This window comes from Fringilla coelebs (assembly GCF_963513975.1).
Source record: "Fringilla coelebs genome assembly, chromosome: 4".
NCBI lineage: Eukaryota > Metazoa > Chordata > Aves > Passeriformes > Fringillidae > Fringilla > Fringilla coelebs.
In genome coordinates this window covers 48,134,007-48,248,197 of record NC_140032.1, presented here as the reverse complement: position 1 = coordinate 48,248,197, position 114,191 = coordinate 48,134,007, and the positions used below count along the sequence as shown (strand labels likewise).

Sequence of the window (114,191 nt, the reverse complement as noted above, 5' to 3'; positions counted from 1 at the left end):
GCCATGAACAACTCTTGCAGATCTTTGCACTGACAGTTCTCAGCAGGAAAAGGATGACAAATCATTGGAGTCGGTGACCTCTTTCATTGGCACAGCTGGATTTGGCAGAGGATGTCTAAAGAGGATGTCTACAAGCAGCCAAGTCACATATGGATTTGTATATTGCTCACTGATGGATGCCTGATGGCAGTGAAAGACTGCGTCATCCAACTGAAAGGAATCATTGTGTATTTCAGTAACTAGAATTAGGTTTATCAGGTTATCTCAATGTGAATAAGAACAGAGGCTCCTATCCCAAAGACACTAAGTACCTTGGGTCACACTGTGGACCCTTGTTTTGTAGCAGTGAACTCACTTCAGTAACCCAATTGCTTTAAAGAGACTGATCTTCTGTATTTATGCAAAATTTTGATTTAGTCATAATACTCATTACTGTTCATTACTGTTAGGAAGATTTTAAGTTTACACCCTGTTTTTCCCCGAATAAATTGTTTGTCTGAGCTGTTTTGGCTAAGCTGTTTGTTTCCTTTTTAACCATGCTTTTTGTTAGGCTCCCCTGTGAAGCGTGTTAGGTTCGCTTGCCACACTTCACTTCTCTGGACCTCTGCCTCTTTCTGCTTAGAAAGTGATTTGCCTATCAAGAGGCCAGGACACCATGACTGACTAGTTTTGTCAGATCTGTCCATTTCTTCCTTCCTAGGCATCTGTACTGAGTTAATTTTAAGCTCTGTGAACCAAGGATTTTCAGCCTACCCTAACTTCCATTAAACTTGTTTGTGAGTATGAACTGAAGCTTAATTTTTTTTAAAACTCTTATCTTTGTTACTCCAAGGCAAGTCCTCCATCACGAAACAAAAATCACCAAATAGTATTCTCTCTGGTTCATTTTTTCATTCATTCTTTTACAAATGAGCACAAACAGAAACATAGAGGAAAAGAAAAAAAGGCTCCAGTTCAGCTATAAAAATACTGTCTGAAAATATAAAATTTTAGTGTGAAGCTGCAAATCTATAATGATTCAAAACAGAGACCTAGAAGGAAAATCTTTCCGGTTGCTCATGATGGTCCATTTTTAGGTTCCATTTCTCTCTTGATTTGTGAATTGCCAGACATAAGGTTCTCAAAGAATTCCACAGAAAATATTTCATCTTGGTAATTTCTATGCCCTCTTATTTTATGTTGAAACACACCAATAATGAAAAATCATCTTCCTGTTCTTTTACCTATGCCTCGCTCTCTTGCTTGTCTTTCCTCATTAGCTTTGATATCACAGTGCCATCTACTTGATCAACAGAGTCAGGTTATTTTCCTTAGAAAATTACACGGCTGTAACACTGAAGAAATCAAAGGGCTGCTCCGTTTCCTGGCAAGTTCTCTCTCCTTCTCACCTCCCAGCCCTTTCAAACCAGCACTGCCCTTAGATGTCCCCCTTTGGGAGCTGGCCCAGCTCCAAGCCTATCAGACTTACACAAAGCCCTGGCTGGATAGTGACAGATCCACGGTGCTGCAAGGACAATTCCAGCCCTGCTGACCCTTTTCTCAGCATCCCTTCTCCTCTCTGGCAGGTGTTTCAATTTGAGAGATGGGTCCCCTCTGTAGGCAGAAAACACGTCAGCCTTTTGTGTGTGTAAACTGGAGCAGAGGCTTTGTTTGGAGTAAGAAAGCATCACAGCAGTCGGAGGAGACAGACTGCGTATCTTGAAAGGTTGAGCCATCCCTTCCTAGAAATATCCACAGCCTAGCCTGAGGCCCAGCAGGCATGTACTTTATGAATTTTTCCTACAAATATTTAGACAAGAAACACTGCAGACAGGGCTAAAAGAAATTATCACTGTGCACTTACTTCTAAAGACCTGTTTCTCTACAGGAATCACCAGTCTGGCAAGATCAACAGTAGGAGTGAAGGTGAGACTGCCACACTAAATAACTTTTCACCTGCAAGACAGGCTTTTTTATCTTTTTGTACTATTGAAAGGTGTTTGAAGTTTTTTCCTATGTATATTTCAAAGTAATTTTGATTCATTCATTGTGAAAAATCAGCGTGTAGACTCCGGTTTTACCTGTCCCCAAGCCTTATCTTTTTATTGCTTTTTTCCTCACCTGTCATGCTGTTCTTATCTTACCAGTAATGTTGCAAACAGGTAGACTGTACATACCAGCCACTTCCCTGTGCTCAAAGTCCTTGATGGGCCTTACACAGGATTGTTCTTATCAAAGCCTCCACGTTTTGTCCCTCAGAAGACATCTTTCCTATGACATGTGCATACAGGCTGAGTGACAAGGTACAGGCTTGCTTTTATTTGCACAGAGGCTTCTCTGTATGGAGATGGGGAGCTACAGAGATGTCTGCACTCTTTGCTGTCATGCTTCACCTGTGGGGAAGGTAGGGCAGCTTTCTGCAGCAGTACCATGGTACCTTTCTGCTTCTCCACTGCCTGTCAAATGTGATCTTTTTACATAGGTGAAACTGGGGAAGTCACTCTGCAGCTGCGGACTGAGACTTTCTTTTCCTTGGTGTCTGTGCTGGCCATTGCAGTGAGCAAACTTGGAAATGCCAATCCCATGCCATTGCCACAGGACTCCAGCATTGGTCTGTGCATTGTGCATCCACTCAAAGGGAACAGGCACAGCAGTCAACCCACACCAGTGGTTTTGGTGTAACTTCTGGGATCCTGAGTTATAAAGAAATCTTCTGTAACAGCTGTGAGGTATGACAAGAAAACAAATAACTGTTTGCTTACTTAATGGCCATTAGTCTTTATGGTGCTTCTGGTTCATTTATAGCTCAGGACTGAGATAAAGGTTGGCATTGACCATACAACAATCAGCTCTTGTATGTGGCCAATACAGTTGCTGGGGAACACAATGCCAATATTTTCTGTGTTGACACCAGCACCTGTTCTGTTTCTTAAGCAGGGTGGCTTCTGTGTAAATAACTCCTTTGAGTGTTTGCATCAACTGGATTCCAGTTTGCTCTGTGGAATTGAGCATAACAGAGTAGTAAAAGAGATTTCTGCATTCATTGTAAAAAGAGCATCTTGTCCACATAGATACCATATATTCCTCTTGTCTTATGGATTAGTGACTTTGGTACTGTTTTCCCATCAGTTGCTAATGGGGCCAGAAGAGAGCAGGAATAATCTGAAATTGAGAGAGGATTGCTCATACTGTTGTGAGTGGCAATGAAAGCTTCACACACAGTTCTGACCCATGCTTTCTGTGGCATTTTGTTATAGTCAGTAAAGGTCAGCAAACAGTAAGAAGAGTTTATAGGGGGTCTTGCTCAAATGCACATCTGACTGTTTTTATGTAATCCTTCTGCTGATTGCACAGGCATAGCCCACTGGTGTAAATGCATGATGGGAATTAATGTGATGGATAAACCCGGTTGTCTCTCAAATCTCCCTCCAAAGGGGATGGGGAAGCCACCAGTCTTGAACATGTCCCACTCATTTGAATATCACAGAAGATATGATATTTTCAGCTTTTCCTATGTTGGGTGGCACAGAGGAGATATTTTAACATTGCAATAAGTTCTCATCTACATTCTAAACTGTGGTGTAGGCCTGCTTTGGGCTCCTGGCTTTCTCCAAAATAATGCTGCTGGCTAAAGCCATGTAAACCATTCCAAGTGCAACAGCAGCAACAACTACAGCTGGCTTTCCCCATAACAATTTTGTTGCTGAATGAACACATACTTTTTACCCCTTGTGACTGAGTTGAAGAGGAAGAGGAAGACAACTTTTGCATGTGGGGAGATTGCTGTTGTAATAAACACCTGAGCAAACCATACCTACAGGATTTACCATATCCTGTCTTGGCTGTAACTCTGCACATGTGCCAGAACTTACAATGCAAAAAATTCTATTAAGTTTGTTCTTCCACTTTCACCCGGCCAAAATACATTCCCCAGTTCGTCCCCAAACCATTTTAATTTAAATAAATATAATGAAATCTCATCTAAAATGATGTGACCTCTGTTTTCTGAGAAGCATGGCACTGAAATCCTGGCAGGGAGAGATACCTTCTCTGGGTAATTCTGGCCTAAGCAGCCATCAGCCCTACCCACAGCTGCTCATATGTGCCCTGCGTCATCCCCTGCCTCATGCTGCCACAACTGCTTCCTTAGCTGGATGAGGAACTAATCAGAAGCACAGATCCAGATGGAAAATAGCCCAGGGAAAAGGGGCGAGGGAAGGAGTTTTCTGCCAGATCAGTTCCTCCATCTAATCTCAAATGTGTGTGTTTACACCCTGCAGCCACAATGGGAACAAATTCATCTGGGGAAGGGGGGCAGTCAGGGTGGTGACTGTTTAAACCAGTTTTACCACCCTCGATGAATACCAAGCTATTGCTTCAAATAAAAGCTCCTCCCAAAGTCCCCAGTGTAAGGAAATTGTCTGATTGATTTCCCTAACTCCCACTTTAGTCTGTGTACTACTTGTTGCTAGAGCTTTGATGCTTGTCACAAGTGTGTCACCAGTCTGTCCCTGCCTACGCCTCTCCCTGCTGTCACCACTGCTTTGCCTTTCAAGGAACTTTTGTGGTCTGACTTGCAGAATAAAGAGTTTCTTAGGAAATATCAAAGAGGAGGCAGGACGTAACACATGAATTGCCTATGTAATATGTGACTTCTCTGTGTGAGCACAAAGTCTTCCCAGTATTCCCCTCACCACTTTATTCCTCTGCCAGGCTGTGTTTGGGCTGGACACTTTGTGCAGCACTGGCATGGTGCTGCAATTTGACGTAGTTTATTGCTTAACAGTTTCATAACCTCCTATTTTCACTACTGGATAGAAATGAAGGGCTTTGATGAGGAGATTGCATTAGGACCCGTTTTGTAGAGAAAAACAAAACTTGGAAATGAGGTTACACTACTACGTCTCATCCCAGCTTGTTTTTTACTAGACAGTCCTTCAGGGACATAGCGTGGCAGAGCTAAAGCCAAACGCTCTGCCAGCCTCTGTCAGAGGGATATTCGTTGTGTCCCCTGGCAGATGCTGTGGCAATAATTGTGCGTGAGACTGACACCGATTAGGCTGCACCCCGGGGCTCCCACCAGGCATTTCCTACAGCAGTGAGGGCTGCAGGGTTGGGTATCACAGCAGCAGCAGTGATTGCTACTGATGGCTGTTGGGGCTCTTCCCAGGATAAGTCCGGTCCAAGCTTAGATGCCAACAACTCCTGCTGTTTTGACATGAGCTTGATTAGACTGGCGCTACAGAGGATCACTAGAGAGTACATGTATGCCAGGGGCCATTGCTAACAGACAGGATAATAAGATCTCTTCCAGGGGCTAATCCAGAGGTATTATGAACAGGTATTTTGGTGTCCACTCCCCTAGCTATCACAGCCTGGTGGTTGGCTGTGGTATCCTTCACAGGTCCTTGGCAGGCTTTCGCCTTGGCTTTGGCCCCTCTGTTTGTAGTGTAGAGCGGGACAGAGCCTAGTTTGAGACAAGCAACAGCTCCACGCTGCTTCCTACCTCCCGGAGGGGCTTTTGTGTCCTTCTCAGCCCTTTCCTTCATTGTCCTGGGGGATTGGTCGCCTCTCAAACCTGCAGATCCAGAGTTTCCAGCCCAAATGCTACACCCGTCAGTGGGGTCAGGAGACTGGCAGATACAACTTGATACGCAAGGAGCCGAGATCCTGACCAGGCTGCCGGAGCGAGGGCCGAGTGGGTGGCGGGCCTCCCCTTTGCACTGGCCTTGTTCTCTGCTTCCACCTGCCCGGCAGCGCAGAGAGGGAAGGGGTCTGCCGTGCCACGCTCGGGCACCTCCCTGCCAGAGCCGGGAGGAGGCAATTCCCGCCCCTCTGTGTCGGCACCCCCGGCCCTGCGGCGGGGTGAGGAGCGTGCCCTGCAGCAGGGAGAGGGCCCGGGAATGGCTGCGGTTTGGGGCTGGCTCCGAAAGCGGCCCCGCCAGGCGCGCTTGCACAAGGGGCAGGTGAATGCAAACGCTGCCCGGGGCGGCAGCTTCCCGGGGGTGGAGCTGCTCCGGCACAGGTGGCAGGGCTGAGCCCGGGGCCCTGCGGAGCCTGGCGAGCCCTGCTGCAAACCCAAGCCCAAAGCAACCAGCCTTCACCCGGGCAGGGAGGTCACCTCCCTGAATATCGAGCTATTGTCCCCCTCCACCAGCAGCGCGCAAGGCTGACCGTGGAGAGAATGGACTGTCCGGGGAAGGAAGGCACCGGGGGAAGGAAGAGGAATTTGACCCTGCTTAGGAACAAGCTGTACATGGGCCAGAGAAGAAGGACGGAGCCCGTGGTGGAGAGCACCACCACCTCCGGGGACCACGGCAACTTGAGGAGGAGTCAGTCCGACAGGACAGAGTACAGCCAGAAATTGCAAGGTACTGGGGAAGCTGGTTTGGTGCTCTGCGGCCAGGGATGCTCTGAGCTGGGGTGGTGTCTCCATGCCCTCCAGGCTGCAGCCTTCAGATAAAGAAGGCAATGGCAGGCTCTGCCCCCCCCCCCCCACCAGCTGGAATGAGCGATGGCCCCCCCTCAGCCTTGCCCCCCACCTCCAGATTGTGACATGTTTCCCCTAATTTTTCTAAATGGTGTTTTGTAGACGGGACACAAAATATAATTGAAGGTTTTGGCGAGTGTCTGCAAAACTCGTATGCTACCAAAATCTTTCTCATCCACCAGAATTCATTTGCAACACAAACAGTAATGTGAAAATGGTATGGCTCCATCCTATCTGTCTTTGGCTGTCATATTAAGCAGGGTATGTGCCAAGTCATTAGAAGCATCAAGGACTTTTTTTTTTCTCAATTAAAAATATTGCGGTCTATAAACTGTTGCATAGATTGTACAAGCCTGAACTAAAGTATGTCCAAATACATGTTCGGATGGATATACTGATGCAAATTATACCATTCTGTGATTATGGAGAGAGAGCTGCTTTTCAAATAACCAAATTGCATATGAACCACAAATTGTAGTAAAGTATGTCAGTACTGGGTTTGTCAATCAAAAATTAAATGTGATGCCACAAACTGAGAGAAAGCATGAAGAATGTGAATAGCAGTTTCTGGGAGTGCTCTGGAGCACCAACTGATGAATTTCTGTGGGTTTCCAGGGTCTTGAACAACAGGGTTTGAGTATTATTATACCATAAGTGTGTATTACTAATAGTGCTATAACTGCTTAGTGGCAGTCATTCTTGCAACCATAATCCTTTATGAGGAAATAAAATAGAAAAATACTTTGGATTGCTGTATTGTGGTTTTGATGCACTTAATTAGGAAGTAGCATTGCTTCAGAGAGACAATAAAAGCAGAAAATAAAATAATAAGCCTGAAAATAATAGGTTTTCTATGGGGACTGCATATGCTGAGAACAGAGAGGTTCATCAATTGTGCTATTCCCTCCTCATGATAGCTAATCAATGAGAAAGTGAAAAATACTCAGGTCAGGCCCACGATTCAGGAATCTGGCAGGGGTGTTTCAGGGCAAAAACACGGATCGCTGTGGCAAGCTTATGGCACTCGTCCCATCAAAAGAGCAGATTTTAACTCCTAAATGGAGTTGGCCTCACCTGGTCAAGGTTATCAGGGACGTATCCAGCAAAAAGGTGTGAAATCTTTCTCTCCTGTGTCAGCCGCATTCAAGCCATGAATATCTCCTTTTTAAAATCTGAAGCCGAGGCGGTGGGGAAGCCCAGGAAGTCATGGCAGAGCCTGAGGTTGTGTTTATGGCAGCAGTCCAAGGAGACAGTAAATCCAGCTTTACAGCTCCTGCCACATGCTGAGAGTGCCACGGCCACGTCTTGCAAAGCACGGGCTGGTATCAGCTCGCTCTGTTTGCTTGCGTTTGTTTGAGAAAAACAGTGATGGGTTAAAAAGGTACCTGCAGGCTTTGCATTGGATTAGAAATTGCCTGTCCTCAGAGTGAAAATACAAAGGAAGTAGAAATTCCTATAAAGTATATTTGCAGTCACCACAGAATTGCAGTTGTGTGCCAAGGCCTGACCTGGATCAAATTTTTTTGAGGAAGATGTGCCTGAATGTGATAACGATCACGGATCCCGGACCTAGTGTGCTGCCTGCCAACACTGACGCTGTGCTGTGCTTGTACACCTTTGTGCTCTGCGTTTTTCTCGTAGCACTAGGATGCAAAGCAGCTTACAGCAAGGAAGTGGTTTTGTTAGCACAAAGCTTTTGAGTTTTCCATTCTTGTTAAGAAAACCAGCAGCTCTGTTGGTGGCAGCTTGTTTGGTGTGTGTGTCACCTGGTCGGGACTTTCTGATCACCCTAGAGTGGTAAATGCTTTGTAAAAAGATACAAATGGTAATTTGCACTTGCTTCCAATACGATTTGTGGGAAAAGCTTTGTGTTTAGTTGCCTCTCCCTTCTATTGGCTTCTGTTAATATGCTCTCTAACACATAATCTGCAGCCCTGGGGTAGCTATTAGCGCAGACAAGGATGTGTAGGACACAGAGATGCAAGCCTGCAGAAGGAAATCTCCCATAAGTGGGGCGAGTTCCCACCGGGGCTGCAGGACCCTGCTCTGTGCTAGTGGCAGGCAGCCTAGCTTAGGACCACGGTGTCTTTGCACACCCCGGCGCCTGCATCAGCGTTGCAGTACATTTGTGCAGAGTGAAGCGCCGGCCAGGCACCGCTCAAGGGCCCTTCCAGCCCCCTGCATTCTCTAAAGCTTTCCCTGAGTTGGAACCGGGCTGTTGCCCTCCGCAGCGATTCCTAGCAGCTCTGAAGTATATGCTCAAAATGCAGCTCGGTATGGTGGAAATAGAGGCCCCCAAATAAAAGCCTGTGAAGAAAACAAAATAGAAAGCCCAAGAGAGCAAGCAGTCAGGCATAAAAACTCCTAAGAATTCAATTTCTGCGCTTGGATTTCTTTTAAGTTTTGTTTTATACAGTAGACCAATGTTTTATATGAAGAGTGAGAAGGAGCCTTTCTCACTCTAGATCTCCAGAGTAATCGAAGTGGTTTGTTCTGCCAGTCTACAAACAGCAGTGCACAATAGCATTGCCAAGGGTGAAAACTTCTGCAAGTATTTTTCGCTTTAAAATTAAGGATTCGTTAAGACACAAGAAAGCATTTTCATGGTTAATGACTAAAGTAGATGCATCTATTCAATAGCTTATCTGGTGTGAATGGTCGTGCAACATTTCCTGACTTTACTCCTTTTAAAAAGGAAATAAGATGCAAAGTAACTATTATATTCTCAAGAAGCTTGGCAAGCATTCATGCCTGTACTTCAGCTCATCCTGTGAGATAACCAAATGCCTCCCATCCCATTTTAGATAGAGGAAAATAAGGTGATTGCCATCAAATGCCAGGTTCATGATAAAACCATGCAGTCATTTAGAACTCAGATTACACTTGCATACTTGGAAGAGTCCAGGAATACCTTGATCAGGCCATATATATTTCTTCCATCAACTGGACATTGCTTTGCTGAAGAGGGAAGAGTGGGTTTGAGGAAGAGATATTCACTAGCATCTGTGGTGGAGATGCAGAAATAATATCAAGGATCATTATAAGAGCTAAGGCAGAGCTCCTGTGACATTTCTATGCATTGCTCTGCTCTACATTCACTAGAAAATTCAGCAAGTATGTTCTTTCAAGAGGAATGAAGAAGTTGCAAAACAAAAAGTGATATTTAGCATCTCTATTTTCAAATGTATTATCTATAGCTGGTTAGCTGGTATGAGTTATCTTTTCTAAAGTGAAAATCCATCAGTGGCAGCTTTAGAAGTAACTATATTAATATTTATGTATTGTATGAATGTTGGGATCAGTCTTTGAATTAACCCAAAACTTCCAGTCTGTGAGTACCTGTGCATTTCGATAAAAGGGGTTTGTTTGATGCAGTTATTGGGACACAAATGTTTGCAAGATCAGGGCAGATTAGTGTACAGTGTGTCATGGGGATAGATGCTATTAACTAAAAGGGGCACATCATGAAAAGGCATCTGAAGCATAGTTCACTGTCTGTTAAGTTTTGGGCAGGTTGCTGGTTTTTTTGTTAATAATTATATGCCAAACTTGTGCTTGCTGTGAAAAATGAGCTACAGAAAGTGGTGAGTTTCCTGAAGGAATCAGAGATCACGTTTTCAGTGCTCAGCAAAACAATTAATGCCTCAAAAAAGCACCTTGTCTTAAAATTTTTACATATTAACTCCCTTACAATTTTGGCTGTGAATGGGTCTACTGCCCTGGTAAATGATTTGCACACACTTCAATTTGAAATGCATCAGGGACGTACCTGTATTAGATAGTGATTGAAATCACACAGCTACCACAATACACTGCCTCAGAGCTCATGTCTGAACCCTGAATGCCGTGTGCTTTCTCTGTCTGATGTAGTTATGAGAAATAACACCAGATATTCTGCACCAGATGATGCAGAAACCAGCAAAATTATACAAATTCTTGGAAAGCTACCATCCCTTGGTGTACAAGAGCCCAGCCAGAGGCAACTCATCCACCTTTGCTCCATCTCAAGCAGGGCACTGTTCTCCATCCCAGCCTCCCCCCTGCCTGCAGAGCACACCACTCCTTCCTGCACGGGCTGCCCATGCTGTCAGCTTCTTGCACCTCCCACCAGGTATAAAGATCCCCTGTGCCACTCCCCAGTTCCTTATTTGCTTTGTGCTAGCTTTCTACGGACTACAATGCCGATAATATCTTATTTCACTGCAGAATGTATTGATCCGTGGAGCGGCTGGCTCGCTAAAGTACAGTAAGGAGTAAAATTTCAGGTTATTTCCTGACGTGCAGGAGATGGCTCGATGAAAATTCTCCCTCCTGTGCCCTGGGATGAGAAGTCACGATCTAACAAATACTTCTAATTTCTCCCATGCAAATTTAGTCTCGGAGGATCTGATTCTATTAACTTGTGCTGCAATAAAGCTGGAGTTATTCCTTGAACTTATTGCGGCGTCTGTCAGGGAAGTGAGCTCATCTTTTCAGAGCAGAATCCATTTTGTGCCGCAGTGTTTGCACAGCACTTAGCACAACCAAGCCCTGCTGTGGGGCTGAGGACTCTTAGGAGCTACCACAGGAGAACTGGGAACTGCAGTCGAAGGGAAGGCTGGGACACAAGGAGGGTTATGGATCCTCCTCTGAGCATATTAGCAAACATTTTATTAATTGGGATACTTTGCTTTGTGGGCCACGGTTCATACAGCTTATCCATGCCAAATCTTGAGGTGCTTGTGTCCTGGAGGAAGCAGTTCAGGTACAGCCCTTCCTCAGCTCCTGCTCTATTAACATATTAGCTCAGTGCCACAGGGGTGGTGTATTTATACCAGTATGTGACACCCTGGGAAGGTTTATTTGTAAGTATTGGAGCTAACAATGAGGGCATTCTTCTGTCACCTGATGATAAGCTTTCTTCCCTTCCACCACGGTCACATGGGAGCTCTCTGTAGTCCTGTCAGCACACACATAATTAGAGCGGTCTGCTGTCAAGGAATTGAAGAAAGAACCTGCACGTTGAATGTAAATATTCTTTGTACCTTATGGAACAGAAAAATGATCAAAGATTGAATGACCTAATTGCGCGGAAGTCTCTGATGCAGATTTTATAAGCAAACCTGTTGCCCAGGAATACGGGTGCAAGGTCATTCTGGTCCTGCAGTCTTTTCTTCCTGGGTTCAGAAAAGGGGCTTTTTGCATGTGTTACTCACAGTCTGTGCACAGCAAACCCGCTCCTGAACAATGCTGCTGTCATGGGTCTCTCAGTAAAAGAAAAAAGAGGTTTTCCTCAAGCCCCTCCCAATATTTTTCTATTTTCAATGCCCTTGGTCTTCAGTGGCCCAATTTGCACCATGTTTGCTCCGTATTGTTGCACTGTAAGAACTCTGGTGGGAGCTGTAAGGACACCCAGTGTGGTCCCTCACAAAGGGAGGTGCATCTGGAGTAAACCTCTGGTGTGTTATCTAACGTGGTGTGCTTCATCTGCACATAGAGTCGCACTCTGTCTTTCCCCACTGCTTGTCCTGTTTCAAGTTCCCTCACTTCCATGGATCTCAGTGTCTCAGTGCCCTGCAGCCTTCCCAGCTCCTGCAGTGGATGCAGGCGTGTAGAGAACAGAGCCAGAGCGACAGCATGAGGAAGGAGAGGAAAGCTGCCACAGCAGCAGTCTCTGGACTTGGCTGCCTGCATTTCATTCCCAAATCCAGCTGATAAAAGTCGGTGTACATTCCCCTGTGTAATTGCTAGGTTATCTGAGGGTAAAGGCTATCTGAGGACTTGCTTTCACAGAGGAATAATTTATTCAGGGTGATACAAAACTCGTGTTTAACCTGTGAAAACACAGTAACTCTGTAATTTGTTTGTTATACCTTGATAACTTATGCCTTCACCAGTCCCTTGTGCCAGGCAAAATCCTTGTATCTGCACAGTGCGAGTGCAGAACTCATGTTCCTTTGGCATCTTTCAAATGCTGCCTAGGTAACAAAAAGGTCTGTAACTCACTCCGTGCACCAGCATCACTCTACTTGTTCCTATATTCTGTGCTATTTCCTTTGGTTCCACATGGGAAGCACTGGATGGGGAGAAATCTGGGTGCCCACACCAAGACCAAACAAAATATCCAGTCAGAGCATCTTACCCGGGAGGAAGGATGGATAGAACAGACCTCTTGGAGCTGCTCACTCTCTAGGCATGAAAACCAGGGAGATTTATGCACAGAGATCTGCAGGAGATTTATGCAGAGATCAGCTGCTACGGCTGCTCCTCCAGTCACTTGCTGTGGGTCCCTGTAGCAAGCAAGTAAAATGTAAGGAATGTTTCTCCATTACCTCTTCAAAGATTAAGGTTTGAAAATTAAAGTATTAAGTTACCTTTAACAAAAACTTTAGAAACTGCTTTATTTTAGAAAATGAGGCATCCTGTTGAAAGTTATTCCTAGAGCTTTTAGTTGATACATTAAACGAGCAGCAGATTTTTGTTTCACCAGAGCAGCCAGCAGCAAACTTTTGATACATTAGGCGAGGGAGCAGCAAAATTTTTGATACAGCAAGGAGCCAACCAATGAACTTCATGAAGTGGATGTGACCATTGCCGCTCTCAAAACCCTCTGGAAAAGCAAACTCCTAAGCTGTCACTGGGGGTTGCGCTGCAAAAATCTACACAGCGCTGGAACTTTTGCTGTCTGTGCTGTCCTTCGCTGTCCTGGCTGTTCCAATGAGGCTGCCCATGCTCCCCATCCCGCTCTGGTCCTGCTGCTGTGGCGCTGCTCCCTCGCTGGGTCCCTGGGCTGCTCTGGGAGACACTTCATCGGAGACAGACCCGCTGAACCCACGCGGATCTCCAGCTATAAGCCAGCGCTGGACCCATGGTGGTGGTAACCCCTTTCCTGTGCTTCTTGTAATTATTCTGACATTCTCCTACTCTTCTGGTTTTCTCTCTTTCTTCCCTCTTTTATGAAGAGCGCATTATCGTTCTGGATCCCAACATTTAACCTCGTTTGTCTTTTAATCTTCCTTACAGGTATGTTTAGAGCCTGGTTCCTTTCTGCAGTTGTGGATTGAGGCAAACCTGCCTCTCCTCCCTTTAAGCAGATTGAACAGTTCCCCAACACCTTCCCAGGGCATAGAAGAGAGCTTCTACATTTGCACATTTCAAACTCTGTTCCTTCATGCTCTCACCACATTGTGGGATGTCTCCATCTGGGGGACATCTTTAGACTTCACACTTGCAAGAAATTGTTTTTGTAAGATATATGGCTTCTTTGTCCTTGTCATCACATAATGAACCTCTTGTTTCATGCAACTAGAGCCGTGTACTTCAATACACGGTTGAAAAACCTAAGTCATCTCCAAAGGAATGTCCTCCAGAAAGGCAATTCCTGCAGATAGCTGACATCACAAAAGCATTAATTACAAACATTGCCTTCTACTTTTTATTTTTATGTCTAGTAAAAGTACCAGTTAGTTTTTTTGTAAACTGGGCTTAAGATGCAATGGTTTAACCATCTATTCAACAGACTATTTTTTCATTTTTCTATACCTGGTATCTCTGAGGACAAATGAGTCAAATTCTTACTGTAGCAGTTAATCCTCAGCGATGTCTTTTCCTGCTAATCCTCTCTTCAACTGTTTCAGGGCTGGTACACATTACCAGGTAGAAATGAGTCTGATTATATTCCAGATATGCTCTCACTGTTTGTGCATTCATTAAACTTGCACTTACTCCACAAGGATTTCAGCAAACTACTAATGTTCTCAGACTGGTCAAAAGCAATCAGCTGAACATGCAATCATACGTTTTGGCTGTAATCATCACTTCAAGACCTTGCTGTTGCATTCTATAGAGACAGATATGCCTGAAATGAAAAAGTGAACATATTGAGTGAAAATGGAAAATTATATTACATTTAACTAAAGGAAACATTTATTTAAAAAACATGTTTTCTATAAGGAAACATAATCTAAATTATATTTCTCGTGATTACTTCTTCCTGTTGAGAATAATTTTTCTTTCCCGGAATTATTCTCTATCATGCAATAATGATAATAGATGAGCCCTGACATAATTCAAGAATCAAATTTGATCAGGGCTATCTAATGACACAAACTGAAAGAACAGCCTCTCAAGGGACTGTGACTTCCAGCCTGAAGTGAAATACAGTGGCTTTATTTTGCTCATAAAATGGCCTTCCCTGCCACCAATATAAAAGATTAGAAAGTTTTTTTATACAGCATCTTGTGTTTACCTTAAAATTCCATCTGATATCATAACATCTGTGTCTGAGACAAAACTAAACTTCTGAATTCTTCCTCTCTGTGCTTTCTCAGGAGTTGCCCTGAACTCTTCACACACAGTTACATGCATGCAAACAGTTTCATACCCAATCTCAAGAAAAATCCTGATTTTGGTACAGAAGTGAAATAGAAATGGCTTGTTCATATGGTTCCTTGTGAATTGATAAATGCGGTTACATACTGCAAGATTTTAGAATAAAAAGTGCCTGCTGCTTTAGCCTGTCAGCAGCAGAAAAGGTGGTCCTGTTCTGCAGCCCTAGCAGTAAATTTCTCCGAGGGAGTTGTGAAGTGATACTGGTACCAGTTTTGCTCCCCTCCTCACTAAGAGCAGAGTCTATGATATTCATCACACAGCACCTTTAGTGCATGAGCTCTGCAGCAGCACGAACTCATCAGTGCAAGGTTAAGCCTAAAATTCTTTTGATAGCAAAGGCCTTGCAGAGGGGAGACATTCTCTTCATGTTTCCATTTCATTGTCTCTGTACAAACTCGAGGACAAAATGTTCATGCCTGTGTTATACACAAACTTCAAGGCTAAAAAGTCCAAGCTGAAAAGTGTATCTAAATACAAAAAAGATTGAGAAAACAGCTCCCCTACTCCTCTGCCTTCCATTCCCCCACCCAGATTTGTTTAGGTTCTTGGTCCTCACTGTTTAAAACTAGTGGTGTAGAGACAGACATACTGTCCCAAAAGCAGCTATTTAAAACTATCTGTGGTCACATCAGTCTCACTTGAAAACCTGTTGGGAGAGTCATTAATAAAAAACCTGTCCTTTCTGAGTATCAGTGGTCAGCATAATTGTAGAAGATATGGGCGAAGATGATATATTTGATTAATTGTATTTTACATCTCTTGTTGGAGGATGGCTCAAAGCCCTCTGTCCTGAATGCTGCTTGGCTCCCACAAGTCCAGCTGTGGGCTGTGTTGTGTTCTACCCCCTTGGCTGGTGTTGTATGGGTGAGTTGTGCTGTTAGACACTCACTGGAGGGCTCACGACCTTACCCTTAACAATCAATTCAAAAAACTGCAATATCATCAGTGAGCAAAGCGCCTGATAACTGCTTTTTTTTACCTCCTTCAGTACAGTCTGCACAAGTAGCTGACTTGAAGGTGTCTGTCAGTGGAGATTCCCATCCTTTGCTGCTGAGCAATAAAAGCCAGGGCTGTCAAAGCTCAGCCTGAGTGATGCAGACTTGAGCACACTAATGATATGTCCATCTTTGTTGGTACTCTGCACCATCTTGTGGCTAGCAGAAAAACACCAGAATAGCCTCTGAAATCTTCCACTTGGGTCTTTTTTGGTTTTGTTTTTGGGTTTTGTGTGTGTGTTTCTTAATGAAAAATATGGATTGTCAGTGCCCTTTTTACAGCTGAGATGGATCTCTTCAGGCTGGCTTACAGACCAGCAAGTGGGAAGACCATCATTACAGATAAGTAGGTTGTGTGCAGGTCCTGCAATGTACATAAATTACCCATCTGTAGAAGAGTCACTTGCATTTTCCTGCATTTGAAACACATCAGGTATCCTAGGTGTTAAGTACTGAAAAACAGTGAGGAATGTCCTAATCCCAATGATCTCTGTTATTCATAGAAATGGTTGTTATTGATGATTAAAGGTTTTCTCATATTCTTCTTGAATTCCTTTGTCTCTTTCAAAAAATTGTTTTTAAACAGAGCTGGAGGATTCATCATCATTGTTGGTAACATTGTCTTCACTTGAAAGTTTGTCAGCCAGTACTTGCAGTCCTCAATTTCCCATGAATAGACTCAATGTTACATTGTACAGAACAAAGGTTATTATTGTGAAGCTTTTTTATGGTAAACAGCCTTTTTCTTTCACAGGAGCACATTTTTTTCCATCCTCCAAATCATAATAGATGTCAGACCACTACTGTTTTCAAAGGAATAGAAGGGCATCAGCTATCCTGGAATTTCAGTGTGACAAGAATTAGACACTCCTGTGCTCCACAGAAAATTTCTGCCCGATCCCAAACATCTAAACCAGAGGAGCCGGTGATGGGTTATCCCCTTAATGCCAATTGGACGAGTTGCTTGGGCATACCCCTGTCCACTTTTAGAAGAAGGAGATGGGATGACACCCAGTCTGATTTGGGTTTGCATTTCTTATGCTTCTTTTCCTGCTCGTCATGGCCGTTTGTCCACCATCCATGGTCAGGCAGGGCAAGCTGGGCGAGCATGTGGAATTATGACTCTCCTCACAAATCTCTTCCTTTTTTTACCAGAAAAAATGGCTCCACAGGTGGTGTCCTCAACCCCTGCCACCCCACCACAGGAGGATGAAGAAGAAGAAGAAGAAGTCAGGCAACGCATGATGGCCAGGAGGGTGAAAATCATCGCAGAACTCCTGCAGACGGAGAAAGACTATATCAGTGACCTGGATCTCTGCATCAAGGAAGTGATTCAGCCCCTGAGAAACATGCAGGTGAGTGCCAGGGGCGGAGGATGAGGCGGTGATGCCAAGGTCTCAGCTCAGCCACGTTCCGCTTGCGGACAATCTCCGTGCAAGCACAAGTGTCAGCAGGAGAGTGACGTGGTGTTGGGAGCGGGTCTGGAGCCAGCGCTCCGGGACGTGGTGTGTCAGGGCTCTCAGATATGCTCCTGACCCCTTGTGCTGAACTTGCATAAAGCCTGCATTTAGGTACTTGTCCAGAGGCCAGCTTGGATATTATATCCCTGCCTATGGGCTGCAGCAGCAGCTTCCAGCTCTCCCTTCTGCTCTGTAGTTATAACCCTTGTTACGTGCCACAGCAGATGTTTACAGGTACTTCAAAATGAAGTTTTTTCCCACAGTAGAGACTGGAATGGCATGAACCTCTGCATCAAGGTTAAATTCAATTGTTAAGGTAACTTTATCCATCCTTTCAGACAGTTGTAGTGGATAAACACCATGCTTGACAGGCCAGTGAGGACTTGGGATATTTGTATTCCACACAAAAGAGGTACATTTAAGAAAGAAGGCTCATAAACTACCTTTCTTGGAAAAGACCTTATTAGGCCAATGATACCTATTTTCTTTTTCAGCTGAGACTTCAAAGAGCACCTTTTCCTCAACAGTATTTCAATTTGTAGAAAAATGGTGCTGGAAATAGAGGAGATTGTCCAGAGAAAGATTTGTGTTTGTGAGGCCTGAAACATAGCATCCACACAGGCTGCACAAATGATATCTGCTGCAGAAATAGAATAAAATAATTTTAAACAGACCTTAATCCACATAATCTCTGTGTAGGGTTTTGTATTAAACTGGTGACAAAATACAGGTGCAGAGGCCAAAGTGTCTTTAGGTGACATTGGCAGTGCCTCTTAACATGTGCTGCTAAAATTCCTGCAGGACATTTTTGCTTTTCTAAAACTCTGTCAGAATTTGCTCCAACCCATTCTCAGAAGAGCTGGCATCTGCTGACATAACTTTAAGGAGTTCTTGACTTCTTCTCCTCCCTCACTCGTTCCTCCACTTAGAAGTAGTCTCCACTTGACTTCCTCCCCTGGCTGGCCAGCACCAAGCAAGAGTATTCCCTGGTTGAACTTGCTGAGATTTTGACAAATGTGCCATATTCTGTCACTCTTTTTCACCCAACTGAAAACATTCTTTTTCATTCTGTCTTTTGTCGCTGTGTTAATGTGTGGAAATGTCCATGCATGACAGAGTTCCAAATACTATGTAGACGCGGCAGGGAGGAGGTCAGAAGTCCTGTGCTAGATGTATACAGGAAAAGTAATTTAGAGATTATAACTGTCTTAATCTAATAACCTCTGCATTTTTGAAAGGCTTTCAGGAATGTTATATGTTTTTAATGCTAGCTCTCCAATAAACTACCATATTGAAAGTTTATAATGTGTTTAGAAAATTGGTCTAGGCAATGAATCTGTTTCATATTTCCAAATGGATAAAACATGTTTTAGCCCCTATAATGCTTATAAAGAAATTAACTGCATCAGTACTGAAAGTGTATTTCTGATTTGGTTACAATTGCACGCAATTTGATCCTCCTGGCATCTGGTAAGCTGCTATGTAAATCAGCAATTCTCTTCCAAGTGGAGAGGTAGGCTCAGAGAGTACTGATATGGGTGATGAAATTGGTCTTGTCTTTGTTCTCAGTATGAGCACATTACCACTGGTTATCTCCAGTGATCCCCAAATAGTAACTACTGCCCTGCTGTGCAATGAGAATATGTGTCCTGGAAATCTTTTACTTCCTGTAAGATGAGGAGGGACACAGAACCAAATTTTCTGTTGATAGAAATGGGTACAATTCACTGAAATCCATGTGGTGTGTGCCCAGGCTCTGTAAGTTCTTTAGGTTGTATTAATATCCCAAATTAGAAATGTGTTTCTTTTAGTGGAAGTTATATGATCTTGGCTTCGGATTTATAGGACAACTAACTTAAAATGGCACCAGCTATCTAGAAGTGTCTGTACCTGGTAGCTGGCCCCAAAGTGCCAAGCTCTCAGTTTATGTAGTGGCCTCTGATAGTGAGTGGTAATCAGGGAATCAAACCCACTGCCAACTATTGTTTTCCCCAGTGGGAAAGTAAACAAACATTTCAAAGCCAGCTAAGGATCTTTTCTTTATTCAGATAATATTTATTTCCTTCCTAGGTAAACAGTTTCAGATTAGGGATAGTTCAAAATAATGTTAAAAACACTTGATAATATACACTTTGTCAACTGCATTAACCATATTATACTAATGTGAAAATTGTGTATGGGTCCTTGAAGTCACAAGGAGGATGTTTATACGAGGTTTTGCAGAAGTGGTGCTTCCTGGAGTGTTGAATACTCAGGGCATAGCAAGAGAAGCTGTGTAATACACAATGTCCTTCTTTATCCTTTGTCAGTAGCTGCTTAATATTTGTATTCCATTAGATTGCTCGCTTTGACGTGGATGGCTTGTTTAGCAACGTTGAATTGGTCCATCAGCTATCAACCAAACTGCTGTCATTGTTGGAAGAAGCCACAACAGATGTGGAACCACCCATGCAAATAATCGGTATGTTTACTGTCCTCTTGAGTTCTACAAAGCTATGTGAAAGAATAAACATAACACTCTCCTGTCCTCTGCTCTCATCAGACTTAGCTAGTACCCCTCTCAGAGGCTGGCGGGCTAGAAGCTGTTCAAAATGACACAGGAAAAATGACATGTGAAACCTGTCCACTTGCTGTACTGTACTTGTATGATTATGATTCTGAAGGAAGGAAGGAAGGAAGGAAGGAAGGAAGGAAGGAAGGAAGGAAGGAAGGAAGGAAGGAAGGAAGGAAGGAAGGAAGGAAGGAAGGAAGGAAGGAAGGAAGGAAGGAAGGAAGGAAGGAAGGAAGGAAGGAAGGAAGGAAGGAAGGAAGGAAGGAAGGAAGGAAGGAAGGAAGGAGAAAATGGGTTTAGAATGAGTAAAACCTGTTGCAATGAGTTATACAAATTACTGCTAAGATCTGTTTCATCTAGTTTGATATTGCCTACCTAAATCCACTTGTGCTGACTCAAACTCTTATTTTGCATACTCAGAGTTGTGCCATTCAGGAAAATGTTTAAAAATGTTTGGAATAACAAGCATGTCTAACCCCAACCCACCCCAAATGCTCTAAACATACGTCTACTGGTGATAGAGTTCCTGTAAGGGGTGGTTAAATGTGCTTGACAGGGACATGGACAATAGAGAAAGATGTAGTGAATCTGAAGTTTGTGGGATTCTGTGTGGGAATGTCGGTAGGAATCACAGGTATTTTCAGCAAACAGGTTGGCCCTGGATATGTCACAACAGTCACAAGTCCTGCAGGTCAGGTCATGAAATTAAGGCTGTGATTCATGTGACATTCTGGCACAGCTGGAGAGATTTAATAAGTTACCAGCACACATCAGCTCTCCCATGACTGCTTTGTCAGTGCAGAGGCACCCTAGGGTGAGCTACCTTAAGGTATCAGGTGAGAACTCTGAATTTGCTTCAGTGCAAAGTCAGACAGTCTAGTTTAAAAAATTAAACAGTTCTGTTTAAAAAAATTCCAGCTGTGATTCAGAGGTCAAGAGAGGTTCTTTCTTTCCTAGCCTGACCACATACCACAGGTAACACCTTATAAAAAGTCTCCCTCTTCTCTCAAATAATTGGGTAAAAATATCAGTCGCCACTTTACTAAGAAACAGGATATTAAAGCATAAGAGGCTTGGGAAAAGTATTAATTCTAGCACGTCTCAATCTGGTTTGCCAAGGCAACAGCTTAACGTAGTTTGATGCGTCTGTGTTGTTTGGCAGTATTTCAGTAAAAGTGCATCATGATGAGTCATACTCTTAATAAGCAATGTTCTATTCTAGCAGGAAGTGCCTTTCTCACAGCCAAGAGAATCATTCTATTAGTTCCCTGCCACATTCAGAAGTAAAGACAATTTCATCCACCTATTAGGGTGTATTTCTCCAGAATGAGACAAAGAGCCATGAAAATGCATGGGATCATTGATCACAGAGTTGGCTAACTTATGACAGGAAAAAGGTTGTCAAGGAAGGTGTGAGACATTCTTCTGAAGGCTGAGACAAAAATAGGGAGAATAATTGCATCACTATAAGCAGTAAGTTAGTACATTTATTGTCCTCTGAAAGTACATCAAAGTAATTATTTTGTTTTCAGGATCTTCAGTGTAAAAGTTTCTGAAGTTTCCAGTCTATAGAAAAAGCACACTCATCATATTCTGTCATGTTTATGTATTTAAAAATCTTGTATTGAAGTATCTTACTTTGGAAGGCAACCCAGTCATGGTGAGGTTCAAAAGAACTGATAAGTCACTGCTTTGAAAACAAAACAATGTGGTTGTTCATAGTCATGCCTTGTTTTAGTTGTGTTCTCCACGTTTTATGCTATGTCCACATTGACAAGTGGTAATCTCCAATAGGAGCAGAGTTGCAGAGTGAGAGTTTCTGCTAAGGAGATGGTATCCACACTACACATCTTAAGACATCTTATTTCAGCTTGGCTGTAGCCTGTGCCTGTGGGTTGAGATGCCCTTTATGGTTGGACTGCATAAGATGTGCCCTTGGAGTGTGTCTTCTGGTAATTATCATCCTCAAAGGGATCCAGTTTGTATCACTGTGACTGCTCCACCACACAGCCAAGGCATGGGAGATGAGGACTAATGAGTGATTGGTTTCAAAACCCATCTCCTAATCTGAGCTAAAATAGGTTAAATACCTTTTGTAGTTCTTCTGTGATTTTTTTTCTCCTCTCTGTTCTGGATACATATTCTTCATATTCCTCTGTATATGGAGGAATATGAAGACTTAGCTTTAGCTATTAGACTCCTTCCTCCATCTCCTACTGCTGACTGTACTGGAAGCACCACTGAGAGCAACAGGGAGAAACTGCTTTGTTACTCAAGTCTTCCTCCTAGGAATTTCTCTTTGAGACTGATGACCAACTCCAGAAGAGGCATCAAGGAGCTTTGCATCTCTCAGAATATTTTTAAAGCTGTGCCAAATACAATGTGGTTTTGGTTCATAAAGCAAGCTCCCACAGTCATATGCCCAAAACTCATCTGATTTGGTCCATACAGCTCAGAACCAAGACAGGTTTTAGGTTTTAGAAGTCCACCTGGTGTTAAAAGGCCCTGTTCATGAACTCACTACTTGTTTTTTCTCATCACTGAGCATCAATAGCAGCATCTGTCCCTGTGGCCCAATACTTCAGTGAACAGAACTTTCCCAGCTCTTTCCTTCTGGAGAAGCTAATTTTCAGCCTGTAGTATACACTGAAATGAGCTGTAAGGCCACATTGCATTTTTCCTACTGAAAATTTGACCTCACTTGAGGGCTTAGGATGACACAGACCATGCTGAGCACTTGGAGTTCTGCTTAATGTTAGTGCAAATTGTGAGAGCTCCTGATCTCTAGAATCGGGTGCCAAGCCTGCAGGATCAGGGTTAAGGCTTGTTAAGGTTTCCCCTTAGGTTGTTGGCTAATGAAGACCTGCATAGAGTTCATGGGAAAGCCAGGATGTAACGTGCATTGTTAGCCACCAGCATTAGCAGTAAACACAAGGCAGAGAAGACAGCTAAAGAGCATTTAACTATAGGATGCCAGTGCTTTTCTGACTGTGCCCTTACAGTAACTAAAATGTACTGTGGTGGTCTTAGCTCCTCATTGTTTTCCCCTTATTTGCACCCTGAAACCAACGTGCATTAGACAGCCCAGTTAACCTTCGCTGCTAGGGCAGAAAACCCAGGGCTGTGTTACTGTGGTAACTGAATCATTTTTCACTTTAAGATGGAGCAGTTCAATGCAATGTATTATGGAACAGCATACTCTGGTCAGGATGAAACATGCAGGATGCCTGACAGCTCAGCGCTTGCCCTGTGAATGAATAGAGAGCTCACAATTAATGCAGTGTTCAGCTTTTAACTTTAATAGCCATTGCTGTAATTCAACATGTTAAAAAATAAATGTTTATAAACATCTATTTGGACTGGTTGCCACATAGATATAATTTTCAGTAAATGCCCAACAGGAGTTTTCAGCATTGCTGTTGTTTATTATACGCTTTTCCAAAGATGCTGATCAGGGGCTGCTGCATAACTGTGTAAGAACTGAACTAATATCTCAGCAGAAGAGATGAAGCGTGCTCTCCCTGCTCACATTTCTTACATACACAGAACTGGACAGAAGAATTTTAGGCTGAGAGAATTAGGCTTCAGAAGTAAATGGGAAATGAGTGTAGGACTACTTTGGTGCCTCTAAAATTCCCAACTGTTCTTTTTATGAAAATGGTGGTGTGGAGGACTGGAGATGGAGGTCTTCTCCCTCTTCAGCTGTATATAAACCTAGATATTATATAAAAAAGGCTGTAATCCATGGTGGTTTTATTTAATTAGGGGAGGGTTGGAGGTTTTTCTTCTGTCATGTGGAGGAAATTCTCTATTCTAGGTCATAACAATTGCCATTTCAAGGTTTTGCAAAACAGAAAATTGAAATGGCTAATGGAAAATAGAGTCATTATTCCTGTTATTACCCATTTAAGTTCATATTCATGAAAAAAAAGTCAAAAGGAACGCTAACAGGCTTACATTCATCCCTCCTGCCAGCCCATGACACTAAAATGGTCTCCCTTTATTAGTTAAGCTCTCCTGTGTGTTTTCCAACGAAGGGGCATTAGGCTGGGGCAGTGAATTAGGAGGTTGTGTTTGAAGGGGTGTGAGGCATAGAGATTTCATACTTTTCCCCTGAGGGAATTTTTGTGCATTAACACTGATATAATGGTGCCTGGCTATGACAAAGATGAGCAGCTGAGAAATACATGTAATAAATAATGCACATAAACACACAAGATCATTTCTAAGGGAAGTAAAGTGGAAGCCAGCCTTTTTAGCTCACAGCTAATGTGGTGGAATAATAAAAATCCTTCTGAGATGCTGTTGTCTGACTTGACATGCTTTGTTTTTCTCCTTAACAGGGGAAGTGTTCTTGCAGATTAAAGGCCCACTAGAAGACACATATAAAATCTATTGCTATCACCATGATGATGCACACACCATGCTGGAATACTATGAAAAGGATGAAGAACTGAAGCAGCATTTAAGAGACTGTGTACAGTCCTTAAAGTAAGATCTTTTCAAATGGTGATTTCCGTCCATAGTCAGTTGCCTGGCAGGGAACATTTTAAATGGATGTAGATGAAAGGTCCCCTGTAAATCTGGAGTTTTATAAGGCTTGCTGGGAGCTCTGGCTTATGCTGCTTTCATGAAAAGATGACAAGCCAGGGGCCATGATTAGATTTTTTTCTCTCTAAGATGGCCAAAAATAGCACAAGAAAGGTTGCTCTTTCCTTAGTTTCAGTGCCCCATACTGGCAAAAAGGAAAATAAAGAAAATTGCTGCATCATATCATGGGCTATTAGGAACACCTTTTCCAGCTCCCAGGAAACTTGCTGCCCCCTGTCTTCAGCAAGTCTGCTCCTAGAATTGGAGCAGGCTGTTATGGAGCTACTCAGGTGTACTGGCAGTTCTGGGCTGCTGCTACAAGGCCCCAGGATCTGGAGCTGCTGTGTAGCTCCCACCTCCTCATGATGGGGGTATCTGAGAGGAAACAGTGGTGGAGCAAACTGCCAATTCCCACCAGAGAGAGGTGCTTTGTGCCATTGGCTCCAATGCCAGCCCCTCGGGAAAATGTGTAGAGAACTGGGGATGTTGCCAAGTGATGGATCCATCTGTCTTCCAGCACAGCTTCCTCCTGCAGCTAGATGCAGGGACCAGCCCAGCCACTCCATGGAGAGTGCTTCTCTTCCCACCCATAAATCCCCTTGCCCCTCACTTTCCCAAAAGCATCACACAGAGCCATCAGGAGGGATCATGCCCCAGATGCAGACCAGAGGTCTGGCTCCAGCTCCAGGAAAGGCCCATGCTGCACACTTGTAGGAGAGATGTAAAGTTATCACAAATAAAGGAGTGTACGTCAGCAACAGATATTTCAACCACACCCTAATTTGTGATTGGTCTGCAGAGATCTGTTTAGACTTAGGAGATGGGAAGTATGTCCAAGTGAAATTTGGAAAGAGTGGTAAAGGAAAATATTAATAACATTAAAAGAGAAATGTTTGCTTTGAAGACAGGTTTTGTTGAAAATGAAGCTTATCTTGTGCAATGTATTTGGCTCTTAAATATATAACAAAGTATATGTGCAGGGTTCTCAAGTTTTAGCTATCCTGGAAGTTGAAAGAAATAAATTTTCATATAAACTCAGGCCTTCAGGCTAATGGATGACCAGGTATTTCCCCTAAGTAGGTGTTTCGGTGCTGATGCCTACAATAATCTTTCCTGACTAATCAAGAGAAGCCACTACTGTTGTTCTTTAATCCATGCTGCTGAGGCAAGGGGACATGGAAGGAAATAAAGATAAAAAATAATGTCCGTGTACATCCTAGGGTGGATGTTGCCACTTGTATTGCAGAGCCAGCAAGAGGTGCTCCTGCTCCAAAATCACAGCTGGGCTTTGTGAAGAGAAAGGATATTTTGTGCTGAGCCACTGTAGCCTTTGCTAGCAGGAAGTGACAAGGACTTCCTTACAATGAAGGCTTGTTTAGCCTTATTCTTTTCTGATCAGCCTTTAAACAGGACCCAACCATAAAAGCACTGGTGTGTGTATATTATGATGTGATTTTTCCCAGTGCCTAAAGATTGCAGTCAATTCAACTAGTAAGACCTGAAAGTGCACGATGAGATTCAGAACTGTGGTCATCTAAAACTTTTTATACCCAGTGGAGAAAATTTGCCCTAGGAAGAAAACTGTGCAGGATTGTTACCAAATAAGTTACAGGCTGTTTTCCACTGTGAGATGTAACAAATGTGGGGGCTGGTGCTGACTATCTTTGAAAAATGTTTACTTGTTAAAGAGTTTTCTTTTCCCTTGGAAAGAATATTGTTCCACTTTAGAAAATCTTAAATGAGCTGACATTAGTAGGGGCTTCTGTGCCTCCGCTGAGTAATATCTGACATGTGAAAAACAAGTTCTATATCAGGAGCAATTTGAGAGTGGCACTCTGCACATCTGTACAGACAAATCAGATTTAATTAGCTATGTTGAGATTCCTGTTCCTTTTGACTGAAGAGGAAAAAAATCCATCCCAAAATGTAGGTGTCTGCATTGGAGACATGTGCAAATCTAATTTCTGTAGAGTCCCGTGTTTCAGCAGTGATTATGCAAGCTGGGGATGTTGTTTGCTAGCCTAGCCAAAGAAATGCAGCTGGTAAAAATGAAAGGATGCTGGCAACTACCTGCTCAGCTTTCAGCCTGAAGTAGCTCGGTCAACTATTACAGGGGCAGAGGGACGTCACAAGCACACAAAATGCTGACAGTGCAGAAGCAATGAAAGCAGCAGCTTCCAGATGCTCATCTAGGCACTGGTGGGCCAGGAGATAAGAGTGCAGGCAGTCAAAAAAGTGTGGCTGAGGATGTGATGTCAGGAAAGCCTGATGCAGAGATGGAGACATTTGGGTCTCTTGCATTTGGGTTTATTCACACCATAAGAAAACATTCTATGCGCAAGTTTGCAAACTACAATTTTAAGTCCCTGATGCTGGATGGTATATGCATCAACACCATCCTACTCCAGAGAGGTTTCAGTTGATGTGTGGTCTACAAAAAACTTCACAGCTTCATTGACTCTACACCGTAAAAGACTGAAATGTATTCTTTTTTTTAAAAAAAATACATTTCTGTTTAAAGAGAGTAGACAGATGTATGTAAAGTGTAAGAATGACATTTAGTTTTACTTTTTGTAAATGGCTTGATGTTACCTACAATTGTTAGTGGGGTGATCCAAACTTCCTTCTCTAACAGTGTGAGGACAAGGCACAGACAAAGCCAGGTTTCTGACAATCCTTTCTCATTTGGAGCTGTCCATTCAAAAATTACAGGGTCAGATTCACCACTACCCTCTGGCTGCTTTGTGCAGTTCTGCTGACACACAGCAGCCATAAACCTAAGATAGCTTGCCAGTTATGGCTACCATGTGTCACTGAAGTGTATCTGAGAATCTCCTGGTCTGTATCAATCCTTTTGGGAGGAATCTAATGCATGTTTTGTTTTCTTCTCTTTTGCAGAAAGAGATATGAAGAAGAGTAAGTACTATGCCTTTTTTTACATGTAAAATAATCTTTAAAGTATCTTTGATTTATCTTTAGTATGTTAAAAGCTGTGCAGCTGGAAATTTTAAGAACACAAGCCTTTTGTGTCAGTATATCCTGGAGAATTTTCCAGGACATATGCAGAATACTGAGTGTTTGTCTACAGCATAGTGTCAGTCTTTGAAATCCAGTTTCCTGCTACAATTCAGGCAGGGCTGCAGGTAAAGCTATTCCTAAGCTGACAACCCCTTCAGTAGCCCCATTTGAGAAGCCCACCTTAGGATCTTCCCCCATCAGTAGTTGGGAAAACATCAGAAAAGAGCAAGCTCATTGCAACTTAGCCAGAAAAGTCCCCTAACACTGATGAGTTGCGGTTAAGGGACTTCTGTGCTGAATGTGACATCTTTGAAAAGCTGTAAAGGAGAATTTATCACAGCTGCAGTTTCTGGACATCCAGCATGTTGGCTGCATTGAAATGCAGCACTGCCTGTAGTTACCTGCAGTGAAAGGTCAGAGGAGGGGTTGTCTGAAATGATGAGAAATATTGCAACCCCAGACAAAGTGTTAGGAGAAAGGAGGAGCAAGTGTGGTCTATACTGGCCGGAGAGGAACAGACCTCAGGTCAAGTCAGAGAATTTGTTAATCAGTCAATTGCATATTACAACTATGATCTGCATAAAATACACTTTGAAAGACTTGCATGTTGAAACTCTACTTTTGGGGCTTTCAAGCTTTTGTCTGTGATAGGAAATAGTTTCTCTACATTTTGTTTTGATAAGGGATATTCCTGTGTACCCCTGTCCCAGAAGGAGAGTGGCTCCAAGAGATACGAAATATCCAGAAGGTCACAATATGATCATGTGAGACAGCAACACGTACAGAAATCACACAAGACTGGCTGCTCTGCCTTGTGTGGCCCTAATAGATATGAATGTCTGGTTTTCTCCTTCAAACAGTTTCCAGTGGAGTGTAGGAGACAACTCACTTTCTGAGTTTAAAAGGACTCTTACAAAGCTGTGCAGAATGCAATGAGCAGGTTTAGCTGTGGGACCCTCCCTGAGCTTGGCAACTTCACAGGCAGGGCACTCAAACCTGCAAATCAGAGGTTTCAGAAATTGCAACAGCCCTTGGGCAGGACTGCACCCAAAAATCTGATTACTCTTGAACTGGAAAATACAGAATAACTCCCCCCAAATGATCTGTGATGTTGCTGTTCCCAGACTGATTTTCATTCAAGCATGATCAAGAAAACAATTACATAAATACCAGACAGTGCTGCCCTTTGCTAGCAGCTCAATAGGTTAAATTCTGCTTGGCTTAACAACTGTGCAGCCTCAGTGAATTCCCTGGGCTTGCTTGAGAGACTTATGGCACAGTGAATTATTTGCCCTACATATCTTGTAGTAAAATAAAGGCATGCATAGCAGACCATGAAGCCCAAGATTCTGAGCCCTGCTGCAGCCTGATTTCTGCTCACCATCTCAGAACTGCCAGTTCATCACAGCAGCCTCAGCCTGGCTGGACCATGCTGGCTGTCCTGTTTGCCACTGGACCAAGCTGCTTTGCAGTGAGAGCAAATGAAACTAAATCCTGCCTCCCCTGCCCTTGTATGGCTCACCACCACGGGCTTTTTAAACAAGTGGGAATGTGTCTGTGCTAGTGACTTTGTTTTCGGGAGGCAGGAGGGAGGCTGTGCCGTGGAGCTCAGTTTGCCAGCTGCATTTACTGCAGTGCTAGGGTAATAATTTGCTGCGAGATTAGTACAGTTACCTGTGACTTAGAGTACTTGCTAAATTCAAAATAACATGGGGGAAGGCTGAAGTAACATCACAAATGGATTATCGACTTAATTTTCTGCACAATAGATGTCACAAGGCGTTACTCTCCTGCTTGAGTGGTGTGGCAAGGCCACGTCCTGCCCAGCAGCCTGTGGGTCCTAACAGGGTGCACTGCAAATGGGACTGTCCAGGGAGAGTGGCTATCTCAGCTGATCTTGCTGGGGAGAATTAGATGAGTCAAACTTTGTGGCATTTAGTGCCCCAGGGAGTCATTATAACAAACCTGCTATCTCTCACACCATATTGCAAGACTGTGTCATGCAGATACCGAACAGAGGGCTGTTTATCACTTGGGCAGCTGTCCAAAGTGCAGCTATATAAAGAGAAGACACTTGAAGATTTTTCCATTCATGAGGCAGCTTTTATAGATTTGCATTCATAGGGCTTTTCAGAGAAAACAATAACAATTTAAGATTTTTTTTTTCCATTATTGCTGCCAGAAGCTGAAAGAAGGAAAAACAGCTCTCTATTTAATGTAAGATACAGGGGAAATGAGGGGGATTGAAATGATGAGAATGTTTCAGGACATGAGGAAGCCTTAAAAGGCATCTACTGTTGATTTTTTTTCATGCAGAACTTTTTTACAGATAATGCCTGTTTGAGAGAGATGGTTTAAATATGCAGATGTCTCTTCTCAAAGGCATTCAAATTGTTTGTTAATTAGTCAGCAAGTAAGGATTGGCTCTTGTACTTTTTACACATATAAAAGTAGGAATGAAGGGGTTTTTTTCTTTTACGCTTTCTGTTGCACAAAACAATAGATGTCAGCCTGCAAAACCATGTGGCTGTTCCCTATTTTTTGTACTTTCCTTCTACATTGTGTTATTTCATCCTTCCATATGCAGAAATCCTTCTTTGTCTACCCTTAACTCTTGCATAATTAATGTCAGAAAACCTTTTCTGCTCCAAAAGAGCCTTTCTGGGCAGGCAAATGGAAAGCTTGCTCTGCCTTATTGCCTTCCACACTGTCACCAGGAGCTCCTGTTCAGTTTCAATGGGGAGGTGCCAGGTAGCTGGTGCTGGAGCTGTGCCTGGTTTGCTCAGGATTGTGCTGTCATGGGAGGGGGAGGCCGTGGACATGTCTGCCCTCCTGCTGGAACCTCAGCAGTGGCTGGCCCTGGTCTTGGCCACCTGGTCTTACCCGTTCTGGGGAGACCCCATGTTTCTTCCCAACCCCATGGTAGGTAATGAAGGCACATGTGGCTCAGTCCTTTCCCATTTCCTTTGAGGCTGTTGTGGCAGCCCACAAACTGCACAGCCTCTCCCATTCCAGCCTGGAGAGTGTAAGCAAAGTCTGCAGCAGGGCTGGAGCGTGAGTTCAGCTGGCCCAAGAGCTCAGGGGGGCCTTCATGGCCTAAGCCACTTGAATGCCTGAGGATGCTGCTCTGCTGCCCCTTCCCATCCAGTGGGGATTGAGCCTAGAGCCACAGAGCATCCCTCTGCCCATGCTGGAAGCTGGGACTGTCCTGCTCTCATCCTTCTGCCACCCTGGCCAGTTGCCTGCTTTGCCTTTATGTAAAGGAGTCTTCCAGCAGGTTGGATCAAGCCTGTGTGAATATCCTGTATGTTCAACATTTCCCAGGCCAAATTTGGTACCCTTTGGAAGCCGAGGCATCATTAGAAATAACTGACTGGCAGCCAGCAAAGTAAAACCCCAGGTGAAAGGCTGTAAAGCTTGAGGGCCTCTGTGCCAAGTCAGGGGTGTTGTGAGAAGGGATGCACTGTGAACAGGCATCCAGTTACCCACAGCATGGAAATGTTGCAGTTTTAAGCTTGAGGGCCCAGAGCAGGATGTAACAGCCCTGCTCTCACACGCATTTCTCAAACTTCCTGTTATTTGTTCTTCCACCTACATCTCCCTTCCTGGCTGTTGTGATGTGTGAGTTATAGCACATGCACCTTTAGACTGAGTGGGATGGTTTCAGGGCTGATGTCTGCTAAGTTCTGAAAACAGAAAATTCAGAGACCTGGGGTGTATTTCCCATTGAGGGGGCGACAGCAGGGTTTCGTTTACAACACCCCTGTTCCCCCACAGATGTATCTAATTTTTTGACTTGAGTGGTAATTGCAATTCAAGGAATTTCTAATTTTGTGACAATTATTTTGGTGTAAATCACAGAGGAAAGCCAAATCTAATGGACCTGGGATCCCTGTTGATCAAACCAGTGCAACGGCTGATGAAATATCCCTTGTTACTCCGGGAGCTCTTGAACTCAACTCCTGCTTCTCACCCTGACCATGGGGCACTACAACATGCCCTTTTTGCTATGAAAACCATTAATGTGAACATCAATGAACTTAAAAGGAGGAAAGATTTAGGTAAGAAAAGAGCACAGAAAATTCTTTCTTTGTAGGTTTGGGCTGGCTATTTCAAGACCTATTTCAGTTCAGATATTTCAATATATAAATTTTAGCTGGTGCCATCCAAGTTGTGTAATATATTGAGTTTCAAGAGGATAACAATGCCTTAGTGTCCCTTGTCCTTAGCCAACTATGTTACATGACTGATAACTCCAGTATGAAAACAGAGAAAGAATTAATGTTATAGTGTCTGTAATGCAGTTGCAAACACTGATAATAATTAAGATGCAGTAATAGCAACATTTTTTTTAGATTTGCCAGGTTGAAGCCCTACCTTCACTCTTCCCAAGGTTACTGTTGATAATGGGGTTTTCCTCTTGAGCATTTTCATACGAGACTAGCCCAAATGACATCAAAGTGTCTTCTCTCAAATGGTTTCATATTTGTGTGCCTGTCCTGGTGAAAAGTCCTGTGAATACAGACTATTGATGTAATGAAATTCTCTGTCTGCAGTGATGAAGTATAAGAAGAATGATGATGATGAAACCCTTAAAGAAAAGTTTTCTCGACTGAATATTCACTCCATTAGCAAGAAATCCAAGAGGGTCACCAGCCATCTGAAAATACTGACTAGGGGAGAACCTCAGGTACTTACTCATCCAACTGCAGATTTGCATTGACAGCTTCAGTTCTGCTTTTGCACAGGGTGTTTTTCAAAACGTGTTGGAAATGGAGTTTGTGGTGCTGCTTTTTTTCCTACCTAATTTGTAACGTCATTTTCTGACTGTCACAGAAGACAGGAAAGATCTTTGTGATTGAAATAGAAAATAATGTAATGTGTTCTCCACCTTTTCTTTTTTTACACAAGAGTTTATCAAACTTCTGGTCTTCAGCAGAGAGGAAGTGAGAGGTAGTTTTGTGAAACTCAGCCCTCAGTCAGCATTTTGCAGATACCCTGGCAATAATTATTGCTCTGGCTGAGAATGTATTCAGTCCATCTTGCTCATGTTGTAGCATTGAGGTTTGGAATACACCAAGGAAGATGAGCAATACCTCTAATTAGGAAAGAGCCACAGGGTTTGCCTCTACATGTGCAAAGACCTGGAATCCTCAAAACTACAAAGACAAAGAACTCTGTGATGAGTCTGATGGGTGTTGGGCGGCCAAAAGTAAAATCCTCCTTCATAATTTCAAAGTTGTAATTCAAAACCTAGCAGGATAAACATTTTCAGGAAAGCTTAAATTGAAATCTCAAAGAAAATCAATTACAAATGACCTTGAAAGTGATATGCAGTGCACCTCCCTGCATGAGATGGCTGATTATAGAAGGTCACTTGCCTTTCTAGATGTGACTTTACGGGATACATGCCTTTTTTTCCTGGTTTCTTTTTTATCAGTATTTCTGCTCTTTCTCTGATTCAAATCACCCACATATTTTTTTTTTCTGTTCATTTATTTATGCAGTGGAAATTTTTGTATTCAGAATGTGACAGACACCAGCAAGGCTATAAAATCAGAGAAAAAGGGAATTAAATTTGATTAAGAGGATATGTAATTTTTCTTTTCCCTTTTTTTCTTTTCTTTAGAAACTTCTGGTTTATGTTTTTTTGGTTTTGTTTCTAATTAAGCTTTAAACATTTGAGGATCATTTTAGTATCAGAACGCATCTGTTAGAGATTCAGCCGCCTCTCCCGCTTAATTAGACTGAGAAAGTTCCCAACTCAAGTCTTGAAACGCCCCCACGGCAAAACCACTAAAACGTGACTTGAGATTTCTGAAGCCCCTGCAGGAAAAGACGGGCAGAAATACCGCGTTTTCAGGGCGGCATCAAGAAGTTTCCCGAGGCCATCGGCAGCTGCCGGCGCTTCCAGAGGAGAGGCTGGCACGGCTCTGGGATAACAGCTCCACCTACAGCCGGCGTGCGGGAGAGCGCCCGGCACCGCGCCGGATGCCCCGCTCCGCGACAGCCATCCCACCTTTAACTCCCAAAGAGCCATCCCACCTTCAACTCCCGAATAGCCATCCCACCTTCAACTCCCAAATAGCCATCCCACCTTCAACTCCAGAACAGCCATCCCACCTTTAACTCCGGAACAGCCATCCCACCTTTAACTCCGGAACAGCCATCCCACCTTGAACTCCCAAAGAGCCATCCCACCTTCAACTCCGCAACAGCCATCCCACCTTCAACTCCGCAACAGCCATCCCACCTTCAACTCCAGAACAGCCATCCCACCTTCTCCTCCGGAACAGCCATCCCACCTTCAACTCCCAAATAGCCATCCCACCTTCTCCTCCGGAACAGCCATCCCACCTTCTCCTCCGGAACAGCCATCCCACCTTTAACTCCAAAATATCCATCCCACCTTTTCCTCCCAAATACCCATCCCAACTTTTCCCCCCCAACCTTTCCTCAGGTAGGACAACAGCACACAGAAAGATGAAGCGTTCTGTGGACCTTGTAGTAAAGCAACTCCCTGCTCCCACAAGGATTAAAAATGGAATTCTCTGCCGTGTTGCCCAGTGGTTTTGACTTTTCTTGAATTAGAGCTGGAGCTTGGGAGAATTAGGGGCTGATCTGTTTTCAAAAGGAGGAGTTCAGGGATTTTTCTAGCAGCGCTCTGGATATTTCTTTCATTTGCCAGGCTCCTTTGGGCTGCCAAAATAACAGTGCAAATGTCTATTTTAGGTGAAAGATGGAACTTTTAATAAGGAAGAAAAGTTGTTTCAAAGTCTAGAGAAGACTGTGAAATTGTGTGTGAAGAACATTTCGCTCTATTCCCAACATCTCCAGGTGGGTACAGGCCTTTTTGCAATCTGGTCACAAACCTGTCCATAACCAGTTTGGGCTGGCTGGGCAACACCAAATTATTTATTAGCAGGGCTGTCTACATCAGAATATTAAATACATAAGCTGTGCTGCCATTGCATTACTGAGCTGATGGCAAAGAAGTTTTGAAGCCCCCACTTCTGCATTTTCCCCCTGACAGAGGCAGGTTCTGTGGAGACCCACAGGTGCAAAGAAGGTTCTCTCTGGTGGCACAGTCAGGACTTTCAATCTCTGTGTGAAGCTGTCACCCTCATCTGCTGCAGTGAAGGACCAACTGAGATTGAACCAATCTTCCCATTAAAGATTGCAGAACTGAGCTGCAGCCACATGAATTAAAGCATCCTAAAATATATATTTTGGATGGAAGGACTCCTTCCCTTTCCCTGTGTTTAGGTTGTGTTGAGGGTGAGCACTAGATGTGCAGAGTGCTTAAGTTCTCCAAAATGTCTTTGCTTCAACCTTCCTCTCCAGAGATGAAGGTTGGCTTGTGATTTATCAGCCTGCCCCTCCCATGGATTACTTGCCAGCTTTTTAGATGGCATGAGGCCTGTCCAAGTGTAAGTGTGCCCTAGCCAGGCAGGGAGGTTGTTTGAGAGATAGGCAAGATCAGTAGCCAGCTGGGAAAGGAAACAGGGAAAGGCCAGGGAGCTCAGCCAAGGAGGGCTGCTGCCTGCAGTGGTGCTGACAGCTCCTTATCCAAATAGATCCACACTTCATTGAGATTTAAATTCTGAGTAACTGAAATACACCACTGTAGTCCTACTTAGTCCCCCAAAAGAGATTTTTGAGGATGCAAGGTAAACTGGCTTCTTGCTGAGGAGTAGCTGAATTCCAGTGGGATATTCATTAGTTTAGGGCCTAATTCTTTCAGTTGAACATTAACAGCTTGATTCTTAAGTAGTTTACACTGAAAATAGACAAAGCAGAGAAAAATATGATCACAGTAAACAACCTCACAATGACTGGAAACTGCACAGCAACTGCACAGGTGTTGGAGATGGAAAATATTTCTGATTCCAGAAGTATTATTGAATAGCTGCATGAGTGAATGCAGCATATTAAAACAGATTGTAAGAGTTTCATCTTCCTACCATCTTTTCATTTAGGATTCTATACATCTGGCTGCCCAGAATATAATTGAGCTTCAGGAAATCCTGCAAGATAAAGATGACAAAGTCAATGACTGCCAGGAAAAACAGACCAACACTGCAAATCTGTGTGAAGACTTTGTAAGTTAATGCAATGTCCAGTTACACAGCTATCTGTATGTCTGAGAAAACACCTATATGTGAGGAAGACTAGGAAAGAAAAGAGTAAAACAAATAGCTTAGGAATCTGTTGGGAAAGATAAGTGGGAGTTTTGGTTGAATTTATGTAGGAATTAAGATAAAATACAATATAAATGAATTGTATTTTCCTTAGAAGAACGAAAGAAAACCTGTCAAGCTAAATTCCTGGGTTTATACTAAGATCTTTGTGTTAAAATTTGTATCACCTGAACAATTCTGTATTTGTTTTACCTGAACTTCAGAAAAGAGCAGCAGATTGTTGCCTTGCTACTTTTGTTACCAGCACTTGCAGTTTAAGTGACTTTTGTGATTGATATTGTGCTTATCTACTGTTAACTCCTGGAATCACAGATCTGTAAAAATCTCAGATTTATTAACTGGAAAAAAGCCTCTCAGATCATCAAGTCCAGATATTAACACAGAGCTGTCAAATCCTTCATATAGGGAAACCATGAAAAATCCAAATATAGCTCATAGTAATTAATAAAGCAATTTTAAAAATAGTAATAGTTTTTCAACTAGTCTTCTGCTTTCAGAATTAAAGTGAGCTCTAATGCCTGGCTCTAATAAGATATTTAAATATCTTTTCAAAATGGGATAGGCTGCTTATTCAAACAGCTGCTCAAGCTGGAAGAATTCAGAGGTAGAGGTGCCTTTGTCAATAACGTATACCTTCCTCTCATTAGATTTTTGTAAAATTTTCAAGGCAGAAATTCCCAGTAGCCTCTTTTTAAGAAATCAGGTCCAGCAGTTTGGAAGAATTGTTTTCTTAATGCATCAAAAATTGGTTCACTAAACACAGCCCAGTTTTTCAGGTGGAAATAAAATAGGAGCTATTTAGCCAGCGTACATCATCTTGGCCTTGGAGAGCAACTCTGGGGCTAAAATGGATCTCTCCTCAACTCTGCTATGTTTTTGAGAATGCAGAGGCAGCTGCTTTTTTATTCTCACATCTAACCCAACAACTTAATTCACACAGAATGTCCAAGGGCTTTAATGTGATGATGAATTTCACTCACTACAAGCCTGTGCTGTATTTGAACAAATGACTTACAAAAATAAATTTTATTTCATGCAATATTAATCCCTTGAGACAATTATAGACTAATGGAAAAGTCTGAGGAAGACTGGTTTTTTTACCAGGTGTCTAATTTTGTTGATTACTAGAGATAAAACCAACAAGCATAACCTAATTTAATCAAATCAAGTGATTGTTTGTGTTTGCTTAAACAGGAATTGAGTTACAGCTGTTTCCAGGAGAGGGGAAAAAAAAAAAAAAAAAGAAAAGGCAGCTTTGAGAGAATTCAAGGCTGCCACTTAATAAGACCTCATTGGCTTTAGACTGTATATTGATGTGGGCCTTCCAGCTAAGGAAATCCCAGTTTTATTTGACCACTTGACCAATCCTTGCTGTTTTTCCCCAGTGGCAGCTCCCTAGGGGCAGCACTTGAGGCTGCATGCTCCAAGGGACCAACTGCCATTTGCAGACACTGAAAATTGAAAAACTAACATCTAAAGAATTAACATTTCCAGTTATGAAGGAGATTCTAAATCATGCTGGACCCTGCTTGAATCTGCCTCTGGCAGCAAAGCTTTGTGGAGAGTGATTGACAGATAGCTTGATGTGCTGCCATCAGGCTCAGCCCCTTATGGCATCTGATGGACTGTGTGAATAAGGTAATGAGTAGGTCTGCTTTACACTTTCCAGATTGCTCAGCTGGACAAGCTTGTCTTGACTCCTCTCTCAGCACTGCAAGCCCTGTTTCCAGGCCCCCAGAACCTCATCCAGAAGCGCTATGACAAGTTGTTGGACTACAACAGCTACATTCAGAGGTCAGCTGGAGAAGTCCTGGAGAAGGCAAAGAAAGAATATGAGGCTCTAAATGCACAGCTAGTGGAAGAACTTCAGGTATTCAACAGAGCAGCCAAAAAGATTGTGTTGAACTGTCTACACTGCTTCATCACCCTCCTCAGGAATATTATGCTTGCAGCACTTGAATCAAACTCTGCTGTCATGGTGCCTGTTCCAGTAAGTACATTAGAAACAGGTGTAGCTGTGCCTTAATTTCTCTTTTCTTCTTTCTATATGCTCTGACTAAAGTTCTGTAGGACACATATCTAGAAAGCTACACTGATTTACTGATTTCGTGACTTTGTTTGTTCTGCTGAGCACAGTTAGATTTGGGTTTTTTTTTTCCTTTGCAAGCTCAGTACAGATTAAGTTCTTAGAATCAAAATGGTTTGGTTGGAAGGGATCTTAAAGACCATCTAGTTCCAATTTCCCTGCCATTAACAGGGACACCTTCTCCTAGACCAGGTTGCTTAAAGCCCCATCCAACCCGACCTTTAAAGCTTCCAAGGATTAGGAACCCACAGCTTCCCAATGCAGAAACCATTTCAATGCAGAAACCATTTCAGTGCCTCACCAGGGCCACAGTAAACCAATGTAAACCTGCCCTCTTTCAGTTTAAAGGCACTCCCCCTTGTCCTAGCTTTCCTGTGGGCCCCCTTTACATACTGAAGGGCACAGTAAGGTCCCTCTGGAGTGAATTTTGAGAAATTTCTGTTCTGAACTTTTGTCAGACCTGGGTATTTCATTGAGAATGATCCTAATGGGACTGTTCCTGCTGTTGCAGTGACAGTAATGGCAAGAGTATTACAGGGAGGCAAAAATAAGGCAGCTGCTAGCATATCTTAGCATGGACCCTGACTAGCCCAGAAGACACAGGAAATTATAAGAAAGTACATTAATACCTCCTTTGCTGCTAGACTGCAGAGTCACGGATGACTGCAAAAGAGAAACAAGTTGGGAGATCCAATGAAATAGTTTTTATGAAAATCAAGGTGCTTTAAACCCCAAATATGATGCAGAAACTCCTGCAGATATCTCTCAGCAGTAATGAACAGCCTCGCCTGGAGGACTTGAACCCCCTGAGAAACACAGCTGCAACAATGCCTTCCACACATATAAATCCACTCACCTGAACAGAAGCAAGGCTGCTTGGGAGACACAATCTAGTAAGGCAGTTGTGGAGTATTCCTTTCCATCAAGGCTGGAACAGAGCACATTATAGTAAGAGGCAGCTGAAAAATTAAGCAGACAAGGTCAGGATCAAAACATAGAGCTATGGTCTTTAATGGGAAAATTAAGGATTTTTCTGATGAAGAAATTTCATCCCTGTAATTTGATGTTTTCATGTGTTGAAAGCTCTTGCATTGTGAGGGTCTGGCTACAAAATTACCTTCTTTTTCTTTTTTTCCTGTTTACATCAGCAAATGCAGTTGGTATTAGGCATATACGAAAATCACTTATTCAGTGCCACAGACAGAGAGTCAGTTACCCAACAATTTTTAACCTGTTTGCAACTCCCAGTTGCACAAGCACACAGCTGTGGGATAAACTACTCCAAACCTTGTAGCACATTGGCCACTCTGATAGCTGCTGAGATGCCCATTTGCATGTGAAAGAAGGTGGCTCAGTAGCATAAATGCAAGGCTCTTAATTTTCATCACCATTTAGAATATTTTTAATGATTTAACTTCAATTTCTGTCTTTTAAATGTAATAGTGTCTATTTGGGACTTTCTTTAAACAAAGACCTTTCTTCTCTTTACGTCTCATATGCAGAGATTGCACTGCTTACGGGCTCTGCAGAAAATAGTCATAACTTGTCAGATTTCCTCACTCCTAGCACTCAGCAAATTAAATTAAATCTGCTCTCTCCAAACTGCCTACCATTTTGTACATGAGATCTAACCCACATTTGTGTTTGCAGCTGTCCTCCTCAAGCATCTGTGAAGTGCAGAATCAATTGCTGGAGGAGGTTCACAAGCTGAATTTTGTAAAAGAAAACATCAGTACAATCTTTATTGAGGGAAAATTGAGCCTGGAAAAAAAGAAAACTGTTCCTTCTCCGGTGAGTACCATACATCCAAATTGTGTATGAAGCATCCTCTTTTGATCACTTTTGAAACAAATCCATTTTTATGCTACCTAAAGGTTTGGGCTTTGTCTCTCCACTGTGACTCTGAATCAGGTTGTTGGAGTAAAGTTTTCATTGACCAGTAACCTCTGAAGATTTTTCACTTTTTTCATGTTAATATCTTGAAAATCCAGTTGAATTACCTCAAATTGCCCTTAGGCCTTTAAGCACATTGTAAGGCTAAGGTATATTTTTGGTTACTTCTTTTGCTAAATACTCTTACAGTGCATCTTAGTCTTCTAATTCAGAAAATTTTTTTCCTTGTGCTCAGCTGTGGTTATGAGCACTGGTGTTCACACATATATGCACAAATATACACACCCACAGTAGAAGATTCAGAAAATCCACCAGGAATTCTGTGTTCCCAATCTCATCAGATGTTTCTGGAAGTTTTGGGAGTTTAGTTTACAGTAAAATAAGGACTTGGATGCAGGTTTACAGGAGAAGCTGGGGCAGTTGTTTCAGCATCAGTGAAGGCACAGGGGCTCTTGCTTCTGTGGTATGATAAGATCCCATTGATGTGCAGCATCCTCGTCCCTGCTGTCTAACCAAACCCTGAAATGAATATGCTTCCAGCATGTAATGGCATCTTGTCCTCATTTAGAGAGGTAATTTCACACAAAAAGCAGCCATTTTGGGTACCACTGATTTTTTTTTTTTTTTGCCTAATGCCTTATCATGCAAGTTGTTATGTGGCCTTAGCACACCTCAGCCCATTTTTGGATTATGCTTTTTCTGTGATATTACATCGGAATACAAAGGTCATGGCTACGGAAAACCAATTAAGCAGGAGAGAGTTCACATATAGAACACCACCTCTTTGAGAGCAGAGGACAGACTAAGAGGTCTTTAATTAGTGAAATTCCTGCATTTCTTTGAAATCTGCCCTTTATTGCTCACTGTTAATATAGCAGTGGGACAGGTTCTTCCTGCATATGCAGAGGAGATTTGGTCCCGCTGTAACTCCTTGGTCTGTGTGTGAAAACGCTGGGTCAGTTGCCACATGCAGCATTTTTATCCAGTTTTATCTGGAAATGGCCCTGGCATTACTGAGGATGAATAGCATTTGTTTGTTTGCAGCTGGAGTCCCCACGGCAAACAGAGGAGCACAGGTCCAAGCTGCTGTCCACGTACAGCACGGAGTCGCTGTACCAGGCGAAGCGCAAGTGCAACGCCGCGCAGGAATTCGATATTGACTTGCATGAAGGAGAACTGGTGGCTGTTGTGGAGCAAAAGGACCCCTTTGGAAGCACAAGCAGATGGCTTGTTGACACAGGAAGTAAGTTCTCTGCACAAATATCCCAATAACAGCTTCCCTTTGGGATATTGATTTCTTTTCATTCTGGCCCCATCTGTTGGCTTCTGTCATACTGACAGCTGCATAAAATGGTTGGTTTTGAAATTATTTTAGCAGCGTTTTGCTGTTTATTTATTTTCTGCCTCTTTATTCTGGTTTCTAGTCCTCACAGGGTATGTGTATTCCTCCTTCCTGAAGCCATACAATCCAGCCAAAGCACAGAAGGATGTAGCAGAAAATGGCTTTGGTGATGATGATTTTGATGACATCAGCCTCTTTGTCTCTTCACGGCCCCCTGCTGACAGCAGCACAAGCAGTCCAGGGTACCAGAACCGTGACAGCAGCTCACCTTTCCACTTCTGTGAGAATCCTGCATTTAATGGCACAGGGACTGGTGCTCTTCAGGGTATGGATGATCAGCAGGTAGGTATGATACACACTGTGCCTGTCTTCTTGTTGTTCCTATTTAAAATCTAAAATGATACTGTTAGTAATTTAAATGGCTTCCTTTCACACCAGAAAAGAGTGGCACCAATCTGTCAGTGTGACATAGGAATTTATTATTCTCTGCTCTTATATAGCTGTGAGGTAGGAAAAGAGAATCAGTTAAACTGTGAATTACAGTCCTGTGTCACAGAAAACACACTTGCATTGTCCTACCCCATGTATGTCTCAAGGTTCTCATACGGAGCAGGAACTTGCAAAATAGCTCAGTTTGGGGGATTTTTCAACTTACTGGTGACAAGAAAGCTGTGACAAGAATGCTGATGAGCAAGGCACAGAAGTGACCCATGTGCCACATTTGAGCACAGGAGCTTTAGGAGAGGTGATTCTCCATGAGGAAACCTTGCTGAAAAATTATTCTTGCAATCCATGGCCACTTGGTGGGAGCTGAAAACCTTACCTTGCCAGCAAGGCAATGAGGTCTTGGAGATTGGTTTGTTTGTCATGCAGAATCCCCAAATGCTTCAATTTCACTTTTTATTCTGGCGCTGTCTATAAATTTTAGGCCATGTAGTTGAACGCTGGTTTATACATGTTATTACATTTCTGTATACAGAACTGCTACTGATACACAGCTCCACAGTAACATGTGGCTACACTTTTCAATTCTGATTTTTGTTTATGTGGCTTTCCTTTTTCAGGTCTTCTATGCTGTTTTTGCATTTCAAGCTAGAAGTGATCAAGAACTCAGCCTTCAGGAGTACCAGAGGGTGAGGATACTTCGCTTTTCTGACCTGAGTGGCAATAAGGAATGGTGGCTAGCTGAAGCAAAAGGTCAGAAGGGATATGTACCATCTAATTATCTAGGGAAGATGACATATGCTTAGGAGGGGAAGGGCCTGTTGAGCCAGACTCTCTGAAGCAGACAGAATAATCATCCATTAGGTTTGCTGCCAGCAAAGCAAGCTCACAAGTGATTGACAGAAGCCATGGTATCCAGCACACAGATGATACTGAGAACCTCTATTCTCCAAAAGCCATCACCTTGTCAAGACCTGAGGGAGGAAACATTTAACAGGAAGACTGATTCTGATTAACATGCTGAAGAGCTCGCTTTTCTATTACCCCATAATTTTCTCTTCTGTCAAAGCGTCGTACATCAAGACTCAACCTACAAGTACAAATCACAGATGAAATTACATTTTTCTTCCATGATATTTAGCAAATAATATTCAAGATGAAGAGAATTAGCCTTGAAAAAGGACAAATTCAGTCATCAGGGATACTGTAGGTTGAGTTGTTCCTGAACTGTTATCTCAGTGAACACAGACACATCTTAAAACTTGAGCTTTTTTGATTGTCTGTTTTTATCCTCAGCTGCTTTTGTGAAGAACCTTTTTTCCCAGTAGAGATTATTGGATTGGGAAAAGAAAATGGGCTTTAATTTTGAGGAAACATTTTAACATTTAAGACATACCAGGTGTGGTGGTACCAGTGACTAGTCCTAGGGAAGAAGGTATGTTTAGTTAAATATGGAAATGCAGGAAGGAAAAGAGGGGACACTAGAAACAGGTACTGTGACATGAAGAAGTTATAATTTTCAAATGAATTACACAACTGCTTCATATGGTAGAAACAGTTTGTAGCAATATGGAAGTGCCCCAGGTTTGAAATCCACATATGTCTCCACACTAACTGCGTTAGTGCAAGATCTGTGTAGTGAAATGGAACCTGTGTTATTAGTCTTGGGAAATTTACTGATTAAAAAAAAGAAAAGAAAAAAAAAAGAAAAGTCAAGTGGTGCCTTTCAGTGACTATTTAGTGCGTCTCTGATTCCTTTAGTCAGACACAGGGATCATAATATCTAGTCAGTAAGTTTCTTTAGGTTCACATTCCTAGGTCAGGCTGGTGCCCTGCACTTAAGATAGACTGAATGGTGACAGCAAACAGAAAACCCCTCCTTGTGATTCTTATGGGTATCTAAGTGCTCGACACAAGGTATTTCACCACAGCAATGCCAAGGTCCTCTAGTGATTAGCAAAGACCTGGTGCAAAGCACTGCAAAAAGGAAACAAAAAAGTGATTATGCCTGCTGCAAAGAGTGTAACTGAAAGTAAACTCCTCTCAGGTATTTTCTGGTTTGCTTAATTGCTTGTGCTGATGACAAAAATGACAACACTGTTACAATCAAGGGTGGGAGGGGGGCCAGCTAGTGTTGCTGATCGAGGGTAAACAGAAATTGTTCTAAAGCTTCTGAGTTTCTGCTTACCATAGTTTGAAGAGTGAGGTTTGAAGATGAAATGATTCAAAATGCTTAGTGAGATGTAATAGAAAATAAACTGTCAGCCAAGAAAGGATAAGAAAAGTTAGGGCAGTTGCTACACACATTAGTTTCTGCTATGCTAATGAAGCTGGTTTCATTTTCTTTAATGTCCTCGATTTTCAAATTATTTTCATAGAAGGGTAGAAAAAGTTCTCAGTCTTGCTCAGAGACTGAATGTAGCAGGGGATCACAGAGATTAAACCTGAAATTTGTGCTGGATTAAATCATATGATAGAGAAACTTTTGGAGTTCTCAGAGATAGATATCCAGAATCTGGTGTGGGAATCTCTGTGTACTGTTGCTATCCAGTGAGCATTATTCTGTCTTATTGTACATTACCTCAGGCACTTAAATCTTGCTGTTCCCATAGCAAGCAAAAAGGGTTCTCAATCACTTAATAAATGGATTTAGCTGCTTTTATGGAAAGCTTCACCTTTAGTTAAATGAAGAAAATGGAAATGCAGAGGGAGTATCAGCGTAGAAGAATGGACTGAAGACTCATCGCTACCCTTTTACTGCTTCGGCATTTGTATTTTGAGATTATGGGGAAGATACACACAAGCAAGTTTTCAGCTCTGTCTTAAAATTTAGAATATTTTATTTGGAGAAGATCTATACTTTGCAATAGTTGAAACAGTTTTAGAAATGGCTGAATTGTACTTAATAGGCTTAATGGAGTCATGTAAGCACAATGATGAAGTTTTTGTATTTCTGATAGTGAAATTAATCAAGGGAAAGAGGAAAAAAAAGATTTCTGAAGTCTTAGCACTGAGAACTCAGCTTGAGTCACAGGAGAGCTCAGATTTTGAGTGTTAGGTACATTCCCCATGAAGAATCAGACTCTGTGAAGGTGTCTCAAAGAGTACTCAAATGTTGCTCTCCAAAATATTCGCTAGGTATCCTGATCCTGAAGTAACAAGGAATGAAGGATGAATATACTGGAGTTGACCACCTGAATTTCTGGGGGAATCTAGGAACGCCTAGTAGGCCAAATGAAATCCCTGTAGGATTAGGACCCAGAATAATTTTTATATTGTGGTATCCTTATATTAGTTTATTATAGCCTCCTAACTTGAGATCCAGTAAAAGTATGTAATTAGGTATCCAGGTGGATTGCCATTTCAGAAATTCAAACTGTCAGCCATTATCATTTGATACCATGAATATATTGCAAACTTTTATTTTTGTTTAAAACAGATGAATGCAAACAGCAATTGCAGAAAAGTAAGAGACGCTCCTTGAAGCTAAAGCCTTCCAAATTAAGGATTTACAACAATTCATATTAGACTTGCTCAGTCACATTTTTGTTAAGACAGTGCTTTAAATACTAGAAACTGAGCTGTGTTAGGGCTCCAGAAATTTGTAAGAATATACAATGGTTTTGCCACTGGATTTTTTTAATATAGGGAAGGTTACAGTATTCTAAGAGCTTTCTTATTCTCATTAATGACAAAATGAATCAAGTTTGATTGAAGCAGGGACAGGCTGCAGTTTACGGAATTGTTCTTACCTTTGTTCCAATGTGTGTTTTACTTGAGCTGTTATGACAATAAATATGTACAAGTACTTCCAAGATTGGGTCCACTCAAACTGAAGTGCTTCTCCATTCGGGGAATATTTTTATGTGTTGGCATTGATAACCTGGAACCCAGAAAGTCTCCAAGCCAGTAAACAGCAGAGTCCCAGGCTCTGACCTCTGGCACCTCTGTGCTTCACCATCTTCCCTTTGCCTGGGCGATCTTGGAGCAGGGGTTCAGCTTTTCAAGGCAAACACAGATTGAAGAATTATTCCTTCCTCATCTTTGGAAGCTTCACTGAGTAATTACCTCCTTCAAACACTCAAGTATACTTTTGCTGTCATTTTAAGATAGCTTTTAAAAATGAAGATAGATGAAGTGGACCTACCACCTGCACTAGGAAACACAGCCATAATAATCTTTGTTCCCACAGATCTGTTACTGATAATTCCTATTACAATATTGGTTGTTGGGAAATAGTAAAAAAAAAAAAAAAATCTTCTTTTAAATTATTGTAATAATAAAAATCTATTTTTGTAAAGATGTTTCTTCTTATTTATTTTTTTAAAACATGTTTTCTAGAAGCAAAGAGCTTTATATGCTATCCAAGATCTGACTGCAAAGTTAGCAGAGGAAATAGTTGCCTCAGATAAAATGCTGCATTCTTAGGATGCATCCTACCTTATTTATCAATACATTAGAACTTTTCAAGCACTATCAAAAACACTAAGAAAGTTTAAAAATACACTTCAAGGTTCCAGATGTCAGCATAGCTCTGTTCTTTTCCAGCTGCTCCTGAGATTGTGACCACTATGAGCTGTAGTAGATAAAAGTTTGTAAATCACAGAGCCTTGTGTTAGACCTTCCTTTTTAGGCACAGGTACCACCAGCATTCCCTAGTCCAGCCAGAAGGAGCACTCATGGAACCAGAGGAACTTATAATTTCACATTACTGAGGGGATCAGAATTTAGGTATCTATGAAAATACCATCTTATTTGAGTGGAAATAAAATACTACCACACCAATTTCTAAAACATTTAAGAAAAGTCAGGTAGCTATTTTTACCGTAAATCACAGAGCAATTTGGTTTGGGGATAGAAAAATCACAGGACTATTTTCCAGTTATTTTTACTAAATAGGAGGTATGCTTCTCAAATTTCAGACGGGCATTCCTTCTTCCTGCCCTACACTACATTCCTCAACCTGACACACAGCTTCAGTCAAACAAGCCTGTAGAACAGACTCCTTTCCTGAAAATACAGTTGTTAATTCCATCCTAACTATAACATCAAAGCAGAAAGCAACTGTTCCCTTCAATCTTCTCTGTTTTTCAGCAGTGCCTATCTAACATATTCAAGCTAAACACTTGATTTAAAAGACCTGGTCTGTGCCATAAATCCTTTCTGATATAATACTTCAAAGAATCACAATCCTAACTGACATTTTTATACCAACAGAAGACGACTTTGTATTTCATTTAGGAAGCTAGGAAAGTTACAGTGGAAGAATGTCTTTTGCTGATGCAAACTGTACCTGTATTGCAGATTTTGCTAATGCAGTGCTATCGATGAGTGTAGCCAGACTTGGCCTTATTAGAGGGAAAAGTGAGGCACAAAAAGCACAACATCACTTAGTTCATTCTGAATGGAGGGACCCTACAGTCAATCCATGGCAGATGCAAAGACATCAGGGCACAGTCGGATCAGATCTCAGGAGTATTCTAAATGGCATTAGCTACTACAATTTGAAAACAAGGATCATTCTTCTTCTGCCTATGTTCACCTCATTGGTGGTACCTAAAGTAATGGGCACAGTTGAGATATAAGCTCCTGCACTCTCACAAGCAAAGCTTTATGTATGTTCAGAGGCCTCAGAGAGAGGCACCTAGCACCTTGAACACTCCTCTGGGAGCAGGTTTTGCTACTGGAATGAACACTTCACATAGGAGCACTTGGTCACTTAAAGAATCTATCTTCACAATACTTCTTAGTGTAGGCAACAGTCTTCTGATTAATTAGGAAGAAAATATGCCTTCTGTTTGCTAATGGAAACAGCACCAGTGTCTTTTCCTACTATGCTGCCATTAAAAACCCTCTGTGCTGGAAAGGAGGAAGGATGTACTGATCAAAAAGCAGTAAAAATTCTGGATTCCTCCTCCTCATGCTGTTATTTTTACACAGCCCTGGAAACAGCAGGCACTACGATAAAACCTTTCTCTTTTTTTCCCTCCACAGGAAATAATAGCTGAAAAAACATGCAAATTTTCCAGGCAGTTGAGGCAATCCTGAGTAAATGAAACTATTCCTTTGGCTATTTAAGGAACTTTAGCCTAAATCTTAATTGTGGAGAAAGGAAATGAGGTATAGGAAAAAGCTAACATTTATCAAGCTTTACACACACTTAAAATACAGGATGGCAAAGAAAAACAGTAGCTTTCACCTACCTGTGCCAGTCTGTGTGCTGAGTTGACCATGGACAGATGTCAGGTGCCTACACCAGCTGCTCTGTCACTCACTCCCCTCCTCAGCTGGGTAGGGGGCACAGAAAATAAGATGGAAGGGTCATAGGTCAAGATAAGGGGAGTGAGATATCACTCACTAATTACCATCATGGGCAAGACTTGGCTTTGGGAAGATTAATGTGACTTATTACCCATCAAATCAGAGTACAATAAGGAGAAAATAAAACTGGCCATGCAAACCCAATTCAGTCCAAGATCCTTTCATGTTTAGAGATGCTCCCCTCATCACAGAAGGAATGGAGGGAAATTGCCACAGGCTGGTCACAGAGAGCAAGACTCAAGGTCATTTTCCAGTGCCCACCTTGAGCCAATTCTAAGCTGAACACAATCTGAAGCAGCTGGGATGAAGAGAGGGAGCACAAACCATGAAGAACAGCTCAGGGGTAACAGTGGAGAGCTGGAGTACCTGATACTTCTCTAGTACAGGATGGTTCTCTACATTTTAAGAAAACTTGAAGACAGTTTTGATTCTCTTCTGTTCTTTTTAGTTGAAGTTTCTCACTGTATAAAACCAAAACAGGCCAATTTAGTAAACTGCCAAACCAAAGATCTCAATCTAAATACACTGTTGTTGAACAGTTAAATTTTGAAATTGAAGTATTTTTTCCTCTAACAAGCTTTATAATTTGAGGCAATAAACTCTGCACAATGTTGAACATCTGAAGCATTTTAAGTATTGGAATATGGGGCAAAAGAAGAGTGGCAATGACTTCCCAGATTAATAATCCTTTTATTATTAACATTTAAGAATGATGGTTTCAGCAAGTTCAATTTATTAAGTATCAACACAAATGGGGGGGGTTTTAATATTAAAAAATACCCAACATCTTCAATTTCAAGTTTCAGTGCTTTGAGCTACAAAACCAGGAGCATGTAATAATGAATTCCTCTAACATATTCAATTCACAGATTTGGAAAGGCAGAAGGAATACCAGAATTATTAAAGTTTCACCTTCTGTATTACATAAGGTTTGGGCTTCCCTGATTTAACCTCTTTCAGTCCAGTACCTGGAGGATTTCCTTAAGCAAAACACCGACGCCGCTGTCTCACAGAACACAGCCAACAACATCAGCTAGCAGCCAGACTACTTCTTGAGCTTCTTTTGAGCAGCCTTCTTCTTGACCATTTGTAGCCGTTTCATGGCGTTGAGCTGGGACTCCTGCGAGGTGGGGCCCTTCAGAGACGCCGGCTGGTTGCCGGTGTCAGCCGCGGCTTTGCCGCCGCCGCCGCCCGCGCTGCTGCCCGCGGAGCCGCCGCCGCCGTTGCCGCCGCCGGCCGGGCCGCCGGTGCTGGGGGCGGCGCTGCTGGGGCTGGGCAGCCCCGCCTTGCTCACGTTGTCGCTGCTCACCGAGCGGCTCAGCGTCGTCTTGCCCAGGGTCAGCGGCGGGGGAGGCTTCAGCTGAACGGGGTTAGCGCTGTTGTTGGCAGAAGCTATTTTGGCCCCCAGTCCCGTCTTTGAAGTCGCCAGCCCTGACAAACCCACGGGTTTCTGGTTATTTGAAGAAGCTGCAGGTTTCCCGCCGGAACTCTGTGCTGTCGATCCCAGTTTGGCAGCTGATGGGTTGGCAGAGGAGGTTTTGGCCGCAAAAGCAGCCCATCCTGTAAGGCCACTCGTTGCTGAAGAGGAAACGCTTGTACTGGCAGAGTTCCCCGAAACTGCTGCTGAAGTCTAAAATAAATAAGCATCCTTATTATAGCAGCATCTATTTGTGTAACACATCGCAGCAGGAATATACGGAGCCTCTGATTCAGTTCTTTTCCCAGGAACACCCAGTGGACAATATTTCATTACTGGTCACCACAGTTGAAAAGTACTAACAAGAACAGGAAAGGATGCCAGGTGCAGCCAACTTTCAATCTCCCAGGCACACAGAACATAGTATCCCTTCTCCTCTTCCTTCTGTACACTTAGGCTACTACCACACAGCACTGTGATCCCTCCATAAACAATAAAAGCCCAAATTTGTGAACTATATAAAAGGTGGTGGCTTGGCTTCTTTTTTATTTGTTTACTGCTGTTACCAGGTGTCACTTTTCAACAAGCTGACAGATGCTCTGACAAAAATCAGACACTGAGCAATTAAGTACTGCACTTATTTTAATAAACTGTCAAAGTAGCAGTATCTAAATTGTTTCCTTTCTTCTTGGTTCTTAGCAATTTGTACCATGGATGGAATTAAAAAAAAAAGTACTATCCTACAGTCTTTTCCCATTCAGGTACTGCAAAAGATAAACCTTCTGCAAACATGGGGTCCCTTTGCCTCTGAAGCACTGTGCTATCCACACTAACCAAATTCCCATACCTTAAACCCTACAATCCCCAGGCTTCAGGTATGGATGATATGTTGATTTAAATCAGAGTTAGATCAAATGGCAGAGTCAAAACGAAAACTAAACCTCTCTATTAAAGTAATACTCCTTTTATAGTATACCCAGACAACTTCCAAACAGTAAAGTTGATGGAAGAAATCAGGCCCCAGGTCTTACAACCTGTTTAGGCACATAAATAACTCTATTGAGGTGAAAAAAGTCATTCACAAGCCAAAGTGCTAGAGCAATACCCATCCTAGTATTCACGATGGTTTGCATCCAGGCAGAGCAATGGCAAACATAACTTTGAGTACATGAATAATTGCTTTGATTTTCAGATAAAGCTGTGTTTTCCTAAGAAAGGGTCATGCTTTATTAGACTACTCTGTTATTTATTACACTGCTTCTGGTTTACCATCTTTGACCAATTTGACCTTTTGACAATATTTTAACTTGGAAAAACAGAAATATGAGGCAACACAGAATCAAAGAAGAGAATCACAGAATGGTTTGGGCAGGAAAGGACCTTAAAGATCATCTTGTTCCTACCCTCCTACCATGGGCAGGAATGCCAGCCCCTAGATCAGATTATATTTAAGAAGCTCCTAAATTAAATCTCACAGAGTCAGCAACACTTTCCCTACAATGGAATCACAGAACCATCTAGGCTAGATAAGACCTTCAAGATCATCAAATTCAAGTGTAAACCCAGCACTGTCAGGGCCACTGTTGCCATGAGAAAAAGCCTTCCAAGTGTCAAAATACACATAAGTTACTTGGCTCAAGAGAGGAAATAATGCATTTTATATGATCCATAAATCACAGAATGGTTCAGGTTGTGGAAAGGACTTTGAAGATCATCTAGTTCCAACCCCCTCTGCTATAGGCAGGGATGCCTTCCACTAGACCAGGTGGCTCAGAGCCCCACCCAGCCTGGTCTTGAACACTTCCAGGGATGGGGCATTCACACATGAAGTGAGTTTTCCCCCCCAACCCATTCTTTCAGTGTTCCTGCAAACCCACTATGCTCTGGTACTACTCAGTCCACATAGTGTACTGAGTGAAAAGATTGGTCTAATTGAAAAAACCCTATTATCTGTGCAGTGAAACAAACTCTTCCTCTAGTAAATTCAATTGAAAACTACATTACCTTGACTTCTGTTCTCTTGAATGCCAGAAAAGCTGGTGGGGTCTCAGGTTTTAACTTGATTTCTGGTTTCTTGACCAATGGATCCTTCAAAGCTGGTGCAACTGAAACCACTGCAGGAGCTGGTTTTTGAGGTGGTTTTTGTGTCTTCTGAGCCTGTGTAAATGGTAGAAAAAACCACCCTGAATAAGTTACAGTCCACATAACATGGACTGTTTTGACTGTTAACAAAAAGCATGAGCATTTTAAGATTGCAATCTAGCATTTACAATTTCAGGTTTAATGGTCCCTGAGAAATGAGGCAACAGGGGATGTGGAGATGTGCTGGGTATGGTACTGAGGGCAGGCTCCAGCCAAAAAGCATCCTGAACAGAGCTTGCTATTTCAGTGTGGAAGGAGTGGCAGTGTTGACATTTGGAGAGTAGGAAAGCACTGGGCCTTTACAGGAACAAATCAAAGACAGGTGAACTTGCAGAAGGCAAGGACACAGTCCAGCAGTACTGGGATGTAGGCTGCAATAGCCTGCTAAGAAGTGGCAGGCAAAATGGCAGAATTCATGCCTAAACAAAAAAAGGAAAGGCCATACTGAAGGCAACTGCTCAATGGCTAAACTGGTTACCCTGTGCAGGAACTGACCTCAAGCAAACACATCTCTGAGTTCAAGGGCTTGATGATCATCAGAATAATCATATATTTCAGTTAGTGTTGGTACATCCTAGGCCAGGATCTTACTTTGCCTTCTTTCCTTGTTTCTTAGTGGAGCCATTTCAACAGATAATACTTGCTCAGTTATCAAAGAACAGTTTCAAAACACATTTTCTGCTGTATTTTTCTGTATTCTGGGTGTGATTTTAAAACATCAGAACTAAAGTCAACAATGTTGCATGCACTCAAAGCTCTTATGTTTCTTTCTCATAATGAGATGAGTGGGACTCTGGTAGGATACTGTTCAGTCATGCAGAGAAATAAAAAGAAAGGCTTTTTAATTTTTTTTTTTTTTTTAGTGGAATATGCTACCCTCAGCTTATTTTTGACCCTGAGAGCATTCAACATATCAGATTGAAATTGGCAGTCTTGTCCTACAGGAAAAGAACCATTCATATCCAAAGCTGAGAAGAACACTTAAACTGCAGAGCTATTACTAAAAGCTGAGTATCACCTGAAATAAAAAAAGCAGAGGTTTTAACTTCTGCTTGCCAAGGAGGAAACATACCTATTTCACTCTTCTTCACTCACCTTCTGATTTTTAAAAAGCTTTGTTTAAGAAGTGCATTACAGAATACTCTTTGAGATGCTACATTAACAACCACAGCTGCAGCAAGGGAAGCACTGCTGAGAATAATGGTTCTCCAACGTGCTTCCTAAGACTTGTCTAACCCAGGAAATATTCTCACACAGTAGAAACAGCCTGCTGTATTCAAACAGTGCTCACACGAGACAAAAAACGGACTCCTACCATTCTCTTCATCTGCCTGGTACAGCGGGCACAATACCAGACAAGTCGAGGATCATTCACTTCCTTGTCTGTCACCTGAGGTTTATGGCAATCCTGGTGGTAGAGATTATGGCACTCCTGACACTCCACTAGCTGATTCACAAAAGTAACTGTCATTTGCCTGCAGAGCAAATAGTTAAGAACAGATTATGGGAGAAAGCACTTAGAGGATTATCCAATTGTTGAAAATTTTGCAAGGCTTAAGATAAAAAAATAAAAATATTTTTCTTTTCATATATATTTTCTACCTGTGGCAAATCTAATGTATTCCTTTTCTTCCTGTATCAGTTCTTCCTAATATTTTAGAAATTTGGTATTTTTTAAAGATAATTTCTTTCAAGAGATTTGAAGACTTCCATTCTATTAAATGTGTTTATGACAGTCTTGATTTCCCGGTTTGATTTTTAGCTTAGAGATGTAAGTCATGCCTGCTTTGCTTCACCTGGGCATTTTATGGATACATCACAGCACACCAATTATGACTTCCTCATTATAACAGCATATGAGGGACAGTCTCAATTTGTGTAATTTTGCTGTCAGCTGCAGAGCAATACAGTTCAAGAACAAATAATTTCTCAATGACAAGCATGTAGGAGTGCTTTCTGCTGCAGGATTTAAAAGCATCATCATCCAAGCTCTATGCTACTTTGAAGATGTTTTATTAGCCATCCCTTTGGTCTCTACCCCATAAACAGACACGTGGAATTTGAGATAATACCAGAATCATGGAGAGATGGAATAGAAAGGATTAATTGTGCAGTCCTGCCTTGAAGCAAACATGCAAGCTGGTGATGAGGGCTTCATTTTGTGTGGGCTTTGCTGAAAGTAATCACGCTGTATAAATGACACATTAGTGATATATACATGGCTGGGAGTCTGCCTGTGAATTACCCAAATACCATTTTCCTAACGATTCCTTCTTTCAGATGACAAATCAAGCTATTTAATTGCTAAGCTGCTTTTGCTCATATCCCTGAGGAGCAGGTACCCAGGTAACCATGGAAACTCTATTTGTAGATACATGGGGAAAGGTAATCCCTTATTTCTTTATATAACAGAAAAACAAAGTCTGAAGGTATTGTCCATATAAGCACTGGAACATTTTCTAAGAAAGATTTCTCTTAAAAACAGAAAGGGAAAGCTTTCTGAAATTCTAGGGTCCATTATTTTACATTCAGAATATTTAAAAGACGTTTTGTTTGCTTCTTCTTCCTAAATAAACTGGATCAGAACACAGAGTCTCAAGGAGGGAGACTCACCCCATTTTAAAACTACAAAAACCAATCCCTAACTGATTAAAAACCCATGAACTCTTCATGCTCAGAAACAAGTTAAACCACTTACTTTTAAATGATAACTGAGAAACATACCTAATGGTTTTTTAAGTTTCAAAACAAACAAGTATTGAAACCTAAAAACCAACCAAACAAACAAGTATTCATCAAAAATTAGGTTGTTATTTCCAAACCAGTCTTTTAAAAATACTTTTTTGGGCGGAAAACTTTGCTATCATCTACAAATTTCATGTTGTATTTCCTGTAGAATTTCCTCTTTGTACAACTGAGGAGCCAGTGAGGAGCCTCCATAACTGGTGAGTTGTCCTGTTTTTCCCAGCCTACAAGTACTGGAGAGGATGAAGTTATTTTAATACTCCTCTTCTCCTTCGGCCTAACTCAGCAAAAAAGAACAACTAACTTGATATAAAAGAACAAGAAGAAAAACACCACAGGCATCAACATATATTACTCCTAATCACTATGAAAATACATTTGACACTTGGCAAATCTTGAAGAAACATTTCATGCCTCTGCTTTAGTTTTTACATCTCTAAAAAGGAATAGTTAATATTCAAAAACACTTTTTTGCATTTGTGAACCCACAGCTGGGTTTTGTTAGCTTGCCTTCTCAAGCAATATAAATATAAACTATTTTGCTATGAACTCTACCTACTCTGCAATTTGACCTGTTTTCATTCACAACAGTTTGAATAATTGAGTTATTAAAATATGTCATTTTAAAAACGTACAGGGATGTTATTATTTTGGCTCAAGATATTACCCCAAAAAGGGTGCAATAAATAGAGGAATACTGTCTGACCAATATGCTGGATTCAGAACTTTAAAGCACAAGTCCTCTGAAAAACATCCAGTCCAGTGTGAGCTGGAGACAGATAACCACATGACATCAGTTTCAGCAGGTTCCATGTAAAATGAAAACAATCCAGAGTGCAGGGGTGACTGTTGCCACTCTCTCTCTAGTGAGTTGTTCCTTCCCCAGCAGTGTCTGGCACCAGAGATATTTTAGTTAGCCAGGGTAGACACATCTTTCACAAGAACGCTCACACTGGTGACCATGAACGGGTAGAAGCAAAGCTTCAGCAGCCAGGTTAAATAAACACAGATTGTGGAACAGCTAATGGAGCCATGTATCTGGCCTGTGCCTTTCAAAGTCTTGGCTACACTGGGCACAGGAGTCGCATTTTCTTTCTTCTGCTTCCTTACTTTGCATTTCTCATTATGCCTGCAAGTGTTTTTCTTTGCCAGGGAAGATACAGAATTAATCATCCACAGCAGTCAAGACTGTATAAATGAAACTTCATTATCCCCTCCTGCCAAATAAGGTAATACCTTACTATTTTTAGCATTTTAACATACCACTGAATGGGGCTTTGCCTCTTTTAGGAGACAGCAAAAATGGAATTTGCAGGAAAAAACGTAGAGTTCAGATATTTATATACTTCTTCCTTTTTCAATGTCTATACCAAGAAACTAAATATTTGATCTAACACATGGGAGTAACATGAAATCCCATCAGACCCCAACTGGTAACTACAGACATTTATCCTCTGTGCACTGACAACACTTCCCTATCTTCACAACAGGAATAACCATGGAAATGATGAAAGAATAATACTATAGCACATCACTTCCCAACTGACTCAAGCTGAGCTAAAATACATACTGCTGCCTAAAGGCCTGTGCCTCTTCTCTGTCCTGGCTCTGCACACACGTGCCAGCATAAGCATTTACTCTTACTGAGCTGACTGAAACCCAAACCTACTGAAAAACCCATGTGGAGAGCTGATCCAAGGGCTGATTCAGCTGATCACAAACTGTACTGGCAATACACTCCCCTAAACAGTGCAGGGAAGGAGGTAAAACTGGGAGAGCCAAACTGCTCCTTTTGGCAGCATTGGGGCCTAACAAGGATATAAATGATCCGTGAAACAAAATCCTGGTGTGAGTGATTTGATCCTAGGCTGGTTATTCAAAAGTATTTTGTACATCTGTTAACAATAAATGGACTGCTAGTACCACGTTAATAAGTCCAGATTTAGAGCCCTTACTGGAACCTAAAAACAACCTGTCTTCACTGCAAGATATATTTGCTGATAAAACATGGCTATGTGTAAACTAATGTCAAATAATTAGGAAAAGAAGAGCAACACATACACATCTCATATTAATACCACCTAAAAGTGCTTTCAGATGAGAACTGATTTTTTAAAAAATGCTTATCAATAGCCATTAATATTTTGTTTTTCAATAACTGAAAACTGTATTTGTCATGATAGGTTTTGCATCTTATCTAGTTTTATTTTCACTTGTCTTTTCCTGCAGAAGAAAAGCTGGTTCACTCTCTAAAAGCTCCATTTTCAAGAAACCATTCTTATTTATGAAGGAGCCTTAAATGTATTAATTTTGGATATTAAGTGATTTAAGTTATTTCTGGAATAAAAACTTTAAGAAGCATTAACTCAATTAAAAAAAAAAAGGTAACTAAACCTAACTGGAAAGAAGCAATGTTGACTTACCTGCAAACAACACAGGCTAACCCCATTTCCATGGCAAAGTCATCAGCACTGGTTTCCTCAAAGCTAGATAAATCTGGCATGGATAAATCCTTGCTCGTCTGAACTGTAATAGGAGAGGACCGAGCCTCTTGCTTCTCTACCTTGGGCTTCTTTGGTGCATCAGGTCCTTCAGCAGGATCCCCTTTTGTCTATTAAACACACACACAGAGAATGTGAAAATGCAACAAACTAGCAGATTATTAAAATGAGTTAAAATGGAACAGTTATATCAGCAGTATAAGAAGGTGTACTTTATGCAGCATACACACAACGAATTTTCTTTAATTACATATTTTCTTCAAAATATTTATGGACTAGAAGCTCAAGCTCCCTTTTTGTACTTCACCTCAAAATCCTTGAAAAAGCTTTGGGCATATCACATTTCAACTTGCTACATTTTAGTAATCTTTTATGACATAATCTCCTAGGATTTAAAACACAGAATGGTTTGGAAGGCATCCCTCAAGTCCAACCTCCCCACAATGAGCAGGGAAAACAACCACAGAATAATCATAAGAAGACATTTATTAGATTGCCTAAATAGCAACATGACTGGCTATTGCAGCTCACAGGCTAGATGAGTTGAAGATAATATGAGTTGAAAAGGGGAGCTTTTGTCTAAAACACCTTGGAGTTCATTAACCAAGTTATTTCACTAGAGAACAAAAATAGCTTACTTTATCTGCAGATCTCTTTTCTGTTTCTTTTTTCACTTTTTCTGATGCAGTGGGCTTGCCATTGTTGTTGCCAGAAGGCAAACTGGATGAAGCTTTAGGCTCTTGCTTAATGGGTTTGGTGACAGATACTTTTGGTTGCTCTACTTCCTGGAAACAGAAACAAAAATTGAAGCCAACTTCTGCTGTTGAGTTCCTACCTAATTTGCAATTAGTGAGATAACAGGACAGGCAAACAATATGCCATACAACACTGATCATCTACATATACACTTTCTATAAAAAAAACCCATCTCTTAAAATATTTTCATATCACATCAACAAATTAGTGTTTTAATTGTAGAGAATTAATAAAATCTTCCCTTATTACTCACCTTTCTGAGGAAAAGGTGCTCCTTTTCCAAAGACAGATCCTCTTTGGAACATTAACTTAAAAGGAGACATTTCTGCTTTTAAAATTCAAAGAGGCAATGAACATGAATTTTCAGATAGTTCTAAGGACAAAATTCAATATAAGCTAAAAACACAAGCTAACAACTGATATAACCAATCAATAATTCATTCCTTCATGGAGAGAAATATTGACCTCCTCTTAATCTCAGTCCATATTTGTCTACCAGATTAATAAATTTACGTATCACCAGAATCAATTGTTCTCATTAACGACACATTAATGTCAGCAAATGGATAATAGTCAGGAGAGCCTGTAAATGAGTGACAGTCACGCTGATGAGCAAGGTACCCCCTCCCAGCTGGTAAGACGGGAGCAATTCTCTGCTGTATACTGGGACAGGTCCTAAGCCCTGAACTTCCACCCTCCAAAGTTCCTTGTCCTGACTGTGGTACTCCTGTGCTCCCTACTCTCTTGGATTTCATGGTCAACCACAAACTCACCCTGCAGCCTACAAATGCAAGGGAAGGAATGCTTGTACTTTTTTCATTTCTGACCTTTGCAATCCTGCTGATATTGGATATATACTGAAAAGAGAACGAAAGATTTCTTCCTCTGGCCTGACCCTGTTTCACCTGAGGGCAGGTGACTTCCAGCCAAGCTGTTATTAGAATTGCCTTCCCAAGCCTCTTTGCACTGTTATTCTGCTCCCTGCTTCCTCTTTAAACCACACATTTCTTTTTCGAGCTCTGAGATGAAGGGCACCTGAGAGTTTTGAGACCTGTGTTAGGTTTCAGGGAGTTAACAGAAAGGAGTTAGACCACACAGTAAAGCATGATGTATGCTGAGCAGTACTAGTGCCTTTCAGTTATTTGGAGCCATGTAGAAATGAAATATTGCAAATGTATCAGCATACACACCATCATTAGAACACAGCAGGCTGACATGCAGGCATCCTAGGGAAGAACAAGACCTCATTATCCATATGGCAATACACAGCAGCACAAGGATGTCCCCGCTTGGCTATTTCCATACGCTCATCTCAGAGTCAAATATTCTCTCTAGCAGGTGTCCAGTGATTTTCAGTAGATGAAAAGTAATGTTTGTCCATTGGACAGCAATGGTTTCAGCCTGCAAATGATTTCTGCTTTGAACCATTTGGTGGTTTTCTCCTATGATTTCATCAACAGAATTTCATGGAAAGAGATACAGCTTTATTGGTAAATAACTTATTTTGTTTCTTATTTCTCTGTGGCAAATATAATCTATATCTTAAAGAACTTTTAACTCTGAAATGTAACTGCAGAAATACGTAAATTTGGGCGCACCTTGCACAGCATGCCTGATATAATGCTGAATATCTCTTTTAAGTCTTGGTGGATCAACAAGGTAAAGAGATTTTTTTCCCATTAACTTCCATTAATTGAAAGGATTATGCTATATGGAAAAGGGGAATGATGAATCTGAACACTCCAAAATTACTTTTTCTTCAACTTCTGATTCTCTTTTAACTTTCCAGCTGTAAAAGAGGAATAGCAGGAGCTTTATTAAGGCACACAGAAAGGAGTGTGCCTCAATGCTCCCCAACACCATTACCTTCTGAGAGGGACGATAGCTTGAGTCAGTTCCTCTGGCCAATGACTCGTCAAGAAGTGCTTTCAGCTTTTCAGCAGAGTCCTTACTCTTGGAGTGCAAAAAGCCCAGGGCTTTCAGAAAAATGGGATCCAGCTCCAAGTTCACTGTAGCAGCCATAGTTGTGTCTTCAACATGAGTTAAAAGAAAAAAGAAAAACAATGACAACTTTATTCACATGGAGCATAATTCAAACAACATGTGGCAAATAGAAGATTTCTTTTCCTTTTAAAATTTAATTATATTAAACCACAGCAAGGATTATATGGGAATTAATTATCATTAGCAGATGGCTGTGAACTTCAGTGCTGCAGAACTTAGAATATGACTGGACATCTGAAATGTCAAATTCATTCTTTGGCATATATGATATTCAGAAATGAAACTCATCATACTTACATAAATGAAAAAAAATTCATATTCTTGATATTTCATACATAAAAATATTGAAAAGTATACAAAATAAATATTAACTTCAAGAAAAGCAATTACCACCCTTCTCCTTAACACTTTTTGCACATACAGTGATTTCTAAATCATTGATCATTTAAGAGCAACTAGGAAAAATCTTACTTGTAGAAAAACTAACTTTTGAAACTTCTGAAAAGAACAGCTCATTGTAGCATGTAAGATATAAACAGCTAGTGTATTATTTTATATATATATATATAAATAAAATAGCTGAAAAATACATTTTTAAATTTAGCTGAAACAGTGAAAAAAATTGTAATTCAGATTGTGACCTACTGTGCCACATACTCATGTGACAGTCTAAGTGTCATTTCAGATAATGACTGTCCAGAGCTGTGAGATGGCACAGTGTCCATGGAAATAGAACAAATAGAGGAAAACGTTACAATGACTTTAAAAAACTGTTCGCCTCATAGCAATATATTCCTGCACTCTGGAGCACTATGTTAATTTCTCTAAAAACTCTAAGGAACAGCATTTACACCAGAAATTGTTTCTACTAAGATAGATACCTAACTTAAATCCGTAAATGACAATTAATAATTTAAGAAATAACATGGGAAGTTTCCTGATCTTTTCTAAAAATGTATGAGAAGTGTTATTGTTAATAATCCCTTAAAGTCTCATTTAAAACACATCGGGATGTTTGTGGGTTTGGGTTTTTACCTACAATAATCTAGAAGACATTCTTGAAAAGCCTTTCATCAGTTATTTCATCAAAAGCACTGTTTGGAAAGCTTTTTCAGTTGAAGCTTCTCAGGTTTTGTCTGATGAATTCCTTTTTATATTCATGGCAGTGAACTTTTACCTCTCTGGCCAAAACACCAGCACTGGCAGGCTGCTCCCTCAACACCTGCCTACAAGTCCCCAGGAACCTTTATCTCATGCTGAGCTTTCACGAGACACCAGAGAATCGCTTGACTGAGATCATCAAGGAGTTCAACGTACAGAACTTCATAGGGATTTTATCAATGGACCCAGCAGAGAGTTAAGAAACCTCTTCAAGAGCCTCCTCTCTCTTCCTTAATCTTTGCTACTTGACAAATCATTTTCTGGTGGTCACAGAACTTCTGCCAGGAAGTGCTACCCACCAGCTACTCAGCTGTATCACTGATCAAGCACAGACTGTAGCGCAAGCCCCGTCCCGGCAATTCGGTCTCTCTCTGATGATGACAAAAAGTGAATTCACAGAGCACAGAAAGCACATACCCTTTTTTCTTTATCCATCTACCTCTGATAAATGTTCAGGCTGCTCTTGAGATCTGTGGGTAGATTATGCCCCACATTTCTTTGTTCTGTGAACATGCCTTCCAAGTGTCAGCACCACATACTCTTAAACCAGGACTCTGCTAAACCCTCTGTTGAATGAAAACCTCAGAATCGATACACTAATTTCAGAAATTTTGTAGAACTCTCTGTTAAAAAAATCGTTCAAGTTCTTCTCTGAGCAAAAGAGGAATTCCGCTAGGAATATATACTTGTGTACATGAGAAACAGGAAGCCACAACAGCCATTCACAAGCGTTCTCTAATATTTTGAGAATAAATGTAAACACAATTCAATTTTCATCTCTCTGAAGGTAACACTTCCTAGATTTGTTTCTAGCTCTAGCTTTTTAAAGACATATATTAAAAGGAACACTTACATCCCAAATTTCAAAAAGGGTTCTCCATATTTATTCCTTTATTTGCTATGTAATTGCAGCAATTCTTTCTCTGTTCTTGAGGACAATTATAATGTCCCAGGCTACCACACTTACGACTAAGATATCACAAGAAATTTCTCATAAGAGAGGAAACTGGGCTTAGTAAACACTTGAAGTATGCTCATTTTAGGAATGCATTTTCAAATTTAAAAAATCTATTAGGGAGTTAGAGAAGGGAAGCATATTCAAAGATGAATACATCAATAACTGTCTTAAAAACAGCATCATCTGAAAAAAGCAAATTGATAACTATGCTCTCCTTAGGGGAGAGCACTGCTGTCAAACAGGCTGTGTTTGACAGCAATAACACTGCTGTCAAACAGGCTACTAACAACGTCTGTCCTGGTCCAAAATGCAAATTATTGCTTTTGGTAGTGGTCCTTTCCAGATGTTTGCAGATCAAACTGTTTTTAAGTATCAAACAGTGGATTGACACTTATAAACCTAAGATCCAATTTCTTTCATTCATGTTTTAATGCACAAACTACTCCTCTGGCAGTCAAGTCAGCATACATGTGACAGCCTTGAGACAAGGACAGCAGAGTGTTTCAACGATGATGCCATAGGCTAATTCTGCAAGACAGACCGCCTTGACTTTCTTCTTGAAGTGGAATTTTAGTACAGGAAATAATTCAAATGCTGTTTAGAAAAGAGTGAGTATGACACTGTCTTTTCTGCATTAGATTGATAATGCAGCTGTGAGATCAGAGGGCTGTGTTAAAACCCTTGAACCCTGAGCAGAACAGGTTTTGCACCAAGGAAGCACACCCTCTTGCAACCCAGCATTCACCCATCAGCCTAACCCTAAAAGCACCTTTCTCAACCCAGGTCTCTTTTACCTCCCAAGGTGGACTATTCTAAGTGATTCAAAGCTAGGGGGAAACATAGATGTTATTTTTAAAGTATCCAAGAAGTTTAGGATTCTTTCATTTCTTTAGTATACTATTGTCTTCTGCCAAATACAATGACCCTTAACTGTGCACTCTACAGAATACATGGTTTTCGAATTTAAAACTTATTAGATTTATAGGGTGTAGGAGCCCTTTTCTTTTTTTCATTCATTCGCCATCTACTGTTTTGCATACCTGCCCATGTGTTATCTTATTCATCATAACTTGCAGCAAAATGGATCTACTTCCATTAGATTTTCAGATATGGTCTTATTTTCAACAATCTGTTTCTGAGCTCCTGTTCCTATTATTTTCTGAGGCAGGTGTACTACTAAAGATGTTTTTCCAAGAAAGTACCCCTCTTCTATTTACATTGCAATGGTATTATGGACTTCTGCTATTATGCCATCCTTTTATAGACTCATCAATATTTTTATTTTTTACTGCCACTTATGATTAAAAGGCCTTTCACTCACATATCCTTTTCAGCTACCTTCAAGATCTGTAGCAGTTACCTTAAAACACAGACACATAAATCAACAGCTTATAATTCCTTCCAACACATTCATTACATTGTTTTTTATTTACTACCATATAATCACTTCACTTTTCCCTATCCTTTTGTTCCTCAGAATTTACCTCCTTCCTGACTACAGTTATTAACAGTGACATCGGCAGATTTTGCTTATTTACCAATAACGCCTCTTACAGGTCACTTTCAGATCTGATGAGTCTTAAGAAAGTAGATCAAGGAAAATCTTAAAAGCAGAAAAAAAATGAGCTTCTATTTTCAGTTTTTGCTACTTAAGTATCTTAATCAGCACTTGATTTATGACAGGATAATTTCTCAGTAACTTTCCACAAGGGACATTTCAAAACTCATGCACTTCAGTAGTCTAGAAAACTGTATTAATGAGAACAATTGTATTAATCAGTTCTAATTTCCTTGTCATCATCTTCAAAGAATCTTTTGAGACACGTATAAGATCTCCTGCTATGGAGTTACTAGTACTGGCATCCTTAATTTTACATTCTATTCTACAACATATTTTATAATGTTCTTTTAAATTAGTATTCCAATCAATATCACTGTAACCAGCTTATCAAATATTTAAAAAAATTACACTAATGCCCTATATTTGCTGTTTTCTCCACAGAAACAGTGAATTATTTCAGGATTACAGAATCATTCCTTGTGGAAGGGACCCCACATGGTCACCCTCTGCAACCTCCTGTTAATGAAAAGTCAACACTGAATTCAGACCAGCTTGCTCAGGACTTTTACAGCTGGATCCTGAAAATCTCCAAAGACAGGAATGCAAAAATCTTTCTGGGCAACCTGTCTCAATGCCTCACTGTCCTCATTTCTTTGCTTTGAATTGGAGGTTTTAAGTTGTACTGTGTCTCAGTCTCCCACTGTGCATGTGAGTACAAAGACTGGCTCTATCTTTCCAATAATATCCTCAGGTAAATGAAAACTTCTATTATACCCCCCCTAAGCCCACAGCAGATGGTCTCCAACACTCCCTCCATCTCCAGATCTAGCTATTTAGTCACAGAGGACACGCCAATGGATCAGGCATGATTTATCCTAGGTAGATCTGGCTCTGCCCAGTTTTTACCTTCTTATGCCACAAATGGCTTCCTCCACGATCCTTCCACAGCAGGAAGGAATGAGGCTGACCAGTCTGTAGTTCTCTTGCTTGTCCTTCTTGCCCTTATATGAAGATAAGATTTGCCTTTCTCCAGCCCTTGGGATCTCCCCCAGTCTCATGGCCTTTAAAAGATGACCAAAAGCAGCTTTCTGAAGACACTGTCAGTTGCTGGAACCCTTGAATGCAGTCTACCTGGGCCCATGGACTTATCAGGGAAACAATCCTGCTTCAATCCTCTTCCATAACTTCTAGTCCCTCCTCTCCTTAAGCTCTGCCTTGTGGCAAAAGGCCTTGGGAGACCTTACAGGTCAAGTCTGTGGCAAAGAAGACATCAACTATTTGACCCTTATCTGGTCTGCTGTCACTAACACACTTGTTCCACGCAGCAGTGGTGTTGTATTTTCCTTGTGAATCCTTTTCCTGATAAATGGCATAATCCTTGTGAGTGCTTTTCAAATCAGGATATTTTGTGATAATTGTACCTGCACAACTGAGATTTGGTAAGCCCTGCTACTACTGAGCTTCAATATTCTGCAGAAAACGGACCTGAAGATGTTTCAACATGTCACTGCTCATTGGCTTAAGCCACTGGTAAATTGAGTACCCCTCCACTACTATTTTCACCTTTGCATCACTCAACATCCACACAGAAAATTATCAAGTGTACAAATTCCTGGGTATCATCCTCCTGGTAATTTCTCAGAGAGAGAAGAAAACTTTAGCTAAAAACAAATTTCTGAAACAGTTACGCCAAAGCCACAGCGTGACCCTCCGCAACCTACTCGCTGCAAATTTCTCCCTGGGATTTCTTTTTACCAGGAAGGAAGGAAAGGCCTCTCACCCGAAAGCAACACTTCAGAATGCTCAAAAGAATAAAATACCACCCTGCTACAACCATTATTGCCCCGCACGGACTTCCTCAGGGCCGTGTGCCCGGAGGGGCCGTCCCTCGGCACCCCCGTGTCCCACAGGGACAGCGCGGCCGCCTCTCCCTCGGGCCCTCAGGACACGCAGAACACAGCCGGGCCCGCGGGAGAGCGCCCAGCTGCGCCTGAGGGCTCCCTCTTGCTCCCTCCCGCCAAACACCCTATTTCTCACACCCAAACCTACCCTTACTGTCCTTCTCCCAACGAGAAAAAACAGTGGTTTTCCTCGTCCCAAACGCCTCTTCCCGCTCCCAAACCCACTCTTCTCCCCCCTCCCCAAATTCCTTTTCTCCTCCCCAGACCCCTCTGCCCTCTCCCAATCTTCCTCCCCGCTCTCAAACCTCCTAAATCCCTCTACCTCCCCTCCTCCCAAGCCCCTCTTTCCCTCCCAACCCTAAAATTCCCTCTTCCTGTTGTCAAACCCCCTCTTCCCTCTCTCAGCTCCCCTCTTCCTTCATCCTCCCAGTCGCTCTCTACCGCCTCCCCATCGCCCTCTTCCTTCCCCCAAATTTCCTCTTCCCGATCCTCTCTCTTCCTTCTCTCAAGTGCCCTCTTCCCGCCCGACGGTGTCTCACCGGAGACGACGAGGAGGAGGACGAAGAGGAAGAAGAAGAAGAAGGCGCCGAGGCAGGTCCGCCGCCAGCGCGGTCCCCCCGCGCAGCGCGGGCGGCGGGCGGCAGTTCCGGGCGGTGCGTGCGGGCCGGGGCGGCGCAGGAAGGGGCGGGGCCGGGGCGGAAGCGGCCGGGCCGGGGTAAGGAAAAGGAGCGAGGGGAAGGGCAGGATCCCGGGAAGGTGGTGGTGGTGGTGGTAAAGTCCTGGGGCTGGTTTGGCAGCGCTGCCTGGGCACCGAGAGCAGCGGGGAGCAGAGCCTTTGCGAGCGGGGCTGTGAGGGAGCCCTGGTTCGGTGGTGTTGCTCTCTGTAGCAGCAGCTGAGCTCAGGCGTGTGGTGCCGTCCCGGCTCCCGGCTCCGTGTGGCTCTCCAGAACCGTCCCCAACTTTCGCTTCATTCGCAGAGCCGCCTGTGGCTCGGGTCCGAAGCTGTTCTGTGCTTCCCCCTTCTGTGCAGGGGTGGCCCCGGAGCGCATTCAGTAAATGGATCGTCTTGGATAGAAATGTAACTCCAGGCTCTCAAGTTATGTGCCTTAAAGCGCAAATAATGCTTTGCTCAAAGTTAAATATTTGCCGCGTTTTTAAGTGGCATTGTGTTAAACATTTCTCGAATCCTAACGTGCCTGCTTAACAAAAATTCCGTTTTACTGTTTAGTAATCAACAAATGAATAGGATCTTTTTCAGGGACGGAAAGGAAGAGGATGTTTATGTAGTTATTTATTTGTCTTTAATTTTCTATGGGAAACACTTGTTTTTAAAGCAGTTTTTCTTTATTACCTTGTTAACTGGGCAGCTGAGTGAAACTTAAATTTTAACTGTTGTCTAGTGCATGTTGAAAGGGAAAAGAAAATGGTAAAAAGCAGCACTGCTAGTAAAAGTTACACTTACATAATATTTATAATTTTTAAGTAGGGGCCTTTTATACCAAAGGTAGGCAACATTATTTATCTTTGTCTTTTAGGTTTTGGTGTAAATCCTGTATTGATCATTGCTTTTCATTTTCCCTCTTTCAAACTGTAGCTACTATAAATATGGCCAATAGAATAAAAACCCATCTCTTTCTACAGAATTTATGGTCTAATTAGAGAAAAAAAGTGCTGGGAAAAATACTGTGAGCAAATAGTGCAATGTCTTATTAGGTCTGGTTAGCTCTGTATTGCGCATTTCATTTTATTGTGTATCCCTGCATTTGCTTTTGTCTCAGTAAGCTGCCAGTGGATGCTTTAATGGATGGGTAGTAGTTTTATGAAAAGACTTAAGTGAGAATGGGCAACCAGGTAGGCTGTTAAGTCTTTGAATTGAAAATCTGTGCATAAATCCACAAGGAATATAGACTCTGTAGAGCCAAACCAGTGCAGAAAAGCATCACTATTGGAAACAAAAAATACAGGAAGCGACTTTATAATGTCAGTGCTTAGAGACAAAATATTGGGAGGAATTCTCAGAAGGAAAATATGGGAGGAGGGTGGGATGTGGCAGTGTAAGGGTATACAGCTCAGTTGAAGTGATGATTCAAAAAGGCCTTTCTTCTCACAGGAAACAATGAGGAAACAGAGGTAAAGTCACTTATTGACAGAACTCCTGGACAGATTATTTTAGTTTCTCTTCTGTGAGAGATTTCAGAATAAAATTAATCTGACTGTAATTTTCATTGTAATAGACTGACCTTAAAAAAACCCAAAATCTCACAGTCAACCAAACCACAAAGCCCTTAAGGAAAAATGTCCAAGTTTTTGGCTTGCCCTAGGACAGACACTTCCAGTGTGACACTGAACTATAAATTCTCTTTGTGCTTTTGCTTTTTCACGTGTGTAACAGGAACACAGGAAACTTCTACCTTGCAAGGGACTTTGAGAGGAAAATCTGTGACATATTCAGCTGCTGGTGTGGTGGAGGGACATAGAGATTTTTGCAATAACTAACAATTCAAATAAATCCATAATGACCAAAGTAGCGAATTGCAGTCATTATGAAAGCCCAGCTTGTTAAAATTATGTGTAAGAAGTTTTTAAAAATAAATGGTAAGAATGGGTGATTAATAGTTGGAAACTATAGAATAATATACTTTGGAAATAGAAACCTTCTCAGAGTTTACCAAAATACTTAGCAGTTTTGCATAGCATGAAAATGACCAAAATAGCTGACTGAGTCCAGGAACATCAACTAGAAGAAAAAATTCAGTGATGTGGTGAATGTGCATGTCTGAGTGGTTTGCCTGCCCAGCAAAAGATGAGCTTGTGAGCTCTGAGTTCACATGGAGAACAAAAATATTAGCCCAAATGCATATAGGAGTACTTTTTAGTATTGAAAGAGATACTGTAGTTGGAAATAGGAGCTTAAATGCTAGAAGCTATGGGTGTGACTATGGTAGCAGTAATTCTTCTTGATTTACCTCTCTGGCAGTGCCTTCACTGGATAATTTACACCACAGAGGTGTACTTAGGATATAGAGTCTGTCTCAGCTTCCATGCTGTCCAGATTTACCCAAATAAAATGTCTTGTGGTGAAGTAAGGCATTTTTTACTGTCCTGTTCTTTGTGTGGCAGTGTATTAATTAAAGAAAAGCAACACTACTCATAGCACAGCCACTGTTCTTGTCATTTAATGGCTTAAAAATGTGTCACTGTAACAGACATTAGTATTCTTCATGTCAGGTGGACTTGATTTTATTCTTCCACTCCCACTTTTTGGGCAATTTGTTTTGGTCCTGTGGTAGGTAATGCAAAGTAGTAAGTGTGATGTACATGTCTATATGGAAAAAAATAAATTGAATAATCAAGGTGTATCAAATTAAAACTTTATTTTAAAATTCTTGCATTTGTAAAAATGCAGGCAATTGTAATTGTTCAAAGACCTTATTAATCAAGACAGTCATGGGAAAGACTGATGCTGTTCCAGTGTCACTCGTGCTTTATATATATGTATATAAAACCCTATTCTGGCCTCCCTCGGCAACGTTTAAATGTCTCTTCCTCACTGTGCTCGAGCTGTGGTAAGAGGGCCATCTAGTGTCTGAGAAATTTCAGTGCCACCTGTCATCTCAGGTGGCACTGAGTGATGGAGCAGAAAAATTACTGCATCAGTGCCATATGTTAAACTCCTGTGGAATGCTGTAGTAGGACAAATGTAGCTTTCAACCCACTGTAAGGAAAGTTAATGTGAGTTTTTAATATACTGAGAAGATATTAATTTCAGCTCTGCTGCTGTTGAATTGGACTGCTTTAAAGTAGTTGTGTGTTTGAGGTGTTCACATAGTGTGATGAGATGAATGTTTATTTGCTTATGAGTCCTTCAGTTATTATCTCACCCAACTCTAGATTAATTTTTAATACAGAAACCAATATTATTTCCCATGGCCTAAATACCTGCTGTAAATGCCTTTTAGCAGTTACAAAAAGACAGATGTTGGTATTAGGGAGCTGACTGTTGTAGATAGGTGCTCAGGAACTTGTTTTTTCAATAATGCATCATTAATATTGTGGGAGATTTTAATGTAAAAAACAGAGCTTTCTCTAAAATGTGTGTGCACTCAAAAATTGAAAATGAAGCATTTTCTTTAGGTTTTAGTTGATGTCTGAAATATGCTAAAATGTAAAAAAAAAAAAAAAATTACAGGGATCATTTTCCTATCTGTCATCTTGTATGTGAAGAGACAGTGTAGATGTGAAATCAATCTTTTCTCTCAGACAAGGGCCGGCCAATTATTTAGGCAGGATGTCTTTAAAATCTGTTAAAATCAGTTGTAGCAGATAGTGGAAGAACCAGTGATTTAAATTTGTTTTTAAATTCTGTATTCTCTTATGGATGTCATACTCTGATTTCTATTTCAGGAACTTCATCTCAGGAAGAAGATGAAAGATAATGTCGCTGAAGAACATTTATATTTGGCTTTTTCTCATCAGTACAGAGATAGTATCTTCCCTCTTCATACATCTATCTCACTGTTTTTGCTATCCTACTGTGACTGCAAATTATTTAAAGTTTTCTTAGTGCCAACTGGCGAAGATGTGGGTGATCAGCGTGTGACAAAAAACCTTGCTGGCGACCTCGAGGTCCACTTAATCTCCAGGTGTCAGCTTCCAGTGGTTGTGCAGAGCTGCAGTTTGCCTGCTGTTGTCGTGAAAGATGACAAATTCTGCCGAGCTGGGCTTTCTGTGGTCTTAAGACATATAATACAGAAAACATTTGAGGCAGATCCATCTAAAAAGGAGGTTTTGGAACTCTTGGGCTTTAAGAAGACCTGCTTAAAAGCCTGTGCTGAAGTGAGTGTGTCTCTCTCTTAGATACATTGATTAGTTTTTTAATAAGCATTAAATGCTCTCAAGTAGACTCTTAATATTGATGTCAAGTAAGTTCTTTTAGTATAATATTAATTTGCTTAGAAAATGCAATTTTTTCTATGGAAAAGTAGCTGTATTTTGGCACAAAGATGAAAAATAATTATTTTTGAAGATACTAATTTCTAGCAGCACAAAAAGAACCTTAATGTTAAAAAGTAGGTCAGATCTTGCTTCATGTGTAGCAGTGTGAGTTATAAAGTTTGAAATAAAATAAGAAATACCTAATTTCTTACTGATTTTAGTTTCAAGAGCTCTATATATTGTTTGCTTTCACTGTCAGGGTGGCTTTTGTTTAGCTTTTCCTCACCAGGTTGTCCAGTGTCTTTTCAGCAGAGTGGCTGCCTGGCCAGGTGGTCAGTCCCTAGCCTGTACAATTCCAGAGGATAACTCCTTCCTAAGTGTGGGATATTCTGAGTTTCACATCACTTCCTCTCAGCTCATTCTGTAGTCTGTGCTGGCTCATGTGAATAGCAGTTCTGTCTTGGAGTTTGTTGGGAATTTGTTGTCTGCTCTTTTCAATTCCCTGTCATCCTTGATGGGAGTGTATTCCATCTCCCCCCTCCAGGTAAAGATGATGAAATGGGATAGGCCTCAGCATAGACCCTTAAAGATTTCTACTCCTAACTGGCCTTCAGGTAGAGTGTGAGCTGTTAACCAGCACTGCCCTTTGAGTTGAGATGTCAGTCCATTTATCACGCAGCAGTTTGCTCATCTGACAGCTCATCCGTCTAGACTTGCCTTCCTCATGCCTCTCAGGAGGCAGAACTCCACCCTGGCATGATCCTGTTTCCATGGTTGCCATTGATCACTGTGCCTTCAACTCAGTTCACAGCTTTGTTTCTTATGAGTGACACAGCCACCCTAATTTTATGTCAATGATAAGGAAATAAAAATATGCTGTACTGGATAACCGTTCTGTTCTATATAAGATTTAGCTTCCTAACTCTGCTGTTGTAATAGCAATACAGAAATACCTTGAGCTTCTAAGATTAACAAAAAATGTATTTAAAGCTGGAATTCCTTTGCTTGAAGTGATTGAGTAAGCAAAGTAACCAAAAGTTACTTTGGGTTTTGTTTCTCTTTCTGTAGAGACATTAATTAAGTAAATGTATTTGACAGGTTAGCCAGTGGACCAGGCTCTGTGAGATCAGCATACCTCTGGCTGTTGAAAGATTTTTGACAGCCTCTCCTGAGCACTGCCAGGCTATTCCTCCTGACATTTTACTGTTGGAAAGGAAGCTTGGAGAACCTGTCCGAGTACATAATGATGACAAAATTCGAAGGCAGAAACTTCAACAACAGAAGGCAGGTGCCAAAGCTGTGGTGCCTCTGCTCGGTGAAGAAGCAACAGAGGAATTAAAACCAGGAGAAGTCCAGGAACAACCACCCTCAAGTTTGGAACTGAGTGTAGCTTTCTCCAAACTACTTGCTCAGGAAGCACCAGATGCAATCAACAGGGAGGCCCCTCACATCAGGAGAACAAAAACCTCTGACCTTCCACTCTTGGACCACGTTTTTGCAGAAGGGCTTTATTTTACCGTGGCAGATCTAGTGCTTTTGCCATGCATCCATCAGTTCTTGGTAAGCTGACAAATTCTGCAAATATCAATTAGTGTACATGTATGTTTTTTAAGAACCTGAAAGTTGTAAAATATGTTAATTTGAACATATCGTGGTGTTTCCAAAGTGACCTTAACCCGAAATCAAAGATTTGTCTTGTTTTTATACAAAGACAAAAAACAGGGATTGGTGAGGTCACTAAAGTTACTTCTAGATACAAAGCATATAAATGCTTAGTAAACTCTGTTAACTGTTAAAATATTATACTGAAATATTTTGGCACCAATTTGCCCAGAAAATAATAATTTAAAAATACTAGTACAAGTGACTTGAGCTCAACTTGAAAACTAGTTCTACAGTGGGAAAAAACTTCTGTGGCAAGACTGTGCAAGAATCTTGCTCAGCACAATCTGTGTATTTAGTTTTATGGGGATAGATGCTAGGAGAGATTTAAGGAAGTTACAACTATGTCTTTATTTCCCATCACAGTAAAATGATAGAATGAGTTTGCCTCCTACAGTTCTATTCCTGCAATTACTCTATGAGATTTACAGCTAAGCTGGTGTCTATTCCAGGAACATTTGCATTTTGATTTTGCAAGTTGGTTTGCCAAATCTCCCTTATGGTGTTTGAAAACAAATGGAATTCCTGGAGGAGATGCTGTTAGTCAGATTGAGGATAACAGTCTCAAAAATAGAGATGACTATCAAATATTAATAATGTGACAAATGTCCACTTTATAACTTCTTTAACCATTATCATCATCCTCAGTGGATTTCTGTATGATGATAGCAGTATGCTGCTTTTGAATTGAGAGAATGACTTATTCTACAGAAATGCTTCTTAATTCACTTCTGCTTTGTTTTGCAAATCACATAATTGGAGGTGAACAGCAACTTCTGTATGGATGATACTAAACAAAAGTATTAAGACAAAATGCTTTCTTACTATTTAAAAAACTTTAATGTATTTCAGCCTTTGTTTGTCCAAGACCTTTTTAAATAAGAGCATAACTTTTTAGAGTAATATTTGATTTACTGGTGCTAGGCATGAGAAGATTGTTGCATCAGGTGCTTAATTGATTTCAACAACTTAGTTGGGATCATTCTGTGGTTGTACTGTGAGCAGCCAAGAATTTTGTCTTTATTGACTTTTTATATGTTACCCTTTTGCCCTGGTGTTCTGCAGCTCATGAACTAGGTATTTTACAGTACACTTGTGTTAGCTGACCCCAAGGATTGCCCTGAAAACCTGGCTTTCAATTTAATTTTTACCTAATTTACCAGAGCTCTGGGATAATGTTTGTTTATTTCTGTTCTCTGGTGAATGATCATTTTCCAAGCAATTATCCCTTGATGCCTACAGTTGTCATCAAAATTGAAAAGCTTGCATCTGAAAGCTTCTTGCAGGCCATGAGTTGAAACTGCTCTTGTTGATGGAAGTCGCAGAGTTCAATTCTGTGTTCAAGTGCTATTTGTCACTAGTATAACTGGACTTCCTGGATTGTGTTTAAAAAAAATCACTGTAGTTGCAGTTCCACTTTGAATTAAGGGTGTGAATAATGAAGTCTTAAGTGAGTATGTGTCTGAAAAATATCATCCTATTAATATGAGGAGACCTGACTAGGTGATTGTAATTATAATTACCAAAAATAAGATAATGCAGCTGAAGGGTTGTTTTTCATTACCTCATTTCAATGCTGTTATCATTCTGAGGTTACCTTTGTTATGTCTTCTGTTAGTTGTAACTATTGAAAATTAATAGAACCATAACAAAAGCTCAGATCCTCATTTGGGAAAAAAACACTTTTCGCTTTTTAAAATACAATTTAGAACACTTGATAACAAGTGTAACAGTGCCTCTTAGAATTGCTTTCCAAAAGACTTCTTCCTTAGCTGAATTAATGTGGTTTTGCCCATGTTACTATTAGGTTATTAAATTAGATAGTAAAGTTGCACAGTTCATCCTTTTGCTCCTTTAGCTATTGCTAATTACTTGTGATTACCCTTAGCATATTATAAACACAGCATGCAGGAGAGCTGTTGGAAATTTTGTGTAATTTCAAGTGTTCTTTACCAATTTCTATTTCTGTTCTTCGGACAGCTCCGGGGAAGAATGTAGGTTTTGCATGGCCTTTTCTGCCTGTTCCTGTAATCATGATTTTTAATTTTCTGTTTAAAGCAGGCACAGCATCACAGAATAGTTGAAGTTGGAATAATTGAGGTTGGAAGTCACATCTGGAGCTCATCTTGTCGAAGTACCCTGCTCAGAGCAGGGTCAGCTAGAGCCAGCTGCCCAGAATCATGTCCAGTTATATTTTGAGTGTCTCTAAGGAGACTTCACAACCTCTCCTGTAAGAGGATGATCTCCGTTGTTCTAGAACATTTGGGAATCTAAACAAAAGTTATTTAATTTCATCAAGTGCATTCTTTTTAAAAGTAGTTGGACTTCATCTTAAAATGTGATTTGGGCATATTTTTTTAAAATATGTGCAACATATTCTTACTTAGGAAATGTTTTTATTTCATTTTTTACAGTTAAAATTCTAGTTTCTATTGGAGGTCACATTAACTCATAATCACATACACTTAGTTCAGAAAATAAATATACTAGTTACCATTTTTGTATAAAAATATGAACTTATGAATATGAAGTCTGAAAAGAGTCTTAAAATATGAAGAGTCTGAAAAGTAATTCATGATTAAAAATAAGTATTCAATACTAATTAGAAAAAAGCCGCAGATGTAGTGCAAAGACTTGAATAAAGACCGAGGGTAATGTATGCCTGTTATCACATAGGTATTTCAGGCTTGTAGTTCCCAGCAAAACAGCTTTTGGTGGAAGACCATTCAGGTTTCATAGTGTCATGCTTGGAGTTCAGTGTTCATTGCAAATTACTGCATTGGGGTTTTTTGTCTTAACGACCAACCAAAACTAATCGTTCCTATGTTAGGAAATAGCACATATTTAAGAGTATTATTTTTATGGAGTTTTCCTGTTACTGACTGAAATTATGATTTAAGTTGGTCATGTAAACCTTTTCATCCTATTAAGCAAATGGGAGTTGCAGAGAAAGTTTAAATGGGCAACTGGCAATTTCACCTGGAGCTCTGAACCAGCTGATTGCCATCATGCTGTCAGTGCTTGTGCTCAGCGTGGAGCTGAGTTTACTCCTGTAGTTTGTGCCTTTTGGTGGCTTGTAGTAAGAAATTTACAGTAGCCACTGACTTTCTCATTTTATTATTTTAGGTTTCCAGCAAGAAGCGAGGCAAAAATCTGGTAAACTTGCCACTGATATCCAGTTGGTATCGAAGAGTTCAAGAAGTACCTGGGGTAAAGAAAGCTGCTGGCAAATGCAATATGGAGCTTCTACAGCTTCCAGAGCTGGTGTCTGCTCCTGAGGAGCAGCTACAGGACTCTGCTTCAGCTCCTGATGAGTTAGAAGAGGATCATGAAGCCAGTAATTTTATAGGTGGTCCAAGGCCAACCATGACTAAGTTAATGGTAATTTAAGCTTTTTAATGAGTTATTTTTATAGCCGTATTTGTTTGATTTGGAGTAGGTAGAATTTATTAGAATTGTACAAGCTAATTTTGACAGCCTTGAACAGTTTAATACGCTTTGCTTGTCCTAAATCTGATATGCATTGACTTAGAAGTGATTCTGCTTTTTTCTTCTCTTCTGGTATTTGATTGATTCAGGAATTGGGAAAAAATAGGACTGCTGGAGCCCTATCAATAATTCTGAATAATCAAAGTAACTTTTTGTTTGAATTGCAATATTGTATTTATCTTTTAAAGATATTTATATAAAGAATGACAAAAAACTGTTACTTTTATGCTTGGCTTCATTATCCAACCTTTCAATTGGGTTCAGTTTTTATTTTTTGCATTGAAGCTGACAGCATTTCCTAAAAAAACTTAGGAGGGCTTTTTTGTGAGAATGAGGGCAATACATAATTTCAATGTTGTATAATTTAGAGTCATCTGCCTGTTCAGTTTCACTTAAACTGACAGTGTTGCAGTTTGATCTGATGCTGTTAAATTTAGTGAGAATTTTGATACCATCTTAAGTAGGTAAATGGTCTCATTTTTTTCCTTCTTTCATGTAGGAAAATGGAATTGAAGCAAAGTTTTCTCCTCATCCATGCCCCAGCTGGACCCTGGACTGGACCAGTCTTCCATCTGCAGTCAGTCCGGGGGAAGGTGAGAGTTTGTATATCTCTGTGTGTATTTAACAGGGTCTTCTTCTGTGAAGCTATTTTACTGTTTCACAAGAAAATATGCCAGTTTTCAGTATGTTTCAGAGCTAAGACAGGTAAGCAGTTTCAAATCTGTATTAGTCTGTTTGTGACGTATGGTGACATAACTTCCTCAGGTCATCAACAGCTGATGAGCAAACTGGGAACAAGAGATTGGCCTTGATTTCAGTCAGCAGGTGACACAACCCAAAAATCCTAGCCAAGCTCAGTGCTTCGTTGTGTTGAGTTTTCCATAGAAGTAAAGGCATCCATAGATACCTTCCATAGGAATAAAGTTACTCTAGTTGTCAGTATGTACTGATGGTAAAGAGAGGATGGCAGGTCAGAAGAAAAGTGTAGGTGTATATAAAGTGTAGGTGGTCACAATGTGAGACAGAAGGAAAATAAGATACATCATGTGATTATTTCCCTGTATTGATGTATGTCATCATAGGAAATATTTTCATTTTTTCCCTAGCAAGGCAGAAGCTGAAAATTTTGGGAAGAGGGGCTTGTTGAAATAAGATTGTTGAATGGAAATACTGTGCAACTGCTGATTACATGTGAGGTTTGGAAAAGAGGAGATTATATTTAATTTGTGACCAACAAAGACATGCAACATCTTCTCTGTACTTTTATTAGGCAGCATTAGAAAGGGGGTTTCATTCCTTTTTGGAACTTCAGTCAGTCATGGAGTTTTTGCTTGTGTTCCTGGTCCTGTGTGTGTGAATGGATTCATTGTCTTCAGCTTCATTTCCTACTTGCTGCAAAGGCTTTGTGAGTATTAAGATCGGTTTGGCTGGAGATGATTAGAGGTGCTTCCTTTAGGCTAATCCAAAGCACATTCAAGGGAAGGGGAAAGTGTGTGAATGTGGGGTTGGATGGTGATAACCCTTGTTATTTGCTGCTTTATTACTCAGGATATATGGAGATAGAAGCTTTTGCTACTGTTACATTTTTTTCTTCAAACATTGTGTTCACTGTGAAACAGACAAAAAAAGAGATTTTTTAAAAACAGGATTTTTTTTCTTTAAAACAGTTTTTTGTTAATTGATTTTTCTTATCCAACTGTGAAATTCAAGAATGAGAGGTAACTGATCTACAGTTTTACAAAGCCTTATTACTTTTCTCATGAGTTGAAGTACTTGTTAAGCAGGAAGTAAAAAATCTTAAAAGAAGTGCTTTATTTGTGGTATTTCATTTGAAATGAACCATCATTTCAGTAACAGTATGCATGAGATGGTGTTTACTTACAGAGTAAAACGGTGTTTACATTTGTAATTTAGAAACATCTTTGACATTTAAGTACCTTTGAATAACACGGGCTAGAAGGGTAACAAAGAGCATGGTGTTCCAGTTCTGTGGAATTAACCGATGTTTTGATTAAAAGGTCTTGGTGGCTACCAAACAGCAATCCTGAAGGATCAGTATTAGCTTCAGCTTCCAGCACTGTTATTAAGTAAAGAATATTTTATTGTAGTGCAGCCTCTCAACAGAGAAAAGAAAATGTTGAAAATTTTTTAACCCTCATCATAAAAAAAAAATAATTTTAATGAAAGGAACGGCACTTAATGATGTAATTGTCTTCTAAGCAATATAAAAGTTTGTGACTTTGTGTCCATGTTAAAGTTGTTTGTAATTGCTCATAGAACTGAATAATATTATAATTGTGGAATAAATGGTGTATTAGATGCAGAGCTATTTGATTTGAAATGGTCAAAATTGATATATAACAATCTGGAGTATATCCAGATTGTTTCTGGGATTTTTTTTGTGCAGCCAGGTCATTCTTATTTTGTTCTGCTCTTTGTATTGGTATTACCTTTTGAATATTTTGGCTTGAAAGATGCTTTCTGAGTTGAGAATACATTATGCTTAAAAATCAAAGATGGTTTAGGGGAGCTGACATTTTATGAAAACTTTTGCTAATCAAGATATGCAAATTGTCTATTTTATTTTGAAAGTTAAAAGCAACTGTATTTATAAAATTAAATCCAGACAGTCATTTATTCTGTAAAACAAAAAGAGTTTAAAGAAACACTTTAAAGTTCTCTATTTCCCTTTCAAGCCGGTCAGAACTCTTTGAAAGACTTTGAAGATTTTTTTAATAGTGTTTTAGCCTTTTTCAGTGACTCAGGCATCCTGAAGCAGGAACTCATCCTTCTTCAGCTGATCTTTCCATATCAGAGAGCTCTTTGCCTGCAAGCCACATGGGTGTAACAATCCAAGGGAAATTCAACTGAAGCTGCTTCTCATTAACTTCCCCTTAAGTTACAGTTTTGCTGCACTCATTTAAATAAGTTTAAACCACAATTGTGTGTGCATTATATTTTGCAGTTCAAGATCTGGAAAACCTGTCATGGCAATACAGCCAGGTTGCTTCACATTCTTGATACATACTTGAGAAGTAAATCATTTTCAGTAACACAGAGAAAGCAAAAATGCTCATTTTTGTAATATAGGCAACACCGGTATATCTTTTACTGGCTTGCCTTAAAAAAAGTATTCTTGCAAAACTTTGTATTTCATGTGTGACTTCTTAGGATCATTTGACTGTTCAGAAATATAACATTGTGTAGTTGGCCTGAGTACAATTTTTATGGAAGTTTGAATGCAATTACTAATTTTTAGGCAAAAAATTCTTCAGGTTTAACTGGAAATAATAACTTAGGCATGTCACCAAACCAGATAACTCATGGATGACAATGTACACTGTTCCTACTCTTACTGTACTCTTCCTCCCTTTTTTTTTTTTGTGTTTGTCTTGGGTTACCCAGCAAAACAAGGGAAGGGAATGAATTATTTTATATTTTTATAATGCCTATTTGGAGACAGGTGGCAAAGCTATTGCATGTTAAATTAGTATGTAGTAATGATTTTTAGGCGCAATGATTTACTAAAATGAATAGTCTTTGAAAACATAGCCAGTTTCCATGCCTCAAGAAATCAATGCATATGCATTATAAGGAGTACAAGTTCAGTATATTTATGTTTACTTGAAGTCTGTTGCATTTTCTTAAGCGATGTTTTGATCTAAATGACAAGCCTACAGCCTCTGAAATATTCAAAATCTTCAAGGAAAAAACAACAGTTGCTAGTGTATCTTATTAAAAATCACACTAGAAAGAATGATACCAAGTTCTAACAGCTGCATTTTGATTCCATTGAGGACACATTGTCCTTGGCGTTTGGCCTGCTCTGTAAAATCCTGTTGTGATGGGTGATTGATGGACTTTCATGTGGCTGACAGTCATACTGGAAGGTGTCACCTTTGTTTCAGGTGTCTTGCTCTGTGGAGTAAGTGTAAGCCCTCAGAGAATTACTGAAGCTTTCATGCTTCATATTGAATATCTCTTAAAACAAAAGTTCAGGTTTTGGTGAGGTCTGATTGCTGGAGGTATGATTTTTACAGTTCACATATCCTTGTTAATTGGGAGTTTATTAGGCTTTGGAGAGATTTGTTTTGTAGAGTACTGTACCTAAACTTCAGTGTAGGCTTTTTTAGTCCTGTTGTGGTTTGTGTTTGTTTACTGAACATACTAAAGAAATAAATACTGCAGTTTGGCAGTTGAAATGTGTTGCAGATTTATGGTTTGAGCACTGAAGACAATTCATAATGATTTGTTTTTGTAAATTCACAGTTGTCTTGGTTCTGATGGCTGAAGCATGTTCTTGATTAATCCGCAATTAACTTTGACAGAATGTCTGCACTTCATAGTCAGTGCCCTAAACTGATTCACCTGCATAGAATTAGAGTGTGATCTGCCCTATACAGAAAAATAAGTTTTATTTGTTAGACTGTGAGGTTTTTTTCTCTTTTGTCTCTGAAGTTATTAGACAGGTGGAAGGGCATAAACCCCAAACACATTAACTCATAGGTGCCTAGCAGATGTTTTTTAACAAGGTTGTTAAATTAATTTTTTGTATCTTAATCAAAAATCTTTAATAAATGTTAAGTAGCCTGCTAAGTAACTCTGCCCTTTGTTTCACTTAAACTGTTTGGTCTTTCTTTTACTCCTGTTATAACTGTAGTAGAGTTTACTAGTTTCCTTCTCCCTTTTATGTTTCTGTGTACCTTATTCATGGGATCACAGAGCCCCAAAGTTACATTATTCATGTCTTAAATCAGAAGTTTAGAGGTTACATTTTACTAAGTACTCCACAGCATGGAGGTGCAGGTCATTTTTTGTGGAAGAATACTACTGAGGAGTGAAGGAATGCTGATCCATTCTAGCAGTTATGGTGTGGAACAATGTCCAGCATATTATGATTAATATGATTCAAAAAGACATTTTCTTTTGAACATGGCTCAAAATCATCATCAGAGGTATTTTTGGGGAATAGAAATATAGAAATTAATATCCTTGAATGGTCAGATAGGTGTACTTATGAGTGATGTGGTGCTACAGAGTGTCACTTTGTAGAGAAAGCAGTGCTGACATATTTATCATATTTGTATTAATTAGAAAGATTTAGAAGGAGGAGGAGTTAACACTTTTCTGTCTCCAACTATTCTAGATATGCTATTGGATAAAATGTTAAATTGTTGTTGACATTACTCTTCATAATCTTTTTCCAGAATCTACTAGTATCTTAGTATTTCTGTAAAATTTAAATTGATTTTCTGTAGCACCAATCTTGACTTTAAAAGGGATATTTGATCTGCTTCAGTATTCTGGTATTTCTTGCTCTAAAATGTCTTCACTGCTTATTTGAAGATTGTTCTGTATGTTTTGTGATTAGACTTAAATCCCAGTTACATCAAAGATAGGGGGGTGTACAGCTTGTGTCCTTTTGTGTCACCCATTTGCCATATCCCAGAGTGTGGGGATTCATCGTTCACTTACCTATGTGGCATAATCAACACAAGAATTTAAACTTATGGGGATTTTACCCATTCTTGCAGTATTTTTGTAGGTCACTTTTATTGCTGTTTTCTGCACATTGTAACTGAGGGACAGGTGAGTTTTAACATGGCTGATCTGTGTTTCCTCTGCCAAGTCTAAGCTGTCCTTTCAGGCAGAGGCATCAGGAGACCTTTGATACCCCTGCAACAGCTCTTTGCCTTTTTTACTTTCTTCAAAGTGTAATGTTTATCTATGCAGTCCATCTTTCAAGGGCAGAATCAGAGTTTTTCTCAGCTCTGTGTGTGACTTCTGGAACTTAAAATCTTCACAAACCACAGGAGGGCAGCACGATCTCTTTGCATATGGAGCTGTACCTGGGTGAATGGAGCTGTGCCCTGGACTAAGGAGTCTTCCTTGAGAAAGAGGCTTTTTTATGTGGCAGTTTTCAGCTCAGTAATCTCTAGTCCCAAAATTTGGGATCACCTGTTGTAAAAAGTGATTTAAAACATTTTTCCCCCCTTTTTGAATTAGAGTTGGTAATTTAACAGTTGACACTTTCATTGTGTTGGAGTACACCTGAAAGCAATAATGGATGAGGCTGTATAAACACATAGCAGAGTAACAATTTCTGCCTTGAAAGTTTTCAAGCCTGAGAAAAGAGGTAACAGCTGAGCAGGGAGTGAAGGAGAGAGAAAGTTGATCAACTCAACTTCTGCTGGAGTTTTTTATTCTTTGGGGAAAAGGAGTAATTCTGGGAAGATATTTATAAGGAAATGAGGAGCTTAATTGAAATTTCTGGAAATTCTTTTCTGGCTTACAAGTAACAATATGCAGAGATTTATGCAAGAGATTTTTTTAATTGGTCAATAAATACTGCAATAGTTCAAGGGCCAATGTTTTGGAATTAAAAAACATGATAGCATCGTAGGCTAGTTTATGTCTGGAATTCAGAGGAAAGGGAAATAACTTACTGACTATGTTAAAAGAAAAAATAGACAAATGAAAGGAGGTAAAGGAACTAACCAGTAACTCACTAATTTTTTATTTTGTAGCAACACTCTGAGCACAGGAAAATACGTGACCATCCTCATTAGGATGGGAGGAAAGTAGAAGTGGAAGTCAGAAGGAAAGAAAAGTCAGAATGTGAAGAGCTGTGTGGCCTAAACATTGCACAGGAGCAAAATATTGAAAATGAGCCCCAGAAACAAGGCAAAAAAGATTCTCTCTCTTAATTGAACCTCTTATGAATTCTCTTCTTGATATACTCTTACTTTCAGAAATAAAGGCACTGGGAAATTACACAGAGGATAAGATCAGATTGACTAAGTATGAGAAGGAAGGTATAGTCTCTGTGCTTATGCACAGGAAAGATTACAACCTAGAAAGCAAATGAAACTGAGTCCAAGTGTATCTCCTTTTCTTTCTCAGTGACAAAATAGTGCAAAGACATCAAAAGAATTTAAATTATGTCCTCACTCAAGTTTATTGACACTAATATTTTGTTTTGGGGCTAAGTCCTTTAAAAACATTATTTGTTGTTTCTTTGGGGGAAAAGTAGGACTTGTTGGAAGTTGAAATATTTCATAGATGATTTAATTCTTTTTTTTGGTAATGATCTTTGGAGAACCCATTAGATTATTTGTGAATAGATAATTCAAGCTGTGTTCTTAATTTGCAGTTTTGATTTCACCTGATTACTGAAACTCTATTAATCTCTCCTACTTAGTATTTAATATCCTCAAGTAGTTATTTCTAAGGCTACTGGTAGTTTCCAGGGTCTGTGGTTGTCCAGATTTTATGTGCATTCATAAATAGTCATAGTAAATAAAATGGAGTTTTATTTTGTGGTTATTAAATGAAACAGTTTCCCACAGAAATGTAGGCAAACATGTTTAGAACAACTTATTTTCCATCATCACAATTTTGTACATTGCAAGTGTAGAACAAGTGTAGAAGAGAACGTCAGAATCATTGCCAAGGTATTGTCAAGTTTTGTGCAGCATTTCTGGGAATTTCTGGGAGCTGTTCACTGACATTTTTTAAGGAGTTGATGAATCACAGGATATTTCATCCCAGCACATGAGATGTACCTTGGACGTTATGTTGGTGCTCACAGGAGAGCACTGTGCGAGGGGCTGCATTCACCTTCTTCTTCCCTCCCCCAGGCTTGCTGTGTTGCAGAGTTGAGGTACGGAATTCGTTTCCAAACCATAAATCAGCTGTGACAAAGTGTGAGTTAGGGGGGAATTTTTCTGCCTCTTGGAGTTGCTTATGGCTTCCATCTGCACGTTCATTGGTTTTGGATATTCGTGTTAAGAGCCATGAATGCATTACTTGATTTGGATACAGTTTTACATTGGATAAGGTCACGAGTTTGATTTTGGCTTTTCCTGAAGGCAACTTTTATGCGCAGTTGTTCTAATCAGCAGTTTTGAGGAAGTCAGTACTGCTGTGTTTAAGAAAAAACCCCAAACCTCATAGTGTTAAAAAAGCCCATAAAATTACTTTGAATGATTCATTATCTGTTCTGAGTAGTTTGATGCTTTCAAAAATTTTAATTACACAAAGGAAAGGCCAGACTACTGTATGTTTAGAGTTTTATTGAAGGTGGTATTAATTATTTTGTACTCTAAATGCCTCTTCTCCAGATGGTTTGGAAATGCTTCTGAAAAGTTAATTTTTGGCTCATGTCTCATGTCAAATTTCTGGCATCTTACCATAGCAATATCAAAAGGAGTTCACATCCTTTAGAAACTTTTAAAGCATTGAAGAGCAAAGGCAAGTAGGAAGTTCATCTGTTTGTAGGATTATTCTGTAAGTGGAGAAGAATTGGAGAATAATCTCAATATTAAAATGAGTCAAACCTAATCTAAAGCAATGAAATTTGTCCCCTTCTCGTGCAGAATATTGATCTAAGCATCCAGAGATAAAGGAGAGAGTTATGGTGCTTGTATTTCAGCTTGGGCTTTAAAAGTTTTGCAGGTCTGTCATGGAGTTGTTGGTCTTTGTACTGGTGTTTGAATGGCTCATGTGAGTAGACCAGTTGAGGTATCATTAATGTAGTCATTCCATCAGACACTTTCCCTGAATTTTCTGATGTATCTGATTGGTGAAGGGCTCTTAAATCTGTTTAAATGCTCTTGAATATCCCACTTGCAGATCTTCCATCTGTTCTGGTGTTTTTAGTGACAAGAATTAAGAAACAAAAGAATGTCCTCTCACCTCAAAGTTTAAGATACTTCTGAGTGCTTCCATGAAGCTCAACTGGATAAACTTTTTACCTTGGCTCTTGGTTGCATTGCCTGTTTTCTGCAGAATTGAATTTGTTAGGAACCAGAGTATGCTGGACAAAAGTAAAAATGGACTCTGAAGCTCTGCTGCTTTATACAGACACTCCTTGCTGTTCAAAACTTTGTACCTGGTGTCTTTAAGGCTGCACTGACATCAGCTCAGGTGGTAAATGGTTCTAGGTTGGATATGTAACGTTAAAGGCTGCATATGGAAACTGGTTTTGTTTCTCTGTCCTTCATAGCTTGAGACAGGGAGAAATGTTGGTGCAAGTCATGGACTGCCATGAGCTAGCATTTCATGCTACATCCTGGATGGGGTCATGAGTTTTGGTACAAGTTCAGGGGGATTTAATTAATCAGTGTTTTTAGCAAACAGCACAGTACTTGCACAATATTTGCTAGTTTTGTGCAAGAAATAAGTCAATTTGTAGATATAATATCTTGAATCATGCCTCATATTTTTATTACAAAACTGTAAGTAAGTACTGTGAAGTCTTGTAACCAGGAGGTTTGTTGTGGTTTTATATATAACTTTTAGAATCAAGGGTTAAGAAAGGATGTTTACTTTTGAACAGCTTCTGAATTTATTCTTCTTGCTAATTTGTTTCTTTACCCATCATGTATAGCTTTTCTATATGTGCTAATGGTGAGTATTGAAGAATATGATTATGAAGGCAAACATAAATGGATATATAGCCATCTTTCAAAATTTTTAGTGTTCTATAATGTATTTTTTTTGAGCACAGTCTATTACCTGACAATTTTTGTGAAGCACTGCAATTATTTCTTCAGTATGCTCTCATCATTTTTGAAAGCCTGAAAATGATTTCTTCATTAAAATAATCTGCTTCTCTAAAAACAAAACAAACCCCCAAAAAACCCAACCTGAACTGAGACAAAACACTTCTTAATCCTCTATTTTATGCTACTCAAAACCATCTGCCAAATGGATTGCTTTCCATCTTATCTGCAGCACGTATTTGACATTCCTCTGCTTGCGCTTGTTACCGGATGCTTTGGCCCACTTGTGATCTCACTTGATGTATATTGGCATTATAAGCTCTCTGTAACTTAGCTGGATGATGTTAGGTAAGGCATAATGCAGAAAATAAATCATACCTTCAGTCAGGCTTTCTTGACACTTTGCATCTTAATTGTTTTGTAAACCAAGGTTGGTTTGTTCTTGTTTGTGTTGCCCAATTTGTCAATGTTTTGGGGTTTTTTTGTGGTGAATACATGCATTTTGCACTTCTGTATGTTTTTAACTGTGCCATGAAGATCATGGTCACAGCTGATTCCCACTTGTAGGGAGCAAGTAGAACATATGGCAGAGATTATCAGTGTTGAACTCCTATTTGAGCCACAAGGTCAGAAATTTCATGTAAAGATCAGGTTGGTAGGTTGTTACAATGACAAGCAGTGGGACTGAAAATCACAGGAGTAACTTTCTGCAAAACATTGGAGTTGCTTGCAGATTGCACTTTGCCTGGGTTTGTGTCATATTCAAAACACGCAGGTTTAGGTGGACGCACTTGTTCATGATTGTGCTGTTGGAATCATGAGCAGATTTTGTGGTATATTTTTTCCTGAAAGTCCTGCAAGGATAAATTAATCTTGAATAATTAGGTAGTATCTCATATCTACTTCAAGACTCTTTTTGAATGTAGAGCTTTTTTTGAATAAGTTGTTGATAATTTTAATAAATATGGAAATAGTTGCTTTAAAACTGTCTGTTTCTTAAGCTAGCTAAACAGACATAAAGAAACACTCTTTTGACTTCGTTTTTATTTAGTAAATTTAATTTTTGCAGTGGCTTGTAGAGCTTCCTCACTGGAACCTCACTGTACTTTTTTTCAGAGAAGAAATAGTCCTGCTGAGGTAATGTAAAAACTGAGCAACAAGATCTTCAGTAGAATCATGACTTTTAAATTTTATATTGTTCATTAAAATGACTCAGATTTGCTACTGTGTAGTATGCACAATGCTGAAGAAACAAGCATTAAGACTAGTTATTTGTTTTGTATCAGAACTATGATTCATAGGTGAGTGCTCCCTACTGCAGGAATTTTATATTTCATTTAATTTTGTTGTGTGTCAGAGAGGGACAGAGCACAGTGCTCAACTAATTCTTCTGAAGTATTGTCAGTACTAATTAATTAATTAAAAGAAAAACCCCAGCACTGTCATATTTTAGTTATTAACTCAATACAGCTTTATTGAGAATTCAAATCTGATTAGAATGTGGTCTGTTGTCCATTTGTAAGACATCCAGTGGCTGCTGCATGAGTAAAATTAGAAGCATACTTTGTTATTATATTTTTTGTATAAAGCTGCAAGAGAAGAAATGGGCTTTACAGACTTTGATTTATCAAAGGATCTTGAATTCCTTTGTACTTAAGAGGGGAATTGAATGGAAAACCATTGATTCTCTTCCATCCTCAAATTTCAATGCCTGTAGACTATCTTGCATTTTTCTGCCAATTTTATTTGCCATTATGCAGGTACACAATGGAGATTGTGATTACTATTTTGCAGCTCAGATTTTCATGGCTTTTTGTATTAAAAATACCTCTTAAAACTACTGAATACTCAGTTAAGGATACTTCTGTAGTCCCATACAGTCTTTTTCCTCCTTTGTAATAAGCACTTTTCCATGTAATTGCAATATAATTTTTGTTATAGATATGCTTGTTCTGACTTTGGATCTTCTCAGCTTGGTTTACTCCAAAAGTGGTCTAAGTAAAATAATCCTATCGAAGTGCCTCAAAATGATCCCACTCTTAAAGCAGAAACACCCATTTTAAGGATTTTATTTGTATAACACCAATGATTTGACTGATGAACCTTCTCACTGTGGGTTAGGTTTTGTGCTGTGCTGCATTAGTTACTGTCAGAACAGTTTTGTCCCTTTGGCTTGAGGAGAATTTGCACACAGCCTCCATACCCCATTAGCTTACTGTTCTCCAAATGCTTCCCTTGCTCTCTGGGTAAATAAAGGCTCGAGCATCTGCAGAACATCTGTCTCAGAGCTCCCAACAGGAGTGTGGATGTGCCCTGCTCTCAAAGGTGGGGTCCGTGCAAAGGTGAAGGATCCCTGTGTTTCTCAGTTCCTTTCACCTACTTAGGGGAGCTTTTATTTCCTTGAGACCAGTATTACTGGGATCTTTTCTTCTCAATTCCCTGCACAGTTATAAGTCCAGAGAAAGAATGCTGGCTGGCAGTGTGTACATTGTACGTAGAATGGGATGCAGTAGGAATTTTGCAGATTCTTCTGTGTGGAGTTTGTCAATAGGAAGACTTAGGACAGTGGGGTAACAGGACATGCAAACTATCAATCCCATTCTGGAGGGGATTATTGCTATCTGAGTTTGATAAGCATTTCCTTAAGCCTTTTGTGTGTGTGTACATGTGACAGGCCAAATTTGTTCAACTATACCACATAGTCCTTACAGTATAGAGGTTTTATTTTCCTCCTTATGTAGTGATTTTAGAATGTCCTCATTTTTAAATGATGTGAAGCATTCCTATAGTCATTTATCAGAAATATGTGCTCATATATATTAGAACAGATTTTATGTTTAAGAACTGCTAGCTGAGGCAGTGCCTAGCAGATGCACTACTGAGGCATTTCTTCAACAGGTACTGCTGTAAAGTCTACAAATTATTCATTTGTTTCAGTGCTAGACATCCCCTCTCACAGTTTATTGGGTGATGATGGGGTCTGTAGCTGCAGATACTTGGTTACCTATCAGATCAGTTTCTGCATCAGCATTAAGAGATGATGACAGAGTAAATGTGTCTGTATGACCTCCAGTACCACAACTCTATCCACATTTGGTGCTGGTGAAGGAAAAGGAGCTCTGAGATGGTTTTTGCACTAGAAGGGCACTAGGGACTCCCGAGGTCTTACCCAAAAAACCATTGCTGGGATGACTTTTTGTGCTGGATTTTTTTGTTTGTTTTCCAGCTTTTGGCTCCTTTGACATTATACTGGCACATAAAGATTGTGTCAGAGCCCATTCACTACGCAACAAGCTTCAAATAATTATCTGTTGTTTGAATATCTTAGGTTTATAAGTCTATGTTTTGTTGTATGTTTTCATTAAGGCAGATGTTCCATGAACATGCCTTCTGGCAGTTAGTGGGAGATATATTTTCTTTTTAAGTTTCTGAAGGCAGATATTTCTTTAGCCTGAGTCTTTGTTTAGTTGACAGAGCTGATTAATTTCTGTTGGAAAAGAGTTCATAATTTTTCATTTCTGTTGGCTTCAATTTACAGAAATTCAACAAGCTGTTTGAATTCACTTTGGTTCATGTGGCGCAGTTTTTCTGTCTCCATCCTCTCAAAACTGTTATAAAGTAACAAAATGAGTACATGAAGGGGATACTGTTGGTACAACTTCTTCCCTTAACTAATTAGTGCAAAGGTTTTGTATGGGAGATAAATTTATGGATGACCTTTCTGTTTAGTTAGGTGGCCTTAAGTATGCTGGTAGTTTGTAGAGTAAACAGAAGTGATGTGTAAAGCAGAAAGTGCTGCCCTTTGTCTGCAGCCAGCTGCTCCAAGTTGCTCTCTGTGGAAGGGCCAGATGAAGTCATGACTTTGTTTCCTAATGCTCCCACTTGAAAAGCCTGGGGAGCTGCAGTGCAGTACTGGGCTGGTGCCCACAGTTTCATTAACTTCCCCCCCCCCCACCCCATTTAAATTCCGGTCTCTGTTTCAAAGATGGTTGAAGGGATTTATGGATTTTCTCGATTATTTGCTTTCATAAACTATGTAAGAATAATACAAAAGACCACCTGGCACAAAGCTGCTTACAACACAAGAAAAAGGAGCCTTTTGTTATTAGAACCATTGATTAGGCAACAAGTGCCAATTTTATGTATTTGTTGTCTTGGAAACTCACTTTTTCCTCTGCTTTGGATTTCAGGAAAATGAATTAACCTGTGACAGTATTTTCAAGCTTGGGTACTTTTATTTCTTATAATAACAAAACACCCTTTTCTGAACTTTTGCCAAGCATGTATGTAGGTAGTGGAGAACTGTGTGCACAGCTAACTTTTCCTCAGTGTTTCTGAGGTTATCTTTCGTTGGATTAGCCAGAATTTTTTTAAAAATCCACCACGAGGCAGCTTTTGAATTGATGCAATCAACTTGTCTCTTAATTGGTATTTTATACCTGCTCTGAAAACCTTCTAGGAATGTATTTGTGATGGGTTGTGTAGCATAAGCTGACCACTTCTGATATTTGAGAGGAATTTCCCCCTTTTTTTAGTCTGTAGTCCTTCAGAAATGCATTAAAACACATTGAAATTTTATTTAATTTTCATCTTCTAAACTGGAGATAAAATGCTGCTGTCTTCATGTTGCATGTTTTTGACTTGACATGAAGAATTTCTATTTATGGCAAGATTGTTTAACTTCACAATCTTTCTCACATAAAGGGTGCAATAAAGTAGCATTAGTTGGTAATGGGTCATTATTGCTATGAAATATGATCCAGATGACCACACCATCATTTTTATATATTAAAAGGAAAGGAGTGGATATTTTTGTTTATTTCATTGGTTTGTCTTCCACTGCATCATAATTTGTTTGTGCTGATTATTGTCAATTAGTGCTTTACCTAACTCGGCAGGATTTGAATGGGTCATTTGGATTACTGACAACAATGAAAAGGATCACTTGGAACAGAAGCATTCTGCAGAATGCCCTGATTCTGTTAGTGTGGATAAATATCTGTTACAACTTTAAAGGTGGTGGGGTACCAATGGCCTGGCTGTCTTTAGGAATACATTTGTTACAAAGCCTGAGTTATTTTCCCTAATAGTAAATGCCAGTCTTGATTAGCAAGTGGTCTGGTTCTTTCTACATAGTTACAGCACTTTTCCAAGCTGAGAATGCTGAGATACATGTTGGTTTCAACCCAAACTGGTTACTAAGAGCACCTTAGACATTTTAAAGGGCAATTTAGGAGCTGTACTTGGCCGTGGCATGCTACCTGCAGAGTTGCCCAGCAGGCATTCTGTAACGGGCACTTAATCGTGGCTGAGGGACTGCCATCTCAGCAGCTTGGGGCTTACTCATTGTGCCTTCATAGTCTGAGAAAGCACTGGAGGGAAAAAAGCGTGGAAAGAGAAATGCTGGTTGAATTTTTTTTGTGAGTGGTGGTTTTGTTTGTTTGCTTTTCTGAAATCAGTTATGCAAACTACTAATGGCAAAAGTTTATTTATTCTGGAGGTTAAACAAACTTTAATGTTGATCATCAGCATTTACAGTGGTAAACTGGTAACCTGGCACAAGCAAATACTGATATTCAACATCTGAGATTAAAAGAACACTTACCCAAAGCTCACTTAAATTGTATAGAAAATATCCTACTTAGCTATGTATTCAAAGGAAGTAATTGTGTTTGCTATCTAAACTGCAGTTCATTTTGATTCCACTCTGCCCCAGCTTTGCTTCAAAAATTAATTAGAAAAAAAGAAATGAAAGGAAAAAAGTTGAGTGGTCAAGGAGTTACTATTATTGAATTAAAACCTTATGATGGAGTTCAGTAATTCCTGTATTTCCTCTGAACTCTTGAATGTTTTTTCAGCCCTTTTAGGTAACATAAAGCACATGAATACCAAAGACACTCATTTCATACAGCAAATTTGATTGAATTTCCTAAAATTTTCATAAACTCCCGATTTATACCGGCTCAAGCTATAAGTGCTGTAATAATTGCAGTGTGTAGATTAGACAGAATTCAGCGAATGGAGAAATGTGTAAGCTTGGCCTTCCCATGTGCAACTTGGATGCCTTTGTTCGGAAGTTATATACAGCCATTGTGAAATGATGTTATTTACATTTTGAAATGTCATCAAACCTTTGCAGTGTGGGATTTAATTTTTGTAATGACTGAAATTCAGGATGAAATTTCAAGGATGAAGTTCCTTTTCATCAGGATGTTCTGGAGGAATTCCTCCAGCCATCCATCTTTGTAAAGTAAACAAGCATAATGTGTGAAGTTAAGCTGAAAGTCCTGCTGTTTGTCCTGCAGCCAGTTGTCCAATTGCTTGACACGTAAGGGCTAAATGAAGCATGTCTGTCTTCCAAGCAGCTTTTTTTTGTTTCTGATTTATTATTTCAGGCTCTCTTACTCTTTTTGATAAGCAAATCAAAGACAGGAATCATCCAAATTATCAATATAGCTATTATGTATTTTTTTCTTATTTAGAGGTGGTGATGGGAATTCATGAGTTGGTTGTATATACAATATGTTAGAAGGGGCCTTTTGGGCTTTCCTTTAATTCTGCAATTCACAGCTTCCTGTACAGAGGCAACTCAGTCCTTACCTTTTCCTTAACAATCAGTTATAAACAATTCAGCATAAGGAGCTCAGAAAGGGAAATCTCTGTTCCTGCTGCCTCTTAACTGCTGAGAGCTGGTCCCCTGCAGGCAAGCTGCTGCTTGCCAGCTGTGAGTGTGAATGGCTGGGGCTTCTGGCCCTTGCTCTGACCTCGGCAGCAGCCTCTGGTGCCTGCTGGGGAAGGAGCTCTCCTGTTTTTACAAGGACAAGCACTCTCAGTCCCCGGTGAGAACTGACTTCAATTCCCCTTTCTCAGCAAGACAGTAGCTGTTAATCAGTATATTAGGCTTCTGAGAGGTAAACAAAACATTTGATTCTGGTTTCCTTCTCAAGCAGGGACATCTTCATTTGAAGATAGATATTTTTCAGAAAGTGAGCAACCCCTGCTTCCCAAGCCTGGGTGTTGCTGACATTCAGTATAATACTATGCACAGGTAGAACAGCACTCCTTTTGGGGTTTGAGACCTTTTCCCACATTTAGTACAGCACAGGCTGCTTTTCCCTTTCTTTTATTCTTCCCCAAAAGTTTTATCATCTTTCACTTTTTAAGTTTTACATTGCTGTGCTTTCTCCTCACATCTTAAACACCTCACCATAAGTGTTAGGTGGGTTTGGGCCCCTGAGGAGCATTAGATCGAGGCAAAATAGCTGGCTTGATGGAATCTTGACCCTAAAGGAGTGAAGGTAAGGCAGAAAGGTGAAGAAAGAGGAGTGGGAGAGAGGGAGTATATGAATACATGTGCAAAGAAGTGGAAGAAGGGTGACTGCAGAGTCTTTTGGTTTTGCCCATAATTCTGTCATGACATCTTTAAAACAAAATAATTCCCTAATCTTTGGGATTCTAGAAAAATAGCTTGGAAGTATGAATCTGAAAGGCTTCAAAATGAGAAGAGGGGTGAACAGACATTGTCATTTAGCTTTAATGTGTAGGAGCCGAGAACTTTGGAACTAATCTAACGTTTTGGGAAAGGTGCGGACACATGATTTTTGTGAAGATTGCTGTTGGCAACATTATAATGTGAAAAACTTGGAAGAGCATGGCTAGAAAAAATGTACTAATGTGGACAGCACTCATTAATTTAAGTACATATAGAGGCTTCATAATGTAGTACAAAATAGTTTCAAAATAGTGTAAACAGTAGATTAATGTGTTAACATTATGTTAGGTCTTTGTTTTCTAGTTTGCTTTTAACTGAATATTTAGAAAAAAAGTTTTGAAGATAATTAATTGGGAAAAAACCAAAGCAAAAGTCTTTTTAAAGTAGAACATAGTTACATTCAGAGGGACCTCAACATTTAATTTTCATTTCTTTTTATTAGTGGCTGTATGTCTTTATGGTTTTTAAAGATGCCTTACTATTTTCTTGCTTAAAATACTTCAATGAAAAAAAAAAAAAAAAAAAAAAAAAGGCAAGCCAAGTTCCTGCTTGGGTTGTCAAGGGTCAGTTTTCATAGCTGTCTGACCTTTCTAGACTACACCAAGATAGTGTATGTGAGACGTAGGGGGTTTTTGTGCCTGAAGTGATAAAACTATTTTGCACAGCTTGCCTTAATAAAGAGCAGATTGGTTAGTAACATCAGGAGGGACTCCTATCTAAAAAAGCCCAATAAAATGCTCTCATGGAGTGCAGTTGCCTTTCCTGTCCTTTTGATTATTGCCCAATGTATTTTAAATCATGCATTGTAGCATTCTCTTCTCCTACTCTCTGGGCTGTAGCCAAAACATCATCACATTTCATCATAAAAAATTTTGGGTAATAAAAAGTAATGTGACCTGTGGGATTTTCTTTTCTGGCCTTACCTGTTGACTCAAGGTGCATGCTGCACCTTATCCAGAGGGGTAGTTTACAGGCTTCATTTGTAACGTTTAGGAGGCTTTGTTTGTTTGTTTTCCCCCAGCTCAGTGAATGCTAAGGCCATTTTTACAATATGTGCACATGAGTAACTTTAGGAATGCTGCTCATTCTCTGAGGCTTCTCAGGAACACTCAAGAGTTTCAAGTCTGGTCTTTGCAGAATGGAACTGATGCCTTCTGAGCTGCCAAGTGCAGAGTAGCTATGTGTTCTCAGCTGTAATGAGGCTCCAAGCAAAAAATGTTGGCCATTTCTTAGTCCCAAGCTTCTCAGATGTTAGTTAAAAAACGAAACACAGCTTTCCTGAAAGTCTAATACTTGTTGGGATGAACTAAATTAATGCAGTGCACTGATGGGAAATGGTGAATAGACATTCCAAGTATGCCAAGACAACTTAATAGCAATTTTGTTCATTCAATAGAGATTGCTTCTTTTAGAAGTATGTGAAGCTGCAGAGTTGGAATATGTGCCTGTTACATCTTAAAAAAGTGAGCATTTGCATGCCCTTTTACCAACTAGTAATAGCATGTGGGGTGTTTCCAAACCCCATAGTTCCAGAGTATATTTTGATAAACATCCAGTAGGGTGGAAAAAAGCTTACAAAAACAACAACAAAAAAGCCCAACAACCTACATCTGAACTGAGTGGATAAATGTGACTGCTGATCACTTTTATTCATAAAAATACACTCTGGCCTTCAGGATATGTTTCTGCTTCAAACAGGCATATTAGTAAAACAAGCTATTCCACAAAAAGTTAGTATTAAAAAAAAAAGAAAATTAGGTTTTCTGCATTGCAGCCTCATCTATAAAACAGTGTTTTCACAGAATCCCTAGCTCATATTTTAATTCTCCAAGAGTGAATGGAGAGAGAACTTAATGGAAGAAGATGAGGTCTGGAGGACAGTAATAAAAGCACAGCCCTTTGGTTAGTGTTGCTGGGTGGGTTTTTTTAATGTCTGTGATAAAGTGGTATATTTCATGGTAGGACTAATGCATTAAAACTCTGATGCAAAAGTAAGGAAATACTTACACAATCAGAACTAGATGGTTTGGTTTTTTTAATTTCCCCAACTCCATTACTTTTGAACTTAAATCAGAAAACTGTTTTAAGAGGAAATTGATATTTTCATATTCACTGTGTTAAAAGAGAGATCAGAATAGCAATTTTCAAATGTAAAGAAAGAGCAAATGAATCAATAATAACCCTAAGCTATCTGATCTTGTATCTGGTTGAACAAATGTTTTAGCCTTTGTAAACAAACACATCAATTTAGTTATAATATAATAGACTTCTATTTCATTGAGAACTAAAATGTGATAGATTGTTGAGTCATCTGTGTTAGCAGAGTTAGGAAGCAGGCGATTACCATAGGTGCTATTCTGCTTTACACTGTTTTCTCATGATTATTGTTCAGTGAGCAAGCTTCCTTTTGTATCTTGCAATTCTTTTAATATTATATCCAAATTTAGGGTAAAAGAAAAGATTGGTAAGTGTTGTCTCTTGGTGACACAAATAATAAAGCATATCCTTTTGTCCTTGCATAGGAGTTTATACCTGGTTAAAGAGAAGGAGTGAATTGCAGTCTGAGGGGCTCAGTCATGACCATGTGCTTTAAAAAACCTACAAGAATTATTACACTCTCTCTTTGTAAGTACAAAACTGTTCTGTTTGGTGCCAAAAGCTGTTTGGCTTTCTGAGCCAGTGTCACAGTGCCTGGAGAAGGCCAGTGAGAAGCTACGCGGTGTACATATGGAGTGCAGCACTGGGACATAGCTCAACAAGCAATGAGAGGCCCATGCCATATGGAATGGTGTAGCACCTCACAGAGAACCTGGGCATCCCTAGAAGTAGTAGTACAGAAAAGAATTCTTTGTTTACCTCTGCAGTAACAGGGCTCAAACTGCTCAGAAAGTCAGCAGAGTTGCCACATCATCTTGTGTTAACTGCATCTTTCTGCTGCAGCTCATAGATGTGCCTTTTGGAAAGGTGTGAGGATTTAGTTCTCCTGGTAGTATGCAGAGGTCTCTGGCCCCTCTGTCTTCATAGCACATTGTAACTCTGAGATTCTCTGCAGAGCCAGAAAGCATATACTTTCCCACCTACAGGTTCCTTTTGGGTATACCTTGGGACTAAAGTCTTGGTAAAGCAACCAGATCAAGAGAATGAAAAAGAAAAAAAATTAGGGTTTGCTGTAGTTTTCTCTAAATAATAAAAAAAAAGTTGTTCAGCATAGAGCTTTGACTGCTGGGGTAGTTGGTACTTCGTGATGCTTCAAAGTAGATTTTCTTTTCTTTCTGATGATTTTTTCCCTCTGGCCTTCCAGAATGTGAATTAGACTTTTGCATTGCTGAAGGTAGGTTAAACAGAAATATTATCTGAACATAATAAAAATGCTAATTAAATACCTACTGTAAAATTTCATGAAGCTGTGTAGAGTTAAATGTTTCCATTTACTTTTCAATGAGAGTGATTTTTGAAATTTCACCTATTGTGTAAGTTAGTTGCATTAGATTTTGGACACTCTGATGGAACGGAACATGTAAAAGCTGTGAAACTTTTCTGATAATTTGATGATATTTTCTTTGTGAATTCCAGCAGATTAGGTATCCCACATTCTAAGAGAATTTAATGATCAAATTCAACAGGTTTTTTAAAACGGTTTTTTTCGAGGCCAGCCTTTGAATTCTGCATTCAGGTCAGAGCTCAAAGTCTGACCCTTAGGTTTAACACGCAGGGTAAAGAAGTATATTCTTTGTAACTAAGAGGCAGACTTCCAGTGACAGATACTTTTTAGTCCAGTATCACTCAAACAGCCAGACTGAATTACTTGACAACAGTAAGGGAGTTGAACGTAAGGAAAACAATTTATACTGAGCCTGATAAGTGGAGAGCCAAGGTCAGTGTCATTCTGCAATCTAGATTGCACTGAGGAATTGATTAGAGACATTTTGTGGTGTTAATTGATTTATGGCTACTCTGGAGTGAAAGTCTGCTTTAATACCAATGCTGAGGCCGTAAGAATGTAACTTTTTGTTTTTAAATGGACAGATTTATGTCAATGAGGAAGTATTCAAGTCCCAGTACAGGATGTGGTCCAACTTCTCTCTCAACAGCCATGCTTGCTGGATCCCCTTCTTTGAGTTATGCCCAAGTGAACAAGCCACAGACACACTATTTGCTGTATTGAATCCAAGTAGTGCTCAAAAAATATAATCATCCTTTTCTCCCAATCAAAGTTGTCTCCCTCCACTATTACAAAAGATAGAGGAGAATTGAGACACATTTGCCTCCTGCATGCCTCTTGCCCTTTTGATGTAGTGTCTATTTCAGACTGTGATTCCACTGGGTCTTTGCCAGGGCATCCTTGGAGACGATGCTGAGGCTGCCTGGCCCATCTCCTGATACTTCCCCTCTCCCCTCTGGTGTGGTCATGCAACAAGTAGGGAACAGATGTTGCTGAAGGCTGACAGGTTAATGCTTGGGAGGAGGGAAAGGGAACCACTGGAATGTGGTCCCAGGCTGGAGACGGGGAGGGCAGATCTTGAGCTTTCAGCACTGGCCCACACAGATTTAATAAAAGCAGCTGAATTTGAAGAAGAACATTGTTCAAGTAACCAAGGTGACCAATGGACCTCAGCAAAGTTACTTGCTTTGCTAATTGTATTTATTGCAAGATTTGGCAGAGTTCATTGGAAGAAGGTAGTATTGTTTTTGACTGTTGAGAGTATTTCTTTATAAATAAATGTCAGCTGAGCTGGATTCCTTACATCTTTTTTGAGTTTTGCTTTTTCTAGTGGTTGCGTGGGAACCGCTGTACCACTGTATTAATGTAACTAATACTCTGTGTAGACACAAAACACCATGACACAGAAGTACAACAATCCCCACAACGAAGAAGCAAATAACACCCCCTACCTGCCAACAGGTATCAAAAAGAGTTTAGCAGAAGATATTTTGGGTGTTAGGAAATAATTAGAATATCCTGAATTATCATAAGGAGCTACCATTAAAAAAAGCAAAGGAAAACTTGCTCAGCTCAGAATAAAACAGTATCTATTTTTTTGTAGTTACTGAACCTTTTTGCTGTACTTAAACAGTATAGCAATGAATACACTTCCCCTGAATTTCCATAAAAAGTAGAATCATGTCATTTGAATTAGTTAACCACGGCTTATGTAGAATGAAAAAGATATTTGTGCTGAAACAATAGAAGTATGCAATGCTACTGTATGTAATAAGAGAATGCACATGCTGTGTTACATGTATGTGTTGGTAGCTGCATCTGCAGATGTACTGTGGTAGGATTTGGAAGCTGGATAGGGTTAAATTCCTCGAAGTGATATATGGGGTGTGGTTTTTTTAAGGGTACTTTGATGACTTTTGAAGTTTAACTTGAGAAATATGAAAGAGTTATTTGAGGACTGAAGGCTTATATGAACTTGAATGCTGACCAAGGTAATACAAAAATAAAGGGGGCTTTGCCTTCTGAAAAGTTGATAGTTATTTGTGCCAAAGTGCAAGACCTCTGAATGCCACAGAAACCTTAAAGTTCTGCTTGACATGGGCTGAATTAACAGTAGTGTTGGATTTGTGAAACCAAATAAAATATTTTTGTTGTGACCATTTATTGAAAATTAATTTTTCTGGTACTGTATGGCAATCTGTTGGTTGGGCTCTCAATGAAGGAAGCAAATAATTTTATGGGGCCTTCCAGTGTATTGTATAAAAATGTCAAGTTCTTCAAGGTTTTGCCTTATAGGGCTAAATATCAAGCTGCTTTTTTTCTTACTGTTCTTGAAGACAGCAATTAACATTGTTTACAGTCACAGAACTTGTGAAATGCAAAGTGAACTGTAGTATTTTTAGATGCAGAAGTTTTGGTTGAATTTGTTTCCTGTTTGCTGCAATTAAGGACTAGTTAGCCATGCTAGCTAACATTCTCTGCAGGCCACATCACAGCTTGCTGTGTTTCTGTAATTCTGGCTACCAAGCTCAAAACACAGAGCTAGAGCAGGCAAAAGTCCTATTGATTCAAGCTTGATTTTATCCATCTTTCAAGGGAGTATTTACTACTTATTGCCTGCACAATAAAGGAGGATGAACCTTGTTAGTTGGTGACCATGAAGAGTTAGTTGCTAGAGTTTTTGATGACTGTAGGCTAATTCTTAAAAAATTCTTTTTCATAGTAATTTAATACTCATGAGGTCAACTAACTGAGTACTAAGTAGTGGATCTATTTTTGCTGATGACACCTGTGCCTATTTTACTTCTTGATTTTTAGGAATCCTAGAATCTATTTGCTAATTTTTCACAGTATGAAAATTTGATGGTGTTTTCAGGAGTTGTACTTAATACTAAAAAGTTGTTTCAGCACTTTTTTTTATAGTGAAGATGAGCTGTCAATACCTGTGTCAAACTCTGCTTTCTGAACCAGCAAAAGGAGTCTTTAATATGTCTGTCAGCACTCAGCCCCACTGAGACAAAACACAGCCTTACAAATACATAAGTGCTGACTCAACAATTCATTGTATCTGAAGCAACTCTGTGTTGGACTTTTCCAAACACATTTGAAAGAAATTAATAGCTTTTCCAGTTCTGGTTGTTACAGATGTGATGGAAAGCCAATCTTTGCTATGTAGAAATAGTCACTTTGAGAAGTACCTCCTTGCACATACAGTCATTTAAATAAATAGGGTGGTTAGTATGAAAAGTAAAAATTGACAGTAAAAAGAGTACAAGTTTTAAAACCAAAATGCTTAAGGATGGTGTATATAGATACAGTAAATGAGGATTTATTTTGACAACTTTACTGTGAATGTGTTTGAACTCTCTCTCTGGTCGTGAATCACAGGATTGGAGGAGAATTAGGCCAGAGTTTACATGAGTTTGATTGCTTTACATTAAGTTTATATGAGTTTGTTCCTAAGGATACATTAACAGCAACAACTAGAAAGGTAATTTTGGAGAAGATTCTACCAAATATTTAATATGTTAAATATTAATTTAGCTTGAAGCGGATTAAGATGTGCAAGTGTTCCAGTGGTTTTTAATCCCAGCTATAAATTGCATTTGCAGTGCTTTGCAGTTACCCATGTAAAACTGTCAGTGTTGAGAGTGCTGATCACTACTTAGGCATTTTCTCTGTCATCCCCAGGAAAGATGTCTCGAGACCGGGCTCTCAGGAAGCAGCAGCAGCTGAACAATTTGGTAGCAGCAGTGACAAAGCTCGCGAAACCTGGAGATTTGATTGTGGATTTTTGCAGCGGAGGGGTAATGTATATTTTTGTTAATGTGGTGCATTTTCTTTTAGCTTTCATCTTTGCAGTGCTAGGTGGTTGCTGCCACAAAGAAAAGTAGATGTGCAGATGCTGAAATTTTAGCTGCTTTCAAAGGTTCTCTCATTGGTGTGGGGATGCTCATCACATAAAGAGTGAGCAACAGAGAACACTGAAAAGTGACTCAGATTTTGTTGTTTGTTTTTGTTTTCACAGGGCCATGTTGGAATTGTTCTTGCTTATATGTTGCCATCATGTCAGGTAAATCCTCAATAAAAAGATTTCTGGTAATCATCTAAAAAGATGTGTATGTAGAGGGAACGCATAGAAGTCACAGTTGTCTCAGTAGAGGACTTATGTCTGAAACATGCAAATTTTTAGCATAATCCCCAAATGTGTGTGATGCTTTCCAGAGAAGACAAAAGTTGTAGGAAAATATAAAATATTTTCAAGATGATTAATATTGGCAAGTATTAAATGCCTTTAATTGTTCCTGGGTTTCCAGCTAATAATTTTGTATACCTCAGACTCTGCCACAAGTGATTCAGATGTCAACAAACTACAAAGTTTTCTGCTTGTTAATGTTATACTTTGATTTCTCAGTATTATTTTGCCTTACTTTCTCCTATGTGTGAAATTTAGGTGGTACTCATAGAAAATAAGGAGTTGTCTCTGATCCGTGCTAAAGACAGAAGTGATGAACTAGGTTTAAACAACATTTGGTTCATTCAAGCAAATTTGGACTATTTTAATGGGACTTTTAACATTGGGGTAAGTGATTATAACTTTTCCACTTCAAAACTTCAGTGTCTGATTAATTATTCTTAAAACAACTGATACACATGAGAGAATAAAATTCTATATGTCCTTACAGACTGTGAAAGTAAATGAGATTAATGTTCTGTCTAGAATTTTGCAGCCCTAGTGAAGAATAAAGCATAAATAGCATTTTGTAGCTCTCTAAATATTCATGTCACCCAATTTTTTATGCTGTTAATAGAATATGAACCTCTGTGGCAAGGTGCAAGTTTTCCATGCAAGACTGACTGTTCTTTAAATCATCCATCTAAAAGCCTGTTTTGACTATAGCAGAGGATGGGTAATGCTGAAGGTTTATGGTACATGAACAGTGCTGTTTAACTGTTTGGTTGGTTTATTTAAGAAAGGAAAAGAAATTCAGTGCAGAGAAAGAGGAGAGAATAAATGGTTTTAGCCCAGTCCTTCCAAGTGTAAATTTCCAATTCTCTAGCTTTATTTTCTGTGCTACATTGTCATATAAATCTCAGTGGGTGAACTAGAGGGACATTTCAAAATACCAGGATCTCATGAATAATACACTGAATTGTGTGTGTGAAATGCTTAATAGTTGTTTTATGAACTGAGTCTCCAATTTTGTCGTCATTGGAATTCCTGTCTTGATTTCTGGGGGCCCGTTTTAAAGGTTAATACAATGTTAACCCTGTGGAGTTTTTATTTAATAAAAAAGGTATTATATTCTCTTTCAAGTTTTGTGACAAGGGAGATATTGAAGTATATGTCAGAAGAGTTTGCTTGGAAATTCTTCTTTTCCAGCCCTTCATTTCCAAATATCTGCATTAGTCTTCGCATTTTATTTTGTTTCAGACAGTGAGTTCAATATATAAGGTACAGTGAGAAAGCTTTGTCTTTAATTTCATTTGGGATTTTTTCTTAACTAAATGGGTTTTTAGAAAGCCAAAGAAGAAATCATTTGGTGTAACAGGTCACACAGGCTCAGCAAAGCTACTGGTTTATCTGCTGCTCTTTTAAGGTCTCTTTTTCTGCAAGCAAAGCAGAGAGCTAGCTTTGTTTTCTACCTAGATAGATGAGGAAGTAACTATAATTGCATTCCATGATAATCTGATAGCTGTGATATTAAGATTCTATTTCTGATGTTAAACTAGTTTTATTTTAGTTGTTAAATTCATATGAGCAGAAAATTATTTTCTTGTTAATTTTTTAGTGTTCTGCCTGAGACAAATATATTTGTTTCCATCTGTATGCAATTATGGTTCAGTTGATGATTAATGGTCTCCTCAGCTGAGCTTACAACAAGCAGACTGGAAACAAAAAAGACTTTGTTTTAATCTGTATCTGAGAGCAAAGTTTTTATCTTCCAGTTGCTCTAACTTGAAAAACAGCTTTGAACCCTGAAATCTGAGCTGTGCAGTCTTAAACCTCTTCTCTATATGTACAGTGAACCAAAAGCAAAGCAAACAATGTAGTTTTATAAATCCACTCTGCTGCATAAAATTAAAAATGTGCCTCAAAGATGTCCTTAGTTTAAGTATGCACCAGGCCCACTGTTTGAGGTGCTGAGCACCTGGGAGGAGGCAGAGGAGGTGCTGCCCCATTTCAGCGGTGCATTTGGCATCCCAGGTAGAGGTAGGAGAGAGCTGCCTGCCTTCCCTTCAGTATATCGAATACTGCAGGCATTTGCTTTTCTGTAGGAGAGCAGAAAGAATTTGGGTGCAACCTCTGTGTTGCCCAAACATGTCAGTGCTCTCAGGTAGTTTGGATCAAATGTTATTTTAGTTTTAGTTGAAAGGCCCCTCACTAAGAAAAATAAATGAAAGAATAAGGAGAGGAAAAAAACAAAGGATATTTGATTGTATTTGATGCCTCCCCCAGCTCCAGTGTTTGTTTCCTATAGGTTTTACTCAGTACTTGAAAATCAAATTATCTAAATTTAGATAATATTAGCATAATTTTAGCATAATAGCATATTTTTTTCCTTTAGATGTGACCTTCAGGGATATCTATTTCTTCTCATACTGCTTAGTTGAAATCCAGTTTTGACATAGTTCTTTGTATTTTTGAGTCCTTTTTGCTTGACAAAAACTTTTTGCAAATCACCACATAGTTTTTCTGCTACTATGTATTCCACAACTACTATTTTTCTGGATATTTGTGTTTAGTTTATTTGATATCACAGTGAAGTGCACCTGCCTTTTGAGTGCTTTTGGTGAGTGTCCCTTCTTCAGTGTTGATTCTATGTTAATGAAATAACCCCTTAATTTTCCTCAACATAGGAAGGAGAGGAATGGAAAACTGGAGAACCGAGGACCAAGCTTTTGGTGTAACAGCTTTAGTTGCAAAAACTTCCTCATGCATTTCATTAACTAAGTCAAGGATTGTATTTTGAATGTTCCAGTGATGAATTTTCCTGTTTCTTTGGTTGTTTTTCCTGCTGTAGGTGGCCCTGCATGCCTGCGGGGTGGCCACAGACATGGTGATTGAGCACTGCCTCAGGGCACGGGCAGCCTTTGTCATCTCCCCCTGCTGCTACGGCTTCATTCAAAATACAGTCAAGTTCAAATATCCACGGAGGTAAACTAAAGCTTGCAAGATAAGCCCTAAAATATCAACTTAAGTGAGGGAATAAAATCCTAGAAGGGTATAGAATTAATCATTTGAGGGTCATTGAGAGTGACCAGGCTAAACTGATTCACACTTACAATGAAACTGTTTCCTCCTGTTTGTCAGCCCATCCTCAAAGGCAGATTGGTAATTCCTAGATTATTTTTTTCCTGGATTTATCTACTCATGGTTCAGAAGACTTTATACAACCAACATAGTAGATACAGTATCTTATATGCAGACCTTCTACCTTAAAATCACAAAGTTAATAGAAAACTCATGAAAATTACTCTAAGAAGGGGAATTGACATTTTAATGTTGGAGGAAGATGTAAGCAGTCAGTTTAAAGAAATGGGTCTGCTTTATACCACAGTTCACTGCTTGTAGAACTCCTTTGATTTATTCCCAAGTAGATAAGCTCTCCTGTGTTTCAGTTCATATTTTTAATACTTTTTCAATGGATTGTGTACATATTTTGTCTTCAAATATGCCTTGTGGGAGATACTAATATATCTTATGCTTAGGAATTTTAATGCCTTTGATATAAATAAAATGTAAAGGATAAGCATAAAGTGGCAGAAGATAAGAGGTTAAACAGCCTTCTGAGTCAGAACTAGGTGGAGGAAAAGAGTTGTTCTTTGATTGGCTTTTTTTTTTTTTTTTTGTTCATAAAACTGAGCTTTGCATTTTGGATATCCAAGATGAATTTGATTTCATTCTACCAGGAATTACATCAATGACTTAAGTATATATTTGCTAAAATAAGAAACTGAAACATGCAGTCTTAAAAGGTATCAACAAATCTAAAGAGATATTATGCATTCATGTGAAATATTTTTCATACTTTTCTATAATATCAAAGTGTTCTGGCACAGAAGTGCATAGAAAGCAATTCTTTATAACTTGTCAGTTTGATAACCTTTGCATTTAACTGTTCTTTCTTAGTCAATTTGATACTTCCATCTCTTTTGTTTTCTCTTGTGACACAATAATACAAATAAGTCTTCTAATGAGGAGGCAATAAAATTCCAAGCCTTTTAAAATTAACAGGCATATAATTTTTCTCAGTAGATTTGTTTTAAAATTGGCTGGTTAATGTTTAACTTTTCACCAGCCGCATTTTTAGACCACAGAGACTGGAAATTATCACTTTGAAAACTTTTGTTGCTGTGGATGTTGCAAGAATATTTGTGTTTGCTGAAATTTTCAATCTCATCTCATAAGTCTATGAAAAACTATTAGCCTGGTCTTTAGCTACATTTTAGGGTTTGCTTTTTCTTTTTTCCCTTATGTTATATGATCATAAAACATGGTAGCCTGGCTGTGTCCCCACAGTGGCTATGTTCTGTACTCAATTCCATTGTAAAGACCCTTTAGCTTTGTGATACAAACAAACTATATGTGTGTATTATTAAATGTATGTAAAGTGTTTGTGGGACAGTGAGAAAACCACAGTAAGTACATGTTAGCATTTATAATGATTTAAAGAGAGAATTTTTATTAATATTAGAAAAAACCACTGCTAAATACACTTTTCTATTGAACTGGAACTGTAATGGGTTTTGGTATTTTTTAAAGCCCTTCTGTATGATAAAGATATTACTGTTTTTTTTTTAAATGTGTTCAAGTATATGATGATTGCTTCTGTTTTCCACCTTTGCTGTTTTCAGATGTGAATTGAATTGATCTATTTTTTTTTTCAGTCATCAGTTCAAAGAAATTTTGTCCTACAAGGTATGTAAAAGGACAGAGGGAAGATGTTTATGTGCAGTTCCCTGCATTTCACTGTGTCTTCTTATCAAATGAAATACAGGTGGTTATGTTCTAATTGCAAGGAGAGGCATGTGTTATGTGAAATGTTCTTATTAGTGCAGGTGCCATTGTGTTTTCTCTCCACCATACATTTCAAAGGCTTTTTTCTTCAACAAAATTAAGTAGTTTCTCCACAAAAAACCCACCTTTTTTTGTCATAATGTATCAGTGAGCCATTCCTAAGGTACTTCAATGTGTATCAGTTAAAAATTACAGGATATCAATTTGTTTAGATGTTAAATACAACTGTTGTAATAAACATTAGATTCCTCCCTCTAATTTATGTCTAAAACATTGGACATTGTAAGTAGGAAGAGCTTAAACAGAGCTTAAACAGCAAGAATTTAATAGAGTATTTATGTTTTATACAGCTTTTAAAATGTTATTCAAAATGATTTTTAAAGTATTAAAGTGTGTTTTGACCCTAAGCAGCTGGGGTCTGTGGAGATAATCTGAGAGAAACACAGGAGAAATTATCACTGAAGAAGCATACAGATCTGACAGAGTGAAGGGTAACAGGAGAGTGGAAAAGGACAAGAGCAGAGAGGTAGGCAGCAGAAAACTGGTTCTGATCTATTAAGTTTTGTCTTGTGAGTTTAAACTAGTTAGTGATGAACAACCCAAAATTTGAAGGTTACAGGCACTTAATGTGGCATGGAAAAAAACATGTTTCCTTCTGAGAGAGACAAGGTTATGTAAATTTACAGCTCAAATCCTAGACAGGACTCTTGGCCTTTACAATATAGAAGTGATTTTTGGAGGTGCAGAATAATTCTTTGTAACAGAAATATGGAAATAAAGGAGGGTATTTCTAATATTGAAATGCTTTTGGAAACAGTGGACAGTGCAAAGATAATGTATGTGGCAGGAAAATAGAGATTATCTTTTCTAATCCCTAAATTAGAGGGAGTTTTAAAAATTCAGAAAATCTCTGGCCATCTTATGAGGGAGGTTCAGTTATCAGGTAATAAGTGCCCAAAGACTGAGATGCCAAAAGCCACATGATGCATTTGGAGCCGCCATTATATTTTCCCATGATTAATGTTCCTTTCAACATCTCTGTGACATAATCTCAAAGAACTCGGGCTTCAGTTCAGAAAAAAACTATTTACTAGCATTATTAAACTTGTTGACAGTACAGAGAGAGATGGTGTCAGTTATAAAGTCAAGGATGCCTAGATTAGGATAGTGTGTATAATCTCATTGCAACTCAGTGAATTTCTTCTTAATCTGTTAAACCATGGAGATTTAAATCACGGAGTTTGTCAATACTGTAGAAGCTCCAGAATTTGGTTAATTGTGTTATAGAAGGGCACAGGAGTCAAAGATAAGGCTAAAAAATATTGCTGCTCTTAGTATCATGAGAGTCTATACAATTGATCTAGGCTGGCTGGTGCCTCAAATAATCCTAGTTATAAATAACTTCTGTTATGCAGCTAGCTGTATGTGTTTTTATATTTCATATTAAAAAATTCTTACAGGTTATTGGCTAGCAGCCAAAGTTGCCATGTGTTAGCCAGACATTGTCTGTGTCACCCACTCCAGTTCCCATTTTAAATTAATTTCTCTTATCTTTCATTTTAGTGAGATCTAAAAAGACACCCAGAAGTTTGGCATTTCCAAAACTTTTTTTGATGAGAACGTTATGCTGTAATTCATTTGTTTATAATTGCAAGGAATAAGGTTATGCTAGCTGTAGATTTTTATTATGATACATTTTGAGGCTCTGTCAAAACACAAGGAGAATTGGAAAGTAGAACTGTATAAATTTGCAAATACAGCTGTGGAAATTTAATAGAAACGGAACAGGTGGGTGTTCTAGTAAACAAGTTAACTGTTTATGCACACTCTGGGAAGTTTCTAATCATTACTTAAGAAATACTTTTTTTATTTCAGCCAACAGGGAATATGACAATTTAATCATTGTGTCGGGGGAAACAGTGTAGTCATAACAGCCTCTAGTTTATCTTTTTGGATCACACTGTAAGAAGCCAAGGATTGGAGTCAGTCCAGATGTTCAGGTTAAGTGACAAGACTTACCTTGGCTCTGCTCTGCTCCAAAGAGCTGGGAACTTGCTGTTGCAAAGAGCCAAGTTCTGTCAGGTGCCTGAAGACTGGTGAGGAGTTGTGTGCTAACATGGGTCTTCCCCCTCTCCTCTAAATCCCTCTTTTTCTCCCCAAGCTGCCTGTCACTGCTACTTCTCTCCAGGAGTGGCCACATTGTCCATGGCACCCCTTCTTCTCCATCCTTCAGTGGTCGCATCTGGGTTTAACATTTTCACCTCTTTTGTACTACAGGAGTAGCCAGATTTGAACTGAACTGAACTGACTGGGTGTAACATGTTTAAGGCCCTAAATGTGTTGTAACATGTTCTTATTTTGCTTCCATATTTTTTCTGAAGCTGTGAGCTGAAAATCTTCATGTCCTAGGGAACAAATATCCTTGCATCAAGATGATATAAATATATTTAAATGAGTAATATTTGTGTATCAAGTGATGATAATATTTTATGTTATAACACATGGGAAAATATTTTGCGGTCAGGTGTCTGTTTATGAATTGGGTGGAGTGTACTGGGGGAATTGCCATCTTGATTTCATATGAAGGTTTTTTGTGGAGTGAAGCCTTGGATGTTTATGGCCCTCTAAAAAAAGCTGGAGTGAGTATCCTTACTTAATACTGAAAGAACCTGAAGTATCCTTAGGTGAAGTTGCTCTCTCCACCTGTTACAAGAACCAAAACTTTAAAATCGTAATTTTATATCAGGCAAGAATAAAAGAAAATCTTTTTGATGCAAGACACATGCCCTTGTTTCCGTACTATAGTTCTGGAAGCTTTGCTTAGGAGAGCACTTTGTGTTGTTGCCCTTTTCTGTTTTCTCCCCATGACATTGCAGGAGCTTGGGAATGTTGTGTGATTCTAAGATGGTTCTGATTTACTCTGCCCTGTACTTACAATTGCAGCTGTCCCACAAAGCACAGCTGTCATCAGGGCAGTAATTCCATTGCCACACCTGCAAGGCTCTTGCTCTCACCACCTGGCTAACCTGCCTTCCTTGGCTTGGCTGGTCTTTGAGGGGCCATTGTGCTGGCATTGAAGGCAAGTGAGGATGGGGCTCTGCTGCTGCCCCCTCCCCTGCACCATCCCCCTGGCTGAGTGGGCAGGGAGAAATTCTTCTGTAGAAGTGTCTGCAGAAAATTTTAATGGAACAGGGGTAGTTTGAAAGTAAATTGTGCTCCTTTTGTTGGAGGAAACTTTCCTATTCAGAGCAAGGTATTTTTTGCCTTCAGAATCTGATTGGATTTGGTGGGGCAGAGGAAATTGAATCCATCAGCCTATCCAGGGATTCAAAATCACTGCTTGAGAGAAATGTTCAAATCAACTGTTGAAGAATTTTGTCTCGGCTGCTTATTGATTCAGGGAGGCTGCCCTATTATGACTGTGCTAAAAGATGGCTGTGTTGCTCATCAGTTATTGAAGGCAAAATTAGTCTGCAGGATGTCTTTGAAGGATGCTGTCTTGTATACATTGCATCCCATTCAACTGCTGCAAAGAATTAGGAAGCTTAGCAAGAAATAAATACTCATGAGGAGAAATGAGGCAGTGATTACAAATACTTGACCTACACAAGTATTTGCAGTATAAAAATTGGAATTTGCACACAGGTGAATTTTTTTAGAAGTAGTGTCTTCAGTGTGGTATCATTTCTGATACTTTTGAGCATTGAATCAGATTTTTCTTGATGAATTTTTTTTTGTCTTTTTTATAGGAGCACATGATCCTTTGCAGATTTGCAGATCAGACAGCTGTTCAGCTTCCACCCGAACGCAGGCTAATTGGTATGAATTTCTGCAGCTGTTTGTAAACCATGCCAGTAATGGTTTTACACCTTGATATGTAAAGGAAGAAGTAGGACATTTATGAGTGGGGCATGAAGTAAATGTCTTCAGATAACAGTTGAAAAATTTAAGTCTCCTCACATTTCACATCTTGCTGTTCTTGTCTTGGTATAGAAATGTTTTTCTTCCAAAATCATCAATATTGAAGTGACAGTTTGCATTTTACTGTCTGGTGTTGTTGTTTTGATGGAAGCTGTAAACTAGCTTCCAGGTCAGAAAAGACAGAAGGGGCTAGGAACTCTAAGTCTGCTGAGGGATAAGTCTGCTTTTTTGGCTTAGAAGAAACATTTGCAAAGTATATTAAAGCAGTACTTGCTAATAAGCATAATGTTTTAAGAAGCTTAATTTGAACAATTGAAAGTATTTCTTACACTCACTGCACAAAAAGAAAAGAATAGATATCGTGTATAAAAGCTGACAGTAAGTTTGTCAGTTTCTTTTGTCACCACCACAATATTTGAAAAACAAATTTCAAAAAGGTCAGTATTCATTTACTAGTGTTGGACCCCATGCTGTGGGCTGAAAATTGAAATAGGATCAAAAATTTTTTTTTTGAAGGATTGTAACTCTTATCAGTTCTCAGTGTCTGAAACTGCAGGGTTTTTTCCCACAAATGTAACTTAAGTGTTTTGCCCTGACAGTGTGTACTATTGTAATTATAATATTGGAGTCAGTGGCCATTTTGTTCAGCCAACCACAGAAGGTGGTTTTCTATGAAACCACAAATGTGGGAGGATTGGGTTACAAAAGGTGATTTGCAGAGTTCTGTCTGGTTGGTTATATAAATTAGTGATTTCTCCCTGCAACATACAAATCCATACAGGACTGAGTTGGAAAGATCTTTTTCAGGCCCTCCCATATTATTGTGCCTTTAAATTGTCTCAAACCCAATTACTACCCCTCTCAAATCTCGAGCCACCAACAGAACTGAGGCCAAATATCATAATAATGACTTCAGAGCAGTGAAATTCTTTTGTAGTTAAGGAATCCAGCTGAGAAGGAGAAGATAGTTCTGGCTGTGGACTTACTGTGGATGGACAGAGTAGGTTGGACTGAGCCCTGCATTCAACTGTGATGTGCACCAACTGCTCTGAAATACAAGGATACTGCAGGGTGTGTTGGTGCCACCTGCCCAAGACTTCTAAAGGCACCTGACCAGGGTGCATAACAGGGCTGATGATGATACAGGCACAAAAGCTCGTTATATATTCAGGGAAGAGAGCTAAGCTGTTCCAGAGGCTAGTTTGGAATTCCAGACTCCTATTCCAAAGGCAAACAGGATGTGCTCCCGTCTCTTCATCTTAGATCCCAAATACATTGAACTATACAATTCTGTCAGGAACAAGGGAAGAGGCAGGAACATTGTGTTTGAGATTGAAGCAGGATTGTGCCCTGTTGACTTGAGACTGTAACTACTAGTAATAAAACATTTCAAAGTAGCATTAAATTTTTCTTTCAATAGTTTCAAGCTGCTGAAAATACGATCTGACAAGTCAATTCTGTTTTTCAGAACATAATAATCAATTATAATGAGTAAATAAGTAAAGACAAATGGTCCCATCATCTTGTCATGGCTGTATCATAATAAAAAACTTTGAAGCAGAAAAAAGCTTTTATCCTTCCTGGTTTTTTTCTGCAGGTAAATCTGGAATAAGCTTATTTTGCATTACCAATTTAGTATGTTTGTTTATAAGTAGTTACAGTAATATGTCTCAAATCAATTACACTGGATCACTTTTTCGTATTTTAGTCTATTGTTCAATAACCAGAGATTTTCAGATTTTAGGTGAAAGTACAGGAGGGAAACAGCTATAGTTATAAAGGGACTAGAAATCTGGCAATTCAGAGGGCTAAGGGGTAAACTAGGAATTTTTATTCTTCCCATTTACCTTAAAGCATGTTTTTTTTCTGTATGTTTTGAGAATACTTTTAAATAGTTGTGCATTTCTTCATATATAAAGAGTTAATAATCTCTTCAAGGTCTTTGCTAAATGAGGGTTACAAGTTACAGATGTGATTTGGAACGTGAACCAGATTAAGATGTTTTTTAAAGTAGATTTGGAACTTATTTTTTCGATGGCTTACTGATGTGTTTTCCTAACATTATGTGCACGTTTCTGATAATGTTTCTACATTTTGAGTTTCTGTGTTCTCCCTTGCTCTCATTTTAGGAAAGCAATGTATGGGACTTGTGGATCTGGATAGGGCATGGGCTGCAGAAGAACATAACTACTCTGTCCAAGTTATATCTATGGAGCCAGAGAGTTGCTCTCCAAAGAACAATATGTTTGTGGGCATCCCTACTTAGAGTGTGAAACTTGCATTCGATTTGAAGCTGAACATAAATCTTCAGTGCATAATGACATCCAGCAGATAGAGGCAGCACTGGGGAGCAGACATCCCACATCTTGAACACATTGCCTTCGGAAAGGGAAGCAGCCCCCAAAGTCCTAAAAAGCAAACTGCATGCAGAGCATCACAAATCAACTTTGTAGTATGTCATTAAGCAACTTTTGGTTCTCATACTGAGAAGTTTCTGGATCTAATGACTGTGCATGGAATTATATCCATCTGTAAAATTTAGAAAAAACTGGCTTTGTTGAAGGAAAGGTGATTTCCTTTTCAGTAAAGCTGTGTCTTGGCTGCTTGGAAATTGCATTCGTGGTCAAAACAGCATTTGTGTTCATAAGCACAGCAGTTATCAGCTAGCAGTGCTGATCACCAGAGGAACAGAGAAGACCAAATTTATTGTATTACTGAAGATGGCTGTGCAACAAACAGGTGGTGGCCTGACTTTGCTAAAGAATTCCATACTACTGGAGGAAGGTTATTTTTAATAAAAGTTCATCAGAATACTTTGGGCTCAAACTGCTTATTAAAAATGTATTCTACTTTGCCAATAATTGTTTTAAAAGAGTTCAAAATTACCTTTAAATATTATGCAAGGATTCTGTAACCAGGCATTTGAAATTTGGTTTAAAGAAACCAAACTCCTCATTATCCTCTGACCAGAAAGTAGGAGCTACACATGAGTGGATCCTTCACTGTTGCATTGCTAATAGAAGAGTGTTGATTCCTATTCATAAGAAACTTGCTGTCCAGAAGAAATATTTAAGAACGGTTCATGTGTGTACATACACCATCTTCACTGATTTTATATTCAGCTTAAAATTTGACAAAAGTTGCAGTGTTGGAACCATTTGAAAAGATAATTGTGGTTATGCTGCTCTAAAATGAAAATAAGCATTCTCCTGTGCTCCATTTTCTCCCTAATTTTAAATCACCTGTTGACACGACACAAACACAATGGAAGGTAGTTCCTAATGAGAGTTTTACTGCATGTTTAGGGGTTTTACACATCTGTAAAACCCCTAACACATCTGTAAAACACAGCACAATTCTGCCAGGTTTCAATTTAAATAATCTGAAGTTTGAAAACTGTGAACATAACTTCCAGACATGGCTAACTGAATTACAAACAATAGGTATTGGAGCAAAAAAAAGAATCCAAAAGTATTTTATTATTCATGAAATGTAGATATCTAAAAGATCTAAATACTTGGGGTTTTTTAAACGTGAACACGTGGAACGCTACCCACTTATTTCAAAAGCACAAAAGTGAGCAAGTAGGAGTGAATTCCTACCTTTGGCTTGAGTTCTTCCAGAGATAATGATGAAATCTTTTTCTGCAACTGTTTGTGGTTACAGTAGTAACTGGAGTTTTGAAGACTGTATGGAAAATACAAAATACATGGCGATACCGGTCATCTCCAGAGTTTTCTGCAATACTTGCCCAATTGGAATTCTGTTTCCAAATTAGTGGTATGTCAATCTGAACATTAGTCATGGTTAATTGCTTTTCTGGAGTGAGCAAATGTCTCTTTACGACCTTCTTGTGCTGAAGGAAGAACTCGTCAAGGTGAGGCAGTTGGAAACTGATGCTGTTTACAGTAAGGGTTTTCACACTTCTCTGGTCCAGGCAGTGGGTAGCAATATCAATGTTTTAATTATGGTGATGTTGAACATTTGGCATGGTTTGATACTATGCAATAAAACAGAGCTTTCAGTAGAGCAGAATTCTCTGCTCTTACACGCTTCGGATCCTTTGCAATATCTGTATCAATAGTCTGTAATAGTTTTTGGATCTACCTGAAAAGAAGGAATACATTTGGGTTCTACAACAGGGAACATGTGTGAGCTGAATAAAAGGTAAAACTGGGTTTTTTAACAGGCAAAACCAGGATTTCTTTAAAAGAGAGGTGGAAAAGGAACCTTATTTGGACAAATGACCAAGCGTTTATTAGGTGCTTCAGATGGTCCCATTTTTTCCCCATTTTATTAAAGTACCTGTTTTCATGTTAATGACAGTTTCCCACAGGTGTTGCTTTACTTGTGGCTAAAGTAAATTACTTTGTATTTGCAACCCCACAAAGAAATAGGCTTCACAGGAAGAAAAGATTTATGGAAGCAAGGCAGAAAACCTGCAGAAGTAGTGCTGTGTTTACATGCATGATGACATCTCATTTTTTCTTGGATGAGCCAAACTATACAAAGTGAGTTTATGACAAATTTTTTTCCTTCCCAAAATTAAGAATATTTTAATGGCATCTCACAATATCCATCATCTTGATGGCTTACAGGATTAGTGAGGCTGCATTTCATTTGTGATACTGGTGTGAGCTTGTTGCTGTTGGCATCAATGGGCTCTGGTTTCTTCTCAGGAGAACAGAATCATTCTCATGTCCAAGGATGGAGTTATGTTACTATGAATAGCAAAGCCTGAACTATGCTTCAGATGAACTGATGCTTATTGAAAACTAAGAGAAGCAGATGAAAAAAGCGTAAAAATAAAGATCTGCAGCAAGAGATAATACCTAATTAAATTGCTAAACTGTGGCATGTACTTTTCTCTAGAAAGATGAACTCAATTATATTAATTTCTAGGTATGTTACTTTGCTCTATGTATCTGTGTACATAAATGGTATGGAATTAATAGAGCCTAAAATTGCCTAAACAAGGGGAGTAGACAGTGTGGTCCTGGTGAATGAATATTTGTTGTTCTGGCAGCTAGTTATGCAAGGAGCTATCTTGATGTCCAAGGTGCATATCTTAATACTATTCATGTTTTTCATTTGTCTGGCTGATTGGGACCAGCTATAGGGTGAACAAAAGCTGTCCTAGCATAGTCATGATTTTTCACTATCTTGACAGTTTTCTTTTATGTTCTTTTGTAGCCTGTAATGCTGGAAAAAGTAACCTTATAACAGGAAACAGATGACCAAGCCATGTTAAAAGTTAGTCATCTGTGTGGATATGTATCTTTATTTTTGGTTTTTCATTTTATTCGTTATTGTCTTATTATCTGCCTCTTCAGCCATATTTCAAGACATCTTGTTATTGCCGTATTTAGGCAGGGGTAGTAATAAACAAGGGACGTTCCTAGTAGGTTCATTGTGCCCCCTAATTTTTATGGGGCTTGATCTAAACAAGAAAAGGTAAAATGTTACTATTATCCTGATAAAGCCATCTTTTTTGCTGTTAGTGGAAACTACATGAGTGGTCAAAATTACTCAAAGACAAACATACATAAAATTATTTACTTATAGGGTGGCCGTAAATTTCAGACCAATGTTTTTTGTTTCTCATTTTTACTAGACTTTTAGTTACTTGCTGGATGCAATGGCACTAATCAGAAATGTCTTTCTAAATAGCTGTGTTCCTAGGTGACATGTAATGCCAGGTATTCTCATTGAAAAGAGCGTTTAAAGAAACCATTTATGGTCAAGTAAGTTTAAGTAACCTGCAATGAAATGGCACTCAGCTGATTTTACAGTAGGTTTAAACAGATCTTAGTATGGCTCAACACCATAAGCTGAG

The 114,191-nt window shown here is 39.7% G+C and overlaps 3 protein-coding genes across 6 annotated transcripts; 2 read left to right on the top strand and 1 right to left on the bottom strand.

Annotated features, from left to right (window-relative positions):
- Nucleotides 1-6,172: 6,172 nt before the first annotated feature.
- Nucleotides 6,173-42,225, top strand: ARHGEF38 (Rho guanine nucleotide exchange factor 38; the record flags this gene model as incomplete). Its single annotated transcript, XM_084204530.1, has 14 exons — nucleotides 6,173-6,350; nucleotides 16,990-17,189; nucleotides 19,632-19,755; nucleotides 24,189-24,336; nucleotides 27,334-27,351; nucleotides 31,315-31,514; nucleotides 32,010-32,143; nucleotides 34,186-34,290; nucleotides 35,433-35,555; nucleotides 37,324-37,644; nucleotides 39,391-39,531; nucleotides 40,678-40,876; nucleotides 41,058-41,317; nucleotides 42,040-42,225. Exons 1-14 carry the CDS (start codon nucleotides 6,236-6,238, stop codon nucleotides 42,223-42,225), a joined length of 2,274 nt encoding a protein of 757 aa, XP_084060656.1. The 5' UTR covers nucleotides 6,173-6,235.
- Nucleotides 42,226-48,457: 6,232 nt separating this feature from the next.
- On the bottom strand, nucleotides 48,458-65,524 carry INTS12 (integrator complex subunit 12). The gene is made up of 7 exons (XM_084204721.1): nucleotides 65,426-65,524; nucleotides 59,168-59,331; nucleotides 57,184-57,330; nucleotides 56,468-56,655; nucleotides 52,615-52,774; nucleotides 51,162-51,314; nucleotides 48,458-49,370 (listed from the first exon to the last, which is right to left on the bottom strand). Exons 2-7 carry the CDS (start codon nucleotides 59,321-59,323, stop codon nucleotides 48,786-48,788), a joined length of 1,389 nt encoding a protein of 462 aa, XP_084060847.1. The 5' UTR covers nucleotides 59,324-59,331; nucleotides 65,426-65,524; the 3' UTR covers nucleotides 48,458-48,785.
- Nucleotides 65,525-65,590: 66 nt separating this feature from the next.
- On the top strand, nucleotides 65,591-111,134 carry GSTCD (glutathione S-transferase C-terminal domain containing). 4 transcript variants are annotated; one of them, XM_084203946.1, is made up of 12 exons: nucleotides 65,591-65,601; nucleotides 69,291-69,722; nucleotides 70,920-71,381; nucleotides 74,610-74,864; nucleotides 75,472-75,565; nucleotides 99,103-99,218; nucleotides 99,440-99,484; nucleotides 99,866-99,994; nucleotides 102,438-102,571; nucleotides 104,305-104,335; nucleotides 108,184-108,253; nucleotides 110,485-111,134. In XM_084203946.1, the coding sequence occupies exons 2-12, from the start codon at nucleotides 69,312-69,314 to the stop codon at nucleotides 110,619-110,621; spliced, it is 1,884 nt and encodes a 627-aa protein (XP_084060072.1). In that variant the 5' UTR covers nucleotides 65,591-65,601; nucleotides 69,291-69,311; the 3' UTR covers nucleotides 110,622-111,134. The 4 variants fall into 4 exon arrangements, with proteins under 4 accessions (XP_084060072.1, XP_084060075.1, XP_084060073.1 ...); XM_084203947.1 differs by lacking the exon at nucleotides 65,591-65,601 and adding an exon at nucleotides 66,299-66,390; XM_084203948.1 differs by lacking the exon at nucleotides 65,591-65,601 and adding an exon at nucleotides 66,917-67,016.
- Nucleotides 111,135-114,191: the final 3,057 nt, after the last annotated feature.

What these genes read in the sequence shown, in the direction of transcription:
- INTS12 (XM_084204721.1), bottom strand. Translation starts at nt 59,323, where the DNA reads ATGGCTGCTACAGTGAACTTGGAGCTGGATCCCATTTTTCTGAAAGCC. An exon ending in GCTATCGTCCCTCTCAGAAG is followed by an intron (nt 57,331 to 59,167) that starts GTAATGGTGTTG and finishes TTCTGTTTCCAG; the next exon opens with GAAGTAGAGCAACCAAAAGT. An exon ending in AAAAGAGATCTGCAGATAAA is followed by an intron (nt 56,656 to 57,183) that starts GTAAGCTATTTT and finishes TGTGTTTAATAG; the next exon opens with ACAAAAGGGGATCCTGCTGA.
- GSTCD (XM_084203946.1), top strand. Translation starts at nt 69,312, where the DNA reads ATGAAAGATAATGTCGCTGAAGAACATTTATATTTGGCTTTTTCTCAT. An exon ending in TGCAGTCAGTCCGGGGGAAG is followed by an intron (nt 75,566 to 99,102) that starts GTGAGAGTTTGT and finishes TGTCATCCCCAG; the next exon opens with GAAAGATGTCTCGAGACCGG. An exon ending in ACCCGAACGCAGGCTAATTG is followed by an intron (nt 108,254 to 110,484) that starts GTATGAATTTCT and finishes CTCTCATTTTAG; the next exon opens with GAAAGCAATGTATGGGACTT.